The 144,179-nt window shown below is 39.7% G+C and overlaps 3 protein-coding genes across 6 annotated transcripts in view; all 3 read right to left on the bottom strand.

The window, feature by feature from the left end:
* The window catches only part of EIF6 (eukaryotic translation initiation factor 6), a 4,679-nt gene extending 2,579 nt beyond the window's left edge, over nt 1-2,100 (bottom strand). The window contains exons 1-4 of one of the 2 annotated variants that reach the window (XM_027867288.1): nt 1,870-2,100; nt 1,547-1,658; nt 1,090-1,175; nt 259-434 (exon numbers count right to left, since the gene is read on the bottom strand). In XM_027867288.1, coding sequence (XP_027723089.1) covers nt 259-434; nt 1,090-1,175; nt 1,547-1,653 — 369 coding nt within the window. In that variant the 5' untranslated portion in view covers nt 1,654-1,658; nt 1,870-2,100. Of the gene's footprint in view, nt 1-258; nt 435-1,089; nt 1,176-1,546; nt 1,659-1,734; nt 1,753-1,869 lie in introns of those variants that run through there. The other variant, XM_027867289.1, reaches the window with a different exon arrangement.
* Nucleotides 2,101-2,341: 241 nt separating this feature from the next.
* Nucleotides 2,342-7,754, bottom strand: FAM83C (family with sequence similarity 83 member C). Of its 2 annotated transcripts, none has more exons than XM_027867122.1 (4): nt 7,078-7,754; nt 5,610-5,777; nt 4,868-4,992; nt 2,342-4,527 (listed from the first exon to the last, which is right to left on the bottom strand). In XM_027867122.1, exons 1-4 carry the CDS (start codon nt 7,600-7,602, stop codon nt 3,234-3,236), a joined length of 2,112 nt encoding a protein of 703 aa, XP_027722923.1. In that variant the 5' UTR covers nt 7,603-7,754; the 3' UTR covers nt 2,342-3,233. The 2 variants fall into 2 exon arrangements, with proteins under 2 accessions (XP_027722923.1, XP_027722925.1); XM_027867124.1 differs by having other exon boundaries at nt 7,093-7,754.
* A 17,859-nt stretch (nt 7,755-25,613) lies between these two features.
* On the bottom strand, nt 25,614-143,727 carry LOC114046698 (ubiquinol-cytochrome-c reductase complex assembly factor 1). Of its 2 annotated transcripts, none has more exons than XM_027867125.1 (10): nt 143,628-143,727; nt 119,666-119,770; nt 111,463-111,558; nt 110,376-110,483; nt 103,072-103,144; nt 98,841-98,898; nt 85,744-85,852; nt 38,681-38,758; nt 31,283-31,396; nt 25,614-26,229 (listed from the first exon to the last, which is right to left on the bottom strand). In XM_027867125.1, exons 1-10 carry the CDS (start codon nt 143,649-143,651, stop codon nt 26,095-26,097), a joined length of 900 nt encoding a protein of 299 aa, XP_027722926.1. In that variant the 5' UTR covers nt 143,652-143,727; the 3' UTR covers nt 25,614-26,094. The 2 variants fall into 2 exon arrangements, with proteins under 2 accessions (XP_027722926.1, XP_027722927.1); XM_027867126.1 differs by having other exon boundaries at nt 119,666-119,767; nt 143,628-143,707.
* Between the last annotated feature and the right edge of the window lie 452 nt (nt 143,728-144,179).

The raw sequence follows: 144,179 nt of genomic DNA, 5'->3' as shown, positions 1-144,179 counted from the left end.
ACCATATCCATCTAATCTTCACCATAACCCTGCACAGGAATCAGACTCAGAGAATTAAAGTTAGATGAGACCTTACAAACTACATAAGGTTCAATCTCCTTATTTTAAAAAGACTACATACATTACTTTATCCATACTGATGATATGACACGTTGATGTTTTCAGCACCCAAATGAGACACTCCTACCAGACTATCTAGGGATTAGGATGATATTGTGTCCGTGTGTCGACCTGACCCAACTGCCAAAACCTCCTCACCCTGTCCAGGTCGGGGTGAACAAGAGCTACATAGTCATTACAGGTGGTAACATTGCCCAGTGCTGAGAGTCGCTCCTCTACCCGTCGGATCTGCACTGAGTCAGGGAGACTGTTTCGAATGTGCTGTAGCTCTTGGTCTGTAGTATTGTTGGGCACAAGAAGGCCATGCCGGTTGCCTGGTGAGATCCAGAAGGAAAACAGCCACTAAGCTGGGGAGGGAGGAGACACAGAAGCAGCACCTCCCAAATTCTCTCTGTCGTTCATAAAGGGACACATTATCTCCTGACCTGGCTTCATAGGCCCGCACACCCTCCTTTTCCCTCTTTAATATTGAGGATGAGTGCACCATCTTAGCACCTAGCACAGAGATCTGAACATTGTAAGTAATTAGTTTTTAATTAATTCAACCAACGAATATGGGTTCTCATACCCATCTGGGTGCCAAATGTCCTGGCAAAAAATCAAAATGGGCACTGTCCACACAGCTGTGTTAATGATAAAATTATTTCATTCTAAGGTCCAAATCTGCTCTCTCAGATTCCTACCCATTTTAGGCTCAAGGGAAGAAAGTGTGTAAGGCTAGCAGATAATACACTCAAACATTATCCCTGACTGCAGCACCAACTGCAAATACAACTTTGAATGGAAATCCTCTGACTCTGAAAGCCTCGAAGGGTTGGGAGCAAAACTAACACCACCACTCAATGCAATGAAAATCAAAAGGGCCTGAGATGACGTCACTAGGGCGTGGGGACCTCTGAGTAACAACGCCTTCATACCACCACCCTGGTATTCCCTCCACTCTTCCCAGCCCTTTTGGACCAGACATACCCACACACATGCGACCAATGATCCTGCAGCCGGCGATGGAAGCGTGTACCACTGGAATGGTCTCGGAAAGCTCGCCCTCAAACACACTGCGAACACACAGTCAGCCCACAGGTCACTGAGTGACACCCCAGAAGGGCCCATGGTGACTCTTCTCTGGGGCTGCTGGGCTTCCTCCTCCCCCCTCCCTCCCAGGTCAGTCACACCCCTCCTGAACCTCTGGACCTTAGTTTCGGAGCTCAAAGAGATCTTATTTACAGAAACTCAAGCCTCCTTCTAAAGCTCCCTCTCCAATGCCTTTTGAAATTCTTGACACCAGCTGTGAGGGAGGCTGAACGAAGACAGCCACCCCCATGGTAAATATGGGGAAACTGAGGCCCAGGGCGGGTACGGGATTCGCTTGGAGTCACAGAATCCCGAGAGAGGCAAGCCTCCCCCTCCCGGCCCCCTGGGGCCCCACCTGTAGAAGTTCTCCGAGCCGCCGATGGCCACCAGGCAGTAGGTGTTGGTGAGCTTGGCGAAGCAGCCGACCTCGCAGTTGTTCTCGAAGGAGGCTCGGACCGCCATGACGCCTAGGGACGGCGGGTCAAGGGGGTCAGGAAGTTGCGGCTCCCTCGGGATCCCCCCTCCCCGACCCCGAGGCCGTACCCAACACCCGCCTTCCTCCGAGGCTGGCTGAGCTCGGCCCCTCCGGCCTCGGCCCGACAGCACAATCGATCCCCGGCTCCCCTCTCCTCCTCCCCCGACTCTGGCCCCTCGGGGCCCGCCGCCGAGCCAGCTCACCGGGCAAAGGCTATCGCACGAGGCGCTCTCGTATGTCGCTTCCGTTTCCGCTCCTGAACTAAAAGACTTCCGGGACGAAGGCCCCTATGGGGCTGCTCTGGCCCGGGACCCTGGGACCCCTTTGGTGGGTGGTTCCCAATCTTCTGCGGGCCGGGACTGGGGGGAGGGCGACCTCCTGGGCTCAGTGACCGTTCCTTACTCCAATCCACTCCGGTCACTTCTGCTGGAGCCCCGCCCCTTCCGGAACTTCACGTCACTCTGCTCCGCCTCTTCCTCAGCCATCACGCCCCACGCCTTCCATCCCTCCCAGCCCCGCTCACTGCCTCCTTGGATTCTCGCCCTCGCCCCCTTTCTCCACTAACCCTCCCCCAGCTCATCTTTGAAATGAAAACCTTGCAGTCTTCTCCCCAGGTTGGCCTGGAAGGAGCTGAGTCCCCAGCCCCAGATTCCCACAGGTCACGCCAGTCGAGTGTTGGTCAGGGACGCTTAAGTTTATTTGTGTTAATTTTCCACTGTGACTGGACATTGATGTGGCCCAGGGAAAGGGTTGTCCCATGTGACCCCGGGGGAGGGGGTTTGCACGTATTGTGTGCTTGTCCGGTCGACCGACTTGTTGGTGCATCCCTGTTCTGGACGTCTCCTTGGCTTTGGGTACCTTCCCCTATCTTGGGGGACTGTTCTAGTCCTCCTCTTCTCTCCCTTTCCTGGTTCCTCCCTTCCTTCTAGTAGCAGCCCCAGGAGCCAGGCAGGACAAATCTGGCAATTTGCTTTCCAGACTCCATCCTGCAGAACAGGTGTCCTCACCTGTTTCTGGGTCAGGGACCTCAGAGGTTAAGGAAGCCTCATTCAGATAGGACCATATTAATGATAGAGAGCTCATTACCTTAGTTGTGATAATCCTATCCACAACCTTTGCTTCCCCCCCCCACCCCCACACCTGGAACATAGTTAATATGCACAAAGTCAGGGAGCAATCAGTAAATACTGGTTGATCTGTGAGTGTGTTGAGGTCACAAATCAGGTTCGTTATGGTGGGAAGTCAGATGGGTGGGGTTCAGTGAGGTTGAATATCAGTGGATAAATACAGTCCATAGTGGGGTGGAGATGGGGAGCAGGGTCAGTAGGTCAGAAATGAGGTTGTAGTTAGTGGCGTTGGGATCAGTAGGTTGGAATTTTAGGTGAAGAGGTTAAGTGTCAGGGACATTAGGCATCAGTAGGGTTGAGGGAGCAGTAGCCTTGGCCCCTGGTGACACTTGCCTCTGGTTCTAACCCTTGTGTCTGTGACAGGTCAGACCAGCAATGAACTAGGACCAGTCACAGGTGTTTCCTATAGATCCTGGGTCTAAGAGGCAGGCAAAGGGGTCTTAGGTCTCAAAGCGGCTTCGAATCAGTCTGAACTTGGATTTGTTATATTTAGTGATGAGATCCAGCTTGCTGTGACCCAAAGTCAGACATTTCTCATCCCCAGGAGTATGATTCTGGGAACCAGCAGGGATGCAGGATGCTTGAGGACCAGGAACACTGGAGACACTGGGCTCCTGTGGGTTAGGGACAGTAGGTACACCAGAAACAACAGATTCCCGTGGGCTAGAAACACTACGGATGCCAGGGACACCTGGGTCTGGGCTCCTTTTTATCCCCTGTAGCCTGTGATATTTAGTGATGAGGTCTAACTTGCTGTGGCCCAGGGTCAGCCGCTTCTCATCTTCAGAGGCCACCTTGGCTCTGCCCATGGAATCTGGGGTAGAGGTCCTAACTGGCCCTGTCCCCTCCATCCGGAATGGACCATATTTAGCCACAAGGTCCAGCTGGCCCAGAGTTGGTCGCCTCTGATCCACAGACTGCTCCCTGACCTTGGCATGGTCCCCAGAGCCTGGATTCCCAGAACCAGGTGTCTGAGAACCCTTGGGGAGGAGGTCCAGTCGTCCATAGTTATGGCTGGGAGGGGATGGCTTCCTCTCCTGTAGTGGCTTCTGACTCACTTCTGGGGCTAATGTAGGCATTCCACAGAGGCCCCTGGGTAGGCTGGGCTCCTGGCTATGGGCAAGCCCATTCTCTGGAAGTCGAGGAAGGGGCACAAGGTGGAGCTGGCGAGAAATCAGAGGGTTCCCTAGCCCTGGTCCCGTTACTGGTCCTACCCCCAGCCCAAACCCCAACCCTAGTCCTTCCTGATTGAGGGCTGGCGATGACTGAGCCCAAGGAGCTGTCCCCAGTGTGCCTAAGCTGGGTCGATAAGCTATAGTTGGGTTGTGGTTGGGGTCTGATAATCGCCGGTGCAAGGGAAAGGGGCCACTGGCTTGGTGACAGCCAGAACCAGGGGAACCGGAAGCCACAAGACCATTGAAGCCAATGCCGCCACCACCTCCAGGCAGCCCACAGTAGGAAGAGCTTGTAAGGGGGGAACATTTGACACTGCCAAGGCTAGGGCCAATTGGTGAGGTAGATGGTGAACTAGGGAGGCCTGACTCAAAAGCCAGAGGAGGTGGGGGTGGGCGGGGAGCCCGAGGAGTCAAGACATCTTCCTCCCCGCCAGAAAAGCCCTCCACAGCCTGAGACTCAGCAAACATGCAGCGGAACTCTCGGTCGAAGTCCTCAACAATTCGGCCCCGAAGCTGCAGCACGAGGCTGGTGTGAACCTGGCTGCAGAGCCATGTGAAGCTAGGAGGGGCAGAGAGAGCAGGGGGTTAGCAATCCAAAGGTGGGCTGGTGAGAGGGACCCACTAGGGGCAGGAGGACAGCACAGGGCAGGGGGCAGAGCTCTGTGCACGGGGTCTGGAGCCTTTTACTCCAGCCCTAGATCTGCTGTGGACTCCGTGTGATCTTAGCCACATCCTTTCCCTGCCTAGGTTTTCCCCTCTGTAAAATGGGGATTAGACCATCAGTGTTCTCGAAACCTTTTGCAGCTCCATCTGATGAGTATGCAGAAGAGATCATATAGGCAAAAGGTGGGACTTCCCCTCCCCAGGTCACTCCTTATTCCCTGTTCCTTCCATCATACCTGTAGCTCCCAGCCACCACCTGCTCACAGTCAATGATGACAAATTTTTCTAGTGCCTGCCCTGTGAAGCGTCGTCCTGCCTTGCTGCAGTAGGTGTCCCCAGAAATGCTCCGCACACGCATGTTCTAGAATTCAGGAGGAGAGGCAGCGTCAGGAGGCACTTTTCTGGCCTCGAAGACTTTTTCTGCCAACCCTAGATCCTGACCCACCCAGGGTCAACTCAATTAAATTAATTTCATTTCAACAAAAATTTGTCAAACACTTACAATGTATGAGGAAGGCACTACGCATACTCTTAAGGGGCTTATATTTTACAGGGAGATTAACACATGAATGCAATAGGTGTAATATACAGTAGAGAATGAAGAGGGTCAAGGAGAGATCAGAGAACTCTAGGTATAACAGAGGTGGGCTAGAGCACTAGGAGGATCAGGAAAGGCTTCAAAGAGAAGGTGGCTTGTGATGTGAGCCTCGAAGGAGGACAAGGATTCTGAAAGGTAGAGGTGAAGGAGCCTATTTGAAGTACAGGAGATAGCTTGAGCAAATGGCACCAACTTGAATAACCTTGGAATTGTTGTCCTTGATCTTCATCTCTAGGTCAACTAAGCCTGCTACTACTTACTGAAAAGTGGGGTCCCTGCTGCTACTTATCCTTGACCTGACCCTGACCCTGCTGATCCAACACCTCGCTGATCCCAGTCTGGTATCTCTGGCCCTACTGACTCTACCCGTGTCCACTGACCGGCAGGTGGCCCCCAGTGAGATCCATCTTGTAGCACATCTCCAGGAAGTGGTGCAAGCTGTCCTGAGCCAGCAGCAGGTAAACAGGCACAGCCCGACGTCCTGAAGCCTCCATCAAATCACAGAGCAGCTCCATGTCTGTGAACACATCCATTACCACAGCCACAACCTGGAGGGGGAAGGGAATAGGGTCCAAGCAATGGAAGCCAAGATACTTGGGGTCTGGACTCAGCTCTGCCCCTCATTCAATGTGTAACCTGAGGCAAGTCTTTCTCCCCCTCTGAGTCTCAGTTTTCACATCTGTACAATTTTTAGAGGGTTGGACTTGATAGGCTATATGATCACAAAAGGCAGGAGGGAGATCTTTGGATCTCTAAGGACTCTTCCAGTTCTAAAACCCTGTCTAGCTCGCCCTGACCCCAGCCCCACAGTCTCCGCCTCTCGGGATTCAGGACTTTCTGAGCACCTGTGGATGGCCCCTTGGATAGTAGCTCCTTAATTCTTCCTTCCCCTTCCACCAGGACTAGAGAAATGAACTTAGGGTCTAATCTTACAGATAGGAAGACTGGAACCCAGAGCTGGAGAGGTTGCACAATGAGTTAAGGATCAAACTAATACTTGAACCAATGTCTTCCGACTTTGTCTCTGACAGGATATGTAGCAGGGGAGAACCACAGATTCTAGGTTAGAGATTGGCTTCTAAGTAGTGAAAGCTAGGGGAGGAACCAAAGATCAAAGCAGTTGGGACAGAGTTAATGATCCTATTAGATGCTATACTGGGGCCACCCATGCCCCAGGGCGGCACAAGAAACCTGTCCAGGAAAGTTGAGGGTGAAAGAAGGAATCCAAGACCCAAAGTGCCCTATTAGGGAAAGGAGAGCCTTAGAGGGACAGGACAGGTTTTGCCTCTCCTTCCCTGGGTCCTGGTCTGACTTCTGATCTCTGAGCCTGCCCTTCCCTCTCATGAAATTGCAGTTCATTAGTTAGTGAGCCTAACTAATGGTAAGGTAAGACCTGACCTGACCACTCTCTAACATCAATGAATCCAGTTATCCAAATGATCTCTGTCTTCTAGGCCTGTCCTCCAGGGGGCCCACAGGGTTGTACCACTGAATTCTAATAATAGTGAAGGACAGGGTCTTCCCAAGTGTTCTCCCTTCCCCCAGGAGAAACAGGACCAGAGAAAGGTAGTGGGAGGTCTAAGTATCTTAGTATGGATATGTTGGGAGTGGGGGGTGGGGTGGGAAGAGAAACAGATGGAATCTCTCCTCAATCCTTAACAGCCCTAATGTTCTCTCTAGGAAGCCCTCCTCACTTCTTTTACTTCCTGGGCTGGTGCCTACTATAAGTCCCACAGAATTTGTAACCTAGATCCAAAACTTACCTCGCCTCACTCCCTGGCTCAGTCCTACCCACTCAGCCCCCACCCCTTGGTCTCCTGCCCTATCAACCAGTCAAGTACCCCCTACCATCCAGTCTTGTACCGTGCGAGCTTGGCTGAAGAGGAAGCGCAGTAAGTCTTTGATGTTCTTGGCTTTGTCTCTTTGGAAGTGGACAACAGCTTGTGTGGGGCTGAAGCCTGTGGCCTGGGGTACCTCAGGCCAACCCAGGTCCAGGGCAGGTGGTTCAGCATCTGTTGCTGCTGGGAAATAGGTGCCAGACGTGGCCTGAGAGATGAAGCTGAGCCGGTCAGTGGTGCCAGAGGTCTGGGGGCCTGCCTTGCCATCTTTATCTCCACTCTCACCACTATCCCCAATCTCAGGGCCTCCACGAACATGTTGGGTCATGTAGTTAAGGTCTAGGGCAGAAAGGAAGGGCAGCTCACGCTCCTCAGCAATGACTCGAAGATAGGCGGCCTCACCATGTTCCAGGAGGGCATCGGCAGCCAGCCGGGCAGCTTCACTGTGCTTCAGGACCAGGGGTAGGGCCTCTCTCCACCAGGGCCGTTTGAGTTCCTCTACTCGGCCCCGAAGGGCTCCCGGGCCCCCAAACATGATCGTGAGAACCACTCCCTGAACCCCTACCTATCCAAATTGCACGCTTAGCCCCAAGGCCCCAGCCTTGGGTTTTGGCCTCCCCATGGCCAATGCTTCCTTGCTCTTGCTGGATGACCACAGGGAAAGATGTGAAGAGGTAAGAGTCTTGGCCTCACCCTCACTCTGGGGGAGCCAGGCCCATGCCGCCACCCTAAGTCTGTGCCAGGCTCCTCCCTCATTGCCCCCAGGCCACTTTGAGGGAACCTGTCAGATCAGCCCCACCCGCTGCTGTCAGGACTCGCCCAAACCCCACTGAGCGGATTGTGGAGGGCTAGTGGCTCCTCCTTGGGCCTTACCAAGCATAGGCACCAGTCTCTGAGCACCTATTATGTCCCCTATTTCATGGCCCAGATGACCCCACCTAATGCCTAGGGCTTGCACGTGGACACATACATACTGACATGTGTAAACACTGACACATCTAGACACATAGGGACACCGCCTATTGAGTGATGCTCTTTTCCCTCTTCTCCCTCTCTCCTTGCTCAGCTCTGAACTTGGTTGTTTCTAGCATAGCCAGAGCCCTAGGGCAAGAAACCTCGATAGGATCAGACCTCTAATCCCCAGGCAACTCCTTATTCCTTTTTTTTTTTTTAATTTTTAAAAATTTTTTTGCTTTTTGGTGAGGCGATCAGGATATAGAACACCAGCCCTGGAGTCAGGAGGACTTGAGTTTATTTATTTATTTATTTAGGCAATTGGGGTTAAGTGACTTGCCTAGGGCTACACGGCTAGTAAGTGTTAAGTGTCTGAGGCTGTATTTGAACTCGTCTTCCTGACTACAAGGCCAGAGCTCTATTCACTGCGCCACCTAGCTGCCCCTGTTAACTCCTTATTCTTCTAGTGTTAGACCAGCCTCCTTCTAGGCCCAGCTTGGGACAGGGCCTCCCTGGGGCTGGGAAGGGGGCTATAGTATGGAATTTTTGGTTCCTTACCAGGTTCAGACTGTGCCTGTCTTTGGGGGCTCTCCTGCCCAGACTTTGCTCCAGTTTAAAAGATATTTACCTCTGGGGCCCAAGGAAGGTGGAAAGCAGTGAACAGAGGCATAGATCTGGCCTTGGCAGGGATAGAATGGGGCTCTAGGGACACAAGGATATTTGCATGGAGCCAAAATCCTGGGAAAACTTGATAGGGTTACTCTCCTTGTTGTACACAGCCATGGGATCTGAAGCCCAGGAGGAAAAGAGACCTGTTCACAGTCATACAGTGAGAGAATCCAAGTCTCCTGAATTTATGCCCAGAATTTTTCCTTTGCACCTGTTGCCTCTCAAGCCTGACTGGGCAGAGTGGAGGGGGGTTGGGGGGTTGTTGTGGGCAGGGAGCTGAGTAAACAGAGTCAGACTTTGTGGGAGGTAATGAGGTACCTGTTGGGGCAGCTGAGATAGCAGGGGCTTCATTAGGCCCTTATCTCACAATCTCAGCATTTGGAGGGGGTAGAGGGAGGAGTTGACTGAGGGTGACTCGTGGATATGTACTAGTGCCTGCATTATGCCCTTCTCTGAGTATATGTGTAGTACTATCTATATCCTTGTTTCTACCTGTATTGGCATAAAATATATGTATACGTATATCTGTGTTTCAGCCTATAGGAGTGTGTAAGCATGTTCCACTAATAACATGACTGGGTATATATGTACCTGTAGGTAAACATGTGGGTAATGCATGTGTGTATCAGTGTGATTATGTGTGCATTTCTGGCAACCACTCCAGTATCTTTGCCAAGAAGACCCTGAATGGGGTCACAAAGAGTTGGATACAACTGAAACAACTGAACAACCACAAATCTGGGTCTCATTGCTTCATGTATCCCCAGCATGTCTCTGGAGAGATCTCTGACAAGGGTCCTGGTCTAGTGATATCAGACATAGGGCCATATTGAGAATCAGAACACTTGGTTTCGAATCCTGGTTCTGCCCTCATTACCTGTGTGACCTTTGTCAAATCACTTAAACTCTCTGGGCCTGTTTCCTCACTTGTAAGAGATGGAGGTCAGACTGGATGACCTCTAAGGTCCCTTCTAGCTTTAAATTCTTGATCTCATATAACTTATTTGTACTGATCACTTCCTCTTCCCCTCTTTTCCCAGTTTATAAAAGGCCCTAGTTAGGTTAGAGACAAGGAGTACTTCTCAGCCTGTGATAGTGGTGGTGGTGCTAGTGGGTAGGTGGTGCTCAGAAGCAAAGGGGCTAGTGCCTCACAGGGTGCAGAGAGAGAAATACTGTATCCTCAATAACCCCCAATTGAGTGCAAGAACTTACCCTTCCCTTTTTTCTCCCTGAATATTTTGAGCTGATGCTCCTCTTCCAGTAAGGTCTCTTGCCTCTCACCCTCCCAACTACCTGTTAGGGCAGAGTTAGACTGGAACACTCATTCACTGCATAAGAACAAAGAAGACGACTTTTTTTCTGATAGAACATGTCATCCCTCTAGGGCCTAACACAAGTGTCTGCACATATCAAAAGCTGCCTAAGCAGTTCATAAAATTCTAGAATTTCAAACCAGAAAGAAGCTTGGAGGGCACCTAGCCCCCTCTGCCATACCCCCAACAAGTGGTCATTCAGCTTCTGTTTGTTGAATGAATGGACATTTCCTGGGAGCCTATGTGCCAGGCCTGGTGTTGTGGACTACAGGGGAAAAAAAGATAAATGAAACTCATCCCTGGCTTCAAAGATGTCTCCACAGTAAGTAAAGAATGTATAGATTAGATGCAAAATAGTCACCCAGGAGCAAAGAGTGAGTAAAGTTAGCAGTTATTGACTGAAGTCCTAGAATTAAGTTGGGGCTGCTTTTCCCTGAGGTAATGGGAGAGAAAGGTAAGAGGGCACTAACTGGGAAGGCCAGGTCCAACTCAGAGCCATGAGGGTAGAGAATGAAGTGTCTGTGCGTGTAGAGTTTTTGGCCTGAGCTATAGGCCTCCCTGGGGAAACATGTTGGGTACAGGACTCTTAATGACTATTATTAACAAAAAAGAAAACATGTTTCCTGGTACAGTGGTGCGTCAGGCGCCAAGTTGGCATCAATCTCTGGACACAGAGGCCACTTATCACTGTCTACTGTCTCCACTGGCCTTTAAGTGGTACCTTGGCAGGTGATTTACCATCATTTGAGGATGGTCCCTGGGCCAAGAGGACACTTGGGGCCAAAGGTTTCAAGTCCCATCAGGACTAATAATAACAACTATAGCTGAATTTCTATAGGGCACTCTGAGGATCACAAACTGCTTTGTGAACAAACACTCTCTCATTCTAATGGAGGAGACAACATGAAAACAACTACATATAAACTAGCTATAGACAAGATGGAGATAATCCACAGAGGGAAGGCACTAGAATTAAGGGGGATTGGGAAGGGTTTCCTGTAGAAGGTGGGATATTAGCTGGGCCTTGAAGGAAGCCAGGAGGCAGAGATGAGGAGAAAGAGCATCTCAGGTAAAGGGGGCAGCCAATGAGCATACACACTGATTTGGGAAACAGAGTGTTTGAGTGAGGAACAGCAAGGAAGCCAGTGTCACTGAATTGAAGGGTATGTGGAGGGTACGAAGTATGAGAAGACTGGAAATCTATGAAGGGGCCAGGCTATGAAAGGTTTTAAAAGCCACACAAAGGATTTTATATTCAATGCTGGAGGTAACAGACAGCCATTAGAGTGGATTGAATAAAGGTGGGGGAGGTGACACTGTCAGTCCTACATTTTAAGATCACTTTGACAGCAAAGTAGAGGATAAACTGGAGTAGGGAGAGACGTGGTAGGGAGACCCACCAGCAGAATACAGGCCTGCATCAGGCTGGTGGCAGTGTCAGAAGAGAGAAGGGGGCACGGGTGAGAGATGTTATAAAGGTAAAATCAACAGTTGTTCGCAATAGATTGGATATAAGGGGTGAGAGAGTAAGGAGTCAAGATGACAGCTTGGTTGTGACCCTGGGTGACTAAGAAGTTAGTGGTGTCTTCCACAGTAATAGCGAAATCAGGAAGAAGAGGTTTTCTGGGGGGTTGGGATGGGGAAGATAATGAAGCTGCGATTCAAACCCAGGCCCCAGGATCTTGGAATTGCAATTGGAAAGGATCCTTTGGGATCATCAGTCTTGGCTCAAATCCCACCTTTTGGCACTGACCAGCTCTTAATCTTGTTTCCTCATCTCTAAAACGGAGATAGCGTCACTCTGGTGACCACTTTCAGAGGGCTATTGTGAGGCTGAAATGGAAAATGTCTATTTGCAAGTTTTAAAGTGCTGTACAAATATCAGTTATTTCTATTATCCTGAAGATCATAAATAGGCATAGCAAGGGGATCTTTCCTAAAATCTGTCTCCCCCAAAACTAGTCATTGTGCTCTACACATGGTATATGCTTAAATGTTTGCTGAATGTGAGTCAGTGAATGAATGGAATGAAAAATGACACACAGATTTCTGGAGGTATCCGGCTGGCCGCTACCAGACCCTGCTAATGAAATTAGGCATGGTACCAGCACCTCATATTTCCCATCTCTTCCCATACTTCCCTGCCTGCCCAGACAGATGAGGACTGGAAGGCTGATATACCCCTTCTGAAAGCATGGTGATTAATTTAGGCATTTTCAAGGCAGGGATGCTATCTCTTCTCTTCCTTGTTCTCTTCCCATCTTGTCTGCTAATTCAAGGCTGCCAACTCTGGAGATCCTGTGATGGGAAGGCTACACTCCTTTGGCCCCCAGCCTTCTTTGAAGATGCTTCTACCTAGGGAAGGGATCCACCAAGGAGAGTGAGGGAAGGACACATGTTCCTAAGAGGGGTGCAGGAGTGGGTTCCTCAGGGTCCTGCCGCACGTGAGGGGGCCCAGCTTGGGCAAGTCATTTCTCTTTTCTGGACCTCAATTTCCTTGTCTATAAAATGAGAATATCTACAAACAATACCTTACAGGTACAGGGAAAGAAAATGTAAACTACTGCTATGATAACTTTGCTATAGGGCTTTTTGGTCATGCCATCATCTCACTGGATCCTCACCATAGCTCTGCAGGGGTAGGTACTTCTAAGTCACCACAAAGCTGAGACAGCATAGTCTATCAGAGGCAAGTTCCTTCCCTCTTCTGTGCCTTAGTTTCCACATCTATAAAACGGAGATTATGATCAGTGGGCTGTGACTTACCTGTCTTCCCAATTTAACATCAGCAACCCTGGGGTGGGCAGGGACAGGTACAAAGAAAACTGTCTTTGCCTCCAAGGAGAGAACCTCCTACCAACTAAGAAAAGGCAGTTATGCTCCCACAATCTTTACTACAGAAGTAAGGGATTGGAAGGAAAGCACATTGTAAGCCTTAAAACATCAGAGAAATGGGAACTATGATTATAGTTGTTTTATCTTCTTTAGCTGCCACTCAGCCCTGGCTATTGACTGGACCACTTTGAGGATTCATTTGCTCCTCTCTTGTCCACTGGCCCCTCCACCTCACAGGCTACTAGAGACCTTCCCACACACCCTAACCTGCAATGGCAGAGGCTGATGTGAGACAACTGATTGTGCTGACTTCCACCTATACTTGACCTTCACCTTAATATATCCCTAGTTTTCGTGCTTCAGAGAAACAGGGCTGCTTATCTGTGCTCTAAATGACAATCCCTTCATTTCTTTAAAAATATTTTTATTATCATCTTTTAACAGTTTCTGGCTCTCTCCCTACTACTCCCCCTTCCCAGAGAATCATTCCATATAACAAAGCATCCTATCCCTTCAATTCTAAAGGGATATTGCCTCTATGTTAATGTCCTTCTCTCCAGCATCTTTAATGTCTCTTTGGCTCCTTCTTTTCAAAATACTCAAACCTCTCCTATCCTAAACAAAACAAAACTTCCTTTCTCTCAGCTCCCCCTTCCTACTTCAGTTTTCTTCTTCCTACCCTCAGCGTTCTCTTAGTGTTCCCACTCCCTCTTTAATTTCTTAAAATTATTCTGTGTCAGGATTCTCTTTAACTTCCTGCTAATAGTTAAATCTAATGACATTTTCTCAGTGCTTAACTTCAGAACGCTCATCTCCCTCTTTCTCTATAGCACTGACATTGTCAACATTTTTAGACGCTCTTCCCTTGGCCTCCTGAGCACTTTGACCTCCAGCTTCTCTTCCTACTTTTTGTATCAATTCTTGTGTGTTCTTCCTCACACACCTAGGGTGGGTGAGTATAGGCCAAGACCTTGATCCTCTGTTTCTCCACTCACTACTTGAGGTTACTTTAGGTTCTCTAACCACTCTGTGACATGCATCTTCTACTTTGGCATCTCACCTGAAATCCAATCCTGTGTTACACTTGAATTTCTCCATTACCTCACTCAATATGTCAAAATTGGGATCATCATCCTTCCTGCAAACTAGCTTCCCTTTCCAGCTTTCCCAGTTCACAGAATCTGAATTTAAAGGCATCTCATTCAACATATTCTTGAACAAGAATAAGCTCTGGAGCAGAACTGTCAGACTTCATCCTCCCAAGTGGGACCAGAACCAGATTAAAATGTCATTGGGAAATATTTAACAAAATAACTAAAAATACAATACAACATAATGTTAATCTGTGGTTTTCTAAGTCAGTCTACAGCCCTACAGGGATTCCTTTCTATTTGAATCTGACACTATTGCTCTAGGGCATATACTCCATAAGAAGTCATCCAGCTTTTGCTCAAAGACCTCTACTGAGGGAGAATCCCACCTGTACTGAAGCAGCATCTTCCCTTTTTGTTGGGGCATCACATTACTCCCCTTTTTGTTGGGAAGTTTTTCCTTCTTAGGTAAGTTTCTGCAACTTTTACCCACAATTCTAATTTTGTCTTTTGCGGTCAAGCAGAACTAGTCTCCCCTGTGACAGTCCTTTTTAAAATATATTATTTTCTCCCCAATTACATGTAAAAACAATTTTTAACATTCATTTTTCTGAAGTTTTAAGTTCCAAATTCTATCCCTTCCTCCTTCCCTTCCCCTCCCCTCTCCCTGACATAGTAAGCAATCTGATATAGGTTATACGTGTACAATCACATAAAATATTTCGATATTAGTCATTTTATGGAAGAAAACTTCAACTAAAAAAAGGGAATAGTATGCTTCAGTCTGTATTCAGACACCTATCAGTTCTCTCTTTTTTTTTTTTGTTTGCTATTTTTGAGGCAATCAGGGTTAAGTGACTTGCCCAGGGTCACACAGCTAGTAAGTGTCAAGTGTCTGAGCCTGGATTTGAATTCAGGTCTTTCTGACTCCAAGGGTGGAGCTCTATCCACTGCACTACCTAGCTGCCCCTCCAATCAGTTCTTTCTCTGGAGGCAGATAGCATTTTCCATCATGAGTCCTTTGGGACTGTCATGGATAACTGTATTGCTGAGAATAGCTAAGTTATTCAAAGTTGTTCATACAGTATTGTTGTTATTATGTACTGTGTTCTGGTTCTGCTCACTTCACTCTGCATTAGTTCATGTAAGTCTTTCCAGATTTTCCGGTATCCTGCTTATCATTTCTTATAGCACGATATTATTCCATTACAATCATATGCCACAATTTGATCAGCCATTTCCCAATTGATAGACATCCCCTCAATTTCTAATTCTTGGCTACCACAAAAAGAGCTGTTATATTTTTGCACAAATAGGTTCTTTTCCTTTTTTATTTTAATCTTTGCGATACAGACCTAATAGTGTCATTGCTGGATCAAAGGGTATGCAGTTTGATAGTCCTTTGTGCATAGTTCCAAATTGCTCTCCAGAATGGATGGATCAGTTCACAACTCCACCAACAATGCATCAGTATTCCAGTTTTCCCACATCCCCTCCAGCATTTATCATGTTCCTTTTCTGTCATATTAGCCACTCTGATAGGTATGAGGTGGTTCCTCACAGTTCTTTTAATTTGAATTTCTCGAATTAACAGTGATTTAGAGCATTTTTAAATATGACTATAGCTTTGATTTTTGTCCAAAAACTGTCTGTTCATATCCTTTGACCACTTATTAATTAGGGAATATTGTATTCTTATAAATTTGACTCAATTCTCTACATATTTGAGAAATTAGGTCTTTACCAGAGAAACTTGCCATCAAAATTTTTCCCTAGTTTTCTACTTTCCTAATTTCATTGCATTGGTTTTGTTTATGCAAAAATTTTAATATAAACAAAATTATCCATTTCACATTTCATAATTCTATCTCTTATTGGTCCTAAATTCTCCTCTTATCCATAGATCTGACAGGTAAACTATTCCATGGTCCCCGAATTTGCTTATGCTATGACTCTTTATGTCTAATTCATGTACTATTCTGACCTTATCTTGGTATATAGTTTGAAATGTTATTCTAAACTTAGTTTCTGCCAGTTTTCCCAGCAGTTTTTGTCAAATAATGAGTTTTCGTCCCAAAAGCTTGGATCTTTGGATTTATCAAAAACTACATTACTATGGTCATTTACTACAATGTATTGTGTAGTCCACTGATTCATCACTATTTCTTAGCCAAGTACCAGATTATACAGGTTTTTCATTGATTCCCTTGATATTCTTGACCTTTTGTTCCTCCAGATGAATTGTTATTTTTCTAGCTATATAAAATATTTTGGTAGTTTTATTGGTATGGCACTGAATAATTAGGTAGAATTGTTATTTTTATTATATTTGGCTTGGCCTATCCATGAATAATATTTTTCCAATTGTTTAGATCTGACTTTATTTCATGAAGTGCTTTGTAACTGTGTCTCGGCAAGTAGACTCCCAAGTATATTATATTGTCTGTGGTCATTTTAAATGGAATTTCTCTATCTCATGCTGCTGGGCTTTATTGGTAGTATACAGAAATGCTGATGATTTATATGGGTTTATTTTATATCCTGCAACCTTGCTAAAATTGTTAAGTTATTTAAGCTAGTTTGTTAGTTGATTCTTTAAGCATACCATCATATCATCTACAAAGAATGATAGTTCTATTTCCTCACTGCCTATTCCAATTCCTTCAATCTCTTTATCTTCTTATTGCTATAGCTAGCACTTCTAGTATAATATTGAATAATAGTGATGATAATAGGCATCCTTGCTTCACTCCAATCTCATTGGGAAGGCTTCTAGTTTATTCCCATTACAGAAAATGCTTGCTGATGGTTTTGGATAGATATTACTTATCATTTTAAGGAAAGGTCAATTTATCCCTATGCTTGCTAGCATTTTTAACGGAATAGGTGTTATGTTTTGTCAAAAGCTTTTTCTGCATCCATTGAGATAATTATGAGGGGGCAGCTAGGTGGCACAGTGGATAGAGCTCTGGCCTTGCAGTCAGGAGGACCTGAGTTCAAATCTGGCCTCAGACACTTGACACTTACTAGCTGTGTGACCCTGGGCAAGTCATTTAACCCCAATTGCCTCACCAAAAAGCAAAAAAAAAAAAATATGATTTCTATTGGTTTTGTTATTGATATAGTCAATTGTGCTGAGCTTTCCTAATACTGAACAAGTCTTGCTTTCCTGGTATAAATTCCACCTGGTCATAGTGTATAGTCCTTGTGGTATATTCCTAATATTTTATTTTAAAAATTTACATCAGTATTCATTAGGGAAACTGGTTGGTAGTTTTCTGTTTTAGCTTCTCCTGATTTAAGTATCAGCACAATAATTGTGTCATAAAAGGAATTTAGTAGGGTTCCTTCTTCACCTGTTTTTCTAAATAGTTTATATCTAGTATTGAGATTGTTCTTTAAATGTTTAGTAGAATTTGCTTGTGAATCTATCTGGCCCTGGGGATTTTTTCTTAGGGAATTCATTGATGTTTGTTCAATTTCTTTTTCTAAGATGGGGTTATTTTCTTTCCTCTTCTGTTAACCTGGGTAATTTATATTTTTGTAAACATTCACTGACTTCACTTAGATTGCTAGATTTATTGGCACATAATTGGGCAAAATGATAATTTCCTAATTTCCCCTTCATTAGTGGCAAATTCACTCCTTTCATTTTTGACACTGATAATTTGGTTCTTTTTTTTTAAATCAAATTAACCAATGGTTTGTCTATTTTATAGGTTTTTCATAAAACCAGCTCCTAGTTTTATTAGTTCAATGGTTCCTTTCCTTTCAATTTTATGATTCTCTCCTTTTATTTTCAGGATTTCCAATTTGATGTTTCATTGGGGATCTTAAGCTTCTTTTCCTAATTTATTTTTTTTAGTTGCATGCCCAATTTATTTATCTGGATTTTCTCTATTTTATTGATGTAAGCATTTGGAGATATAAATTTTCCCTTAAGTACTGCTTTGGCTACATCCCATAAATTTTGGTATGTTGTCTTGTTATTGTCATTCTGTTTAATGATATTATTGATTGCTTCTGATTTATTCTTTGACCTACTTATTCTTTAGTTTTGGATTGTTTCCAATTAATTTTTAATTATCTTTCCACTGCTCTTTATTGAATGTAATTTTTATTGCATTATGATCTGAAAAGGATGTGTATTTCTGCATTTAGTTGTGAGGCTTCTATGCCTTAATACATGGTCAGTTTCTGTGTAGACACCACATGCTGCTGAGTACCACCCCCAGAGGTCTATCAAATCTAACTTTTCTAAAATTCTTTTCACCTCAACTTATTTTGTGGTTAGATTTATCTAGCTCTGAGTGGGGAAAGTTAAGGTCCCCTACTAGTATAGTTTTACTATCCATTTCCTCCTGTAACTAACTCAACTTTTCCTTTAAAAATGTAGATGCTATACCAATTGGCGTATACATGTCTAATACTGATATTACTTCATTGTTTATGGTACATTTTAGCGAGCTATACTTTCCTGCCTTATCTCTTTTAAATAGATCTATTTTTGATTTGCTTTGTTTGAGATCATGGTTGCTACCCCTGCTTTTTTCACTTTGGCTGAAGCATAATAGAGTTTGTGCCAGTCCCTCACCTTTGTTATGTATCTCTGTGCTTCAAATGTGTCTCCTGCAAACAGCATATTGCAGGATTAATCCATTCTGCTTTGTGCTTCCACTTTATGAACAAGTTTATTCCATTCACAGTTAGTTATGATAACTGTGTATTTCCCTCCATCCTATTTTCCCTTATCCTTCTCTCTCTCACCTTTCATCCTGTCCGTCCTCACAAGTGTTTTACTTTTGACTGCCACCTTCCCCAATTTACCCTCCCTTCTGTCAGTTTCTCCCCCTCTCTTATCCCCAATCCTTTTTACTTCCTTATAGAATACGATAGATTTCTATGCCCAACTGAGTATGACATTCCCTCTTTGAGTCAATTCTGATGAGAGTAAAGTTCAAGCATTGCCTGGCACCCCATCTTCCCCATCACTGTTATAGCTCTTTTTTACGTGAGATAATTTAGCCCATTCAATCTCTTCCTTCTCTCTTCTCCCAGTGCAGTCTTCTTTCTCACCCCTTAATTTTGTTGGGTGGTTTGGTTTTTTTTTTGGCTATCATCCCATCATAGTCAACTCACTCCTGCACCCTTTGTCTATATATACTCCTTCTAATTGCTCTAATAGTGGTAAAGTTCTTAAGAGTTACAAGTATCATCTTCCCATGTAGGGATATAAACAGTTTAATTTCATTGAATCTCTTATGTTTTCTCTTTCCTGTTTACCTTTTTATGTTTCTCTTGAGTCTTGTGTTTGAAGATCACATTTTTTGTTCAGCTCTGGTCTTTTAATTAGGAATGTTCGAAAGTCCTCCTTTTTATTAAATATCCATTTTCCCCTCTCAAGGATTATACTCAGTTTTGCTAGGTAGGTGACTGCAATTCTAGTTCCTTTGTCTTCCAGAATATCATATTCCAAGTCATCTGGTGCTATAATATAGAAGCTGCTAAATCCTATGTGATCCTGACTGTGGTTCCACAGTATCTGAAGTCTTTGTAGCTACTTGCAGTATTTTCTCCTTTGCTTGGAAGCTCTGGAATTTGGTTATATTCCTGGGAGTATTCATTTTGTGATCAATGTATTCTTTCAATTTCTATTTTGTCCTCTCATTCTAGGATATCAGGGCAGTTTTCCATGATGATTTCTTGAAATATATTGGCCAGGTTTTTTTTTTTTTTATCATGGCTTTCTGGTAGTCCAGTAATTCTTAAATTATCTCTCCTGGATCTATTTTTCAAAATCAGTTGTTTTTCCAATGAGAAATTTCCTGTTTTCTTTTTTTTAATTTAAAAAAATTTTTGTCTTACAGTATCTTTGATGTGTTATGGAGTCATTAGTTTCCACTTGCCCAATTCAAATTTTAAAGGAGTTTTGTGCCTTCTTTTCCATGTGGCCAATTCCACTTTTTAAGGTGGTGTTTTCTTCCGTGAATTTTTGTGTATCTTTTCTCATTTTTTGTTCTTTCTTTACCAAGCTGTTAACTCTTTTTTTCATGATCCTCTTGCATTACTCCTCTATTTTTTGCTTTTAAAAATCCTTTCAGAGCTCTCCCAAGAGTTTTTTGGGCCTAAGGCCAATTCATGGTTTTTTTTTGAGACTTCACATGCAGCAGCTGTTCTGCCATTGTTGTTCTCTTCCAGGGTTGTGCCTTGATCTTCTCTGTCACCATAATAGCTTCCTATGGTCTGGTTCTTCTTTTGTTTTTGTTTTAGGTGGGTTGTTTTGGGTTTTTTTTTTGTTCGTTTTTCTATTTTGTGACTTTTTACTTTAATGCAAAAATTGGGCTCTGTTCCTGGACTGCAGAAGGCACTGTCTCAAGCTTCTTGTGCTGGGGCTCAAGGCCTCACTGCTGGCCTACCCTGGTTGAGCTGTGCTGCTGGCTAGTACTGGGGGGAAGGGCCTCACTGGTGGCCTGCTCTGGGCATGGAATCTTGCTGCTGCTAGCTTGCCTTGGGGCTTAAGGCCTCAATGTTGGTTTGCACCAGGGGCAGGGCCTCACTGATGGCTTGCCCCAGGGCTCAGGGCCTCAGCTGCAGGGCCCCTTGGGTGCAGCTTGCCGCAGGCTGCCTCACCAAACCTCCCTCCTCTCCCACCCTAGTGAGACAGACCTTTCGTGCTGCACTTCGGCCCCCCCCCCAAGCTGTTTTGGATTGGTAAGCTGCTTCACTACTATAAAATTGGTTCTGAGATGTTACTGTAAGGTTGTCTGGAGGGGAATTTAGGAGAGCTTGGGGGAGTTCCCACCTCACTCTTCCATCTTGGCATTGGAAATTTGTGACAATCCATTAAATACTTAAAGATAGCACCACATTCGTTTGTTCCCTCTCATTTATTTCTCAAGTCTCTTCTGCTCCAGGCTTAATACTCCTGGTTCTTTCAGTGAATACTACTGTGGCAGATGAGGCTCTTTGGTGTCCTAGTCATCATCTTCTGGATGCTCTATATTTTATTAATGTTTTTCCTAAAATTTAGCACCTAGTACTTCAGATAGTTTGACTAGATCAAAGTAGGCTGGGACTATCACTTTCCTTGGTCTGATCACTAGGCTCCTCAATACAGCTTTGGATTAAATTCAACTTTTTTGGCTGCCATATCACATTACTGAATCATGGAGCTTGTTGTATATCCCCATTTTCAAATGAACAGCTACTGCTTACATCTTGAACGTGTGACATTTATTTCTTGAACCTAGATGTCAAGACAATATTGCTCTTATTAAATGTCAATTTATTACATTTGACTGAACATTTCATCCTATTAAGATATTTTTGGTTACTGATTCTCATCCAATACAATATTTATCTCTAGCTTTGAATCACCTGAGTCTGATAAACTTGTTATCCATGATTTTATCCAAATCACTGATAAAAATGAGAAACAAAAGCAAAAGACTAAATAGATTCCTGGGGCATCAACAAAAGACCTCCTTTCACCATGCCATCAAAATATGAAGAACTGGTCTTTGGGTCTGGCCATTTAAACAGTTCCAAATCCACCTAAATGTATAATGGTTCAGTCCACATAACTCTACCCCAACTAAAATAGCAAAAGAAACTCTGTCAAATGCTTTGCTGAAATCTGGGCAAACTATCTACAGCATTCTCCTAGTCTACAAGTCTGGTTACCCTATTAAAAAAAGGATATGAGGTTAGTCTGGCATGACCTGTTTTTTTTGTTTTGTTTTTGCTTTTTTTGGTGAGGCAATCAGGGTTAAGTGACTTGCACAGGGTCACACAGCTATTAAGTGTCATGTGTCTGGGGCCAGATTTGAACTCAGGTTCTCTTGACTCCAAGGCCAAAGCTCTATCCACTGCACTGCCTAGTTGCCCCATATGAACTGTTCTTGATAAGTGAAGCTGGTTCTTTGTGATCAGATTCCATTTGTAGATACTGACTAATAATCCCTATAATACTGTTATAGAATTCTGCCAGGAATTAAAGTCAAGCTCATTGGCATAAAGTCTGCAAACCCCAGTCCAGAAGCACTTTTTCCATTCTGTAGCCTTTTAAAGATCAACAATCATAAGCCCTGGTTCTTTCACAACTACAGAAATGTAGTTCTTCTGGGATTGGCAATTTGAAGTCATCAGGGACCACTAGGTGTTCTCTTACTATCTCTCCTTCCTATCTTGGGTTTTAATTCTCTATTATCCAAATTTGGTCTGTCTTTTTCCAGTCCTTTCTGTTAAGGATACCACCATTCTTCTGGGCCTCAGGACTTTTCATCTAGAATGAAGTTATTCCTTTCCCTCCCTCCTCAAATTACTTTGTATTTAGTTATCTGTGTACCCTGTAGGATCTCCCAGAAGATTGTAAGCAACTTTATGGCAAAATGGACTTTTTTGTCTTCCTGTCCTGAGCACCCTGCAGTACAATATAAGAAGTTAAGAAACATTATTTACTTGAATCTAAGTTAATTTTGACTCTTCTCACTCCTTGGGCTTCCATGTTTAATTGCTTGCAAATTTCTGACAATCTTCCTTCAAAATATTTCTTGAATATGTACCTTTCTCACTTCTTCCATTCCTATAACTTCATTATTGCACTTCATAAGTGACCTCTCTACTCCTAATGTTTTTACCCACCCCTGCTGGAGTAATCTTCATAAAATTCCATTTTCATCATGCCAATATTATTATCAATAATAAATCATATTTATTTGGCAGCACAAGTATTATTATTATTATCACCATTTTACAGATGAAGAAACAGAGATTCAGACACAGTTCAGAATAGAGCTGAGCTCTGAAGCTTGGTCTCCTGACTTTTATGATCTTTCCACCACCTCGTGCTTCTTTTTAGTAGGTAGTCCCTTATTCTGAAGTTTACAATGGCTATTTATTGTTACCAGTTCAAGTCCATGTTCCTCAGTCTGACAAAAAAAAAATCATAGGATTTATAGATGTTAAGTGCCTTAGAGATTACCCAGTTCAGCCTCATTTTTCCAATGAAGAAACTAAGGCCCACAAAAGTAAGTGACTTGCTCAAGGCCACACAAGTTTATTAGGAGAGGTTGGGTTCAAACCAGGTCTCTTGGCTCCAAATCCAGTGTTTTTCTCTCATTACATACTGCATTAAATGTCTGCTATTACTGGACCCACCTTGTCTATTTCATCTCACATCCCACTATTTTTGACTATGCTTCCTCCAGATATTACACTGTGCCAATCCATACCTTGCTTATTTTGTTTATTCATTCTATTCCCTATAATAGAATGCTTTTCTATGCATATCCTTTGCTTACTCATTGTATTCATCCTTTAAAATCCAACTCATGTTTATTTAACCCCTCTCAATTCCTCCAAGATTTATGTATATCCCACTCTATGTCTCCATCAAGGTCATCTGTTGGACCTTCCTAGGACCTCAGTTCCCATAATATATAAAATGGTTCTACTGCCTCCAGCATTCCATCTCACAGGATTATTGTAAGAATCAAATGAGATTGGACACTGGGTACTTTGTAAACCATAAAGCTACTCCATCTTCAGTCACCATTCTCAGTGTTTTTGGATTCCCGTTCAATCTCCAGAAGGCAAGGACCTGGACTTCCAATGGCTTTCCAATTGCTCAGTTTTTTACAAGCAGCTATTCTTTCCTTCCTACCTACAGTGCTAAGAATAAAGAGGGCGATCACTAAATGCTCAAGGAAATAAGTTGGACATCTGGTCTGGTGAAAGCACTGGACTGAAAAGGGGGTCAACACCTAGGAAGGAAGCAAACATGTCAAGATTTCATAGACATGGCATTTGGAATACAGTTGATGAACTTTTTGTGAAATACTTCCACAGGTGAAACATTGACAAACTTGGCAAAAACCACATGACCACAAAGACTCAATGGGACATTGCTTTCTGAGGCCCCTCACTGGTGGAAGGACCAGAGGCTTTTCTTGGTGTAGGGTGGGAAACTAGCCCAGCTAAGTGATGTAGATACACAGAAGGAAGCTCACTTGGTGTCCTGGTGCTGGGACCTAAAAAGCAAATAACATCTCGGGCTATTTCTATATTTAAAGTACAGTGGCTAGAAAGACTGGGGTGATAAGTCTCACTCTATCTCACTCTACCCTGACCTGGTCAGGCCATTGTTAGAGTATTATGTACATTTCTGGGGGCATTTCAGGAAGAAACTGGAAACTGGAAAACAATTACAGCAAGGGAACTAGGATGGTGAGAAAACTTGAGGCCACCACCACATAAGGGCTCAAAGGAACCAGATATGCTTAGCCTGAGGAAGAGAAGGGTTAGGGAAGGCATGACAGTTGTCTTTAAATATTTGAAGGCCTGTCAAGAGTAATTTGACTTGCTCTGATTGGCCCCATTAAGAAGAACTAGGACTAATGGATGAAAGTTACAAGGAGACAGATTTTGGTTCAATATAAGGAACTTCTTCAAATTCCATGGTTCCTACAATGGAATGGAATATTTTGTAAAGTTGTGAGCTCTGTTCTTGAAGATGTCCAAGTGGAGATTAGATGACCACTTGTAGGGGGTGTTGTAGTAAAGGGGATTTATGCTTTAGGTAAGGGTCTGGGTGGATGACTTAAATTCCATCCAGATCTGAAATGCTATAATTCTGTGCCTAGGGTGTATATGGCTCCATGAGACTAGAGAGTTGCCAAGGGCAGCAAAGGGGTTAAGGTTTAAATAACTGTTTTATATATGAATTAATGTGTGGAGCTGGGAGCCAAAATCTGTTCCATTAATTTTTCCATCTATTCCAGGAGCAGTTAGGTACACACAGTAAAGTTTATTTTGGTATACTTCACTCCATTAAAAATAAATTAATCAGCAAATTCCTGCCTTGCTTAGCCCTGGTTTATGTGAATATTGCCCAGCTGTAATGAGTTACAAGGTGTTATTATCTCACACACACAGGAGGCTTCTCTCTAGAGCTCAACTTGCAACAAAAGCATCTTAAATAAACTGAGAGAAGGCTGTTTGGTTTGTAATGTTTTCACAGAAGTGGGATATATACCTCACACATATAGAGTTTCTTTATATGACTCATTTTATAACAAGTTAAACGGAAGAAGTTTGCTTTGGGAAAAAAAAATGAACAATACGACTTTTTTTTTCCCCAATCCAAAGAAAATACCCTGGTGAGGTGGCTGCATCCAGAAAGGGACGGGTCAGGTCCCCAAAGCCTGGTGATTGGGGTCACTCTGAATTTTGGCAGAAGGACAAGCCAGTTCAGGAATATAAAGAAGAGACTGGTGCATAACTGAGCCCTGGACCTCAGGCCCCATCACACTACTGAAGGGAGGAGGAATCCCTCCTCCCCTAGCCAAATCCTCCTAAAGAAGGGGAACAGAAAGAAAAGATGAGATCATGTTTTCCATCTGGTACATCAAGGTGGACTCAGAGAGAGGAGGGCATGCTCTCCTTGGTGCAAGCTGAGGTCCTTGAGGGAACTGGGAGATGAGTAGCCTCTGGGGCTTGGCTGTCCTCAGAATGACTAGAGCATCTCCAGAAAGAGGATCTGCTTTGAGGGTCAATGAATGAGGATTCCTGGGAGATGGTCCTTGCCAACCACTTTCTCTGAGGGGGGGCCCACAGCTTATGCTAACTCCACCTCAAATGACTTTCAGCAACATCTCCAAAATAAAGAAAAACCGTGGCAGAGATAATTCTCTATTTCTTTTAATTCTCAACTCAAACGCTCTGCTTCATGTGGAGGAATAGATGCATCCCAATCCATCTGCTCTCAGTAGCATTGCAAAGAGTTCCAGGGGTAGAGAAGGCCTAGGACTGGGGGTGCCTTCTATCACCTCCTCCCCAAGGGCCCTGGGGAAAGCATACACACATAGCTGGGGGGGGGGGGTGTCCCTGCAGAATTTCTTGGAGGGGAAAGCTCTTCCCCAGTGAGTTCTTTGGGACAGCCTGCATGTCTCCCACTACCCTGCTGCATAGTGGCCCCACCCAGTACCCCCCAGGCCAACTTCAGGGCACATTAAAAGGGGAATCAATACAAACAGGGGCCAGGTGTTTTACAGATGTTGTTCAATGGTTAATCCGGCCTCTTCCTGCTGGGCCCAGGGGCAGCAGGTACCTTGTTCCTAGCTTCTCCTCAAAGGCAGCTGCTCCATAGCTTGGAGGGACCACCCCTCAAAGGCCTTCATCATTGTATGTTGGCAAGTTGGGTTTAAGAATGCTTTGGGGATTTTTCTCCACGAGAGGGCGCCAAGTCACCTCCCCAGTTAAGAGAAGTTCTTCCCCATTCATGGAATCCAGGTACTGCATCTGCAAGCAAGGGATAGAGAAATGAATGCCAAAGACATTAGTTGGGATAAGAGACAGGATGGTTCAGCTATCTTTTTTTTATTAAATAAGAGTTCAGGGAGATATTTAACCAACCTATCTTTCCAGATCCCCTCCAAACCCCCCCCCCCCCCAAACTGAGATACCTAAAGAATCCAATGTTCATTTTACCACAGAAGCTCCTAGGGGCAGAAGTCCCTGAGGCTATTCTAGGAAATATGGAAACCTTAGGGGACATACTCCTGTGCACCTTCCAGAAATCAGAGGACCCCACCCCTTTGCAGGTCCATATACCCTAGCAATTTCTCGATATGGCAGCATTGTGGACTCATTCTGCTTCAAGCTTCCACAGAATCCCAGGAGGAGAGCTGGAAGAGACCAGGACCTCAAAGGCTATCAAGACCACCCCCCTAGCCCATACAGGAATTCTCTATGGTACACCTTACTGCTGGTTATCCACGCTTTAAGACCTCTGATGATGGCTATCCTGATGGAGAACACATTTCCTGAGGCTTCCCACTATATTTGTTAGGAAGCTTTTCCTTATATTGGACTGAAGTTTACAGCCCTGTAAGACTCCCCCCCCTCCCCAATCTCCTCGACGTCTGCTTTCTGGAGCAAAGAGAAGATAATAGGCTATTATGGGGAAAAGGCATCAGACTTGTTCTGTTTGGTCCCAAAGGGCAAATGTAGGACCAAGGGGTGGAAGCTGCAAAGGGGCCAACTTAAGCTTGAAGGACATAATTCCTAACAGTTGCCAAGAAGAGAGGAAGAGAGAGAGAGAGAGAGAGAGAGAGAGAGAGAGAGAGAGTGTGTGTTTTCCAATCACATATAAAAACATTTTTTACCCCTCCTTTTTTTTTTTTTAAACAATTTTGAGTTCCAAATTCTCTCCTCCCATCCCCCCATGGAGAAGGCATGCAATTCGATACAGTTTATACATGTGCAGTCAGGCAAAACATATTTCCATATTAATCATGTTGTGAAAGGAAACAAACTCCAAGAAAAATAAGGAAAGGAAAAAACAAACAAACAGTATGCTTCGATCTGCATTCAGATTCCATCAGTTATTTCTCTGGAGGTGGATAGCATTTTTCGTCACAGGTCCTTCACAATTGTCTTGGATCTTTGTATTACTGAGAACAGCTGAGTCATTAACAGTTGACCACTATAGGTACCAGTGTTCTCCTGGGTCTTCTCACTTCACTTTGCATCAGTTATGTAAATCTCTCCAGGTTTTTCTTTTTTAAAATTTTAAATTAATTAAACTGATTTTTTAAAATAAAACAAACTTCTTATTTCTTTAAAGAAATACTTTTACCATGATGCTCTAGTAAAATATTAATAGTGGAATCACAACACAGTCTAATTTCAATTCAATTCAAAACAGCAACTCTGCCATTTCCTATTTGTGTGGCCCTAGGCAAGCCTTTTCCCCTCTCTGGGCTGCAGTCACTCATCTGTAAAATGGAGGGGTTAGAATCAATGATTTCTAAAGTCTCTTCCTTCTACAAAACCCATTAGGAGCTCAATTTCCAGGTTTTTCTGAAAGCATCCTGTTCATTATTTCTTATAGCACAATAGTATTCCATCACAATCATATACCACAACTTGTTCAGCCATTCCCCAACTGATAAACATTCCAGAATAATGTTTCTAAAGGCGTAAAATAAAATATATAGGCTTACAAAGGAAATCAATTTTATTTAAGTTCACATAACTGTTATTGTTCAGTCGTTCAGTCTGTGACCCCTTTTCCTTCTGCCTTCAATCTTTCCCAACATCAGGGTCTTTTCCAATAAGTCCTATCTTCTCATGATGTGGCCAAAATGCTTCAGCTTCAGTATTTGACCTTTCAGTGAATAACCTGAATTAATTTATTTAAGTATTGACTGATTTGATATCCTTGCTGTCCAAGGGACTCTCAAAAGTCTTATGCAGTACCACAATTTGAAAGCATCAATTCTGCAACTCTCACAGTCATGCAATGCTACTGGAAAAAAATTAATTTTGACTATATGGCCCTTTGTCCGCATAGTTAGAGTACACTTATCAAAATATAAAAATACAAGTTCATGGACACCAGGTTAAGAATTCCTGATCTAGCCTAGCTCCTTCATTTTATAGCTGAGGAGAGAGCGGCCTGGCAAGGGAAAGATCATGCCTGGATCTCAGAATGAGTACACAGCAAAACTAAGTCCAGAACCTAGGTCTCTTGGTCAGGCCCTTTGTTCAGGGCTCTTTCCATTAACTGCCTCTGTGCTGGCCAAGAGGGCAAAGGATGCTTTACTAGCTAACGTTTCTCTCAGAAGATGAGTCCAGGAGATGATAAAACCCTTGAGTAGGATCAAGAAGTGGCCTGGCCTCCAAAGCTGCTTTGGCCTGGGTCCAACAGCACCTCAGTTTATAGCTTTTCTTACTCTGAAACTAAGCCTATTCTTTGGCCCCATTGTCCTCTTAGGGAATGATAATGGAACTTTTTCCTTTTGGCTACTGAGGTAGATTCAGTGTGAGTGCAGTCAGCCTGGTCAGGCCTGAGAAAAGCAAATGAGTATTTTCAACATTAAGCCACCAGAGAGCCAGAGACCTGACTTACTGGCCATCTTGAATCCAGGAACTATCTGAGAGACCAGAGGCAGCTGGCAAGTTCATGAATCAACCCACCCAGTTGGTTCTTAGGTTTGGGCTCTTGCAGCTGAAAAACTAAGAAACCATGGGAAGGTCACCTCCTTCTGTATTTCAATTTCTTCATCACTAAATAAGGATGATACTTTCTGTACTATGCTATGTACATTTGCTATGTATATTTGATGGGGGAGATTCAGTCTTGTCACCACAAGATTTCTGGAAACTTTGGGATCACAAGACCATAACTATCAGGACACCCTATCAGATTCAAATAATCAATCCTGACTCTACCTAAGCCAGCTCTCTTCCTGAGGTTGGTTCCCAAACCTGTCCTGGGCCAGAGCTGTGAGCTCAGGAATTATGGTTTCCTAAGGGCGTGGATGTGCTGGTATAAGGAGTGACAGGGAGGAGGGAGAGAAAATAAATGCTTGTTAACTGAAAACAATTTTAAATGGAAGAGAAATTTTCAGTTTTAAAGAAATTTAAACTTTCCAGTGGGCTCTAAGGTATGAAATTAAAGACCAATAAAGGAGATTCAACTGTTGCCTGATGGGATTACTGCCACAAACAGGTATAGGCCAGGGTTTCCCCAAAAGCAACTGCCTTGTTAGCAGTTAACTAGGGGTCAGTGGTCTTTGTGGCCACACGTTGCCCATGGAGAAATACATAAGAAAAACTAAAAAGATCACTGGGCGGTATGTGTTCCTAAACTATGCCAGTGGAAACCATGTCACCTTTCTCAACAAGAGCAAATATAAAGGCTATGTGACTGCCTCATACTTCCCTTGCCTTGGCATTTAAAGACTTCCACTGGACTGAATCTGCTCCCTATGCCTGCAATGTCCTTCTGCCCTCTATACCACTGTGTCTCAATCCCACCCATTCATCAGGACTCAGTTCAAGTCTCAAAGCCCTTTCTGTCTACTCCGGTGATCTCTCCCTGTTCTGAACTCCTACAGCCCTGAGAGGAGAGTTCATAACCTTTTTTTGTGTCCTGGACTCCTTTGGCAGTGTGGTGAAGACTATGGATCCCTTCTCAGAATGTTTTTAAATGAATAAAATAAAAAACATATGATTGCAAAGGAAACTACTTATTAAAAAATTTTTTTTAAGTTCAGGTTAAGAACCCCTGCCTTAAAACCTAAATCCATGATTTATCACTCAGATGCTGCTTTTCCTTCCTTTGCTTGGCACTTAAGGCTCTTCACAATCTGACTCCATCCTTTCTTTCCACTCCTACCTTGATTCTACTGTATGTTCCAACAAACAGGACTGCCCTTTGTCTAATAAACATGCCCTTTGGTTTCCCATGGCTTCGTTCATCCTGTTCCTCATTCCTGTAATGTCCATCCTCCCCATTGAAGTCTGTTGACTCCTTGTCCAGTTCTTTAAAGTTCAATTCAAACGTCATCTCAGTGAAGCTTTACTTGACCCCATGGTCCAAAAAGATCTTTCCCTTCAGAACTTATACAGCATTTTATCCTGTATTTCTAACTTATTTATCATATAATATTGTCTACCATAGTTATCTTGTATTTATGTCATCTTCCTCACTAGACTGTGTGCTTCCTGAGAGCCAGTACTGAGTCTTACCTAAAGTCTTTATCTCTTGGAACACTGAGCACAGCATAGGGCTCAGAATCCAGTACATGCTTAAGAAACATCTGTTGAATGAATAAATGAATGAATGATGGTTTCATGTTAATCACATCTCCTAAACACGATGATAAGTTCTTTAAGGGTAGAAGCTGCTGTCTTCTCCTCTTGAAGCACTGATGTGGGCAAACAACACGCCCTCAATCAATTCTTACTGATGACTGATCTGGCCTCCTCAAATCCCTTCATGCCTGACCAGCCAGTCAGCCAGGGAGCTATGGTATTTTGTCACTGCAAAAGATGCTGCCCTGTTCTCAGGTAACATAGCATCCATGGACTCAGGGAAATAATCAGTGCCAGGAGAATTGATCCATGATTACAAGTGCCTACTATGTGCAAGGTCCTATGCTAGGCATCGAGGATACAAGATAGTTATAACTCAAGTCCTGTTGTCCAGGAAATCTATAAATTAATTAGGATGAAAAATAGCACAAATAATGATACAAAGGAAAGTAAATAACTGTAAAGGAGAGATCTAGGAAAAAGTGGAAGTAGAAATCTGAGAGATACAAGGAACACAGAAAGGAAGCCAAAGATTCAGATAGACACTTTGCAACTCAGAGGATAGCAGTGGCAGCTACAGGACTGTGAGAGGGTAGCAATTTCCAGAGGGACTTCTAAATTCTGAACACAGCATAACATCTGCTGAATTTTCACCTAATATTAGTGGGTAGATAGAATTTACAAGAAAAAATTTAGTTTCCTGAAACAAGAAACAAAATAATGCTTAGTACTGGGATGGAACACCTACCTGCTTCCTAACATACTCTACCAGTAGCTCCAATTGTCGGGGGTCTTCACATTTCTGATTAAAAAAAGTCCTCCAAAGAGCAGCAGCCAGCCCATGATCATCTGACAGGATGCCCTGTAACACAATGGGGTTGAGAGTTGGGTTCACATAGAGGGAGGTGCTCTGAGCCATAGATCTACAGGCCTAGGGCACAATGCCCAAAAGAACTCAAAGAAGCTGAACCAATGAGCTCTCTGAGTGGGTACCCTCTGAACACTGTGTGGCCTGGCTCCTTCCTCAGACATTGGGTAGTTATGTCTCTGTCAGGCTATCCCCTCCTGTCATAGGAGGAAGGGCACACAGGCCACATCATTGGAAGGTATAAGATGAAACTACATCATGGAGTGCTAGTGGCTGGGGACTCTAGGGTAACATGCTCTAAAGTAAGAATTCTTAATTTTTGTTTTGTGTTGTAGATGACTGTGAACTCTATGGAACCTTCTCAGAATCATTTTTAAAGACACAAAATAGAGGCAGTGAGGTGGCGCAGTGGATACAGCAGCGGCCCTGGCGTCAGGAGGACCTGAGTTCAAATCTGGCCTCAGACACTTGACACTTACTAGCCATGTGACCATGGGCAAGTCACTTAACACCGATTGTCTCACCAAAAAAAAAAAAAAGACACAAAATAAAATATGTAGGATTACAAAGGAAATCAATTATATTGAAATACAGTTGTCAACATATTATCCTCATCCAAGTTGGGAAATTCCCTGAAATCTATCTACCAACCCTTTGGCTATCTGTGCTCCCCAGGGGTTAAGAACTACTACTATAGAGACACAGTCACAAAGCCTCAGAGACCATCTAGTCTAGTTTCCCCAAAGTTACAGAGGAGGAAGTTAAGGCCCACAGAAGGAAAAGATAATGTAATCTAAGACTGCCAGATAATACAGTGCCGAGGACTAAGAAAGGGACAGAAGGATGCACACTGCCCTGGTCAGACCACATGTGGAGCACTGCGATCAATTCTTGGGGTCACGTTTTTTCAAGGTCATTGATGAGCTGAGAGCATCTAGAGGAGGCAATAACTATAATGACAGCCCTAGAGCTCATGCCATGATGGTTGGCTGTAGGCCCTAGGCATGTTTAGCCTACAAAGAAAAGAGGGAGAATGTGATAGCTACCTTCAAGTATTTGAAAAGTTCTCATATGGAAGAGAGAATAAACTTGCTCTTCTTAGTTGGGGGGTGGGGGAGAGGGGTGTGTGTGCCAGAACTGGGAACAAGACATGGAATTTATAGTTGACTTGAAGTAAGGAAAAACCTCCTAACTATTAGACCTGTTTAAAAGTAGAATGGGCTGTCTTCGGCGGTAGTCTGTTTCCCTTCATGGGAGGTCTTCCAAGTAAAGGCTAGCAGAGCACTTTGTTGGGTTTCTTGTTCAGGTGTGGAGCCTGGATGGCCTCTGAGGTCCTTTTTATCTCCCAGATTGCATGAATGGGATGTAGGTAAGTCAGTGGCCAAGACAGGGCGGGAGCCCAGAAGTCCTTCTCCAGGACCCTGGCATGACAGCAAAGCGTCGTATGGGACATTAAGTGGAAAAGGAGTAGCAGTGGTTCTGCATCTGTGTTTCCTACAGTGTCTCCCACTCATCAAAGTAATATAGGCTCTTCCATCATGGAGAGGACATATGGTCAGAGTTGTGTGTTTGGTAACAGAGATAGCCTTGGTCTATGCTTTCTGGCTTAGCCACCTGTAACCATGGTACAAACTCCTATTTGTATGCAGCTTTATGGTTAGAAAAGTACTCACATAAAACATTTCATCTGATCTTCCCAACAAGCCTTGTGAGGAAAGTAATGAGGTAACCCCATTTTAAAGATGAGGAAACTGAGGCTCAAAGAAATGCAATGACCTGTTCAAGATCATACTACTAATAAATGGCAGGTGAGAACAGAACCCATGTTCTTTGACAAGTGCAGGCAACAGTTTTCTGCAGGTTACCTGCTGCCTTCCCTTTGAACAGTAGCCCATTATCTTCAAGACAAGGGATAGGAACCATTCTATGGAGGCTCACTTTTTCTTTGGTCCCTATGGAGCTAGAAATTGCTTTGGTGGTTTCATTACCCCTAATTTTTTTAACCCACTGTATGAGCTAGCCAGTATAGCCTAGTCTAGTCCTTCCATATGTAGAGGAAAGGAGAGCCCAGAAACATCATCATGAGCTGCAATGGGTGATGATACACAACCTGATTCATGGGTATACCTCACAGCTCCCCTCCTTGAGCTCCTCCAGGGGCTAATCAGGGTATATGGTTTGATACCCAGGAACTCTTTCTTCCCAGCTCAGTGCTTTCTATCTGTGACTCCAGAGTCATATTAGCAGGCATCATGGTATAGTGGAATGAACCCTTGGATTTGCAATCAAAAGACCTAGATTCAAATGCTAATGTTGCCACTCACTACCTATAAGATCCTCAACAAGTTGCCTAACCCCTCTGAGACTCAGTTTCCTCACCTCCAAAATGAAGGAGCTGGACTAGATGTCCTCTAGGGTACCTTTCACTTCTAAATATATGATCCTATGAAATGGACCCAAGGATCTGTGGCTGTGAAAAGATGCTGAATCCTGTTGGCTTCAGAAACACTTATATTCACAAAGGTTGGCGACAGTCATCAATCTGTCAATCCATAAGGAGTCTAGTCCTGCTGCCACAAGCTACATACCCTTCATGGGTGCTGATGGATTGGCTGAAAATGTTTCACCTCAAACATCCCTTGATAAACACCCCCACAATTCAACAGCTTGGCCTGGGAGCTAAGGAAGAAGCCAGCTTCCTCCAAAAGGCAGGGCTGAGGCCCAGGGACAAGCTCAGGCATGTTGTGGTTTTTTTGAGCACTTGGCTAATGAAACCGCCTGTGTGTATAAGCCTGAGATGCCCTGGGCATAGGCTGCAGTGGGGCTGGCACGAATATTCATATAGTGTGAGGCAGAGGGTACAAGAACTGGCAGAACAGGGAAGAAGATCAGGAAGTAAAAGCCTGGGAGCAGTGTCACATAACAAATTGGGGCAGTCTTAGAAAAGAAGGAAGGGGGATGGTGGGCACAGGTTGGAAATCATTGAAGTCTAGTAGTGAAGGGAAAGGGAGACTAAGGTCCTTTTAATAGTCATAATGGTAAGTCAAAATAATTACCTTCCACCTCTGCCCAGTATCTGTTACTTTACAGAGTATTTCCATGCACATTGTATCATCTGTTTCTCACAGCAAAGCTAGATGTAATGTGGCCAAGGAAAAAGCACACTGCACAGGGAGATGGGAGACCTGGGTTCTAATCCCGGCTCTGCACTGACCAGCTGGGGGAAGGACACATCTCTTCCCCTCTCTGGATCTCATTCTCTTCTTCTGAAACACGAAGGTTTAGACTAAATGATCTCTAAGGGTCCCTCCAACTCCAATCTTCTATGATCTTCCAATTTACCTCTCCAGCCCAAGTTCTTCCCTTGAAAAATTCTGACCTGATTTACCTCAGCTGATTGTTCCTATAGCAATACTGAAAGTTGAAAAGGGGGGACTACGTCTTCCTCATCTTCTGCCACTCCCTTCTCCCTCAAGGCAGTAGGGCACAGGCATCTGGATTTAACCGTCTCATATCTGTTCATCTAAGTTTTACCTGTATTTCCAGGGCCAGCTCAAGTCCTATCTATTTCAAAAAGCCTTCCTTGATAGCCCAAACTCTTGGGCAACTGTCCTCCTTCTGACCCCAGAACAACTTCCACTGTGTCACCCACCAGGCACAATCAATCAACAAGCACTTATTAGGCACTTACTATGTGCCAGGCACTAGGATAAGAATACAAAGACAAAAGTAAAACACTCACTGCCCTTGAAAAGCTTGTAGTCTAGTGAGAGGAAACACTACATAAATATATACATGATGATCTTGGGAGAAGGAAAAGCTTCATTTAGAAGGTGAAGCTGAGTTATGAAGGAAACAAGGGATTCCAAGAAATTAAAGAGCAGAGGAAGTGAGGTCCAGGCATAACCAGGGCAGAGGCACTAAGACAGGAAATAGTGTGGCGTAAGTGAGAAACAGTGAGAAGGCCAGTTTAGCTGGACTGTAGTATAAATGAAATAAATTAATATAAAACAAGATTGGAAAGATAGTAAGAGGTCAGGTTAGGAAAGGTTTTAAATGTCAAACAGAGGAGTTTGTTTTTTAATCTAGAGGTAACAGTAAGCCAGTGGAGTTTATTGAGTTGAGGAGTGATATGATTGATTCACTTTAAGAAACTGACTTTGCAGCTATCTGGAGGATGTATTAGAAAGTGAAGAAGCTTGAAGGAGGAAGACCAATTGGGAGGGTGCAGCAATAGTATAGGTAAGAGATAAGGCCTAAACCAGGGTTGTGGGGAGAACAGATACGAGAGATGGTATGGAGGTAGAAATAAGATTTGGCAACTGACTGGATATGCAGAGTGAATGAGAATGTGGAGCTGAGGATGACTATGAAGTTTCAAACCTAGGAAAATGAAAAAGTGGTGGTATCCTCAATATAAATGGGGCAATATTGTAAGAGAGGTAGTTTTTTTGGAGATATATAATAAGTTTAGTCTTGGGGCCTGCAGAGTTTGTAATGTCTATGGGATAATGAGTTTGAGATGTTTAGTAGGTAATTTGGATTGTGTGACTAGAGCTCAGGACTAGGGTTAGATGTTAAGTGTTGGAGTGTCATAAGTTCGACGATAACTAGCAGCTGAGGAGGACAGCAAGCGACAGATTGTGGTAAGAGGCAGAGAATTAGGGTACAGTTAAAGTTGGGGGAGATATAATATGGATGATAAATCAGTAAACTGAAAAGGAGCGATCAGACAGTTAGGAAGGGGATCAATAGATATAACAATTATAAAAATCCAGTCTTAAATACTAGAGAAAGGTTGAGAAAGATCAGAATTTTTAAAAGGGCATCAGATCTGACAACTAGAGAACAAAGTTAACTATTGAGAGAGCAGTTTCAGATTAGCAGAAGGAAGACTTCAAAGAACTAAGAAGTAAGAGGAGAGTAAGTACAGACAAGGGATGTAGACAGCATTTTGTAAAAGTCTGTTGGAAAAAGGAAGTTATAGGATGAAAGCATGAGGATATGGTTGGTTCTGAAATGGTTTCATAAGGATGAGGGACACAGGAGTGATTGTAGTCAGCAGGGAAGGAACCAATAGATAGGGAGAGGGTGACCATAAAAGACAGAGGGGGAGGACAGTGTGAGGGCAAACTGCTTGAGAAAACAGGAGGGCATGGAATCAAGGGTAGATATAGAGGGGTTGCCTTAGCAAGGAGAAGGATCATCCTACAGAGACTGGAATGATGTCAAGGTGTTGTAAGATACAGAGGAGAGAAGAGGGAGTTCAGCACAAATGCTCCTCTATTTGCTCAGAAAAGAACTTGGCAAGGTCCTCAGCTATGAGGATGAGGTAGGGGTGATGTGTGTGTGACTTAAAAAGAAAAAAGAAAGTTTGAAATAGCCACTAAGGAGAGCTGAGTGAGAATCAATTAGGGAGGATCAATTCAAGTCAACAAGTATTATTAAGTGCTTACAAAGTATCAAGCACTGCACTAAGCAACAGGAATACAAAGAAAAGCAAAAACAGTCCCTACCCTCAAATAGCTCACATTGTAATGAGGGAGACAACACGCAAACAACTATATACATGTAAGATATATATAGGATAAAGTGGAGGTAATCTTAGAGGGAAGGCACAAGGATAGAGTGTGGGGGTAGAAGACGACTGGGAAAGGCTTTTTGCAAAAGGTAGAATTTGAGCTGAGTCATAAAGGAAAGCAGACAAATCAGAAGGCAGAGATGAGGAGGAGGAAAATTCCAGACACGTAGGACAACCAGTGAAAAGGCCTGGTAGCAGGAGACATGGAACATTGTGTGCAAGGAACAGAAGGGAGCCAGTGTTAGTGGAGCACAGAGAATGTGGAAGAGTATAAAGTGTCAGAAGACTGGAAAGGTAGGCAAGAACTAGTTTGTGAAGAGTGTTAAAAGTCAAAGGATCTTATATTTGATCCTGGAGATAAGAAAGGCACTGGAGTTTATTGAGGAGGGATATACATGGTCAGCTAAGTGGAGGATGAACTTTCTAGTTCAGGGAGAGACTTAAGGCTGGGAGATAAACAAGAAGGCTATTGCAATAGTCCAGGGTACGCATGAGGTGATGAGGGGTTGCACCAAGGTTGCAGCTCTGTCAGAAGAGAAGGGACACATGCAAGAACTGTTGTGAAGGTAGAATCGACAGGGCTTGGCAAAAGACTTGACAGGGGGATTAAGTGTGTGAAGTCAAGAATGGCACTAAGGTTGTGAGCCTGGGTGACTGGGAAGGATGCTGCTGCCCTTGACAGAAATAAGGGAGGGTTTTGGGGGAAAGATAATGAGTTCAGTTTTAGATATATTGGGCTCAATATGTTTATGAGACATTCAATTCAGTATGTCTAATAGGCAGCTAGAGCTTCACAATGGGAGATCAGCAGAGAGATTAAGAGCTGGATAAACAGATCTAAGAATCATCTGCATAGAAATGATAATTGAATCTATGGAATCTGATGAGATCACCAAGTAAATATAGAGGGAGAAGAGAAGGCAGTCCAGGACAAAGCCTTGTGGGCATGACCTAGGAATCAGTAAAGCAGACTAAGGAGTGGCCAGACAGTTGGAAGAGAAGCAGGAGAGAACAGTGTTATGAAAACCTAGAGAGAAGAGAGTATCCAGGAGGAGAGGGTGATTGACAGTATCAAAGGCTACAGAGAAGTCAAGGAGGAGGAGGATTAAGAAAAGACCACTAGAATTGGCAATTAAAAGATCACTGGTAACTTTGGAGATAGCAGTTTCAGTTGAATGATGAGTAGAACTGCCTTATTCCAGTGAGGGTCCCTCAGCTGAGATTAGGTAACATAAATAGACTCATTTTGTTAAGGATATCATTTTACTCTACAAATCCTATCTTCTCAAACCAGAATGGGAGCTCCTTGAAGCAAAGGGCTCTATATTCCTAGCACCAAGCATAGGGCAGGGTCTAAAGGAACCTCTCAAAAATCCTACTTCAGGGGCAGCTAGGTGGCGCAGTGGAGCACCGGCCCTGAAGTCAGGAGGACCTGAGTTCAAACGCGGCCTCAGACCAAACACTTGACACATACTAGCTGTGTGACCTTGGGCAAGTCACTTAACCCCTATTGCCTCACCAAAACAAAACAAAACAAAACAAAAATAAAAATCCTACTTGAGAAGTTATGATGAAATTAGCACAAACAATTAGTGCTGGAGTACTAATCAGCAGCATCCACCCATGGCCACTGGCAGGAAAGGTAACTATGGAGGTAGGCCAGTATCAGATGTTCATGATCTGGCTAATGTTCTTACCTCATCATATCCCAAGATTCCTGCATAGAAATTATTTGTCATGATCATCATGTTCTTCTTCAGGATGTAGGAATTAACCTGTCAAGACAAAATGGCAAAAACAGAAGTATAAATGAAAGGAAAAAGGCCCAAAGTATATGGTCTTCTTTTAGCCATAATGGCTCTAAGTGGTACAATGGAAGTTCTCTGAATCAAAATCAAACTTTCTACCAATCAGCTTTTAGCTTCTTCACTTTGTTAGATTAAGCCTAATCTAACTGCCTCCTTAGGTTCTGCCTCTCCTAAAGATCTTCCCCTAGAATGGAGGTCTGGATTCTCAAAGGTGATGCCAGTAGCATAATTCTCTCAGGTTCTCATCATTCAATACCACAGGTTAAGTGATGGAACAGGTGCTGATCCTCCAAGGTCCAGCCCAGCAAGGTTTCAAGAGCTATGTGGCAGCAGAAGAGCAACACATAAAGACTGGTAACATATGAAGACTACTGAGCAGTTTCAGAAGGGGCCTTAGGGATTATCTAGCCCAATATCCCAGAGGATAAAAGTTAAGTGTCAACACTTACATGCATCATCTCACCTATTAGACTGTTAGCTCCCTGAAATCCAAGTGACTTGTTCTGTACTAAGTGGCAGAGCTGGGATCTAAATTTAGAGCCTGCAGTTTCAAGGTTAGTACTCTTTCCACTGCATGATGCTCTCTCAAGAAACATCCATACTGGACAGCTAGGTGGTGCAAGTGGAGAGAGCATCAGCTGTGGATTCAGGAGGACCTGAATTCAAATCTGGCCTCAGACACTTACTAGCTGTGTGACTCTGGGCAAGTCACTTAACTATGACTGTTCCCCTCCCCCTCCAAAAAAAAAAAGGGAATAGCCATACCAAAGAATTTTAAAGTACTTGAGAAGTTGGGAATTTGAGGGAACTGAATCAGAACGTAGGGCTCCTTAAAGCACCAAGAACACCATCAACTTATAAAGACAGAGAAAGAAAGACTATACACAGGGAATACAAGAAAAAAGTTTTCTCACTCTCCTCCAAATAAATCGCATTTACCCCAAGATTTTACTTGTGTTGTTCCCTTTAATGAGAATGACCTTCCCTTCATCTCTGCCTAGCCAAACCTATCCAGCTTTCAAGATCCAAATCCAAGCCCACATTCTGCAGGAAGACTCCCTTCAAGTCCCAAGCCCATACATAGAAAGGTATTCTTTCTCTAAGCACCAAAGAGTAGTTGGCCACATATGCAACAAATCAGACATTGCTTTGCCCTGTTACTCCATATAATGTGTTTTTAAATTGTCCGTAAGCTTCTAAAGAAGAAGTCTTGAATCATATTTCTTTACAGAGCCTCACACAGTGCCACTTAAAACCAACAAAACATTTCTTACAGGTTTACTAGTTACTATTACTAGTGCATGGTACTGCACTACTGATACCAAGTTTTACTATTACTTTTAAATAAAACTTGTTTGAACACAGTAGGCAAATATAATCAAAGTACATTCTCTGAAAACAGCAAACAAAAACAACTTACTGAGACTAATAGGGTATAATACTTCTCCATTCTTTCTTATCTCACAACCTCTATTTATCTTACAATCCCCTGACATCCCTTCCCCAATGTATTTCATTCTTTGTCTCTGATGAAAACATATTCCTTCTCACCCCTCTACATGGATCCTTGATTTCATTCCCTCTTGTCCTTGCTAGAATATTATCCTATCATCCCCACCTCTAAATTCAACCTCTTCCCATCTACTGATTCTTTCTGTTACCTACAAACATGCCCACATTTCTCCCATCTTTAAAAAATCCTTATTAGAGAGCTTATTATCCCTGATTAGCTATCATCCGATATTGTTCTTCCCTTTCTCAGCAAAACTTGAAAAAGCCGTGGTGCCTTCACTTCCTTTCCTCTTACTTTCTTCATAATCTCTTCAATCTGAAGCAGATCACAGTTTTGATCACAAAACTAAAATTGTTCTCTCCCTCCAAAATCACCCATGATCCCTAATTACTAAATCGAAATCTCTTCTCAATCCTTATCCTTCTTGACTTCTTTGCAGCATTTTACAATGCTGACCTCCTCTCTTCTCTGGGTTTTCACTGCTCTCTCCTGTTTCTCTCCGTAACTCATTGCTCTAGCAATAATTTCTAATCAATGCCATGCTAATAACTATGGGTGTATCCCAAAGCTCTGACCTGCATTCTCTATCAGCTCCCATAGGTTCAATTACCCTCTCTATGCAGATCACTATTATATCCACAGATTCAGCCCTAGTCTTTTCTATGGCTCCTCATAAAAATCAGAGGTGACCCTGAGTTTTCAAAGGTGGAGCACAATTTTTGGCAGGTTTTGACCATTCAATTCAATCACTGGATTTAACAGGTTCAATGATAGATTATGTGTCGATCCTCCAAGCCTAGCAAGGAGTCACCTGGCAAGTAGAAAAGAAACTGATAAAGACTGTCTACTAAAAAGTTCCCAGTGATTTGGTAGAAGGAGCATAGCACCAAACTGGATGTTCTACAGGCACCTAAAACCCAACAGGTCTAAAAGACAATATAATCTTTTCCCACAAAACCCACCCCTGTTCTGAACTTTCTGTTACTCTGGAGGGTAACGGACTTCCGGTCACCCAGGTTCATAACTTTGGTGTCATACCTGACTACTCGTTCTCATTCACTCCACACATCTAATCAGTCACCAAATCTTGCCATTTCTGTCTTTACAACAATTCTATCTATTTCCTCCTCTCCAGCCCCTATCAACACAGAAGCAGCCTCTATGTTGCTCCAAGGGCACTCTGTAAGCTTTCAGAGTCCTTCTATCTAGTGTTACAGTTGTCTCTCTACATGTATCATCTCATCTATCGGACTGTTAGCTCCCTGAGAGCAGGAACCACATCTCTCATTCCTCTCTACCCTCTTCTTTCCTGACTCCACTGTTGAGGACAGAATCCTATATGTGATAGGTGCCCAGGACACATATGGTAATGTTGATATTCACTTAGGAAACAAAAAACATACCAACCAGAGAGAAACTCCCAGAGCTCTCTGGGTGACAGGATAGGACAAGTAACAATAAGAGTTGTTTATCAGTTAAAATTGGGCATTAATAAGAAAATCCTAAGAGCTCAGATTGATCTCATGTCACCTATTCATGTTTCTTCTTCATGCCTAACTCTACTTTTGTTATGGTGTTTCCTTCCCTCATGACTAATTGGCTAACTGGCCATTCTGTACCCACAGAGCCTCCTCCTTCACTTCTAGCTGCACCTGGGAACTGATTTTCCTAAAGTGTCAGCCAGGTTGGATTAGATCATGAAATGGGACCTTGTGGGAAGGGAATGGCAGACAGTTTGATCACTACAGACATATGATCTGCAGCCAAATGTGAGGCAGATAGAGGCTTTCTAAGGGCTGGTCACTGAAATAACCCAGGCCCTTCCAACCAGCCCTAAGAATCTACCATGCCAGCCTGGTATGTCTGTGTCTCTCTGTTGGTGGGCAAGTTCCCCATTTCTCTGCTGCTGCAAGATTCTCATTCTCTCTTCTTCTGAACAACTACATGCTTCCTTCTCTATGTCATACACAGAGTATAGTCCTGTACACATACAAATGCACACAGCAGACAAGCACTCCCCACCAGACAGCGTCGGGCTGTTTTCCCCCTCAGCTGCTATCCCTTTTCACAATGCTTTGCTTTTTTATAAAAGTCCACAGAGCAAAACCACAAGGAAAGGTTCCTTTTCTGTCAGTTACTCATATTTTCCCATTTATTCAGCTATTAAAATCCATGCAGATATTTTATAGGCCATCAAGATTTGGTGACTGGTATTACTGAATGTTTAATAATAAACTCAACAGAAGAAATCAGAGGGTTAAATGATGACTGCAATTCCTGTAATGACTTAATTAAATTTTTATTGAGTACATAAACTATGATGTAATTTCTAGCCAACCTCGTGCCTCCATCCCCCATGTGTCACGGGCTGGGGGCGCTCTCAGTAGACACTCCTGAGTGAGCCCTGAGTCTCTGCTGCACTGGGAAAGGGGGTAAGGCTCATGTAACACACTCAATAAATTATCCGTTCATTTCTAAACAAAGTCCATGAGTTATAATATATTTGCCATGCACTTTTTATGACATAATAAAAGTGGTACCTTAAGGATTACTTAACACAGACGGCGAATGTTATAGCAGAGGCAGGCTCAAGGGGCAAAGAAAACAAACATTAGCAGCTCAGGGACAGGTCCTGGAGTTTACATCCCAGGGGGGGCCACTTACTATATTAAAAAGAAAAAACAGCCAGACTGGGTTTGCTAATCAGGAGATTAATGAAGAAGATAGCCAACAGGTTAAAAGAATAAGGCAGTAAAGTACCTCAAGCTGAGAAATTTTTAATGGAATATGTCCAGGACGTCTGAAGGATGAACACCGGCCTGTAAGGCAGCAAGATGCTCTTTCATTGGACTTAGTGCCATGAACACATGGGTTTGAGCCCTAGCTTTGGCAAATACTAGCTCTTGTGAGATTAAGCAAGAAATTTTCCTGTTCTGGGCCTTGGTTGCCTCCTCTCTAAAAACAGGGATAATGCTTACTATAACTAAAAGAACTATGTACGTTCAAAATACATATATACAGACATACATAAAGTAGTTTACACATCATAAAGTACAATATATCAGGTATTACTTGTAAAATGGGTTATCTGTGATGCAATATGACTATAAATCCAATCTCAGAAGAATCAAAAATGCAGGTGACACAAAAGGCAGTGGAAAGATTCATGGGAGCTACAAGCAGGATACAATGATGTGCACATGAAACATAGCTTAAGCCACATATCAAGAATGGGTATTACCAGAAAAGATATGTGGATCAGTCAGGTAACAAGAATGAAGGATAACAGAATAAAGCAACAGCATGAGTACTTATCCCATATAATCCCACAAGATCCCATGTAATATTAACAGAAATCTTCAATGGAGGATTTAAAGGAAGTCATAAGAATCCCACAGGATGAGAAGGCCAGGACAGGGTATAATCACTACTGGTGGAAGAAGCATATACTCACAATAAGACCTCAGCTGGAGTAGGATGTCCCAAAACTGTGATTTCATCTCTCTTGGGAACTTGCACTGTGGAAACTTTTCACTAATACAAATCAGGTTAAGTGACTTGTCTAGGATCACACAGTCAGTATGTGTTCAACACAGGATTTGAACCTTGGTCATCCTGACTCTAAGGCATCTATCCATTATACCACCTATGGATGTAAGTAAAATGGGGATACTATTGCCTGTATCATCTACTCAGGGATGTTACGAAGATTAGATAAGCTAATGAATGCCAAAGTGAGACATAAACAGTAAGCACCCTGGGAATCTCTAAGTGCTGTGTATTTAATGACAAAACACCACACAGGGCTGCAGTCTCACTTTCAAATAGGACTGTTCCTGCTCTGCTGCTGTCATTTGAAAGACGATAAAATAGTGGACAAAAGAGGGAAGGAAATTTACACAGGATCACAGATTTAGGGCTAGAAAGGGTCTTAGAAGTCATTTAGTCCAATTCCATTTTTATAGATGAAGAAACTCAGGCCCAAAGAGGTCAAGTGATTTGACCAAGGTCACAATGCAAGTCAGTAGCAGGGCCATGACCAATAACTACGCAAGTCTCTTAATTTGCAGCCCAGGGCTATCCTTTTCCATTAGACTCAGGCTCTTTCTTTCCCTGTGTGAAAGGTTTATTTTTTTTGGGGGGGGGGGAAGAGGAGAGAAATCAGTTTGCAAAGATATGTTCAACTTTTCAAAAAAAAAAAAAATAAATAAAGCAACTGAGGTTGAATGGTCCAGAACCTATATTGGAATAAAATGTGGAAATGATGTGGACATATGATAAAGCTAATATGGATGAAGACTATCTCTGAATCACCTGATGATCTAACAACAAGAAACATGAATGTTAGAGAATTCTAGGATTGTAGAACTAAGGAAGGAGCTTCTGAGGTTGCCTAGTTCAACCCCTTTCCTAAAGGTGAATATCTTCCACAATATCTCACACCAATAACTTCATGGAGTAGCCTTATTCTGGAGTTGGACAGCACTGATTGGGCATTCTTTTTAACATCAGCTGAAATCTTTCTTCCTGGTTTCCTGACATTGTTGGTCTTTATTCTATCTCTAGAGGCAACAAAACAAGGCTGTTCCCTCTCCTACAGGGCCCTTAAGATGGGAAGCAGTCTGTTGTGTTCAGAGGGATACAGAACATATCAAATGATGTCATATCATGATTCTCTTTCAACCATCTTTACATGTGAATAGGAATGTGATTTCTGTTGTGATTTACATTCAATACTAAGCTCATTAAAAATAAATTAATATGCCAATCAACCACTGAATACAGTAGCCCATTGCTAAATATTAACCAAAAAGTAAATACAAAGTATTCCCCAAAAAGGAAATACAAAGTAATTTTTCTGTTATCTTGGCAGGACAAGAAAGTTTTGCTTCCCTCATCAAAGAGGAGAAAACCAAAAATGCAAGTTTATTTCGTCTTCACTTTTTTTTTCTGAAAATCAAAGATGCCATCATTTGACTGTACTAACTTTCAGCTGTGACAAAGGAAAAAAAATGAAGAAAAATGCAATATTTTTTAGATTTCTATCTTTAGCAACATGAATAGATATATCAACAAACCTACCTTTACTCAATATATATGATCCTCAAAAGTTATATATTAATAAAATTTGTGTAATTTATTATTTTAACATGTTCCCACAGTTGATATTTGGAAGAAGCCTTTTGTAAAGCAAAAGCTTGTGGGGAACAGGGAGAGGTCAACCTGGGTTTAAAATTTGAAAGGTCTGAGCACATGTATATTCAAAGTATCAAGAAAATGTCAGATTTCACTGCTGAGCACTCAACCATCATTCCTAATCATCCTGAAGCAGAGAAGTCTATGACACTGAGAGGAGAAATGTACCCAGCTTTGAGAAAGGAAGTGGGTATCACCCTGGAAATATGGGTTACTTGGTTTGACAATAATATATTTGAAAAATCATCTAAAAAATCTGAAGGTATAACACAAAAATCCATGAGACTGTGAAGATTAAATTGTACTAGATCAACTCTGAATTCCTTCTGTAAGAGACATAGGTTACACAAGTAAGGTAAGAGAGAAACATATCATCCTCTACTACCTAGATTTCCAGAAGGTTTTAGATGCCATCCCACATGATACTCTCACTGTTAAACTAGGAAGTATGATGTGAGCCATACTGTGGCTAGCTAGGCCAATATCTAGCTTGAAGGCTAAAGTAAGAGTGTCACAATTAATGTTTTTATACCACCCTGGCAATGATTCAATAAACAATCACTGAATGCCTAGGAAGGCACAGTACCAGGTGCTATTAAAGACAGAAAGATGAATAAAAAAAGGTCCTTGACTTCTCAGACCTGAATCCTGAGTACTGTTCTCAAAGTACAATAAAATCCTATTCAGTGTCTCTAATACTAATCTGAAAGAAGAAAGAACTCATAAAAGTTGTTTTCAAATGGGAAAAAAATACATGCTATCAACAACTATATGAAAAAATGTTCCCAATCATTAATAAGAGAAATAGAAATTAAAAACAACTTGGAGGTTCCACTTCACACCCATGAAATTAGAAAAGATGACAAAGGATGAAAATGACAATTATTGGAGACAGGAATACCAAACACTGTTGATGAAGCTGTGAGTTGGTCTAACAATTCTGGGAAGCAATTTAAAATTAGACCTCAAAAGTCCTAAAATGTAAAAGACCTGTAAGGTAGAAAATTCCTTTGTGTCCAGCAAATGAGGTACATATTTAAAGAGATAAAAGAGGAAAGAGGTCTATGTGTATAAAAATATAGCAGTACTTTTGGCTGTAGCAAAGAACTAGAAATAAAGTAGCCACCCACCAATTGAAGACTGGCTAAACAAATAGTGGTATATGAAAGTGATGAAATATTATTGAACTCTAAGAAATTATAAATCTGCTGAATTCAAAGACATATGAGAAGATATGAATTAGGTGATACAGAATAAAATATGAAGAACCAGGAGAACAATTTACAAAATGACCACAATAATGTAAAGGAGAATAATTCTGAAAGACTACAGAACCCTAATCATCACAGTGATCAATCATGACTTTACAAGACTGATGATGAAGTATGTCGCTCACCTCTTAGGAAAGAGTAATGACCAAGTACAGAATGAGACAAACATTTTCAACTTGGCCAATATATGGATTTATTTGATTTGACCGTAACTGTTATAAGAGGAGGCTTCTTAGTGGGAGGGAAGTGGGGCATTTGTGGGCTATGACAAAGATGCAAGAAGAATATCAATAAAACACCTAAAAAACAGTGTAACAAGTTCATAGTTTCAAATAAATTCTCTTCTTTGCTCTTCGTATATTTTATATGTTCATGTTTGAACTAAGGAGGAGGGTGAAGCCAAGATAGCAGAGTAACAGAGAGGAATGCAGTGAGCTCTTCTCCACCCTAACTTCTTGAAACAGATCTAGAAAATGCACCACACCAAATCATGACGTGGAAATTAAAGAAAAAAATCTTAGTGAGTCACATTTCTAGCCCAGGTGAGCATAAAGAGAAAAACAGAGATCTATAAACAATGGAGATGACTGGGTCTAGCCAGAAGGATGCCAAGAGTGAAGAACTCCAAGAGTCAGGGAAAGGCTGTGTACCTTGGCAAGAGGAGGACCCAGATCCATACAAGGGTACCACAACAGGAACTGGTGCCATTGGGAAGCTTTGCTGAACCCAAGTATAGGTCACAGATCCAGGGTGGATGAAGGAGGGGATATGTGCTCAAGGGAGGCATTCTGAGGTAAGGAGCAGTGGCAGCCCCCAAGCAGCACATGGAGAGAGGAACAAGTTCAGAAGTAGGCCCTAAGGGTGTGGTTTAAACCCCAGAATCAAAGCAGGGTCTCAGTTCCAGGTTCTTTGTTGTTGTTCAGTAGTTTATTTCAGTTGTGTCCGACTCTGTGAATCCATTTGATGCTTTCCTAGCAAAGATGCTTCAGTGGTTCTGCCATTTTCTTCTCCAGCTCATTTTACAGATGAGGAAACTGAGGCAGACAGGGTTAAGTGACCTGCCCAGGATCACTTGTTCCAGCTTCTAGCCTCATCTAAAGCCTATAAAGGAACAACCAGGTAGGAATTACAGACCAAAAAGAGGCCTGTAGTTCTGTTGCTCTGAACCAGCAGAGCTTCCCAGCCAGCTGATAATGGCTAAGTCCAGCAGCAGTCTATTCTTACTCAGAGCAAAATCCAGGTCAGAACAGGAGGGGAGTGAGCAGACTTTGCCCTGGATCAAACCACTCTGAGATCACTGAAAGCTCACAGGACCCTAACCTGAGCTGTCCGTAAGATCAGACTAACACAACACTTAGTACCCCAAGAAAATAGTAACAGGACCAGACCTTCCCTCCAGAAGTTCAGATAGTCTAGGCCCTAACTTCAAGTCCAAGGTCAGGAAGGTGGCCGGAGGAACGAGCAAACAAATGAAAAAATCCCACCATATAAAGCTGTTATGGTGGTAGGGATACTCAAGACAAAAAGCCAGAAAAGAATAATTCAAAAATATCTACAAGCAAAGCCTCAGAGAAAAACACAACTTGGGCATAAACTCAACCAGAATTCCTGGAAGAGATAATGATTTTTTTTAAAAAAAGAGTTTTTTATAAGTGACATGAGAGTACTTGAGGAAAAAATTAGAAAAGAAATGGGGGCTATGGAAGAATGATTTGGAAAGAGAATTAACAGCTTGGCACAAGAGGTAACAAATCCTCACTCCAGCAACAAACTCTCTGAAAACTTGAATTGAACAACAGAAAATATGACCTCTACAAAACAAAAAGGAAATATTAAAACAAAGTCAAATGACCAAAATATTTTTTAAAGCAGAAGAAAATATATGATATATAGCAAAAATGACTGATCTGGGAAACAGTGGAGGAAAAATTTAAGAATCATTGGAGTACAACAAAAATAGCGTAAGTATCATATTTCAAGAACCTTACAAGGAAACTGTTCAGATCTCTTGGATCCACTGGTCACCTCCTGAAAGAAACTCTCAAATGAAAATTCCTAGAAACATTATAGCCAGAGTCAAAATCCAGAGCTTCTGGGTCAAAGAAAAAATGCAACAAACAGCCGAAAGAAAGAATTCAAATACTAAGGAGTCACAGTCAAGACCACATATAATTTAGCAGTGAACACTATGAGGTACGGAAAGTTTGGAATATGATATTCCAGAATGCAAAGGATGTGGGTTTATAGCCAAAAACAACTTACTCAGCAAAACAGAGCATAATCCTTAAGAAGAAAACATGGATTTTTAATGAAATAGAAGACTTCCAAACAATCCTGATAAAATCCTGAATCTTTGAAGCTCAAACACAGGAGTTAAGAGAAACATAAAAAGGTAAACATGAATGAAAAATGATAAAAGACTAAAGAGGGTGTAAACTGCTTACATTTTAATAAAGGGAGATGATATATGTGTCCATCTTGAATTCCTATCATCATCAGGGTCCACAGAAGTAGTCCAATTAGATATGGCCTGAGAGTAGTTGTATTACGTCTTGATGATGATGATCTTAAGAAATGACTAGGAAAAAGAATACCTTTTTTTTTCCTGGGAGGGTGGAGCATTTAAGGAAAAGTATCTCACATAATAAGCATGTATAAGCAGCTATCTATATAAAGAGGAGGGATTCCAAGAAGCCATTAACACTTTCCTCTCATTTGAACTGGTCAAAAGAAGGAAGAATACACACACACACACAATTAGGTACAGAAATAAAGTTCACTAAACAAGGAAACAAGAGCAAAAGGGTGGTGGGAAGGAAGAATTATAGGATGGTCAGTTAAGGGTAGGATTCGTCCTAAACAAAACAAACTCAAAGGATGTACAAAAATATTTATACTCCTTTTTGAGGTGGCAAAGAAGAGGAATCTGAGGGGGTGCTCATAAATTTATGAAGGGATGAACAAGTTAAGGCATATAAATGTGATAGAACTATTGTGCTAAACTCTTATCAGTATAATAATGACCAACCAGGATTGCAGAGGACTAATGAAGAAACACGTTATCCACCTCCTGATAAGAGAGGTGAAGAACTCAGAAGGCAAAATAAGACAAATGTTTTTTGGAGATGACTAATGAGAAAATTTCTTTCAATTGACTATACATGTTTGTAATAGTTTTTGTTTTTCATGCATTCTTTAAAAAAATTCTTTTTGTTATATTTTGTCATGAACTATCTCCCTTCCTCTCTCCCCACCATGCCATTAGAAAAGGTCACCATTTCTCATACACACACATATGTACGTGTGTATTTGTGTGTATGTATGTATGTAAAACCATACCACACATACTTCTGTTTATCAGTTCTTTCTCTGGAAGTGGATACATCTTCCTTCATAGGTCCTTTGCAGTTGATCTGAAGAATAACTTACCTGTTCACAGTATTAACTTAGTTGTTCACAACAATATTGCTTTTATGATATACAATATTCTCTTCATTCTACCCATTTCACTCTTCATTACTTCATGCAAGTCTTTCCATGTTTTACTAAAATCAACCAGCTCATTATTTCTCTTACTGTTATAGCTAACATTTAGTACAGCAGTGAATAACAGTGGTGATAATGCTTCACCTTGCTCCACCCCACCCCTGATCTTACTGGGAAGGCTTCTAGCTTATCCCCATTACAGATAATGCTTGCTGATGGTTTTAGATAGATACTGCTTATCATTTTAAGGAACACTCGCTTTATTCCTATGCTGTCAAGTGTTTTTAATAGAAATGGGTGCTGTATTTTGTCAAAAGCTTTTTCAGTATCTACTGAGACAATCATATGATTTCTGTTGGTTTTGCTATTGACATGGTCAATTATATTGATAGTTTTACTAATATTAAACCAACTCAGCATTCCCAGTATAAATCCAGTTGGTCATAGTGTATAATCCTTGTGGTACATTGCTATAATCGCCTTGATAGTATTTTGTTCAAATTTTTTGCATCAATATTCCTTAAGTAAATTGATCTATAATTTTCTTTCTCTGTTTCAGCTCTTGCTGGTTTAGATATCAACACCGTATTTGTGTCATAAAAGGAGTTTGTAGGACTCCCTGTCATCATTTCTTACAGCACATCAGTACTGCATCACAATCATATGCCACAATTTGTTTAGACATTCTCCAATTAATGAGCATCCCCTCAATTTCCAGTTCTTTATCCCCACAAAGAGAGCTGCAAAAAATATTTTAGAACATACAGGTTCTTTTCCTTTTTCCCTGATCACCTTGGGAAAGAGAGATCTAATAGTGGTATTGCTGGGTGAAGGGGTGCAACAGCTTTCTAACTCTTCGGTCAAAATTCTCAAAGTTGTTTAATATGCATTTCTGTAATCAATAATGATTTAGAGCATTTTTTTCATATGACTATATGTAGCTTTGATTTCTTGATCAAACAACTCATATTGTCATGTAATTGGGCAAAATAACTCCTAATAGTTGATTTTATTTCATCTTCATTAGTGGTGTATTCACCATTTTCATTTTTAATACTACAAATTTCATTATCTTCTCTCTTTTTAAAAAAATCCTACAAACCAATGGTTTATTTATTTATTGTTTTTTTTTCATAAAACCAACTCCTAGTTTTATTAATTCAATGGTTTTCTTACATTTAATTTTATTAATCTCACCTTTAATTTTTAGGATTTACAATTTGGTATTTAATTGGGAATTTTTTAATTTGTTCTTTTTCTAGTTTTTTTAAATTGCATATCCAATTCATTGGTCTGCTCTTTCTCTATTTAACTGATACAAGCATTAAGACATACACATTTTCCCAATTACTATTTTTGCTGCATCTCATTGGTCTTGGTATGTTGTTTCATTATTATCATTCTCTTTAATAAAATTATTTATTGTTTCTATGACTTGTTCTTTAACCCACTCATTCTTTAAGATTAGGTTATTTAGTTTCTAATTAGTTTTTAATATATTTCCATGGTCCCTTATTAAATATACTTTTTAATGAAATATGATCTGAACAGGATGCACTTAATACATATGCTTTTCTGCATTGAACTATAGAGATTTTATGTACTAATATATGGTCAACATTTTTTTTCCAATTTATTTATTTTTAGTTTTCGACATTTACTTCCACAAGATTTTGAGTTCCAAATTTTCTCCCCATCCCTCCCCTCCCCCTACCCCATGATGGCCGGCATTCTGATTCCCCCTTCAACCATTTTGTTCTCCCATCTATTACCTCCCTTCTTATCCCTTTCCCCTTCTATTTTACTGTAGGGTAAGAGAGATTTCAATACTCCTTTGCCTTGTATCTTATTTCCCAGTTGCATGCAGAAACAATTTCTAACATTTGTTTCTAAAACTTTGAGTTTCAAATTCTCTCTCTTTCTCCCACCCCATCCATCCTTATTGAGAAGGCAAGCAATTCAACATAGGCTATATATGTGCAGTCATGCAAAACATTTCAATAAAAGTCAAATTGTGAAAGACTAACTAACTATGTATATACACACACACACATATGTATTTTTTGCTTTTTGGTGAGGCAATTGGGGGTTAAGTGACTTGCCCAGGGTCGCACAGCTAGTAAATGTTAAGTGTTTGAGGCTGGATTTGAACTTAGGTCCTCCTGACTCCAAGGCTGGAGCTCTATCCACTGCACCACCTAGAAGTTCCCACTATATTTTCCTCCATCCTATCCCAGCCCCTATTTATTCTATTCTTTCATTTGTCTCTGTCCCTCCTCAAAAGTGTTTGCTTCTGATTGTATGGTCAACTTTTGAAAAGGTACCATATATTGCTGAGCAAAAGGTATATTACTTTCTATTCCCACTTAATTATCTCCAGATAGCTATCACATTTAGCTTATCTAAGATTCTATTCATTTCCTTGTTTTCTTTCTTATTTCAGTTAGATTTATCTAGTTCTGAGAGAAGAAGATTGAAGTCCCCCACTGTTATAGTTCTGTTATCTATTTCCACCTATAATTTATTTAGCTTTTCTTTTATGCTTCAGCTAATGCAAAAAAAAAAAAAAGCAGTGGTAGCAGTCATTATTTCAAAGTTAAAGCTAAAGCTAAAACAGATTTACTTAAAAGAGAGAAACAAGGAAACTACATTATGATAAAAGATACCATTGTTAATGAAGTAATATTAGTACTAAACCTATATGTACCAAATGCTATAGCATCCAGATTTTTAAAAGAAAAAGAAGGTGGATCTTGACTGATCACAACAAAATTTAAAAAAATTTTTTTAATTAAAAAAAATCATTGGAGTATCTGAAAGTCAGAATTACAAGAATAGCCTAGACATAGTATTTTGAGAAATATTAAAAGAAGACTGCCCAGATCTCCTAGAACCAAAGAACAAAGAACAAAGTAGAAACAGAAAAGATGAAAATCCCCAGGAATATCAAAGCCAAAACCCAAAACTTCCATGTCAAACAATTCAAGCAGCTTGAAAGAAAAATTCATACTAAGGAGTTCACAGTCAGAATCACGATTTAGTAGCCACCATTTTGAAAGAGTGGAGATCTTGAAATATAAATTACTAAAGGTAAAGAATATGGGCTTACAGCCCAGCAAAAATGAGTATAAGCCTATAGATGAAAAAAATGGACCTTTAATGAAATAGAGAATTTCCAAACATTCCTGATAAGAAGACCAGAATTCCAAAGAGACTTTGAAGTTCAGATACAGGAGTGAAGAGAAACATAAAAAAGTAAATATGAATAAACAATCAAGAAAACCTAAATGAGGATGAATTGTATTATAATATGGTGAGATGACATAAGTGTCTCTTGCGTCACCATCTGGGATCATAGAGGGAGATAAATTAGACAGGATCTGGGAGTAGTTTTGTTATATCTTAAGGTTCTTAAGAGAAGAATGGAAAGGGAGAAGAAAAGAAATCTGCTAACTGGGAAAAGAGAAAGGAAAGTTAGGGAAAATTATCTCATGGACTTGCTGTGGGCAAGTAGAACTCTATATATACAAACAAGGAAAAAGGGAAGACGTAGCTGTACATCTCATGTAACTGGTCAATGAAGGGGAGAATACACACGTGCACACACACACATAGATGCATACACACATACATACAGAACTGTGTTCAGAAAACAAATTTCATTCAACAAGGAAACAGGAGAGAAAAAAAAGAAGAGGAAATTAGAGAAACAGTAGATTAATGGAGAGATTAATCCGAAGTGAAACAAAATCTAAAAATATTCAAAGCTCTTTTTGAGGTGACAAAGAATGGGAATCTGAGGGAGTGTCCATCAACTGGGGAATGGCTGAACAAGTTTTGGTACATAAATATAACGGAATACTACAGTACAGTAAGAAATGATGTAAGGGATGGTTTCAGAGAAACCAGGGAAGACTTGTATGAACTGATAAAGAGTGAAGTGAAAAGAACCAGGAGAACATTTATATAATAACAACATGGTAAAGGCAACAACTTTGAAAGAATCACAGATTCTGATCAACACAATAACTAACCACAATTCCAGAAAACTAATGATGAAATCTACAGATAAAGAAATGCAAGACTCAGAGTGTAGAAGAAGATATACACATATACGTAAGTATATATGTATATACAACATACATAGCTTGGCTGCGAGGTAGAGAAGGTAGATTTTTGGTGTTAAAAAAAGAAAATATAATTTTTAAAATTTATTTTTAGTTTTCAACAATCACTTTCAAATGTTTTTGAGTTCTAAATTTTCTCCCTCTTCCTCCCTGCCTCACTCCCCAAGATGGTGTGAAATCTGATATAAGCTCTACATGTACATTCCTATTAAACACATTTTCATATTAGTCATGTTGTAAAGAAGAATTAGAACCAATAGGATGAACCACAAGAAAGAAGAAACAAAACAGAAGGAAAAAGAAGTGTAAATAGTATGCTTTAATCTGCATTCAAACTCCATAGTTCATTTTCTGGATGTGGATAGCATTTTCTATCATGAGACTTTTGGAGATCTCTTAGATCCTTGCATTGCTGAGAAAAGCCAAGTCTATCAAAAGTTAGTCATCGCACAACATGGCTGTTACTGTGTACAGTGTGTTCTCCTGGTTCTGTTCACTTCAGTCAGCATCAGTCCATACAAGTCTTTCCAGATTTTTCTGAAGTTCATTATTTCTTATAGCATGATAGTATTCCATTACATTTATACACCACAACTTGTTCAGCCATTCCCCAAATGATGGGCATATCTTCAATTTCCAATTCTCTGCCACCACAAAAAGAGCTGCTATAAATATTTTTGTGCATGTGGGTCCTTTTCCCATTTGTATGATCTCTTTGGGATATAGCCCTAGGAATGCTATTGCTGGGTCAAAGAGTATGCACATTTTTAAAGCCCTTTGGGAATAACTGCTCTCCAAAATGGTTGGATCAGTTCATTAACTCCCAAATGGTTGGATCAGTTCATAACTCCACCAACAACACATGAATGTTCCCATAGTTGTACATCTTCTCCCACATTTATCATTTTCCTGTTTTGTCATGTTAGCCAATCTGATAGGTGTGATGTGGTACCTCAAAGTTTTGATTTGCATTTCTCTAATCAGTAATGCTTTATAACATTTTTATATGACTATATATAGTTTTAATTTCTTAATCTGAAAACTGCCTGTTTATATTCTTTGACCATTTATCAATTGAGGAATGACTTGCATTCTTACAAATTTGACTTAGTTCTCTATATATTTTAGAAATGAGGCCCTTATCAGAGACACTGTTTGTAAAAATTCTTTCCCAGTTTTATGCTTCCCTCCTAATCTTGGTTGCATTGGCTTTGTGCAAAAACTTTTCAATTTAATGTAATCAAAATTATCCATTTTGCATTTCATAATGTTTTCTAACTCTTGTTTGGTCATAAATTCTTCTGTTCTCCCTCCATAAATCTGACAAGTAAACTATTCCGTGCTCTCCCAGTTTACTTACAGTACCAGACTTTATATCTAAATCATGAACCCATTTTGACTTTATTTTGGTATATGGTGTGAGATTTTGGTCTATGCCTAATTTCTGCCATACTCTTTTCCAATTTTCCCAGCAGTTTTTGTCAAAAAATGAGTTCTCATCTCAGAAGCTGGGGTCCTTGGGTTTATCAAACAGTAGATTACTATAGTCATTGACCACAGTGTCTTGCATACCTAACCTATTCCACTGATCCACCACTCTATTTCTTAGCCAGTACAAAGTAGTTCTGATGATTGATGTTTTATAATACAATTTAAGATCTGGAATGGCTAGGCCCCCTTCCCCTGCATTTCTTTTCATTAGTTCCCTTGATATTCTGGACCTTTTATTATTCCAAATGAATCTTCTTGTTGTTTTTTCTAGCTCCATAAAATAATTTTTTGGTAGTTTGATTGGTATGGCACTGTATAAGTAAATTAGCTTAGGTAGAATTGTCTTTTTTATTATATTAGGTCATCTTACCCATGAGCAACTGATGTTTTTCTAATTATTTAGATCTGACTTTATTTGTGTGAAAAGTGTTTTGTAACTGTGTTCATATATTTCCTGGGTTTGTTTTGGCAGGTAGACTCCTAAACATTTTATAATGTCTACAGTAACTTTAAATGGAATTTCTCTTTCTATCTCTTGCTGTTGGGCTTTGTTGGTAATATATAGAAATGCTGATGATTTATGTTGGTTTATTTTATAACCTGAAACTTTGCTAAAGTTATTTATTATTTTAAGTAGTTTTTTACTTGACTCTCTAGGATTCTCTAAATATATCATCATATCATCTGCAAAGAGTGATAGTTTTGTTTCTTCTCTGCCTATTCTGATACCTTCAATTTCTTTTTCTTCTCTTATTGCTAAAACTAATGTTTCCAGTACCATACTGAACAACAGTGGTGATAATGGACATCCTTGTTTCACCCCTGATCTTACTGGAAATGCTTCTAGCTTATCCTCATTACATATGATGTTTGCTGAAGGTTTTAGGTAGATGTTACTTATCATTTTAAGGAAGACCCCATTTATTCCTACGGTCTCTAGTGTTTTTAATAGTAATAGGTGTTATATTTTGTAAAAAAAAAAAATATAGTTTTCTAAAAAAGAAATGTTCATAATTTGTTGATGATTAAGTTCATACTAAAAAATAAATTTTAATCTCACTGGATTCAAAAACTAGATGGATTTCCTAATATCTGCAACCTCAAAGACAAGAATAATATTCAAAACTACTCTGATGAATTAACAAAGTGATCCTAAAAAACTGTAAACTATTTAACCAGCCCAACTACATAGCAGCACATTTAGATAAAAAGAAATGATAAGAACAAGGAATGCCCAGAAAGGTAGAAGTTCCAAAGAAAAAGATTTGAGATTCACACTTGATCACAAGCTGAACAATTCTTAATGTAATGTTGCTGGGAAAAAGTCAATAATTTAATGAAAGTTATTAAAAGGAATATAATGTGCAAGATCCAATAATGGGGGTAGTGTGTATTCTTAGTCTCACTTTATGGATAAGAACACTGAGACTCAAAGAGGAAATGATTTGCCTCAAGTCACACAGCCACAGTATGTGATGAAACCAGACTTGGAATTCAGGTCTCCTAACTGGATACCTAGTCTTTTTCTCCCCCACTTGACCACATTGCTTCTTCTCTCAATGGTGTTCTTTTTCCTTTATATTCAGCATTAGTCACAATAATTATTTAAAGGCCACCAATTTTAACCACCACACTTTTGAAAAGTTGTGGAGAAAGAAAAAAGTAAAAGATAACTAAAAGACAGGGAGATGTTAACTGAAATGGTTTAGCCTAGAAAAAAGAATGATTTAATTAGTTTCCAAATAATATACAGATAGTAACAACTTCCCTGAGTCAAAGATATGGTCCCTCTAGCTCTGGATTCTCTTACCAGTAGAGGCCCTAAGGAACCTGGGAAATGGCAGGGCTATCTTCTACAATGTCATACATAAAGGTTAGCTAAATCTCAACTTCTATGTCTCTCATTCATTTTTCTGTCCTTATCCTTTCTATTTTTTTCTCCTATACTATCTTTTGAGGTTATAATCATCGTAAATTGGTGTCACGTGAAACTACCTTTTATCTAACCTAAACTTCGGCCTGAACAAATTTATAAGGCAGTTCCATTATTTGTCTTAGTGCTAGAGATGTGATTAAAAAAAAAAAATCTGTATTTACCTTCCCACACAGTTCATGATTTCAAATTTTGATCCTGTCTGCTTCAACCTCTTCCAGACTAAAGGAGTTCCAATCTCTTTAGTTCATATTCATATGGTAGTTTCTCTATCCCTCTTTTATCATTTTGGCTGCCCTTCTCTGGACTTTCTCTAATTCTTTAATAACAACCACCACCATCCTTTTTCAGGTAACTGTGGATGATTATAAAACGTACTTTTACAAACATCATCTCTTCTGATGCATCAGTTAGGAGGTAACAAATTTTATTACTATCTCCATTTTACAGATGAGAAAATAAAGGCTCGCTGAAGATAACTGACTCATCAAAAGTCACATAGCAACTAAGAACCTGAATGTAAGTCTTCAGACTGCAATTGACTTCTGAATGACTCCAAAACATGTCTGGTCACAAATCAATGTCCTTTGGGTCTTTAAACACATTGAAAATATATAAATGTTGTTTGGGAATACTTGGGAGTGTGGAAATAAAGGAAGGGTGGATTTTCAATCAAAAGAAGGAATCAAGCCTATTGCTTCATATAAGTATTTTTGAACAAAAAGGTTAATGTTTTGTAGGGACAAATATTTCCTGCATTGATATTTTCTCATAGAACTGTTATTCCCATCTCACAAATCACAATTTGGAAAATTTTGGTTGCCATTCTCCAAACTCAAGTCTTTTGTAATTCTAGGATTCAATGATGTGGAACAACAATTAACAGTGGTTTCATGAGTTTGTTCTTCATGTTAAAAGTAAAAGATTATACTTTGCTGATAAATGTTAGCATCATGTGAAAGTTGGGCTAAAAATGGACAGTTATTGGCAGTTTTCTGGTATAGAGACTTTTAAAAATGGCTCTACTAGATAAAGTACATTGAAGGCTGTGCTTTATTGTGTACATGGGGAAAATCTACCAACATCCATCACTGAGCTTTGGGAACTTAAATTCCTTCTTCTGTTGAGGCCTCCATTTCCTCCTTTGTAAAAAGAAGGGTTGGACTAAATGGTGCCTAAACTTTCTGAAAAAGTTAACATTCTATGGCTCCATATACATATTAGAGAGCTGAAGGTTCACAGTCTACTCATATAAAGAGACTTCTTACATGAGCAAGAATCTAACTTCCTACTAGGTTTCACTGTCTTTGATTGCACTGTCAAGCAGGGTTACAGAAAATTAAGGGGGAAGATTAGAGTCTCATGTGAGTCCTGCCCTTCCCTTCTCTGTTGGAATGGGTACACCTTAATGCCCTAAATCACTCTAAATGTCTCCTTCTGGGAAGGACATGTCAAGTTAAAGATTGTAAACAAACAAAAAAAATCTCATACCAGTAGTATTTTTTTTTCATTTAAAAATCAAAAGTTCTATCTTTTTACCATTCCTAACTTTCTAAGGCCCAGCTTATGGGCTCATGTCCAACCCAGACCGTGCACCCTTCTTTTGTGATAAGGAATATCATTTGTCCAGGAAAGGCTGTGTGAATTAGTGGGCCATGCCCAAAAGAATGTGTGTATATGTGTATACGTGTATAGATATAAATAGATATATATATATTTATATATCTTTATATCTAGCTATCTAATTCTGTACTCTGAATCATTCATCTGTCTATCAAGAAATGGGTAACATGATTTATCATCAGTTCTCTGGAATCATGATTGATCATTAGACTGAAGAGAGTTAGTAGGTCTTTCAATATTGTCTTTACAATAATGTTGTCATTGCATGGTTCTGTTCATGTCACTGTGGATAAATTTGGAAGTCTTTCCAGGTTTCTATGAAATCATCCCCTTCATTGTTTCATATGGCACAATCATATTCAGTCACATTTATATACCCTAACTCGTTCAACTATTCCCCGTTTGATGGGCACTCTCCCTCAGATTCCCATCCTTCGCCACCTCAAAAAGAGATAGAAATAAGTTTTGAATACTCTTAGTTGGATTTTGTATTGCTTAGAACTAATTCGTCTCTTAATTTACCTTCCCTCTAATTCTGCCTTTTCCCCTTTCCCTCCCATTTCCTTGCTAAGTGAAATGTATTTTTTGCACCCAGCTCTAGGGGTCTATCAGTTTAATCAGCTCAGATGAGAGTAAGGTTCAGATCTCAGCAGTTCCCCCTAATCCCCCTCATTTGCATAGGTGTCTATTTACACATCCTGATAATGTGAGATAATTTTCCCTAATCTTCCTTTCCCTTCACTCACACCCCCAGAGTATTCCTCTTCCTCTGCCTTTCCATCCTTCTTTTTACTTCATCAAAACTTAAGAAATCCACTCCTAACTATGCATAAAGAGCTATAAAATTGTGCATACCCTTTGACCCAGCAATAGCACTTCTAGGTTTAGATCAAAGAGATCATAACAACAGAAAAAGGATCCACATGTACGAAAATATTTATAGCAGCTCTTTTTGTGGTAGCAAAGAATTGGAAATTGAGGGGATGCCCATCAACTGGAGAATGACTGAACAAGTTGTGGTATAAAAATGTAATGGAATACTATTGTGCTATAAGCAATGAGGAGCAGAAGAACTTCAGAAAAACCTGGAAAGACTTACATGGACTGATGCTGAGTGAAATGAGCAGAACCAGGAGAACACTGTACACAGTAATAGCCATGCTGTGTGACGACTGACTTTGATAGACTTAGCTTTTCTCAGCAATGCAAGGATCTAAGACAACTCCAAAAGACTCCTGATGGAAAATGCTATCCACATGCAGAGAAAGAACTCAGGAGTCTGAATGCATATGTAAGCACACTATTTGCTCTTTTTTTCCCTTGTTTTGTTTTGTTTCTTCTTTCTTGGGGTTCCTTCCATTAGTTCTAATTCTTCTTTATATCATGACTAATGTGAAAATATGCTTAATATGAATGTATAAGTAGAGCAGATTGCAAGCCGTCCTGGGGAGGGGGGAGTTGAGGGAGGGGAAGAAAATTTAAAACTCAAAATCTTATGGAGGTGAATATTAAAAACTAAAAGTGAATTAAATATTTATTTTAAAAATCCACTCCTAGGCCTTTTACTTTAGACTCCCCTCTATAATCCCTCATGTTACAGTTAACATACAGCATGTCTCCATATTATAGCATAAGCAGTTTATCCTTGTTTAGACACTTATGTTCATTAATATTTATCTTTTTTGTTTCTCTTAATGCCTGTGTTTGAACATCAAAGATTCAACACAGCACTGTTTTTCTCATTAGGAATACTTGGAAATTCTCTATTTCACTAAAGGTCCATTTCTTCTTGTGTGAGCATTATATTCAATTTTGCTGGCCAAGTTATTCTTATTTGCCTTCTACAATATCATATTCCAAGCTCTTTGCTCCATTATAGTTGTGACTGCTAAATTATTTATGCTCTTGATTGACTCTTCAATACCAAAGTCATTCTTTCTGGCTTCTTGTAGTATTTTTTTCTTTGACCTAGAAGCTCTGAACTTTGGCTCTGGCTATATTTTTCCTGGGAATTTTCATTTGGTGATTTCTCTCAGGAAGTGATCAGTGGGTTCCTTCTATTTGTATTTTGCCCTCTGGTTATAAGAGATCTGAAAAATTTCTTTATAAGAGTTCTTCAAATATGATACTTACACTATTTTTGTGGTCACGGCTTTCAGATAGTCCAATGATTCTTAAAATTTCTTTCTCCTCAATCTATTTTCCAGGTCAGTTGTTTTCACTATATCTTATATTTTCTTCTGGGTTTGTTTTTTTTTTTGGTCTTCTGACTTTTGTTTTAATATTTCTTCTTGGGGCAGCAAGGTGGCGCAGTGAATAGAGCACTGGCTCTGGAGTCAGGAGGACCTGAGTTCAAATCTGGCCTCAGACACTTGACACGTACTAGCTGTGTGACCCTGAGCAAGTCACTTAACCCCATTGCCTACCCCCCCCAAAAAAGAAAAAAAGATTAATATTTCTTCTGTCTTATAGAGTTCATATCTTCTATTGGTTCATTCTAGTTTTCAGGGAGTTTGGGTCAGGATTCATACCTCTTGTGCCAAACTATTAATTCTCTTTCCAAATCTTTCTTTCATAGTTCTCATTTCATTTCTTTTGCATTTTTTCCCTTCAAGTGCTCTCATTTCACTTATAAAAACATTTTAAACACTTTAAAAAATCCTCTTTCTTCATCTCTTCCAGGAATTCTGGTTGAGTTTATGCCCAAGTTGTGTTTTCCTATGAGGCTTTGCTTCTAGATGTTTTTGAATTGTCCTCTTCTGGCTTTGTGTCTTGAGTTCCCTACCACCACAACAGCTTTACATGGTGGGATTTTTTCATGTGTTTGTTTGCTCATTCTTCTTGCCAGCTTCCTGACCTTGGACCTGAAGTTAGGGCTTGGGTTTTCTGAACTTCTGGAAGGAAGGTCTGGGCTGGTCCTGCTGCTGTTTTCTTGGAGTACTGAGTGTTGTGTTAGTCGAGAATCTCAGGGACAACTCATATTGAGGACCTGTAAGCTTTCAGTGATCTCAAAGTGGTTTGATCCAGGGCAAAGTCTGCTCACTCCCCTCCTGTTCTGACCTAGATTTTGCCCTGAGTAAGAATAGACTGCTGCCAGACTCAGCCACTATCAGCTGGCTGGGAAGCTCTGCTGGTTCAGAGCAACAGAACAGGATTCCTTTTGGTCTGTAATTCCTGCCCGGTTATTCCTTTGCAGACTTTAGATCAGGCTAGAGGCTGGAACGGAGATTGCTGCTGGGATCTGAGCTACACCACTAATGCTTGTGTAAAGGGCCTGTGCTCCTTACCCCAGAATGCCAGCCGTAGGTGTGAGTCCCAGTCCACCCTGAATCTATGACCCAGAATTGGGTAGTGGGAGACAGAGCTGCCAGTGATACCTTTTCTTACCCAGGTCTAGTCTGTTTTCTTCTGTGTAGCAATTATACTCAGTTTTGCTGGGCAAGTTATTTTCAGCTATAAGCCCATATCCTTTCCCTTTTGGAATATCATATTCCAAGCTCTCTGTACCCTCATAGTTGTGGCTGCTAAATTATGTGTGATCCTGACTGTACTTTCTTGGGGAATGAATTCTTCCTTTCTGGGTGCTTGCAATATTGCTCAGTATGAGTCTAGGACCTCTTCATGTCCTGCCTGGTGTACTTCTCTCTGGGCTGGAGTGCTCCTGGTCTGACCCTGTGCTGCCCCAGTGTCCAAAGGCCTTTCTCTCTGTCTCCTTATACCAACCTAGGTTGAACAAATAACTTGTGACTTTTTCTTGATTTTTGCTATCAGGATTCATTCCGGTGCATTTTTAAATCTATTTGGAAGAGTCTGGAGGAAGAGCTTACTGTGCTTCTTACTGCTACTCCACCTTCTTGGCTTTCCCCTTTACTTCTGGTACACTTTTAAAGCATCCAAGAAATTATTTGAAAACCTTTACACTCCTAGGCTGTCTTCACATAAAAAAAAGAATACCCATAAAGCAACTGTAGGATAGAATTATAAAAGTTTGAGATGACTTTTTTGGTAAATTCCAGCTCTAATTGGATATTTACCTGTACCTCCAGATGGGTTTGTCATTTATGTGTTTCAACAAGAACTCAGGCTTAACTGGAAACTAAGAGAATATAAATCCTAAGGCCAAACAGTCCCAAAGAATCCTAGAATGCACTAACTGGTAAGAACTTTAGGAATCATCTCGTAAAAGCCTCTTTATTCTACACATGAGACAAGAAGAATCACAAAAGGGAAGTGACTTGTCCAAGAAAACACAATTAGTGGCAGAGCCAGGATTAGAAGCCAAGACTTCTGATTTCCTGGCTAGAGCTCTTCCTACTAAGCTACAGTACATTCTCTAATGAGTGAGTGCTCAAAATCGGCCTCTCTCTGCCTCAGCAACTCCATCTAAAGAATAACAGACTTGTCCTCACAGCTGCATATTATCCTAGGAATATAGACCTGGAACTGAGGACAGCTTACAAGGCAACAAGTCCAATCTCCCACTTTGCAGAAGAACAAACTGAGGCCAAAAGTGAGAAATGGATTTGTCCCAGGTCTCATAAGCAACATTAGAGCTGGGATTCAAACCCAGGTCCACAGACTTCAAATCGATGGCTCTTTATACTTCAACACTGCCATTTGTTCATTATCAATATCAAATTTGGCTCTATACATAGAAAGTGAAGTGAAAATATTTAATGATAATTTTTTAAAAGTAATGCTCTTTCTAAGACCAGAAAGTAATTAAGAACCATTGCTCCCAAACTCTAAGTCAATCTACCCATCTCACTCAGTTGGGGGGCCTCATTATTCATTTTGCCCCTCAGTATAGAGTTCCTTGGTTTCTAGGGACGCCCCCTCTGCCTCCATTCCCCAAAACTGGGGACAAGTTTTGAATTAAAAAGGAAACAAAAGGATGATCTAGAGTATGAGAGTTTTAAGGAGGGTTTTCCCCATTTTCCTACCCGTGACTAACAGCCCTGTGTGAGTTCAAATTTCCAAGAAAGTCACTGAATCTATACATTTTTTTTCGTTCACACATTTAGCTTGGGCTGATTTAACCCAATTTCATTTTTTTTTCATACTGTTCCAATCTAACAACAATCCTCCTGTAAGGTCACTTTTACAGAATCCAACAGAATTTCAGAGTTGGAAAGGACTTAGGAGTCATTCAGTCCAGTCTTTGATTGAATATATTCAAAGATCCTCCACCTTACCACCAACTAACTGTCACCCAGCATCTACATAGACACCTCCAATGATAAAGAAAAATCACTACCAACATTAGCCCACAACATTTGTGGGCTCTAATTAACAAATGTTTTTTAATAAAGAGCTAAAACTTGCCCTCCTTGTGACTTTTATCCATTGGTCTTAGTTCTGTCTTCTGTAGTCACACATAAAGCTAACCCTTCTTACATGAAAAACATCTAAGGACAATAATCATGCCCACCCTAAGTCTTCTCATCTTAAAGTTAAACATGCCCAGAATCTTCAAATGGTCCTCATATGACACTTTTTCAAATCCCCTTACCATCCTGGTTATCTCCTCATTACATACTCTAGTATTGTCAATGTTCCCTCTAAAATGTGGCTAGCAGCTGAAGACTGATCAGAGTAAAGGTTAACCATATCACAGTGTTTTACTCATACTTAGTTTATAGTCACTAAAGCCCCTTCAGTTGGTGGTTTTTTTTCCCACATTAACTGCTCTTTAGTTACTTCTCTCCCTCTTTTTGTAATGATTTTTTGAACCCAAGTACATGACTCCACATTTGCTCAATTATTCTGTACTTTTACCTAAGAGTATTTAATTGAGCTCAATGGTGCTGGAGGTAATAAAAGAACATTAAATGAATGAATGAAATGACTATCCTTAGTGTAATTAGGCAAATAAGCAAAGGCCCACATATAAATTGTTTAAGGAAAAACAGCCAAGTCTACAAGGTTCAGGAGCAAGTTAGAACTGAAACCAAGGTGAGAATGTGACTCCTGATGCTGACACTGTCATGCAAGACCTTAATGTCACCCTACACATTACCACTGGATAGGGAAGAAAGGATAGGGGATTATAATGGTGGCTGATAAGATTATTCTGAACCTACAGTACCGGCAAAATTGCCTAATTTTATTTTCATAAAATTTTCCATTCTATTCTGTAGTCCCTGAGGACTTCTGCTGTATTCCAAAACTTCTAGTCAATTTAATGCATTAAGAATTTATAGATACCTTACTATATCCCCAGCCAGTGCCAGCATTGTGATTATAAAACAAACATATGCCACAGTCCTTACCCCTAAAGGACTTAACAGATCTACTAGAGAATTAAGACTTTCACAAATAAAAGTCTGGAGGAATGAGGAAAGGATAAATGAACAAGATGGGAATTGTGTTGGACAGTCCAATGTAATAGAAGCAACACTGGACTGAGTCAGAAAGACCTGGATTTGAATTTTAATACAACAACATATAGGCTGCATCATCCTGGGCAAATCATGTCACTTCTCTGAGATCCTTATCCATAAAATTGGTACAATAATCTTTGTCCTACCCTACCTCATAGTTATTTTGAAGATAAAATGAGATAATGTACATGCAAGTGCTTTCTAAGTTCTAAAGCTGACTAAAATCAATTTAACAAACAATCACTAAAAGTCTACTAACTACATGTAAGGCCATGTGTGTGGCCCTGTGAAGGACAGAAAGAGGAATAAGAGATAGTTCTTTGCTCAAAAGAACCTCACAATCTAATAGCAATATGCTGAAGGGAGTGCAAATGTTTATTCTAGAAAAGAGAGGGTGTTCAAGGGGAGGGGGAACATTATAGTTGTCTTCAAGTACATGAAGGATAGTCATGTGGAAGAGGCATTAGGTTTATTCTGTTTGGCCTCAGGGACAGGGGAATTTTGAACAAGGAGCAATGAGTCAAGGTACAAATTTAGGCTAGACTTCCTAACCATTAGAACCATCCAAAAGGGGAACAGAACGTGGTAGGTTCCCTCTCCCTGGAGGGCTAGTTGGAGATTACTTGTCAGGTATGGGTATGTTATCATAGCAATTCATTTGGGATATGGGTTGAACTACTGAGGTCTCTTCTAACTCTAATACTCTGCAATTCTGTCTTACACAATTTCTAAGTCCAAGGATTGGGCTGCCCATTTCAATTCCTGCTTATTCATGAAGCTTTCCTGGCTCATTCCCTCTTCCATTTGTATAATATCGCAGACTTTGATTCGGAGGACTCAGCTTCAAATGCTGACTCTAGAACTAACCACCTGTGTGATTTTAAGTATTTGCCCTCTCTGGGCCTCAGTTTCCCTATCTGTAAATGAGGAGCTTGAACTATAGATGATATAATGTCCTTTTTAACTCTGAATTCTGATTTATAAGGCTACTGCTACTGCCCTCTAGTGGTGCCCCAATGCCATGATTTACCCTGGGGGGGGGATGACTATGCGGCTATTTAATATGCACTCAGACATGCTGTTATATGTTGTTGTTGTTGTTCATCCTTTGTTTTTGAACAGGCCCAATGACATCATGAGCATGATGTCTTGACTTTCACGAGAATGAGCGAAGCAGACCAGCACAAAGTCATTAGCTGCACTCTCTCCTTCAGCGTCACTGGAGTCTAGTGGCAAGACAAAGGTCAAGAAGACTGGTCATGACCCAAGATGCAGTGGGTGACCTTGGCCTTTTTAAATTAAGATCTGTCCCAGATCTGTTTGTCTGAGGCTGTGCCCATTCAATGTCTTAGGACCAGGTAAGAATTGAGCAAAAGATGGCCCAAAGATAACAATCTGTGCAGGGAAGACCTTCAGAGTTTCTGGACAAAATAGAAAACAATTGCTATCTACACTCATTCTAAGTCATCAATATCTAAACAATGTGCCGAAAGGCTTGGGCTGAGCCTATTACTAGCCATTCAATGAAAGCCAGAATGATTTGGGTTTAAAGGGTAGTCAAGTACACAATGGCCTTTTTTTTAAGCCACTCAGACATGAAAAGTTAATCAAATCTTCAGAAACCCTGGGGGGGAGGGTGTTTGTGGAGGCCAGCGCTAGGTGGTGCAGTGAACAGAGCTCTAGCCTTCAAGTAACAAATCCAGCCTCAGATATTTGACACTTACCAGCTGTATGACCCTGGGCAAGTCACTTAACCTGATTGCCTCGCCAAAAAAAAAACAAAACCTCTCTGTAAGAATGTAAGTCTTTTTTGGGGGGGGGAGGGGGCTTGAGATGGATGAATGGATGAACCATAGGGCAGGAGAAGAGAAACACATTAACTCAGAATGCAAATTTATCAGAGAACCATGCAGTTATCAGTCACATTTTTTTTTTTAAGGCAACAGGGGTTAAGTGGCTTGCCCAGGGTCACACAGCTACTAAGTATCAAGTGTTTGGTCTGAGTTGGTATTTGAACTCAGGTCCTCCTGACTTCAGGGCCGGTGCTCTATCCACTGCATCACCTAACTGCCCCTGAAACATTCAGTTATCAAGTAGAGATCAGGCCCTACATCACAGCACCCAGCACAGGTATATTATCACTGGAGTAAGGGGATCTGAAGAAACCTATGATGAGATACTACCTAAGGGAAGTCTGGAAAGCTGAGGAACAGCTTAACAATAACTCACATTTACATACCACTTTACAAAGTACTTGGAGCTGAGACTTGCAGACAAATGAGTCCTGACTCCAAATCCATTAGGTCATTCTACTTCTCCAGGACAATATTCTCACCCTCATTTTATAGGTGTAATATAGTGGGAAAAAATATAGAGGAAAAAAGCCCTTGAAGGAAAATCAAGAGACCTAGACTCCAGTTCTGTTTCTGTCAGTGACTATATGACCTGAGGTAAATTCCTCACCTTCACTAGACCTCAGTATTTTTTTTTCCTATAAAATAGGGGAAGGGCTCAATAATCTCTAAGGTTCCTGCCAGCTCTGACATTTCATGATCTCATAAGAGCACTAGGGGGCCTTGGGGGCAGGTAGCAAAGACAAATCTTATGTACCTCACAATTCTGACAAGGGCTGACCCTGATCATGGCCATGTGAAACCATTCCAACAATTAACTATCAGAGTATGAACTTCATTCACATAATCTTCTATAGGTTAGCATTAAGTAGTCAGTCAATAAACACTTATTAAGCACCTACTATGTGCTAAGCAATGTGCTACGTGTTGGGATTTATAGCTGTTCTACAGACTATTCTCTCCATGCCCCACCCCCCAACTCCATTCCCAGAGGATACTTCAGAAACAAGGTCAAGCTAGAGTGGAACTGAAGTTTGCCTCCAAACCATTCCAGTCTTAGGACTAAGCTGGGAGTGGGACAAATCTTCCTAGGCTAGGGCAAGAAGAGTACAGGAGACAGTAAATCTTATTTACATAGCTTTTTACAGTTTACAAAATTCTTCATATACATCTCTTATCTGATTCTCACAGCCTTGTGAAATCAGTAACACAGATTATCACCCCACTTTTACAGATAAGAAAACTGAGGCAAAGAGGTAAAATGATTTGGCAAGAACACATAGCAGGAAGTGACTGATGGAGCTCAAACCCAAGTTTTCTTCTGACTCTGAGTCCAGTACTACTCACTAAATTCCACTGTTGGGAGGACTCCCATCTCTCATCCTCTACTGAAGAAGGGTGACTGTCTCTCGAGGTTCTAGGATGTCCCTCACTCACCTGTTATTGTTTTTCAGTCAAGTCTGATTCTTCATGACCCCTTTTGGGGTTTTCTTGACAAAGATAATGGAGTGGTTTGACATTTCCTTCTCCAACTCATTTTACAGATAAGGAAACTGAGGTAAACAAGGTCAAGTGACTTGCCCAGGGTCAAAAAGCTAGTAAGTGTCTGAGGCTAGATGTGCTCTCATGAAGATGAGTGTTCCTGACTCCAGGCCTGGTGCCACCTAGCTGCCCCCCTCACTCACCTAACACTGCCTAACGCTGAGCTGAAGAGACAGCTGTCTCTGAAGCAGGGGAGACAGAATCATAAACGTTGACACGTGGAGTCACAAAGATAAAAGAACCAACCCTAAGTAGGGTCAGCTGAGCCTAGCCATACTCTGAAGTCCAAGGATTTTGGGGGGAAGGAAAAGATAGAGAATACATAAAGATCTTAGTAGGTACCACCTTCTGTTCTTCTCTCCCTACATCTTACACAACATAGGCACGTTGTCACCAAGACTCTGCAGCTCCAGGGCCCAGAACAAGAGGCCATGGCTAGGGGAAGGAGCAATACACACAATTTACACCTTTTCATTATTACTTTAATGGAAATTTCCCTCTCAGGAGGAGGTGGCAAAAGTTCAAAAAGAGTAAGAAAGTGCATTTCCAAGTAATGTGTTTGAAGAGGCAATGGAGTGGAGAGTTAGGATCTGAGAAGCATCACAGCAAAGAGCTAGGCCAGACAGTTTTGGACACTTCACCCTGAGTCATTTACTCCCAAGGGAGCTCCAAAGCCTTCACCAGAACCAACAGCTGCTCCTTTTATTTCCCTATCTTTCATAAAATATTCAACAATTCAGATTGTCCTCATATCCTTCTAGGTAACAAGGTGATATCATTTTCTGAAATTTACAGATGGGGAAATGGTAGCACAGAGAGGTTTTAAAGGACTTGCTCAAAACGCCCCATGGCATTAAGTATGGGGAGAAAAAAAGCACAAAACAGGAGAATCCTAGAATATCAGCACTGGAACAAATCTAGGAAGTCAACTAGTCAAATCCCCTACATGAAACAGGAGTTTTCCTCACAACATCCTTGACAAGTAATGGTCTGACTTCTTCTAGAACACCTTCAGTGATGCAGAACTCGTTAAAGAAGGAAGCCCATCCCAGTATTGGACAGCTCTAGTTATATAGGAAGTGCTTTCTTACATCTCAAATGCTGTATTTGCTTTAAAAAAAAAAGTTTGGCACATAGCAGATGCTATCTATGTGCTTATTCCCTGCCTTCCCTTTACTTTATGGTGAACTGAAATTTGCCTCCCAGTGATTTCCACCATTTCTAGTACTGCTTTCTTTAAAAAAAAAAAAGTCAAACAGAAAAAAATCTAAATCCCTTTTTCCTATCATGACACCCTTAGATATTTGAAGATAGCAGTAACATCCCCCTTAAGTCTTTTTTATTCCAGGCTAAGTATCTATCACCAGTTCCTTGAAATGATCCTCACATGGAATGATCTCCAGTTCTCTCACCCTCCCGGCCACTCTCTTTTGGACTCATTCCAGCTTTTCAGTATCTCTCTCTCCCCTAAGGTTTGCCTAGAAACCTTGGTTTTCTAATCCTGTTTCAATTTCTATTGGAATGCATAGCCTCCTTCTATAACTGGTCTCAACTTTAAATATCAGCTTCTTAAAAAAAATACTACCAGTAGTGCACATGTACACAATGCACACATATCCCTGTCCCTGTATAGATCTGTATGTTCACACTCATGCACACACAAGTGCACACAACAGAGGCACACTGAGGCTTATATCACTTTCTAACAAGAATAAGGAAAAACGGCTCTCTGGGGCCCAGCTGCCCCAGGGACACCGTAACTCTTGCTGCATGCAATGAAGTACTTCAACAGTTAAAGCATTCCCGTGCCAATATTTTAAGAGTGCAGAAGGTTCCAAATTACATGTAAAATAAACAACACCAGACTGTGAAAACTCTTGGCTGCAACGTTCTCTGATGTTAACAAGAGTTTCTTTATTACTGTAACCTTTCAGAAGTGAATAAAAATGATTTCTCTGCCCTGGTTTTGCCCTCCAGTAAAAGGGAAGAGAAAAGTGGCTATGGAAGAAAGTTGTACAATAACCCTTCCAGAAGACTGGGGGCTGGGAAGGGGCAGCATAAAACAGAACGTCAACAGTGTATGTGTATGTTTGTGCATGTGCATATGTATGCGTGTATATGTGCATGTGAATGTGTATATGTATGTATGTATGGATAGACATATCCCTCCTGTTCCCACCCCTCTCCAGCAAAAGGTTTTATTGGCTGACTGCGTGTTGTTCTGTGCTGACCATTTAGTAAATTTTTAAACCATCAATATTCTAACTGATTAAAATACCCCAAAAGGATTGAGGAGGCCATCACAAGGGCTCAAACTGAGCCACCCTGTGTAACAGAGAGAGCCCTTGACTTGAGAGTCAAGAGAACTGAATTCAAGTCTAGGCTGGTCACTAACTAGCCATGAGATCTTGGGCAAGTCATTAGCCCATCCTGAGTCCTCCTCTGTATAATGGTGGTAATTTCTAGATAATAAAAGTACTTTATGCTCTAATGATAATATTTATAATCATTTAACCACTGTCCCCTCAGCTTCCTTCTCTTTAACCTGAAAGTCTCTTAAGCTGAAGTAGTCTTAATAATAACTAACATTTACATATCACTTTAAGATTTACAAAGTGCTCTATGCACATTATCTCATTTGATCCTCACAATAACCCTATTTTATGATGATGAGGCTCAACAAGTTAAACAGCTTACCTGGGGTCACAAAGCTAGCATCAGTGGTAGGATCAGAATCCAGGGCTTTCTGCCTCCACCTTTCAGCACTTCAGGCCACAATAAAGGGGCAGCATGATCATGATAAAAGTATGCAACTTTAAAACTCCTGGATTAAATAATCATGTGAAAATCCAAGGTTCTGAGGATAGGGACGGTTATTCAATGTATGTCATAATTGTCAAAGGAAAAGAAAAAAGAGAGAAAGAAAGGTGTAAAAAAAAAAGTCATATCTACTTTGATATGCAAAGATCATGTTAGTGATAAGAAACAGAAGAGAAGTTGGATTTTTAATAACCCATTGCTGTTTACCAAACAAATCAAAGACAAGTTTCAATTTTCACTAACACTGAAATTTCACAGCCACTGGACAGCACTTGAGTTCAGGAAGTATTCGCAAGGGGCCACAATGAACCAGCTCTGAGAAAGTCAGAATCACCACTAACCAAACATTTATTTTAAGGGCACCTACCATATGCTAGATACAGAGTCCTAACACATAAGCACACAGTCCTTGCCCTCAAACGGCCTAAAAAGATGAACAGTAGCACAGGCTGAGTACTCGGCACAGCCACCCAATGCTATCAGAGCAGAACCAGGGAGAGGGATAAAATGACACTCTGGGGAGAGATAATTCAATTGGAATTCTCAACATTCATGCCACAATCATCTCCTAAACTTTAATTTCAATATGCCAGCAGCAGACATCTCTAAGCCTATGATGTGACAAGAACGCTGGATTGAAATCAGGAGATTTCAACCTGGGTTCTAGGTTTCCTGACTAACTAGACTTACTACCCTAGAAGTTAGGTGGTCTAACCTGCAGTATGATTTTCAACTTGTCATTCTGGAGTTTCAGGCTCTTCATCACTAAAGTGAGGGGGCTGGGGCCCCAACTATTCTAAAATTTTGTAATTCCTAAGAAACAACCAGTGGAGGGAGCTTCAGGAATGAACACTGCTATACCCATCTGAAGTATCCTTACAACCAAGTTCTTTTCATGACTGGAAGAGCGGGAGGAGAGAAGGCTTCGAGGTACATGGTAAAGACTAGTTTTGTTTTAACTCAAAACCTGAAGCCAGGAAGAGTTAAAAACCTCGAGCAATGTAAGGAACAGGAAGTGGCTGTCCCCTCACCAACAAGCTGGCCCCATTTTAATTTATCTTAATCCCACCTTTCTGCCTTTTCACCAGACCCCTCCCCCTCCCCCCTTCTAGAAACACATCTAGGTGTCTCCTGAATTCATTTATTAGCTTTGCAGGTCATGGTACAATGCAGTCTTTGTTAGTCTCCCAGCCCAGCCCTGCTGGGCCCGGCATTCAGCCGCGGTGTTCCTCCACTCTTAAAAAAACATAACCCAATAGTGTGTAAAATAATTGTAAAGTCAATGGAGGCAAAATCAGACAATTTTGAAGCATTCAGGATGTGAATATGCAGAAAACAAATCCAGAAGGCTAACGTTCCCATTTCTATATTTTTCTAAAAGCTGCATTAATCCTTTGTTCCCTGGAGTTAGAAGTCATTAACTGAGAGAAAAGTTCTGAATCAAAGGAAGGGAAGAAAGGGGGTCTCAGGTTTGGGACTTCTCTCTAAGAAAGGGAAAACCTGGCTTTGGACAATGCCATCCACTGGGGAAGTCCCAGGGAACAAAGCAAAAGGTATGGGGAACATTTTCCACGTGAGAGATTTTAGAAAGGTGCCACACACTAAAGAAAGCAGTAGACTGGAAGATGCTACTAACTAGCACCATGACTTAAGACAAGTCTCTACCCCTGTCTGTGACTCACTTTTCACCAGTGGATCAGATAGTGCCTCAGGTCCCTTCTACTTTTCCAATAGCAAATTCTTTTCTTTTTAGGTAAGGGAACTCAAAGCTGGTCTGATGGGGAAGTCATGAGACTCTGGAGCAGTATAAAAGGGAAGATGGGAAACCTGGTGCAAGACGATAAACATGTCGAGTAGGGGTCAAAGGAGAAAGTTTACTGAAAAATTCCCTAATGGAAGGCAGAGTAGAAAGGGCAAGTTTTTAGAAAGGAAGCTAGGATATCTCCTGAACAGAGTCAGGAAAAGCACTGGTGATTCCTCAAAGATAAGTTCTGGCAAAGATGCTCAAAAACCAAAACTCTTTCAAGTGAAAGATGCTGGATAAACCTGTGAAGGTTACTGTCACTGCATAAACTGTTCCACCTCTTGTTAGCTCGAAGCGGCTGTCTCCAATTGTCCATGTCTAGCTTGGAGCTGTCATGCATTTCTGTTTACTTGACCTCTCCATCTGAATGCTCCCCTCTCCTGGAGTCATTAGGCCTAAGTCAAATTCATCATCTCAGCCCCAAATCAGCCCTTCACAGATCCTCTATCTCTAGCATTACCACCACTTCCCAGTCACTCAGGCTCCAAAATCTCAAATCCTTATCCTCTTCCTTTGTTCTCACGTTTCATATGCAATGAACCACCAAGTTCTGTCCATTCTATTAGTGTAATATCTTCCACATCAGTCTCTTCCTTTCCAGCCTCATGGCCACTACCGTAATTCAGGCCCTTAATTCTTGCCTATTATGATATCCTCCTTTTCCTCAACAAAATACCTTTTTCTTTTTCCAATTAAAAAAAATCGGTACTTTACCAACAACAAATAAAATAAGCAATTCGATACAGAAAAGGGGGACTATACATGAAACTGAGAATCTCTATTATGCACAAGTTGCTTTTCCTTTGAAGTGTATAATAAATTAAATAAACCCATCAAAGCTGACCTGCCAGTCTATGTTTCTTTCTGGCCTGTTATATCTTTGTAAAGAATTAGGCCTTCTTTGGTTCCAATATAAGTTGTACACATTGCCACTTGACTTTCACAAAATAACAGCTCTAATCGTATGACCTATATCACATCTCTACTGCCTACAGAATGAAGTTCCTACTCTTTTGTAGGGCATTCAAAGTTCACCCTACCTTTTGAGTCTTTTGGCTTAAGATTCTCCTATACATACTCCATATGTTAGTCAAATTGGGCTCCTCACTGGTTCTCAATATGCCTTATATTTTCTAGCCTTCCCATTTCTTCTATTCATGCTGTTCTTTCCATGTGTATGAGGGATGTTTCTACTCCCACCTCCCAAATCCTACCCATCAAAATCCTACAATTACTTCAAAGTGCTCATCACCACGAAGTGGGCTCTTCAGCCTTGTGGAAGGCCCCTTTTCTCTCTGAACTAACAGGAAACATAATGGTAAAAAAGGGGGCAAATAGTGTAAAGAATCACACACATAGTTCCTGAACCATCTACTTTCAAGCTGAGCCCAAATGTTTCACAGGTCCTTCCTAATCTCCCCCAAAGATGTTATTTTTCCTTTCTCCAGAGAACTTTATATCTCTCTTATGGCAATTACTGTAGTCTGCCTTATATTAGAGCTATAGGTTGTCTAGCCTTTATCCCCATTACTAGACTACAAACTCTCCAAGAGCAGGTCTTGTGTCTTATTCACTTTCCCTGCCTCCCCCAACACTTTGAACAGTTCCAAATAGCCTGAGTCCAGGGTCAGGCAAATAGTAGCTGCTTGATAAATATTGTGATCTGAACTCACTGCTGTAGGATAAAGTAGGTAGCTCACAGGATTTATCACTGGGCAACAAGGAATGGAAAAAAGACTGGGTTTGTAGTCAAATCTTCATTCTCCCATTGACTTCCTGTGAGACCCTGGACGAACCACCTTCCCTCTCTGCGCTCTCCTCTGTAAAATGAAAGAGGTCACGTGGACTCTTATTTCCAGAGAACAGATAATGAAATACACTTATGTCTTCTCTGCAGAGACATGGAGGACTCTGGGTACAGAATGCATCGTATGCTGACAGATGTGATTTACTGTGTTAAAAGGTTTTTCTTGACTGTTTTTCTTCAGTTCAAAGGGGATGGGATGAGGTACACTGAGAAATAATGGGTGGATTTCATCATTTTGGGAAATTTCCAGGGTGGTATCTCCCTTCACCAAAAAAGTAGATAAATTCTGGGGAAATGCTTAAAACACATAGAGTTTAAGGAACTTTCATACATACAGTCACATAGCTAGTAAGTTTCTGAGGCAGAATTTGAACCTACATCCTTCTCCAAATCCAGTACTTCATCCACTAAATCATGTTGCCCCTTAACAATAAAACTTAAAAGTTAAATAAAAATGATCTCTAAGGTCCTTCCAGCTCTAAAATCCATGATTATTAAAGTATAATAATAATGAGGATGATTATAACTACTATTTACATAGCATTTTACAAATATCTCATTTTATCTTCACAACAACCCTATGAGACAGGTGGTATTATTATTCCCATTGTACAGATGAAGAAATTGAGATAAACAGAAAGTAAGTGACTTGCTCAGAATCACAGGGCTAATGTTTGAGACCAGATCTGAACTCAGGTCTTCCTAACTTTAAGTCTAGTAATCTCTCCACTGTGCTGCCTAGCTGTCTAACTGGGTATAGAAGGAACCTAGCGAATAATGAGGTAAGCAGACCTCAATAAAAAGGAACCATTCAGGAGGCTAGTAGGGTTTAAGGAGACAAAAACAGAAAGACAGGCCGAGATAGACAAGCGTTAGGAACAAAATTCATTCAGGTATCTACAGAGTCTTAAAATGTGTGTACATGAATTGTCTATCTTTTATAGAATAAAAGGACCATTTAAAGAGACAAGGAGGTTGTAGGCTAAGGGATATAATTGGAAAACTTTAAAAATCAGATAAAAGGAATCAACTCTAAGGTGAGATAATGACATGATTGGGAATTTCATGCCTCACCTAGTTTTAAGTAAGAAAAAACCTGTAGTTCCCCTTTAATTGAATACTCTGCCCAGGGAAGAGTGGCGAGAGGGTTGGGCTTTTCACCATGGCAGAAATGGTTTGCTGTTTACCCAAGCCTCTGAAAATCTGATTTTCCATGCCCAAATGATATAATAAGCACTTACTCTATGCTATATTTTCACTCTGCTGTACTACCTTCCAAGGCAACAACAAAACATGAATGGAAAAACAGAAGCTCTTTCTAGAAATGAAACTTTCCAAAGGACTGAGTCCCAGTGGTCCTGAGCCTCTAGTGAAAAGAATCCCCCCCCAAAAAAAATCTTCAAAGAAAAGGAAAATGACAAATGCTAGAGGGAATGTGGGAAAACAGGTACACTAATACACTGTTGATGGAACTGTGAACTAGTCCAACCATCATGGAGAACAATTCACAACTATACCAAAAAAGCTATTAACCTGTGCATAATAACCCTCTGACCCAGTAATACCATTACTAGTCTATATCCCAAAGAGATTAAAGGAAAAGGACCTATACATACAAAAATATTTATAACAGCTCTTTCTGTGGGACAAACAATTGGAAATTGAGGGGATGCCCATGAAATAGGGAATGGCTGAACAACTTATTGTAGATGAATAAGATGGAATACTATTATATTGTATGAAATGATGAATGAGATGGTTTCAGAAAAACCTGGGAACACTTATATGAACTGATGAAGAGTGAAGTGAGTAGAGTCAGGAGAATAACTTACACAGTAACTGCAATATTATAAAGATAAGCAACTGTGAAAGACTTAGTAACTCTGATCATCAAAATAACCCACAATTCCAAGGGACTCATGATGAAAAAAACGCTATCAACCTTCAGATAGAAAACTGATGGTCTCAGAATGCAGACTAAAGTTTACTTTTTTCACTTTGTTTCTTTTTCTCGATTTCTACCCCCACAAAACATAGTTAAAGCAGAAATTTGTTTTGCATGACTTCATATCTGTAAAGGGTTTTGTATTTCTTGCCTTGTCAATAGGTGGGGGAGGGGTGAAGGAAGGAAGAAAATTTGGAACTGAAAATAAAATAAAATTGAATTTTAAAATATATGAATAAATAGATAAGTCTTCTACCCCAGGGGCTGAAGCTATATAAAAAATGCTTTTCTACTGAATTATTGTCATTTATAGGATAGCTAAGTAGTACAGTGGCCAGAAGGCTGGACTTGGAGTCAGGAAGACCTGAGTTTAAATTTGCCTAAGAGATTTACAAATTCTATGACTACCAACTCTATGACTTGCAAGGGCAAGTCACTCAATCTCTCTGTGCCTCAGAAAAATAAAAATAATAGTACCTACTTCATATAGTTGTTATAAAGATCAAAAGAGATAAAATATGTAAAGTGCTTTAAAAACTTTAAAGCATTATATAAATATTATTCTTCTTAATGGTATTCTTATTTGTGGTTTGAAACATTCCCAACTCAGGGCATCAGTCCTTCCCAAGCCTAATGTAATCCTTGTGATGAGGTCACTAGCCATACTGAAGAGGACTTCATCTTCAGAGACAGGCCCTTTAGCTGTGGCAGTGTCGTTTATGGGTAAAGAAATAGAAAATTTCAAGAAAATTTGCAGTCCTAGAAAATACAAAACTTGGGGTTGGGGGTACAGGGGGTAGGGGTTGGGGAGTAGTGAAAAGAAGAAAACTCAGAATATGATACCTTTTTAAAGCACTCTTTATTAGTTTAGGACATAAAAATGTTATTCTAATTTAATTTTCTCATAAAATTATGCTTGATGTATTTAAAGATGTGAAGGCCTGGAAAAAACAAATATGGGGGGGGACAAAAAAATTTTTAGAAGGGAGAATTAGATTTTCTCCTCAAAGTTTTCCAGTTGTCCTACACCAAGTTTTACTTCTGCCTGCTAAAAGACACTTAACAGTTCTGTGTTAGCACTACCCTGGAAGGCAGGAGAATGTGCTTTAAAGGCAGGCTCATTCTTATTCATGAGGCTCTCCTAGAAAAAAATCCTTTGGAAGTCCTAGGGAGACCTCAGGGATGCTCAAGATCATTGACAAGGAAGAAAATGGCTGCAATTTCTCTTAGTCTTAGGATCTGCTTTACATTTGGAACGTTTAAACATGCTCATTGTAAGTTACAAGGTGGGAATGTCTGGCAGGACAGAGCGGAGCATGGGGGAAGTCATTTAGCCAGTCTAATGTTACTATTAACACTTTGAGCCACTGCCCTGAGCTAATTTTTATGTTTGTTTTTAAAGTTAGGTTGAAATGTCACAAACGGAAAATTGGAGTAAAGAGTACCAGTTTACCACAGAACTGGACACACCTGGTCATAAGCACCCACCAAAAGAAACTGACTTCATTAGTACAAGAGGCAGCAAGTGAAAGGTACATCTGAAATCAGCCTGCACATGGAGAAAGTGCTGAGGCCAAAGGCGCTGTCTGTTTTTACAGCTGTGTCAAGTCTTAGTTCTCAACTCTTACCAACCAACACTCAGGAGTGGGGCAAAGAGCCCGAGGAAAAAGGTCTCCAACCTCTTCAGCTGCAATGTGGCTCACAAAGGATTTTAAGAACCAGTTAATGAAATAAAACAAGACCAGATGAGGTGATATGATGAACTTCATTTCTGCAGCTAATTTATATGTTTGAATCTCAAATGAGGCTAAAGAAAAAAAAAAAACTCAGAACATTCCAGATAAAATGTCAAAGCTAATTCTGTCAGCCACAAGACAGCATTTGATTTCTGGCCCAGCTGCATGAGCATGCCTCCCTTTACATGAAAGCTGGTATAGTATAAATTTTTGTAAACTGGAGAATATTTTCCCATTGGCTTATACTATAATCCTGTTAAGTAGTGATTTTAAACCAACACTTAAATGCATATGCTCTCTATTTAAAAGACTCTTTTGGCAATTCAATTCAACAAACATTTATAAGTGCAAAGATCTGTGAGAGGTGCTGAGGGATATAAGAATGGAAAACAAGAGACCCTGGCCTGGAAGAAGCTTATAATCTAGTGAAGGAAACAACAGGCACACAGATAAGTACAGTACAAAGTAGAAGGTGATGGGGAGGCAAAGAAGGAGAACAGAGAAGGTAGTCAAGGAAAATTTCAGGAAGGAAACAAGCAAGATTTTCAGAGCAGGTAACAATCCAGACCCAACTGCTGAAATTTGTAAATTCCAATTTTCCTATGTAATTGAAAAGCCCTGTTCTGAGATTAGGGAGAAGTGGGTTCAAAAGCTGACCCTACCACTAACTGCTTTGTCATCCTCAGCAAGTCTTTTTCCCCTCTTAACTTCATATTCTACTTCTGTAAAATAAGGGATTTGGACTAGATCAGGGGTTCATAACTTGGGATCTTCAGGATATAGGCAGGCAGTTGGTGGCACAATGGATAGAAGTCTGGGCCTGGAGTCAGGAAGAAGAGTTCAAATCCAGATTCAGACATTCACTAGATGTATGACCCTGGGTAAGTCACTTAACCTTTGTGTTTCAGTTTCCTTATCTGTAAAATGAGGAATGTAAACCTTAAAGCACTACATATAAATACTAGTTGTCATCATCAACATCACCACCATGAAATTAAGCATTTGCTTCTATTGTTTTAAAAGAGTCCGGGAAAGGATACATATGCTTCATGAGGACACTATAGGAATCCTTGACACAAAAAAGATTAGCACCACCCCTGGACTGGATGGTCTTTAAGTTCGGGCAACATGACATAATGGATAGAAGAGGCCTCTGAGTAAGGAAGACCTGGGTGCAAGGCCTGCCTGTGACAGGCATCAGCACATCCTGGCTGTCCCAGGCAGAACATGTTTCAGACTTTCATGTTAAGTTCCAGATATGCAGAAGCTGAAGAGTCCCAGATGGCCCCACACATGCAGCTGCCCACATGTGGCTAGTGAACATCTTTCTCTCCTAAATGTTTATCACATGGAGAAAGCAAGTAATTAATGATAAAAGCAGAAATAATAATTTGAGATTACTTCAAATCCGTATGGCTTCTTCATTACTTTTCATAGTCATGGCAATGAAGCCTGGCCATGTATTACTAGTATTTCTGGGCCATTGAGAGGTCACCTAATATACACCCCTGCCTTCAGGCAAGATGAGACCTAAACCAATCTGATAGATGAACTAGGGCTAGGTTGTACATTTAGAGAAAAGAGTAATTCCTGAGAAATCATACTGATATTACTATGGTCCAAACTATACAGACGTCAATAATGAACTACAGATGACAGTGAGTTTGCCATCTCCATCCTCCGCTGGTATATGAATTTTTTGCTCTAGGGCAGGCATTAGCAACCTGGAAGCTGGGAAGTATGTTTGGAGGAATATGCTCCATGCACAGGTACTCTAGACACTGACCACTACAGCATGCCTTCCTTTGAGTAACCTGACAGGCAGGAGTTAGTAAATGTGCCTTAATCAATCAATAAACATTTATTAAGTGCCTACTATGTACCAGGAACTGTGTTAAGTGCTGGGGATACAAAAAGAGACAAAAGACAATGGCTGCCCTCAAGGAGCTCACAATCTAATGGGGGAGACAACATGCAAACAAATTTATACAAAGTAGGCTACATGCAGGATGAACAGGAAATAATCAATAGAGGAAAGGCGCTAGAATTAAGAGAGGCTGGGGAAGGCTTCCTGTAGAAGGTGGGTTTAGTTGGGACTAAAATGAAGTCAGGGAGGTTATTAGTCAGAGAGGAGGAAGGAGCATGTTCCAGGCATGGGGGATAGCCAGAGAAAAATGTAGTGTTTTGTTCACAAAACAGTCAGGAGGCCAGCATCACTGGAACGAAGAAAACTTGTCAGGGAGCAGCAAGGTGCAAGAAGATTGGAAAGGAAGGAGGGGGCTAGATTATGAAGGGCTCTGAACGCCAAATACAGCATTTTGTATTTGATTCAGGAGGAAACAGGAAGTGGGGGTGGGGGTGGGGATAGGGAGTGTGACATGATAGGACCTGCACTTTAGGAAAAATTTCTTTAGTAGTTGAATGGAGGATAGACTGGATTGGGAAGAGACTTGAGGCAGGCAGATCCACCAACAGGCTACAGCAATAATCCAGCCAAGGTGATGAGAGGCTGCAGTAGAGCGGTGGCAGTATCGTAAGAGAGAACAGGACATATTGAGAGATGTTATAAAGATGGAATCGACAGGCCCTGACAATAGCTTGGATGGGGGGCGGGGGGGGAGATAGTGAGGAATCCAGGATGACTCCAAGATTGCAAGCCTGAGGGACTGGGAGGATGGAGTTGCCCTCAACAGTAACACAGAGGGTAGGAAGAGGGGAGGGTTTTAGGAGTAAAGATGAGTTCTGGTTTAGACATGTTCAGCATAAAATGCCTACTGGACATCCAGTTTAAGATGTCTGAAAGGCAGCTGGAGAGAGACTGGAGATCAGCAGAGAGGCTGGGGCAGGAAAGGTAGATTTGAGAATCATCAGCACAAAGTGATAATTACAACCACGGGAGCTGAGATCCCCAAGTGAAGAAATACAGAGGGAGTAGAGAAAAGGGGACAGGGCAGAGCCCTGAGGGACATCTACAGTTACAGGGCGTGATCTGGAGAAGGATCCAACAAATGAGACTGAGAAGAAACAGTCAGAGGTAGGAGGAAAACCAGGAGAGGGTGGCATCCTGAAAACCTAGAGAGAAGAGAGTTTCAAGGAGAGTTTCAAGAGAGTGATTAACTTCGTCAAAGGCTGCAGACAGATTAAGGAGAATGAGGACTGAGAAAAGGTCATTGGATTTAGCGACTAAGAGATCATTAATAACTTTGGAGAGACTGGTTTTGGTGGAATGATGAGGTCAGAAGCCAGACTGGAAAAGGTAAAGAAGAGAATAAGAGAATAGAAAGTGGAGGTATGTATGGTAGACAGGCTTTTTGAAGAATTTAGCTACAAAGGGTAGATGAGATATAGGATGATAGCAGGGATGGAAGGATTAAGTGAGGGTTTTTTCAGGATGGGGAGATACAGGCTTGTTTGTTGACAGTAGGAAATAAGCCAGCAGAAGGGAGGAAATTTAAATAAGTGGAAGAGTAGGGATGACAGAGGAGGTAATGTGTTGGAAGAAAAGTGATGGAATTGATTTTGGTAAGGAATACTACATCATGTGAGACAGGGATGAAGGAGGAGAGAGTGGCAGAAGGCACCTGAAATGAGATGAGGCAAATGGCCTCAATTTTATCTGTAAAATATTAGACAAGGTTCTCAACTGAAAGAGTGGGGAAAGGAGGAGCCATGAGAGGTTTAAAGAGGGATGAAAAGGTTTAAAAGAGCTGCTGTGGAGAGTGGGATAGTGAAGTGATTAGGGAGGGATAGTAGGATTGCCCAGCAGCAGTGAGGACCCAGCTGAGGTCACATAACATAAATTTATAGTGGACCCAATCAGAATAGTTGTGTGATTTTCTCCACTTTCTTTCAGCAGCACATGCGTAGGAGTAAAGGCAGTGAATGGTGGGAGTGATCCAAGGCTTGACACTTGGCAGGGAATAACTGACCTAGGAAAGACCTTAATTTAAAAAGACCAAAGTCACCCAGCGCATCCTGGGCCATCACCATTTTTCTTGACCTTTGTCTTGCCACTGGACTCCAATAACTCTGGAGGAGAGAGAGCAAGACTGATTTTGCCCAAGACTTTGCCCAGCTCAGTTTCACTCAAATCCAACTCACATGCAAATCAAGTCATCATGCTCGTGATGTCAATGGTCCTCTTTGAAAAAGAAGGACGAACAACAACTGCTGAAATGATAAGGGGGCTAGGGATTCAAGAGAAGACAGTGTAGAGCCGAATTGTTTCATCAAAAAGTCAAGATGGGGAAAAGAAGAGAGAGGCTAATGCAAGAAGATGGCCTGGGAAAGAACTGGAGGGTCAAGGGATTGGAAGTCATGATGTGGATAAAGAGTAGAGTTTGGTAAAGGAAGGCAGAGGGAGAGGTGAAAAGTCAATTACAGTCGGATAAGGGATTTCAGAATTCTTGAACACAGAAGTATTACATTTGTGGGTCATGGCAAGATCAAGAGTATGACCATTTACGTATGCAGCTGAAGTGGGTTGGAGGAATAGGCCACAAGAAGTGAGTAGGTTGAGGAACTAAGTGATTAAGGTGCTTGAGGGAGAGTTAAAATGTATGTTGAAGTCTCCTAGTATGCAGGCAGGAGTTGGGGAGGACAGAAAAATTGTGAACTACATACCAAATTCTTTGGGGATGGAAGGAGAGTAACAACAGCTACCATGAACCTCAAAGGAAGAGAAGTTACTGAGTGATAGAGGAACAGGGAGAATGTGAAAGAGGCAATAGGGAACAAAGAGTATTCCAACTCCCCTACCTCAAACAATGAATGAAGGATAATGAGTGAAGGTGTAGCCAGTACTGGAAAGGGTGGCCAGGCAGGCTGTGTCATCAAGGGGCCAGTAAGAGATAGACGGTGGAAACAATGGGAAAGGAAAAGATTTAGGATGAAGGGAAGTGTCTTGCCCATGCAACAGGCATTCCAGAGAGGATCAGAAGAGTTAGGTTGAAATATTGAGGCAAGGTGGCTGAAGGAGATGGGAACCAGTAGGGATGGGGGGGGTATGTGGAATAGGGTTTGGATGATGACCTACAAGAGTTTAGAGTCACTGGGATGTGAAAGGGTAGGAACCAGGTGTGAGAATGTTTATCATTGGGTAAAGGACACCACGCCTCTATCTTCAAAGAACAGGCACAGCAGGAGATGGGAGGCACAGGTGTGCAGTCAGAGAACGTCTGGCTCTTTCTCTCATCTGAGGAGACTAGCAACGAGGTGGTGAGAGGAAATGGAAGACTTCCTGTGCAGGGGAAAGTCTTCTGGGGCAGATGGAAGATGGTGGTGGAATGCTCTCCAGTGACAGCTAGACTACTCACTTCAAGTGCTGCCCAGTTCAGTAGCTGGGGAAAAGGGGTCTAAGTTCAAGTCAGACTACATGGGTTTGCTGACAGCTTAATTGAATGAATGGCATCTAAGTGGAAAAAAGAAAAAAACTGCTGAGCTTCATTCTGGATTGCTGGGACAGCTTGGGCAAACAGAACAGTAGTTCACATTTCTGTAATGGCATCCATTTTTATCTCCTTCAATAAGGAGATCATCAGCTAAGACAAGAAAGAAAGAAATGGAAGCAAGCAGTTCCAAAAAGTGAATAGAGCCCGTGCAAAAGGAGCTGTGTTCTCTTTAGAAAGAACCTAAGCTCCAAAGGTACACCAGGGCTGGAGCCCTAGGTAAGCACCTAGAACACAACAAAGTCTTCATTCGTGAAGCACTTGATATCAACAATTCCCAAACACAAGGGAGACCGAGCAGATGTCCCTGTCCAAGGTCTGCCTCGACAGCACAGCACAGAACATAAAGCATGTCTCTCACAGCAGATCTATGAGGTAGAGTAAGGTAGAGCAAGAATTATTGGCTTCGTTTTGCAGCTGAGGAAACTGAAACACAGATGAGGTGTTAATCACCAAACTAGCAATGGGCAGAACCTGGACTGGAACCCAGGAAAGTCCAGAGATCTCTACACTCTACACCACATCTCTGGAACTGTCAGATTAGTTGAGGCAGCTCAGACTCTTGCTATGTGCTGTACAACCACTTCATTGGATATGTCAGGCTCCTGCCTGCATCATCAAATCTGAACATTATTTCCATCATCAGCTACAGTGATGGGTGCTTTGTGGCACCACCTTTTCCCAGGGTGTGCTGGGAGAGCCTCAGTCCCTGTAGTGCTCAATCCTATGTCCCAAAGGCATTCCCCTAACCTCTATTGATATGATTAAGACTATGAATTCTTAGCTACCCAGGACAAAATTTTCGTATTAATCACCACAAAGATAATACCAAACCCTTAGAGCTAACTAGGTCAGTCAACAATTCAAAAACAGAGGGAAAAAAGATCTTTCCTAAGCAACTGGTGCTTCTGACCTGAGAGAGGCAAACCAATGCCCTGGGGGGTTGAGGAAAAAGTATCCAGCAGGCCTACTTACCCCCATGACTCTGCCACGCTGCTCAACATCCTCCCACATAAAATGAACTATGATACGACACATGTAGTTCCCTGAACGGCCTTCCTGCTTCATCCGGACAAGACACATCCTGGGGAAAAGGCAAAAAGTCATAGGCTGCTTTCAGTCTCTTCTCTTTATACTTCCCCGCTAAAGCTACCCCATCTCCATGCCTTTGTTCTCCACCCTCACCTGCTGGGATCCACAGCTTCCTTTGAACCTCAGTTCAGGTGCCATACTCTTCATATATTTTCCTGGTCTTCCTAACAGGGGTGGGGAACCTTCAGCCTCGAGGCCACATGTGGCTCTCTAGGTCCTCAAGTGCAATCCTTTGACTAAATCCAAACTTCACAGTACAAATCCCAAAAAGCCACAGGTTCCCCACCCCTGTCAGGTAGGAATCCCAATCTCAAAAGGATTTGTTGATTCTTGATTAGTCTGTTCATCCATCCATCCATCCATCCATCCATCCATCCATCCATCCATCCATCCATTCTTTCAACAAGTATTCATTAATAAAGAAAAGCATGCTCAGTGCTTCTACATTAGCCTTGCCCAAAAAAAAACCCATCTCATTTTGAATGGTGGCAGGTAACATGTTTCCTGCTTAGTCCTCTGGAATCCTAGTTGGTTATTAAGATGGTAGGAGTTTAGCACAATAGTATTCTAGCACATTTATATGCCATAACTTGTACATTCCCCAAAATCATGTAAGATATGTCAAAGGAAATAATAAAAAAAAATAAAAATAATAAAAAAGTGTAGTAGGAGATAACACTTTCAGTCTTCAAAATATATTAGAAAGCAACTAGCTGTGTGACCCTGGGCAAATCACTTAACCCCACTGCCTAGTGCCACCTCCCCCCCCAAAAAAATATATATATATATATCTATAACATATATATATTAGAAAGCAACAATCAACAAAAACATTCAGAATTGGTTAAAAAGTGCAAGTAGATTAATGAAACAAGCCAGACAAAGGAGAATAAGAAGTAATGAACAAGATCCCAGTGTTCAATAAAACTGAAAACATAAATTACCTAGGAAAAAACAATCTATTTGATTAGAACTCATGGGAAAACTGGAAGGCAGTATGGAAAGAATTTGGCTCAGACCAACCATATTCCATAATAAATTCAAAATGGATATGTGACTTGAATATTAAAGATTATACCATAAAAAAATCAGAAGAAAAGCAGATCATATACCTTTCACAACTATGCATAGGAAATGTGTTGTTTATTTTTTAAAAATAAGTTTTTATCAATGTCTTCTGTTTTTTACATATTTTCTCCCCAGTATCCCTCTTCTTTCTCCTGGAGAGCCATCCCATATAACAAACAGTACTTTTTAAGGAGACATACACACAAAAATCAGCACTACAAATCAAAACATTAAAAAAGTCCAAAAATATGTACTGTGTACAATAGCTGTGGATATCCAAGTTGGATTTATACTAGAGATCCAAATCCTTGCATGAACTGTTGCAAACTGAAGTAAGCAGATCATGAAAACAATATTAACTACAACAATGAATGCGGTGAGAACAATAAACATAAAACATTTTAAAATGAATGCTACAAAATTATAAAAAATAACCTTGGCCCCAAAAAAGAGATATGAGAAGCTACCTCCAACCAACACTTTGGTGAGTAGGGGAAATCCATGGGTATGGAACACTGCATTTAATTTCAGGTGTTTTGTTTTTTTTTAAATATAGTGAGCAGTTTTGCTAATCTCTTTTTTTCTCTTTTTACTTTTTCTTTAAAAATTTTTTTTTTCTTATAAGCAATGGCTCTCCAAAAGGTAGGGAAAGGCATACAGGAGGAAAAGTGGGTGACATAAAAACAAAAGATAGCAACAATAATAAACATTTATTATTAAAAATAAATAATACATATCAATAACAAACATTTTAAAAGTAAGTTTGATGATTTGAGTGGTATAATATTAAAACTACAAACATTTTTATTATATTAGCATAGCAGAGACCTGAACACTGAATATTGCTTTCTTCTATTTAAGTTGTTCTTTATGGAGTACTTTGTAAATGAATCTAGAAAAGCCTTTTGTGTGTTTTGGCAGGTTGAATTCCAAATATTTTATGCATTTTGTAGCTATTTGGAATGGGATTTCCCTTTTCATTAATGCCTCTTGACTGTTATTATTATATGTTAGATATCACTGATTTCTGAGAGTTTATTTTGTGGCCTGTAATTCTGCTAAAACTTAGCCTCATTTAGTACCTTTGCATACTCCCTGAGATTTTCTTTATTTAAAATTTGTTTAAAATTTGTTTTTTAATCAGCTAAGATTTGTCTTGTCACTCTCTCATCCAACTCTAATTGAGAACAGAGTAACAAAACCTGTAACAAAAAAGTACAGTTCATCAGAAATAATTTCCACATTAGTCTTGTCCAAAAAAAACCCCGTCTCATTTTGAATGGTGGCAGGTAACATGTTTCCTGCTTAGTCCTCTGGAATCCTAGTTGGTTATTAAGATGGTAGGAGTTTAACACAATAATATTCCAGCACATTTATATGCCATAACTCGTTCATTCCCCAATTTATGGGCACCCCCTCAGATTCCCATTCTTTCCATCTCAAAAAGAACTACAAATATTTTTGTACACCCTTAGAATTTGTTTTGCTTAGGACTAAAACCTTCAAGTACCGGGCCTGTAGTCAGGAAGACTTGAGTTCAAATCAGGCCACAGACACTATCTGCGTGACCCTGGGCAAATAACTTAAGCTCTATTTGCCTTAATCCACTGGAAAAGGAAATGGCAAATAACTCATCTTTGCCAAGAAAATCTCATGGACATTATGGTCCACATGGTCAACAAGTGTCAGACACAACTGAATGACTAAACAATAATCTCTCCCTTAACCTACCTTTCCTCTAATTTCACCTTCTCCCTTCTCCCCTTTCCCTCCTATTTCCTTGTTGAATGAAATGTACTTCTGTAATGAACACTGTGTGTTTTTGCACGCACACGTGCAAGTGGGTATTCTTCCTTCCAGTGAAGTTCAAATGTCCCCTGCTCCCTCCACCCCATCTCCTCATTTGTCTACTTGTGTACCTGATCATGAGATAATTTCCCCTTCCTTTCCCTTTTCCCCTATGTGGTGTATTCCTTTCTGTTTCTATTCTTTTCTTAAAATCACAGAGACATTAAAAAAACAAGCAAACATTCCCAGGCTTTGCCTAATTAGACTATCTCTATGACCCCTGATGATGATACAGGTTTCTAGGGGACACAAGTATCATCTCCCATATTATAATGTAAGCAGTTTGCCCTTTTTTTGTCCTTTTTCATTGTTTAATCATGTTTCTCAACTCATGTGCTTAAAAATTTCTATGCAAAGCTGATCTTTTCATCAGGAATGGTTGGAAGTCATCTATTTCATTAAAGATCCTTTTATCCCCCCCGTGTAGCACTATACTCAGTTTTGCTGGGCAAAATATTCCTGTCTGTAAGCCTTTATGCTTTCTGGAATATCATATTACAAGTTCTCTGCTCTTTTGTACTGGCAATCTTTTTCTTTGACCTGGAAGCTCTGGATTTTGGCTATAAAGTTCTTTTGAGTTTTTTGTGTCTTTCAAGAGGTAACCATTGGACTATTTTTATTTCCATTTTGACCCCTGGTTCTAAGAGATTTGGGCAGTTTTAAGATTTATTGAAATATGATGTCTATACTCTTTTTTGGGCCTGTAGTCAGGAAGATGAGTTCAAATCAGGCCTCAGACACTATCTGTGTGACCCTGGGCAAATAACTTAAGCTCTATTTGCCTTAATCCACTGGAGATTAGGTAGTACAATGATTCTTAATTTTTTTTCCTCCTCAAAAGAACTGACGGAGTCTGAATACAGATAGAAGGGTACTATTTTCACTTTATTTTTCCATGTTTTTTTTTTCCTTTGTTCTGTTTCTTTCACAACATAACTAATATGGAAATATGTTTTACAGGATTGCATATATATAAGCTACAGCAAATTACTTACTGTTTTAGGGAAGGGGGAGGAGACAAGAAAGGAGAAAATCTGGAACTCAAAATTTTATTTAAAAAAAAAATGAATGTTTAAAAAAATTTTTTTTTCTCCTCAATTTGTCTTCCAGGTCTGTTCTTTTTACTGTAAGATAGTTTATATTTTCTTCTATTTTTTTCAGCCTTCTGATTTTGTTTCAATATTTCTTGTTGCTTCATAAAGTCATTGGCTTCTATTTGGTCCATCCTAATATTCAGGGAGTTTCTTGCTTTGGCAAGGCTTTGTACCTTTTGTGCCAAATTGTTAATTCCCTTTCTAATTTCTTCTTCCACTATTCTCATTTATTTTCCAGTTTTTTGTTTGATTTTTTTTTTTTTAGTGAGGCAATTGGGGTTAAGTGACTTGGCCAGGGTCACACAGCTAGTAAGTGTCAATTGTTTGGTCTGAGGCCACATTTGAACTCAGGTCCTCCTGACTTCAGGGCCAGTGCTCTATCTACTGCACCACCTAGCTGCTCCTTCCAGTTTTCTCTTAAGCACTCTCATTACATTAAAAAAAAAAAAACTCTTGCTTCATCTCTTCTAACAATGCTATTCAATCTGTGTTTTTCTCTAAGGTTTTGCTTATAGATGTTTTTGAGTCATTCTCTTCTAGTCCAGGCTTTGAACCAGATTCTTTGTATGACCATGGTTTTCTGTTAATATTGATATATTACATTTTTTAAAGTATTCTTTTATTTCTTTTGTATTCTCAGTTTGGGCAGTATATTTCTGGTTTTGTTAGTTTATCTTGTTTGTCTGCTATTTTTTTTTCCGCTATCTTATTTTTGATCAGACTGGTTAAAAGTTTTATTAGTCTTTTCAAAGAACCAGCTTTTATTTCTATAGATTTATTTAGTTTCCTACTTATTTATTATCCTTCTAATTTTTAATACCTCCTTTTTTGTTCTTAGTTTAGGTTTATTTATTGATTTTCTAACAACCACAGAAAAAAAAATCAAAAGTGAATGCTATAAAATTACAAAAAACACACATGTCTCCAAAGAAGAGATATGAGATGACACTCTCATCCTTCCCCTTTGCAGAGGTGGGAGAGGTTCCTAAGTTTAGTACACTGTACATGCTGTCATGTCCAGTTTTGCTGATTTTTTTTCCTCTATTTTTGTCTTTAAAAAATACTATTTGTTTTATGACGGCTCATTGGGAGGCAGGGGAAGAATACAGGGGAATATTTTGGTGTGTTTTTTTTAAACAGAGGCGTCAATAAAAGTTTAGTTTTTAAAAAAAGAAAATTAAAATATTTTTTAAAGATATAAACTCTGCTTTTATGAAGCATAATGCACTAGGAGTGAACACAAAGAAATAACTGTAATCCACAATATTATATGGTAAGTTATTTAGCAAGTTGCAAAACAAAGTATTATATGAGGTTTGCAGGGAGAAGTTTACTACTAACTACTAACTACTACTACTCAATGATCTAGGTCTTAAACAAATGGCCAGCAATTTAACATGAGGGGAATTCAAAAGCTTACAGGGAATGAGAATATTTCAGGCTTGAGCAAAGACACAGAAGCAGGATAAGCTGCAGTTTCTTCAGGACGCAGAAAACAAGACCAGTCTGGCTAAAAATGGAATGTATAGAAGGAAGCAACATAAGCTAACACCAGAAAGGCCTCTTTTCCAGTGGCACCTGGAATGACAAGCAAAAAATCTGAATTCTACTTGGTAGGCAACAGAAAGCCACTAAAGATTTTTGAAAAGAAAAGCAAGATTCAAGCACAAGGAAGATCACTCTGGATGTGTGAATAATAAATTGGAAGAAGAGTGGACACATGAGAAACCTGTTAAAAGCCTTCGAGCTTTAAGTGCAGATAATAGCAATGTGAGAGTTTCTGTTCATTTTGCAAATAGTCCTTAAGAAAAACAGATTTCTATGTCAGAGTCTGCCAGCTAGTCCACAAGGTCTCTAGCTGGAAACACCTACATGTCAAAGTGAAAGAAGGAAGTTGGATGGCTACCCTTTCTCTTTTTTCTCATCCCTTCTTCCTTTTCTTACTCGCCCCTCACTGCCTCCTCCCAAACCTTTTTCCTAAACAAGGAAGCTTTTTAAAGTGTTCAGTTTACAGGCTGCTAGAGCTGGAAGGAACCTTTAAAATAATTTACTCCCACCCTTTCATTTCACAAAGGAGGCAAACTGAGGCTTAAGAAGGAGAAGGAACTTGTCCATGGTCATACAAAGAATCAGGGGCAAATCCTGGACTAGAATTCTAGGTTTCTTATGAGAGCTTTGAAGGCAAGGGGAGTGCCTTATACTTCATTATGTGGATGGACTACATGATCTCTACTGTACCTTCTAGTTCTGACAGTCTATAATTCTATGAAATTTGCTTTTGGATGAGGAGGGGGCTAGTCATAGAAAGAATTGGATACTCAACTCCAAGAAAATCAACCTGGGTAAATGGACCAACATTCATTTCTCATATGATTTTCTAGAGGTTAATCACACCATTTCTGTTGGCCTTTCACCTGAAAAGACGCTATATTCTCTGATGCATAAGCGCTGTCAGGGACCAATTCATCAACAGCAATAGTGAGGTAATGGAATTCATTTATTTGAAAGTTTGGTAGTTTGTTAATGCACCTGCCCCTGAGGTTTAAAAGGCACAGCTTTTCTCAGACCATAAACTTTCTAATTCCATGAACATGAATGTTTTCTGTTTCACAGGGCAGTGTGTTCCCTTGCTTCCATGGATACCATCCCAGCTGATGATTATCTTAGGGCAATGAAATGGTGGGATGAAGTCAAATTCAAGAAATTTAAGACTATTATTGAAATGGGATCTTGTAGAGAGGATGAGACCCTCATTATAATTCAAATTATAACCAAAAATCAGGATTCAACATGAGAGTCTCCCTATTGCCAATTTGTGTGGGATCCTTCAGCATAGAGCAGAACATTATGTTGCAGTCTGATTCCTTTCTCCCACCTGACCCTCACACATTTGATTTCATAGGCCTTTATGTCCATCCATGATTATGCACTTACAATATTCTACTTAAATTGTGTGGATGATAAATCAGAGTGGCCAGATTAATATGAAAAAGTTACAGAAAGTGAACCACCTCCCTCTATAGAGTTTGGACATTTCCCCAATCTTCTCTCAGAAATGACAATGTACCTGAGAGATGCTTTATTTACTCAGGTTATTATGAATCTAGAGCAACCTCTTCTTGAATTGGACTTATCAAAGGAGGTGAATCTTCCAGGGTCCAGTCTAAAGAAGATATAAAGAAAACTAAACACAGATCAGAGAACTATGAATTTAGAGTTGGAAGGGAACTCAAACATTATCTGATCCAACCCTCTCAAAGACCGGAGACCTGAGGGTTAGTCCCAGGGATGGGAAGACACAAATATGAGCACAATCATTCAGGAACTCCAACTCCAAGCCCAGAGATGTCAGCCGTGGAGGAGAAGCAGCCGAGCCTCTCAGCCCCAGAGATGGCAGTACCTAAAGATGAATGGTAGAGCAGCAAGAGTTCTGGATTGAGCTGAGGAGAAGTGGTGGCATAACACCTCCATTCCACACCAGTGAAGTTTGCTCCCATGGGGGGGAGAAATATTTAACAGAGATGGAAACCTTACAATGGCCATAATCTTACATGGATTTGGTATTTGGGGAAACCACTCCTCCTGCCTAAGGCAAAGAGGAATCAGAGCTCAGAGGGGCAACTGAGCTCCAAGAGAGGGAGGGCATGGACCTTGAGAGGAAATTTCATAGCAAATGGGGAAAAAAGTGATCATAGGGAGGGCAAAGGGTAGCAAAGAATGCACAATCAGGGACAAAGGAAAATTCCTACCATGCAGCAAATACTTCTGTCCTCTATTACCTGCAGACTTGGTATTTCTAAGAATAGAAGCCAGGGGGCAAGATCTACAAAGCAGTAACAGAAAAACTGTTTAGAAGATGGGACTCAAAATATTGTTCTTTAGAAACTTTAATTCTGTGAGGAATGCGGAGACTAAAGAAGGAATAAATAGGTATAAGAGCCATAAAAGCAAAGAGGAATAATGAAGAGAATGAGGGGGGAAAAGTTCTTTTTTAGAAAACGGAGCAGAAAATAAAACTAACAATAAAACAAGGTGTAGGAGAGAAGGAAGGGAGATTTTACTTGACTACTAACTGAAAGAAAAAAGGAGAATATTTAGATAACTAGATTAAAAGAAAAAGAAACTAATAATCGAACTCCAAATCTAGAAAAAGGAGTAACAAACATGAGCGGGGAGGGATCTGAAGGTGTGAGAAAGAGAATCAGCCAGAATAGCGTTGTTTTAAAGTAGATTAAGCTAAAATAATTGAAAAGACAATGTACTGTTACTGTCTTTACAGAAGAAGGGGGAAAAATCCTAATTTGAAAAAACCAGTATTAGAGACAAGTGGAGAGAAACATAAACCTAGCTCTGATAACTTTAAACATGAATGGATTAAACAATTCAATAATACAAAAAAGAGTGATAAATTAGATAAGAAAACAAAACTCCATAATCTGATGATTACAAGAAACACACTTGAAAAACAAAGACATCAACAGAATAAAAATAAGGGATTAGAACAAAATTTACTATGCATCATGTGAATCCATCAATTTGAAGAGGGAAGAGACTATGGATATGGAACATTATGAACAGTATTAGAACTGATCAAAAGGTTGGTTAGTTTTGTTGAACTGTTCTTTCTCCTTTTTTGATTCTTCATTATAAGGCATAGCTCTCTGAATAGGGGAGGAGAAAAGATTCAGAAATAAAAGTAATATAAAAATAAAATATTGCTGTTGTTTTATCAATCATATCTGATTCTTTGTGACCATATTTGGAATTTTCTTGGCAAAGATACTGTAGTGGTTTACTATTTCCTTCAACTCATTTTACAGATGAGGAACCTGAGGCAAACAGAGTGAAGTGACTTGCCCAGGGTCATAGCTAGATTCAAACTCAGGAAGATGAGTCTTCCTGACTCCAGGCCCTACTCTATGCACTATGCCACCTAGCTGCACATCCCCTGCCCTTCCCCCCCCCCCCAAAAAAGCTACCAAACAAAAATAACATTTCTTTGAAAAGAAAATATATGCTACCAATCATAAAGGTGACCAACCAAGTCAGCAAAAACCTATTACATACAAGAAAAACTGGCCTCATCAATTCTCATGTATTATTAAGTATGTTTCATAAAGCTCACGCCCAAGTGATGGAGGATTAAAAATCAATATCATCTCCTGCTATGTTGGCTTTTTAATCAACACTAGGAATGCTCAGCTCAGTCCTATTCTAACATGGTGAAATAAGTTAGGCTGTATCACAATCTAAAAAGCATATACTTTCCTTTATCATAACTCCTAAAAAACTGCACATAAACTCCACACTGGTATGCCAAAATATCTTTTTCTATTCATTTATATTAATATTTCAGAGATTGGTTCCCACAGGAAAAAATATTCCTGACAAATTACAATAAAAATCATACCTAAGAATTCAATAATCCCTTTCCCAATCATATATTAAAAGGAAGTTCTCAATAACAGCAATAATCAAGTTCATTCATCAAGTATTTATTGAGCACTTATCTTAATACCAAAAGGCACAATTTCTACTGCTTCTGAAAGTTATGGTGTTGAATCCAGCCAGAGAGAAAGTAATGAAAATGGAACAGAAAACTCTAAAAGCACTGTACTTTAGTGTAAGAAAAAAAAATATTAGAGGTTTATCTAATCTAAGCCATCCATGTTACAAGGATGGAAATTGAAGCACATGCTATTAGTGACCTACTAACAATTAAATTAGAAAACAAAAAAGTAACAATTCAAAATATACCTACACTACAAAATATAAACATGAAGGTCTTTAAAATGTAAGAGTTGACTAAGGAGTCTGAAATGCCTTGAACTCTTAGTTTAAAAAAAAGTCACTGATTTTAGATAAAGCTTTCCTTACTTACAAGTAAAACTGAAAAGGAAATATTTCAACTTGTTACTGTATATTGTATGTCCCCAAGTAGACTATAAACTCCTTCAGGTCAGACACTTTTATGCTTAGTCTCTGTATCCCTTGCCCCTAGCACGCACAGTGTCTTGCACGCAGTGGTACTTAATAAGTGTTTGATGCTTTGAATATAACAGTGTTTCCAAAGCTGATTTGACCAAAGAACACTTCTGGACTTGAAAATAAATTGATGGGAACCTGCAAATAATATTACTAATAATATTAGTAATATGAATACTCCTAGGGTAATGATGAAAAGCAAGAGTCATGAAAATTTTGAAGCAAAAATAAAGGAAATAAGGCCTATTTTCAGACATAAAAATTGCTGCAATTAGCATTTTCACTGATATATAATTCCATAATATCTTAGGGTACAAAGTAATGCAAACATAAAAAAAAAAATCTACTGAAATCCCTCCTTATTTACATCTCATGACAGAGCAGGTTATATGGACAGTTTGAGAAATGCTGCTCTGAGAATCATGTTCAAGTTCTGGTTGTAACAGCCCCAAAGCTCTGTGAAACAGAGAGGAAGGGGAAGAAAAAGGAGAAAGCACACATGGAAGAGGAGTTGAAAATAGTGACTAAGAGAGAAGAAAGGCAATAACCCTTTAAACTAGCTGTTGGAATAACAATGTCCACTCCATCTCCACGATGTACATGTCCATGTGACAACAAAGAAGCCTCCCAGAAGTACCTGATTACTGGTGGATAGAAGTGGGTAGGGGGCAGACTAAAACCACTTTTCCCTCTGTAGAGTTAGAAAAAGCAAAAGGTTTTTCTAGCCATGAATTCCCTCCTTTTTGCCTGAGTTCTTCTGCCTAAATCTGGAAGGAAAGTATTTTTGTTATTCCTAAAGCTGACCTCCTGCCATGTCTTGGCAGCTAGCAGCATCCTGCCCTTCTCTACTTGGCCCCTCTGACAATGCCAGTTGTGTTTTGGCCTTCGTTTTCCCCTGCAGTAGTTTCTAAGCTGCTTAGCCCAGATTGGATTTGGAATTCAGTGTAAAGATCGTGGGCACTTGGGTAGATTTGTCACTCTGGTTGCTGGGAAGGAATCCTTACCCTGCCATCGGCTGGACTGACTGCTCTCCTTGGAGGCCAAACAAATCAAGCCTGCATGGCTGCGCTCAAGTGCCGGCAGTGTGAGAAATGAATGAGGTTATTTATTTGTTGGCTGGCAAGCTGTCATTTTCCCGGGGCTGTGTACATGGCTATCTCCGCCTGGTTTCCTCTACCCACTTACTCTCCAAGGCTGTTTCTCATTTGGAGAGTACAGGGTCACAGGACCTACAAATACAGACCTACTGGGCGAGGCCCTTCCTGAAGCCATTTCATCTGACCACGAGCCTCCTCCAAACACTAATAATTCCTGGCCTGCCTTCTACTTGTCTACTACAGGACAAGCTCCTGGAACAGAGGTACTGGTACCCTGGGCTATGTGGTTAGTTATGCAATTTCTGTAAAGTGTCATATAGGCCACTGGGCATTACAGACAAGAGGCTCATTAACACATCATGTTAAAAAAAAAATGGGGTTGAGGGGAGGGGAGAAGTAGCAAGGGAAGATATAACCAAGGCCAACCACATATATCAAAAGCCAGGACAACTGAGATTTCATAAGGAGTGTAAACTCCTTAGTGTTTCATCAACCAAGATGAGGCAGCTTTAAAGAGCCCTAACAAAAACACAGGAATGGTCACTTTGACTCCAGCTCTGCCACAGAAGCCACCCTGGATGGGCTGGAGACTGTGATCAGGCAGAACCCAGAGCACCCCAAGAGGCAGATGGTAGTCAGAGCTTAGAGTACCACATCCTTGGCTTCAGATCAAACACTGTATAGAGATATAGTTGTTCTTTCAAGGAAATGGCCAAACTCCCCTCTCTACAAAGTGGGGAAGTAAGGTTCTAAAAGGGGAAAATCAGCTATCTTATGGAACCTCCAGAACTAGAACCTGGGTCTCTCTCCTGAGACCAAAATTGTTTCCACTCCATCATGTTGAGTACCATGACCTGTATCAGTAAAATGGTCTCTCTTTTCACTGACTTTGCTTGGCAACCACCACCCCCACCAGACATTTCTCCCTAAGGCTTGGCTCTTCAGTAGTACTGCCACCTGACTAAACACCAAAGTCACATTTCTAAGCACTGATGCCTAGAGCCTTACCCCATAGCCTTTAACCTAAAGCTATCAGTTGCATAATCTTCACCAGTCTTAGGGGCTCCAGCAGTGAAGAAGGTAAGATTCATTTCAGGAACTATCAAAACCAAGAAAGCTTTCAACAGAGCAAGAGTCAGTCCTGTGAGCCTGTCTCAGACAAGGAGCCTTTGACAAGGCAGTAGCCCCACAAGCTCCTCAGATGCTCCCTTTGGTCAGAGCAGTAAACTCAGTTTTGCAGAATTTGGCTTCCCCAGATCTGGCAGTGTGATAAATATACTCCCCACCCCCACCTTCAGTGTCTCTCCTATATCCTTCTGACCTTTAACAGAAAGTAACATTAGTTGAAAAATTGATTTTTTTTGGCTACTGATTTCACAAATGAAGAAAAATATACTGTTTAAGGTGTTAAATATTTTTACATGCAACAAACCTGGCAAAAACCTGGCCTCTGTGCACACTGTACAGATCCAGGCATAAATGTCAGCACTGTAATTTGTTATAGGTTTCTGATGACCAGCAATGAAAATTACCACAAATTCTCACAATTTAAACCACTTTTACGTAAATGAGGACTTTCCTAAAACAGCTGCTGGAGGGAACTTTCCGTCGAGGCTCAGCAGGGCTCTCAAAGACCCTGATAATGTGGCTCACTGGGGCATTCGTTCTTTGAGAACATCCTACAAATTTGAGTTTCTCTCCAAGTCTATGATTTGACCTTTAATAAAAAAAATTGCTAATAGAAGCCAGTTAAGAAAATGAACGGAACAGTTTTTTCAGCCTGAACAAACGTCATTTTATATGCTCAGTCCTGCTACAGTCTATACCTTGCAAGTCAGCAGGACTGAAAAAACCCCATGTGGTCAACTTATTTCAAAGGCTCACTTACCAGACATGAAGCAGAGTAATAAGAAACCAAGAGTTGAATGTATCAGGCATCTGGCACCCTATAAGACAACAGCAAAATAGTTTTTAAATGAAGGCACTTTGAAAGCAAAGTGTGAAATAGCATATTTACTGTATTTTAATTGCCAGTAGGAAGTTGATCAATTCATTAATTCATTGGTTCAACCACCATTTATTTATTACGTGCTTATTATGTTGAAAACTCCATGCTAGGCATAGGGTAATATACAAAGATGACAGCTTTTAGTAGACAATGTTTTCTGGTGATTCCATATAGCAAAGAACCCCTTGAGACCTTAACATCAATTTAAAAAGCATGCAAGATACAGCCTTCTTTTTGTCTCTCTCTCCCAACAAAACAAAGGCAGAGGTTCTTAACCGTTTTTGGATCAGGGATCATTTTGGCAATCTGGTGAAGCCTATGGACTCTTCCTCAAGATGTTTTTAACTAACTGAAGGAAATGTTAAATATTGGTCAGAGGTGAGTGGGGAAAAAAAGATGTAATTTTTCTCCCATTCAACTTCATGGAACCTGGCTTTATGATGACAAGAAGTGCTACAGAGATATGATAACAACGGATCTACCCAAATGGCTAGGGGAGCATTCTTTCCAGAAGAAAAGGCCCAGGAGAAAGAAATAGAGCTGAAGGATGTCAGAGCCTGACCAACAAAGGAACATGGAATTCAACAGCTAGCACTGCCACCCTTGGCCCTGTGGCAGCCCAGCCAAAAGATTGCTTTTCACCACTCACTGACAAAGCTGGACAGTGGTTCCAGCTGGTTCCAAAACCCACAAACTAGGTCTGTGCCAGACTCTCAAATCTTTCAATTTTTTAAGAGGCCAAATCTCAGATCTGCTCAGAACAACCTTTGGCTGAAAGACAATTTTAGGGCTGTCAAACTGCTCCTGGCAGATAACCTCCTCTTCCTAAATGAAGGCAGACAGAGTTTTATCCTTAAACAAGAGGAAGCAGAATAAAGAGGCTGAATGTGGTCAAGGCTATGCCTAGCCACAATGTCCTCTGGATCACTAATTTACTAAAGGCAGGGATGGTATCTCCTGTGTCAGAGTAATTACTTAAACATAATAATGCACACTAAGTGATAACAAAGGAGCAATAATTAGGGGGAATAGAAAAAAGTAGGTGTTCTGATGGTGGAGAGAAAGTCGAGGGAACTCAAGGCTCACCAAAATGAGCCTCATCAAAAGGAACCACCTTGGCTATCGTGAGTTACTTCAGGGATGTCTACCTTTACAAACAGAAAATTGGGAAAAGGGAAAAAGATCAATGACAATGGGTATATGCACAGAATCATAGGGACCTATGGACCTCAAGAAATTACCCAGGGCAACTCCCTTTCTTCAATAGGAATAATATATATTATTATTCCCATTTTACAGATGAATCATGTGAGGCCCAGAGGGAATAAATGACTTGTCCAGGTAGCAGACCTCGGACTATCTGCCTCCTAGTGCAGTCTTCCTTCCCACTATATCATGTTCATCATACCAGCAACAAAGTGAAACTCTTCTCTCTATTGCTCATACACTCCAGAACCTGCTCCAAGAAACAGGCAAAAAAATTAAAACAAGTATTATATTGCCTTGGGCAGCCTGACCAAGTCTATATGGAATTAGGTTGATACTGGGTAGCTCCCTACCCTAGGTAGAAACTGAGGTTTCTTGGAAAGATTTCCTTCAAACCAGAAAATGAAATTTGGCTAATTCTAAAGGACAATCTGTTCTGCTACTACATCTACCTCAAATCTTCCCAACAGCAGCCCCCAGGAGCCTTTCCAAACTTCTCAGAGACAGAATTAGCCCTCAGGCTGTGAGGGATCCTGGCCAGGAGCTGGACTTGGGTCACAGTTTTCTCCTCTGGAGGCTGCCAGTTCACTGATGAAGATAGGAAGAGAGTAGAAAAGCAAGAGTGTACTAGAACAATGCTGTGTCAGGGCACAAATGCTCCAGTTTATGGCCATCCTAGCAAGAGTACCAAGTATTGATGGGGAGGAAAAAAAAAAACATGTACTTTCTGGGGCAGGTCAATGCATCATGATTTAGTGAATATTTGAGAATTAAAACTCACATGCAAATCTTTAGGTGTCCTACTCTGAGTAAGCACTCACCCTAAATCCCTGGAAAGGAAAGAAAAAGAGAAAGGAAATAGGAAAAATAAAAAAGGAAAGGGGAAAAAGGATAGGGAAGGAAGCCATATAAGAGATGAAGCTATAAAGCAAATAAGATGATCTTAAAAATTCATATCAGAACATACATCTAAATAATTGTTAGAATAACTCAAAGCATTACTTTTGACACTGTTTGTTGTGGGTGGTAGCATAATTAATTTTAGGAGGCAGCAAGAATATTTAACTGGGAGTCAGGAAATCTGAGTTCTAATGCAACTCTGCTATTTACTTCCTATGTGACCTTGGGAAATCACTTCCCTCCCTCGGAGTTTTGGTTTTTCTCCTTGGTAAGTAAGTAACCCTGACCTATCCTGTCCTTTCTGGTTTTAAGATTCTCTAACTGTACATTTCAAAGTAATCACTTCAAAAGGCCATCTGATTGTCATGCCAACAGGGCTACCACTTCTCCAAACATTCTTGGCACTCTTCCATTAGAATTGCCTTCAGAACCAGTTCATAAGTCATGTATGAAAATCAGCCTCATTACTTTGCAACCCTTCATCTTTAACCCCAAATTTTATTACCCAGCTTACTCAACCATATCTCATCCAAAATTCAACTCATAATGATGTTAGGCTATTTCAAAAAATTAAATTCACCCTCAAGAAACAAATACTTGCTGCCACTGAGGTTGTTCATAAGAATGAGGCCCAAGTTCTAATGACAATGTCAAAAGAGAGAACTCAAATATATTTTAAGTGAAGAGCAATATTTCTACTATAAAGTAGCATTACTAACTTACGGTAAAGCTCAAAAACAATTATATGATGAGGACTACAAATGTATGCACACATGTAACTCTGTTATAAAAATTTTGCAAACGAGTCAAAATAGGCCATGAGCTCAAATAGTTCCCCAAATATTCAATACTAGATTCAATCCAGGGCCCCTTATCGAAGAATAGGAACAATTAGCAACCATCGAAACATCATAACAAACGCAATAAATTTTATGGCTAAGTGTGTACCAATATATAATATATGTTTGTTGATGACAATTTAAGGAATGTCACATCAGTAAATTGGTAGAAGTCATTAAAAACACATGGATTCAAAAACTGTACTATTGCAAAAAACAGTACAGTTCTTAAAAGCAATGGCTACTTCTTCAAGTACAGAAACAATGCTTTCTCCCTTTGAACTGATTCTATATTGAGAAAATATTTGAGAATCAAAGAGGATAAAAAAAAAGCTTTTTTTCAACATAAAAGAGGAGAGGGGAAGGAAGAGAGAAAGCTCCAAATAGGAACACATAGATTACATTAGCTGCATAAATCAACATTTTAATTTTGTAATGTTAAATTGGGTGAAGCAGCCTAAAAACATCAATTTGTATTTCAACAAGAGTTAAAACATTAAAAATATACAGTTTTACAATTATATTTATCTACTGAAGAAAAGTATCCAGAATGCATTCATTTGTTGCTTTAATTAAAGATAACAATAGGGGCAAGCTAGATGGCACAGTGGATAGAGCACCGGCCCTGAAGTCAAGAGGACCTGAGTTCAAATCCGGCCTCAGGCCAAACACTTGACACTTACTAGCTGTGTGACCTTGGGCAAGTCACTTAACCCCAATTGCCTAAAAGTTAAAAAAAAAAAAATTAAAGATAACAATGAAATTATCTGTCACATTTGGATCATGACTGCTATCATCCTAGTATGATGTACTAATGGCTCCCAAACCTGTGGAATTGGTTATTTACGCTCTCTTTGAGACTTTCACAGGTATTTGCTTCAATTACTTTGAAAAAATAAAGACATCACTGTATAGTCTTCAGATACAGTTATACAATTAATTTTTTTAAAAATCAAAATAAATTACAGCTTTAAAACAGAGAATGTGTACCATCTAAAAGTGAGACACTCAGTTTTCTCAGTTGTGAAAAATAGATACTATGGTTAGGAACAGTTTGTACAAAAAATGGATAGTGTCTTCCTGACCAGTGATTTAAATCAAAAGTCACCCTCGTAGACACAACGATTCCATTTCTTTTTCAGATCTACTACAGAGCAGTTACTTACTGAGAAAGAATTCCTCGAAGTCAGTTTTTTCCACACAGCTAGTGTACATGCGCAGAGCAGCAATCTTTATCTTCTAGACAAAGAAAATAAGAACAAACTCAAGACATGACAAGATGGACATTCTGGTACATTAGTTAGGGGGTCACAGAATCTCACAATTCTTGAGGTGAAAAGGATCTTGAGTGATTATCCTGTCAAGTCCCCTGCTAGATGTTTATCTATGTCTTCTTGAGGATCTTGAGGGACACAGACTATATCCCTCTTGGAAGCCCACTTTAATAACACTCTGATTAAAGTCAAAAAGTTCTTCCTCATGACCAACGGAAATTTCTCCTGCTGCTTTAATTAAAGCCCATTTCACCATGTTTGAGCCTCCAAAAACAGAATTACTACTTAGCATCCTCATTAAAAGCCAGTAATAGACAGACGGACAGACACACACACACACACACACACACACACACACACACACACACACACACACACACAGACACACACAGACACACACACACACACACACACACACACACACACACACACACACACACACACACACACACACACACACACACAACATGCCCCATTTCCTTACCCCTCACAGACTAAACAGCCCCAATTCTTTTAACCTTTCTTCCCAGGGACCATAAGCCATTCCTTGAGTTCTTTGCCACTTTTTCTGGATCTTCTTCAGTTTCTCCACATCCTTTTTAAAGTCTACTGAATAAAAGCAACCTTTGTACTAAGGGTCTGAATAGAGGAAGTCACTGAAGTCATCAGACTTTTGCAGAGATAGTCCAGTTTTTAACAATAATAGTTTTATTATGTAACTAATAAAGAATGTTCTCTCTCTGAACTGAACTGAACTTCTAAGTTAAGAAACTAAGGATCAAATAGGTAGGAAAATATTCTTTTCTGTCACTGAATAAACAGGACTAGAAAGTGAAAGACTTTCATTAGAATACTTCTAATGTACTCAAAAACACTGGATCATATCTTCAGAGCTGTTATCAAAGCCTGTCAGTCCAACATAGTGCTAGGTGAAGAAATATTTCATCATCTCCAAAAGCATTATCAAAATGTCAACTGAACAACAATTGGCTGGTTAATAAAAGCTTCTTGAGGAAACGGAGATTTTTCAGTTTATATCAACAAAAATTAAAAAAGAACTAGTAAAGCAAACCTAAATATTCACCTAAAGAGAAGTCTAAAAAGAGATTTAACAGCTAGACTTTTTCTATTAAGGGAAAAAATATACAACTCTACAAACATGTTACTGTTCCACAGCATTTGAACTAGTCTGTTCTGTTCTGCAGATTCATATTAGATCTTTCCATTCTTTAACAGTTCTGTGTTGACCACAGACTCTCAGCTAGAATGAAACTTACAGGTCATCTAGGCCAACCTCCACTTCACATGATTCCCTTCTACAGCCGTCTCCAACACAACGTCCAACCTTTAGGCCTGAGCACTTGGGATACCCATATAACAGTGTTAGTTCATCTAATAGCCTGGAGTATGACTTGAAATATATCTCATTTACATTACCATTTCACTTCTGGACCAATTTAAATACTGGAAAATCTTCCTTATATTAAGACGTCTGCTACTCTGGGACTGCAATGGTCCTTTCTTCCAGTATCCAAGCAAAAAAAGCCTAACCCCTTTTCCACAAGAAGCTGAGATGAAGTTAAGAGTCATTAAGGACACGATCCTTACATTGTCTACTCCTTCCATTGTGCCCTCTGGAATTCTCTTCCTCTCTTACTCTTCCTACTTGCTCTCAGTGAAATGAAGCTCATGGGGCAGCTAGGTGGTACAGTGGATAGAGCACTGGCCCTGGAGTCAGGAGGACCTGAGTTCAAATCCGGCCTCAGACACATAATACTTACTAGCTGTGTGACCGTGGGCAAGTCACTTAACCCACTGCCTAGCCAAAAAATAAAAAATAAATAAAATAAAATAAAGAAATGAGGCTCATGACACTGCATCCTTGGCCATTCTCTCAGCACTGGCTGCAGCTAAATTCACCCTCCCTAACACACTGATCCTAAAGTTGGAATACTCTTTGCTCCCCAATGCCAGTTCCAAAAACTGCTTCTGCCTTTTATTTACTTGTTTGTTTATGCCTCCCTTTATTACTCAGCAACCTCTCCTCTTCTGAAGTTCACTGTACTAAAATTTTTCACCATGTAGCTCAATGAAACTATTGTGTACTGGCTCCTAGATCATTCTCCCTTCTTTCTTAAGAAGTTCAGCACCTGGCTGACTTGTCTTCCTCTCTTCCCCAGTTCCTACTCTTAGACCAGGGGATTCATTCATTCACTCAAACTTCCCAATTCCATAAATCTCTTCAAATCCAATGATCTACTCCTAAGACTCCACCTCAACTACACCTAAGGATGGTTATACCCTGGATTTCACCATTATCCACAAATGTTCCAGTTCCTTCAAAAAAAAATCTGCTATTCCTGTCTGACCATAATCTCCAATTGTGCCATCTCTCACTACAGCTCTCCCTTCCTAAACCTACTCGAGGTTCTCATGATGACCTCCAATTCCTCTATCCAACTCAATACTTTCTCAAGTCATTATCCCTACATTACTCTTTCCTTTCCCCACCTCCTATACAGTTTCAACCCTTCAAGTTAACCAATTCAACTCAAAACTGTCCTTTTCTCTTGAATCCCTTGCCGCTTTATTCTGTCACTACTCATTTATTACCAACCCCAGTCCTGGATTATTTCTACTATCCACCCCTTTCTCTCTATGCAAGGACTGCTTGAACAGAACGAGAGTAAGCCACATAACTGTACTGACTGGGTCATTACAAATGTATGCTAACATAAACTGGGTCTCACAGCAGCAAGGTCATTCTTTTACTTCCCCCTAAAAGATTCCTAGCTCACTCCTTAGAGAAGCTATCCCAAACCTTCTCTTCCAAAAGTTATCTTCTCAAGCCTCCTACATGCATGTGCAATCATGCACATGTACACAAACACACACAACCTGAGGTATTCATCTCTTATTTTACAGATAAAACAGAGACCCTGAGCTCACTCTTCTCCCCTTATCTTCATCTCAAGACCCCTTACCATCATCTCCCAACTCTCTCTCTTTCCCTCAGTCTTTGATAATAAGGTGGCCATTCTCCTTTCTAAGACCAATGCCTCTGCATATACATTTGATCACATCCTCCCCAGTCTGCTCCAACTGACTTTTACCTCAACCAATCCCTTCCCTTCTCTAATTTTCAACTTCTCCTTTATCCACGGACTCCTCCCTACTGCCTTCAAACATCCAAGTCTCTGCCACCCTTAAAAAGTCTTCAATAGACCCTATCAACCCTTAAACTATTGTTCTATATCACTCTCCCTTTCTCAACCAAACTTCTAGAAAAAGCTATCTACATTCAGTGTCTCCACTTCCTCTTATCTCAGTCTCTCCTCAACCCTTTACAATCTGGCTGGCAACCTCATCACTCAACTGAAATTACTCTTTCCAAAATTACCTCTTACCTGCTCTCTTACCTGCTAAATCTGATGGTCTTTCTATATTTTCAATAACTTTAGTTTCACTTGCCCAGGTCTTAGTAATATGTGTCAGTGACCATCTATTACTTAAAGAAAGTATTTTATCCTGTTGTCAGTAACAGTTTTAGCCTGTGGACCAAATTTTCCATTAAAATCCTTATTTATCTACTAACTAATTTACTACCACTCAGTTTCCTTCAGGCCTCCCTAAAGAAAGAATTCACTGCCCTGCCTCTATGAGGAAGACTTCCTCTAGAGCCATGGATGTGCCCCCTACTCTAGTAGTGCCCTGTCAGCTAACAAAGAGCAGCTTTCCCTGTCCTTTTGTTATTTGGTTCTTGAAACCCTCAGAAATAACTGGAACTTCTTATATTTGGTCACAGTGGCTGACATATATATGTTTGCTCTTTTATTTCCTCCCTTTCCCTTCAGTTCAACAAACATTTATTAAATGGCAACTATGTGCAAGGCACCATGCTAAGTAAGGCACTGGGGATGAAGTGAAAAATTATGTAGCCCCTGTCCACAAGGACAGTCTAATGGGGGTAAAGATAAGACAACTAAATATGTAATTATGATATAAGGTATAACGCGAGAGGAGTAAAAGACAGATCTGTATCAAGTTCTAGGCTGTTTACACACTTGCCCCTCATGCACACTATACCTCTGACTCCATTCCCACAATGTTCTTTCTCCTAATCTAGGATTCATGAAATCCAAAACTAACATAATTTCTTTAAAACAGCAGTAGAATCTCAGCTCCTTCTCCTCTGGGCTCTTGGAAAAAAAGAATTCCTACCAATCAGGACATCAGAAGAGACACAGATAGGCACTGCTATGTCACAAAAGCATTCCCAGGGCTCAAGGAACAGAAAGAAACTTCATGACATAAGGCCAGAGAGACACTACAGGATAAATCAGAAAACTAAGAGGCCAATGTAGGCTAAACCATATGGAAAGTTTCCTTTTATTTTGTGGTGGTTGTTGTTCATCCTTTGTTCTAGAAGAGGACCAATAACATCGTGAGCATGATGTCTTGACTTGCATATGAGTTGGATTTGAGTGAGGCAGAGCAGCACAAAGTCATGAGTCTCACTGTCTCCTCCAGAGTCATTGTAGTCCAGTGGCAAGACAAAGGTCAAGAAGACTGGCCATGGCTCAGGATCCAGTGGGTGACTTTGGCCTTTTTAAATTAAGATCTTTCCCAGGCCTCAGTTTGTAAGAGGCCATGCCCATTCAATAACTGAGAGCTAGGTAAGAGTTGAGACAAAAGATGGCCCAAAGATATCAATCTGGGCAGGGAAGACCTTCAGACTTTCTGGCTAGAACAGAAAACAATTGCTAGTTACACTCATTCTAAGCCATCAATACCTAAACAATGGGCCACAGAGGCTTATCTTTTCCTTAAGAAATATAAATAAAGAAGGACCAAGAAAAACAGACTGCACACTAAAGTGACCAAAGGTTCCCCAACCCTCAAGAAATCTGATAAGCTATTTTTCCCTCTCAGTCATGCCTCTCCTCTACTTTTCCTTTGTTTTCCCATTTTCCCCTTACATTAATTCCTTCTCATTCCTTTAGCTTAAAAGTATCCCACTCATCTATTTTTGCCCTCTCTCTGACTGTTACACAATAAATTAAACTATCTTAGTTATAGTCATTTGGAGGGAAATGAGGAAAAGAAGAAAAAGAATTGTGTTTTTTTTTTTGCAAAGAGGAGAGGGGGACTGGTTATTGAATTTTATTAGTTACCATATAAATCACACACAGATTTTCAATTTTTGAAGAGCTGACATGAAGTAAAAAGCACTCAACATAATTCCATCTTCCTTTAATTCCCCAAAAGCACTTGAACACGAGTGCTTCTGAGCACTCATTACATTTATAATATTTATATTTTCATAAATATTACAAACATCAATGAAGTACACTAAAGACATGAAAAGTATAGAAAAATGGGCTGAATCTTTCCACAAACAATGACACCTTGGAGGTTCTTTTTTCTTTTTAATCAACACTTTATTTTAGCTTATTTTATTCATTTCCCACTCTCAAATAAAAGCAGAATAGAATGGGCATGTACATTAATTCCTGGGCAAAATGATATGGTTGCTCTTTTCCAAATTAAATTCTTGAATCCAAGGCTGAAGGAGTCTTTTCCCAAGTTACTCTGTCCTTTTTGCCAAAATCTTCAGTTTTTGTCAATATTCTTAACTTTCTCCAGATTTCAAACTACTTTCAATTATATTTCTGTATTAGTAACAGTGTATTACTCATCAGCTACAATCCACTCTCCTAGCTAGCTTATTGCCCATTTGTGGACCAAGAACAATCAGTAATGTCATCATTTCAATGAGTGTTTTATATGTAACCTTCCTCTGCTCCAGCTCTTTTCCCTCCACCTTCAGTTTCCCTGTTGCACCACAAAGTCAGGACTGATCTGACTGATGGTTACAGAGCAACAGGGTAGGGCACTCAAGGTAAAAACACAACAATTGCAGGATCTAAGCTCCTCCTGCCTTGTCTCAGTTTTCTGAACAAGAAACTCCAACCAACCATGGCACCCCAGCTCTTCAATTCTTAGCCCCAATTTATACTCCCTTCACATTACTGCCCTCCCCCAACTGCTATGAGAGTAGACGTGCCAATTAATAGATACTACCAGATGACAGTGTGCAGGAAACGAAAGCCTATTTAAATCAGCTTTAGCAAACTTAAATAAACTATCCAGTAGATTTTCCTGTAATGCCACAGCATTAACCAAGATATCCAAATACTATTCTCACAATATGATTTTTACAAGCAGGAGTCAAAGGAGAATTTAAAATCTGAGTATCAATTTCTTTTTTTTTTTAAATTTGTTTTCATTCTTAACTTAAATCCCCCCAAAAAGGAATTTCCATATACCTAGTAGAACAGGAACAGAGGATTTCACATAAAACTACTGGTCTCTATTATGTAAGCTTGCTTTTCTTTCTAAGTACATAATAAATTCAATTCGTAGCTTTTCAAAGCTCACCTGCTTATCTGTACTTCTTTCTGCTCTCTTCTAAGCTTTTCTGAGAAATATGATTCAATAACTCTGTTTTCTTTTTCTTGTTACCCTATCCCTACCTCTCCTGACTTCCCACCCCTCACAGTGGAAAAAGAAAAATGAAGCCCTTGCCACAAATATACATTGATTAGATTTAAGTCGTTTTCTCTCCCAACATCTCTAATTCACATTCAATTCAACAAGCATACAGCCAACAGGTTTCCTTATCCCTGCTATGAAAGTTAGCTGGGTTCTATTTTATCCCCTTCTAAGTAACTTTGAAAAGTGAAAGGTATTCTACCAAAAACTTGTGCAAAATTATCTGGAAAGTATCAAGCACACCACAAATGCGTGGTGATGGTGCTATCCTCAATCTGGCTGTGTTTCTACAAAAGTACACGTAAAATGTATTAAGATCAAAACAATTGTTCCATCCAGTGCCCTAGGATTTACTCAAACAGCCAGGTCCCACAGCAGGAATTTGAGAAGTACAAGTCTTCCTACACATGTAGCAGGAAAACATTTCCATGGGAGACTCTTGATGAAATGTCTTCATCCTATGTCCTTGATAACCTACATGTTTAAGACCTAACTTACTTGAATGGTAGAGAATGACAGGGAAACAGAAAAATGATGAAAAGCTGGCTAGAGAAGCAATACCTAGAAAGCAAAAAAGACAAAACTACGATGGAGCAGAAAGCCAAAGAATAAGATAAAAAGCAAATCTTGAAAGACTTTACCCATCTACTGTATTTCAAAGGTCCTGTGAATCCCATGGCTTCTATTATCTTTGTGAGGGCACCAACCTTCTCTTCAATGGGTTTTGAGGAGTCCTTAGAATTTAGAAGCTGTTTGAGCAAAGAAAAGGGAAAACATTAAGGTGTAGGCAGAAAAAAAAAAGCTTCTGTTCCTCCAACCAAATTCTGCTGGGAGTTTTTTTTTACTTTCCAAGCCTAAGTTTTAAAATCTCATTTCTGTGGCATCCAGCACCCAGTGCACCTGTCTTAAACATGTAGATATCTGAAGAATGTCCTCCAAACACTGCACATCCCTCTGCTATATCCCCTCTTGGGAACAATAACAAAAAAGGCTCTTTGGAACAGGATTGGAAAGCTCTATAGAAGAGTTCTCCAAAGAGAGAATCCTAAACCCAGCTCCCAATAAACAATTCTCAGAGCAAGAGTGTTATGTTTACTGGCATAAAGAAAAACAGACAGAGAAATAAATTTTTAAGACAGCCAAAAAGTTTATTAAAAACTATTCAATCTAAGTGAGGAGAGGAAGGGAACAAGTCATATGCCAGGTGTTGTGCTAAGCATTTTATAAATATTTCATTTGATCTTCACAACAACCTTAGGAAGTAAGTGCTATTATTATTCCCATTTGAAGTTCAGGAAACTGAGTCAGACAGAGGTTAAGTGACTTGCCCAGATTCATACAGTTAGTAAGTGTCTGAGGCTAGATTTGGACTCAAGTATTCCTCACTCAAGGCCCAGTGCTCTATCCACTGTGCAACCTACCTGCCTCTGTCACCATCATGTAATTTATTAAAAGAACCTATACACTTAACAGTAATAAAATTTCAAAAAAGTGATAAAATTGTATTTGGCAAAATGATAAAGATTTCTGATAAAAATCTACAGTCTCTACAAATGAATATGGATTTTCTAAAAGACAAGTAGTATGCCCAGTCAAAAATACAGAGCAGATTCCTTTCTTTATTTATCATAATTCTCCATTAAAGAACTTTTCCAATAGTACACGACTATGTCAGAATTTTGGATTTTAAAGCAGAACACTACAACATACATATATGTGACTACTCACCTGGATTGTAGTATGATATGTTCTGTTTGTCTGTGGGCCTATTCCAATGATCTGTTCTGATCCACCATCCGCTTGGGAAAGGCTCTTCTGGGACCACTAGAAGAAAATGATCAAAGAAATGAACAACTCTAAGTCTTCACTCCTAATGTTAAATGGCTTCTCCAAACACAGAGCCATTCCTACACTAGTCAGTGATGGCAGCTCCTGAGTATTTATCTACTCACCACCAATAAATCAACAAAAGAGGATTGATCAGTACCTATCATGTGCCAGAGGACTGTTCTAGGAGACAGAAAGCCAAAAATTGATCTCAAGATAGTTTCATTCTATTCAAGAAAAGAACACACATACTTAGAAGCAAATAATATAAGGTAATTTGGAAGGCAGGAATAGGCATTAGCAGCCTGGGGTATTACAAAAGGTCAAATGTAGGAAGTGACTCCTGAGCTGAGCTCAGAAGGAATCTAGGGACTCTAAGGTACGTTTGGGGAGGAAGTGCCTTCCAGGCATGGGAGGCAGCTTGTACAAAGACACAGAGATGGAAATAAAATGACACGTGTGAGAAGCTGCTAAGAATACAATATGGGCATGCTGAGTTTATGATCTCTATGAAATAACCATTTGGAAATATCTGATGCTCAACTGATAATACAGGATTATAGGTGAGGGTTGGGTTGGATTTATAATTCTGAGTCATACACATAGAGATAATTGCCAGCTGCAGCAGGAAAACCAAAAGGATCAAGCCCAGGGTTCCAAAATTGAATGCAGGTAATGATCAGGAATAGACATTTTGAAAAGTACTAATCTCAACACTGGGAAAAAAAACTCAGGTCAGAATTTCCTCCCTTGGGATCTGAACAGCTTACAGTCCAAGAGGAACAGAATATTTAGAATGAAAATACTGCTTCTCTCTTTAATCCTAATCGGGGGTGGAGGTAGGGGAAGAATTTTCATTTGTGGAGATCATCTATTACTATTATTCTAAACACAGTTATTAAAAGATTAGTCAGGATTCTTCTGGTCTGTCCCAAGGACATCTATGCTTTAATTCATGAGTATCAAACAGGCTTTGTAAAGGACAGACTAAACACAGAACACCTCACATTACATCACATACATCAATTTAATGGTACAGCTAGGGCACAAAGCACTCAAACAGGTTCAAAGACCACAACTAATAGTGGTTCTACCTAGCTTGGGTTTTAGCTATGTTCTCTTCCACTAGGTTAAATGTCTCTCTTCCCCAAGCATCTTCAGTAGTAGCCAACAGATTCCTGCTGTGGCTGTACCACCCTACCCCATCCTATCATTATTCATGAACTGACATTTCTCTAACACCATGTTAAGTACAGCAGATGGTAAGTATAAAATGGACACTTAGTTTTTACGTACATATATGTACATTTATTTATTTTTCCTGCTAACCTTCCACTACCACCCAATGTTTCTATCTCAACCCTTAAAGGAAAGCATTCATCTTTAAATGTCTTTGATACACCCAAATTTGGAACCACTGAGCATATTCACAGAAATGTCATACAGCTAATACAGAACTGAAAGAGAAGAGACACAGAGGTAAAATAAAACAGGACAGGTACAGTGCTTGAAGGTGTCTTGACAGTTTAGGAGGAAAAGAGGATAGTCAGGAATTTTATTAACTGGAGTCAAACTTAAAAATGAGAGTGCTTCTCTTCACATATTCACCCAAAATCCAAATATGAAAATAAATCTATTGCTAAATCATATCACAAAAGAGATTATTAATCAATAAGTATTTGCTGGGCATGAACTATGTGCATAGCACTTTGCTAGGCCCTCTGAGCAACACTAAGAATGTATGAGAGACAGTGTGTCCTCAAAGAGCTATTCAGATGGAGATGAAACTCAAAAAAGTGGAAATACAATATAGTAGACAATAAGCTCTTTGAGTTCAGGACCTATGTCATTTTTCATATCTGTATCCCAGGTACTTGATATATAGTTAGTTATTTAATAAATTTTTGCTGAATTTATAACATTTCATGAACCCTGACTGGCTACAATGTTGCTTTGAATCAAATAAGAAATTTAATAGGGATATAAACAAGCAGTTTTCAAAAGAAGAAATCAAAGCTATCATATAGTTACATGAAAAAATACTTTAAATTACTATTGATTAGAGAAAGGAAAATTAAAACAGCTCTACTACTTCAGACCTATTAGAAATGATAGATGTTGGAACAGCTGAGGAAAAATAGGAACACCAATGAACTGATGGTGGAGTTGCCAACTAGTTCACCCATTCTAGAGAATAATTTGGAACTATGCTCTAAAACTGTATATTTCCTTTGACCCAGCAATACCACTACTAGGTCTGTAACCCAAAAAGATCAAAGAAAAAGGAAAAGGACCTATATGTACAAAAATATTTACAGCAACTCTTTTTGTGGTAACAAAGAATTGGAAATTTTGAGGGGATGTGTATCATCTGGGGAATGTTTGAACAACTTGGGGCATATGATAGTGATGGAATACTATTGTGCTGTGGGAAATGACAAGAGAGGTGGTTTCAGGGGAAAAAAAAAACAACAACATGGAAAGACCTAAATGAACTGTTACAAAGTAAAGTGAGAAAAACTAGGAGATCATTGTTCACAGTAACAGCAATGTTATAATGATGATCAACTATCAAAAATTTGGCTACTCTGATCAATACAATGATACCAGAGGAATCCCCCTCCAGAGAGAGAACTGACAAACTGAGTACAAATCGAAGTATAATTTTCTCGCTTTTTTAAAATTTTTGCAATATGGCTAATTTGCAAATATGTTTTGCATGATTTCATATGTATAACTGATATCATTTTGCTTACTTTCTCAGTGGGTGAGGAAGGGTGGGGGAAGAAAAGAGGAGAGAATTTGAAACTCAAAATTTAAAAATAAAAGAATGTTAAAAATAAATTTAAAAAATAAAAACCAGGAATTAAAGTAAAGTCATACATTTGAGTTCAGAAATCAACCTTAAAAGTACAACATGGGGGGAAAAAAAGTACAACATGAGGGAGATGTGAGGAGACACCAGCTTAGGTTACAATAAGACAGGTATACTCTGCCTTTGTTAGAGTACAATCTACAGCAGGGCTTCTTAAACTTTTTCCACTCACAACCTCTTTTTGCCCAAGAAATTTTTATACGACCCTGGGCATATAGGTATATGAAATAAGTATACAAATCACACATTTACTGATAATAAATGGTAAAAAAAATTTATTTTAAAACAATTCTTTGGTATATGTATAATTTTACTATTTATTAAGGATGAAAGCAAATTTGCATACTAATGAGATGGATGTGCTTGTTTATTTTTACATAAAGAATTAAATATCGGTGGAATATTTGATCCTGTAGGACACAGAACATCTTCAAAGATTTTCAGAGTTGATTGATATTTTGATTTTATAATCATCAATGCTAGGAATGCCACTCCACACAAATATGTAGTACAAAACGACAGAGGTATGTTTAGGGCCATTTCAGAAACTGTTGGAAATTCTGTCCTAATCTCAAGCCAAAGTTCATTTAACGATTTTGTATGTACAGTAAAAACATCACAATTCATAACATACAATAGTCTTGAATCTGACCTAAAGTGTTTTTGGCAGCATTTATTTGCACTGTGCAGCGTGACGGCACACACAGTGCAAAGCGTGCATGTTATGTGTTCAGAACCAAGGCTGCAGTGAAGTTGCGCAGTACAACATAGGCAAGCGCTGCCAGAAACATCTCAGATTCATTATGTGTTTGATTTTGAATTAATTTCTGGTCACTGAACATTCAAAAATCTTTTACTGTTGCGAAATTTTTCACAACCCCCACATTGAGTTACTTGACCTCATATGGGGCCACGACCCACAGTTTAAGAAGCACTGATCCAGAGCACCAGGTCAGTTGTAGGTGACACATATTAGATAGGACATCTGTAAACTGGACAATATCCAGAGGAAGGCAAACAAAATTGCCTAAGAACATGTCATATGAGTATCACCTGAAGAAACAGTAATGTTCTGTCTGGAGAAGACTTGGAGGAACATGATAGCTGTCTTCAAATATCTGAAAAGCTGCCATGTGGAAGAGGGATGAGTCTTGTTTCTGTCCCCAGGAGGCTGCCTTCAAATATTCCCAAGTCTCTCCCATCCTTAAAAAACCTTCACTAGACCCCATTAGCCCCTTAAATTACTGTCCCATCTCCTCTTTTTCTCAAGCAAACTCCTAGAAAACTCTGTTAACACTAGTTGCCGTCAAATTCCTCTCTCACTCACATGTCACTCCTTTGCAATTTGGCTCCTGACCTCATCACTCAAACTCTCTCCAAAGTTATGAAAAATCTCTTAATTATCCAATCTAATGATTTTTTTTTCAGTCTAATTCTTAACCTCTCTGCTACACAAGACACTACTATGACTGTTCTCTGGGTTTTTGTCACACTGCTGTCTCCTGGTTGTTCTACTTTTCTGATCACTTATTCCAGTCTCCTTTATTAGCTCATCCTCCATATTACATTCCTTGACTGTGGGTTTAAACAAAGGCTCTGTCCTAATACCTCTTCTCTTCTCTCTACGTACACTCTAACTTGGTGACCTCATCAGCTCCAGTGGTTTAACTGTCAGCTCTACGCAGATGACTTATAGATCTCCACATCTAGTCTCTGCTCTAAGAATCAGTCCTATATCACTGGTGGACTATTGGACATTTCAAACTGGATGTTCCCCCAAAAACAAACTACATGTCCCAGAAAATCTCAGTGATTAACATGTTTCAAAGAGAACTTTCCCCGCAAAAGTCATTCTTATCTTCCAACTTCCCCTATTTCTGTCAAGGGCACCACCACCTTCTCAGTTACCATGGTACACAACCCCAGTGTTACCCTCAATTCCTCACTTTCACTCACACTCATAACACCAATCAGTTGCCAAATCTTGTCATTTCTCTCAATAGCATCTTATATCAGAATCCTCACTACTCAGGTCACCCGTCTCATTTAGGGTCTCAATCACCTCTTACCTAGACTATTGCAATAACCTCCTAATTGGTCTCCCCACCTCATGTCTCTTCCCTTCTCCAAATCATCCTCCATACAGCTGTCAAAGTGATTTTCTTTTTTTTTTTTTAACATTAATTTATTTATTTTTAATTTTCAACATTCACTTACACAAGATTGAGTTCAAAATTTTCTCCCCACCTCCTCCCTACCCCTACCCCAAGACAGCGTGCATTCTGAATACCCCTTTCCCTAATCTGCCCTCCCTTCTATCACACACCTTCTTCTCTTATCCCCTTCCCCTTCTATTTTCCTGGAGGACAGGTTGGCAAAGTGATTTTCTTTAAGTACAAATCTCCTCATGTAACTCTGCTATTCAAACTCCAGTGGCTCCCTATTGCTTCTAGGACAAAATATAAATTCCTCCGCATGACTGATAAAGTCCATCACAATCTGGTCACTATCTACCTTTTCAGTCTCATTACATTATTTCCATCACAGCACTTAGCAAACTGGTACATGGAACATAGTAGGCACTTACTAATACTTGTTGACTTAACTACATTCTCTGGTTAAGCCAAACTGTCCTCCTTGCTGTTCTTCACACATGGGACTCAATGCTTTTTACCTGACCATCTCTCATGCCTACAATGTACTCTCTCCTTAACTCTCCCTCATGGAATTTCTTACTTCCTTCAAAATCTGGCTAAAGTGTCAGCTTCTCCACAAAGTTTTTTTCTGATCTCCCTAACTGCTGGTGTCCTCCCTCCCAAAACTACCTTGTAGTTTCTTTTTATGTGTACACAAGATGTCCTCCCTAATAGAATTTAAGCTTCTTGAGATCAAGGAATGTTTTACTTTTGTCTTTGAATCCCCAGCACCTGACACAGTGCCTGCCTGCCTAGCACCGAATAAGAGCCCTTAATAAATACGTGTTGATTAACCGAACTAGGACCAGTTGGGGGAAGTTGCAAGGCAAATTTAGGCTTAATGTAGGGGAAAAATCCTTACATTTAATAGTCTTCCTAAAATGGAGTGGGCTATCTCACAGAGGGAGTGGGTTTCCCCCCTCACTAGAGTGAGCTGCTGCTGCATCATCACCATCATCTAATCATAGATATTTATATATTGCTTTAAAGTTTGAAAAGCACTTTATATAGATTATATTTTATTTATACAGGGTATCTCATTTTTCTTCATGACCACTTGTCAGGTGTGTAATATAAGTGATTCTTGCTAGGAAGCAGCTTGGTATAGACGACTTCTGAGACCTCTTCTAAACATGAGACTGTGACAGTGGGTTCAATAGAAATTCAGTGAAATGAAAGAACAGTGCACATGAGTCACTAGGAAACTGATGAAGCAGGCCTTGAAGGAAAGGTAAGATTTGGATGGATAGAGGAGAAAGGGAAAAGAACAGTATCTGTTCTCAAACAACTGGCAGGAGTAGCAAGGGGCAGGGCAAGCAGCAGAACCTGAGTTCATTCAAGTTACTATCTTCCTATTCTGCTTCCAATAAGGTCTCACCATTGTTTACATACACACACATTATACGTCTTTTGTTTGTTTGCTTATAGAGGCAGTAAGATGTGATGGTGAGAGATATGGACCTGGAGGTCAGAAAAACTGAGTTTCAGCTCCAAAACTTACTTCATTCTTATGATCATGGGCAAGTCACTTATACCCAACAGGCCTCAATTTCTTCATCAGTTTGAGATGTCACCTTTAGTGAATACCTTGTGTAAATGTTATAATTTTCAATGAATATGCATAATCCTGATTTTTTTTTTAATTGGATTTGACTGGTTTATGTAACTCCCACTGAGCTAACCTCTCTACCAATGTAGATCAAGATGTACTCTGGAACTTAAAAATCTTAAAGACAGTTGTTGGTGGCTGTAAAAGAAAAAGTGACTTACCCAGGGTCACTGAGTCAAGGTGTCAGAGGCAGGACCTGAACCCAGGCCTTCCTAGCTCTAAAACTAGATGTCTACTACTCAACATTGCCACCACCTTGATTGCCAATTTCAATTAACAAAGAGGGAGAAGGTCCCAATTTATAGCTCGACTACAATAAGGGCAAAAAGGGCTTTGGAAGCTAGAGGCCAGGAAACTAACCACCACTTAAAACACATGCTTCTATTTGCCAGTTTCAAACTGACTTACAATCACAACTTTGGAAAGATAACCCCTTTCATCATAACTCACTTTCAGGTTTGCAAAGCACTTTCCTCACCCAAACCCTGTGAGATAAGTAATGCAAGGATTACTAGCATTTTACAGATGAATAAATTGAGGCACATAGGCTAAGTGACTTGCCTAAGCTGCAACAACCACTAAGTGTTGCTGGCAAGCGCACTCTCTGCAAGTGAAGAGCTGGGGCAGCATGGAACAAGGGAAAGCATACTGGCTCTAGAGCCCAAGGGCCTGGGTTCAAATCCCACTTCACATTTACTACCTGTGCAAAGTTGGGCAAATCATCTAACCTCCGTGGGCTTCAGTTTCCTTATCTGTAAGAAAGGAGAGGAGAGGAGAGGAAAGGGGAGGGAAAGTAAAAAAAATAGTCCAAAAAAGAGGAGACTGGACTAAATGGCCTCTGTGGCCTCTTCCACTTCTGGTTCTATGATTGCAGGATCCTATAAATGCCTGTCAATGTAGTGGGACAGCTAATTACAAATATGCCAGGACTTCACTGTAAATAAATACCCAGGGCTCATGGAAGAAAAGACTGTTTTACCCTCCACGGAAGGGAGTCTGCCAGCTTTAAATGCTGCACTACACTAAGTTTTGTTTTAGCTGGTTCTCATGTAGAATGAAGCACTTTTAGATTTCCTTGCCCTTTTAAAATTTTAGCTCCTAAGCAGCTGCAGCAGTGAGATAAGGCAGAAAAGTGAATTCTCAACTGAATATCTGGAAGGAATTCCTAATAATAAAAGTCATCAGAGTGTAGCCTGGTCTCCTGAGCTGGGTGATGGAAGATCCAGGGCTGGGGTATTTATTAGTAGCACCACCCAAGACACCACACTATAGGAAAGAGTCCTCGGCTGGCTGGCATCAGAGAAGTCTAAAAGGGGCCCCATGAGGTATTCCCATCACAGAATTTGGTTGACTAATCTATAAACACATGACATTTGGACACAAACAGTAAGGTTTTCATACCAACAGAAGAACAACAAATCTTACCTGGAAAATGCCAGAGGACGTCTGGAGCCACTGTCTTTGGGAAAGAAAGAAGGGTGTCAATTGGCCGCATGCTGTTACCCACTGAGTTACACCAGGTTGGCCCTTCTAGAAGAAAAGAAAAAGAGTCTTCCAAGATTCTATATAATGTAGGAGCAAAACAAACACACCAAGTTTGAAAATTCCATCAGCCTAAGATAAATATCTGCTAGCAAAACGATCATTTCAAAGTGGGACCAAGAAGCTCATTTCCCAACATTCATCTCTCTGGTGATAAGGTACCTATCTTTGGAACAACTGGAAGAACCCAAAGGAAGTTCATCAATAAAGGAAGCAGTGAGAAGGGAAATAAAACAGTCAAACAACAATAACAACTCAAATTTGTACAGAACTTCAATTACAAAGCACTTGAGAGACAAACATTATTTCACATGATCCTCACAACAACTCTGTGATGCAGGTAGCATAAATACTATAATTAACAAGACATGGAAAATAGACATTTCAATACTGTCTATCTCAAAATTAATCATCAAAAAGTATTTCAAAGGTAATTTATTTAATGTAAACTGCTACCAGCCATAAATGGAACAGAACTACAGATAATTTATTGAGAGCCCATTAAGAATAAGAAAAAATTTACACTAGAACAAAAAGTAGATGTTGGGGGTGGGAGTTAAAGAGCACCAAATTCCTTATCTTACAAATGAGGATACCCAGGAAGTGATATGACTTCCTCAAGATTATACCAGGAGATTAGTGGCAGAGCCAGGAACAGAATCTGAAGTCCTGATTCATATGGTAAAACACGGGCAAAAGGGAAAGAATGTGAAAGGTCACAGACAATACCATTAACAAAAAACAAATAGGAAGATATCAATTACCAAACCATTTCTGTTTTTTCACTACTTAAATTTATGACAAATTCGTGATTCTGAACTATGACAACAGAGAAAGAAATGAGGCAATAGGCTACTGTTTAGAATCTCTGCATTTTACATATGCAGATTTTGGAATGGCAAATAATAATTCAATGATGACTGCATTAATGTAAAGAATGTAAGCCACACACAGTCTGACTCAATGAAAATGTGGTTTGCCTTCTGGGGCAATGTCACCATTTACAATGAAAAAAATAATAACTTTTACTTTCAACATTTTTATTAGCTTCCATATGTGAGAGACAGGGTTGTATAGTGGAATCAGAACATTCAAGAAGGTACAAGTCTCATAAGTGTCACTTAACAGCTGTGTGACCATGAGCATTTTTGCTTAACCTCTCTGAATCAAATCTTGGTTTTCTCATCTGTAAAATTCAGATTAAAACTTCTACTAAAAATGTCAATAGGATTGTTGTGAGGAAAACTCTTTATAAATTATAAAGTGCTATGTAAATTTTAAAAAAGGAATGTAAGCCACAGACCATTTCAGTTGGTGTATAATCACTTTAAATCCCTATACCACATCCTCTGTATGATACTGACTGAAGTTTAATGATTCCCATGCCTATGACAAAATAGAATTTGGTCCACTGCACGCATGGACGGGCCATATAAACAAAATTTCAACCCACAAATGCAAAAAAGTCCACCAAACTTGAGGTGAGTAATACAATAATCGTCATGTTTTAGAAAAAAGAAACTTGGAATTAAAAGTTGAGGGGAAGCCCATCAATTGGGGAATGGTTGAACAAGTTGTGCTATGTGATTATGATGGAATACTATTGTACTATAAGAAATGATAAGCAGGATGCTCTCAGAAAAACCTGGAAAGACTTGCATGGGCTGATGCAAAGTGAAATGTGCTGTGTAGACAGTAACAGCAATACTGTAAGATGATCAGCAGTAAATGATTTAGCTATTCTCAGCAATACAATGATCCAAGACAACTCTGAAGGACTTATGATGAAAAATGCTATCCATCCCCCAGAGAAAGAATTGATGGTGTCCGAATACAGATTGAAGCATACATTTTTTTACTTTTTTTCTTGAAGTTTTTTTTTGTCTATGTTTTCTTTCATAACATGACTATTAGGGATATATATTTTACATGACTACACTTGTATAACTTACATTGAATTGCTTGCCTTCTCAATGCGGGGGGGAAGCAAAAGAATTTGGAACTCAAAGTTTTTTTTAAAATATTTTCTCATTAGTCGTGTTGTAAATAAGAATTAGAACCAATAGGAGGAACCACAAGAAAGAAGAAACAAAACAAAACAGAAGGAAAAAAAAGAGCAAATAGCATGCTTCGATCTGCATTCACACTCTATAGTTCTTTCTCTGAATGTGGATAGCATTTTCTATCATGAGACTTTTGGGATGTCTTAGGTCCTTGTATTGCTGAGAAAAGCTAAGTCTATCAAAGTTAGTCATCACACAACGTGGCTGTTACTGTGTACAGTGTTCTGGTTCTGCTCACTCAGCGTCAGTTCGTGTAAGTCTTTCCAGTTTTTTCTGAGGTTCTCCTGCTTATCATTTCTTATAGCGCAACAGTATTTCATTACATTCATATACCACAACTTATTCAGTCATTCCCCAGCTGACGGGCATCTCCTCAATTTCCACTTCTTTGCAACCACAGAAAAGACCTGCTATAAATATTTTCGTACATGTGGGTCCTTTTCCCATTTTTAGGATCTCTTTGGGATACAGCCCTAGAAGTGGTATTGCTGGATCAAAGGTATGCATATTTTTATAGCTCTTTGGGCACAGTTCCAAATTGCTCTTGAAAATGGATCAGTTCACAACTCCAGCAACAATGCATCAGTGTGAAATTCAAAGTTTTAAAAATGAATGTTAAAAATTATTTTTATATGTGACTGGGGAAAAATAAAATACTAAAGCAAAAAAAAAAAAGAAGAAAATTGGGAAGCAGGATACTTTAGCAATTTTTAATGTTCTCCTGGAGTTTTAAAAATTTTTTCCCCTTTTCTCAAAAAACAAAACAAACAAACAAAAAAAAAAGGACAAAAATCAAAGGTTTTTTTTTTTTTAACTTCATGGAGGAAAAATTTTTTTTTAATCAAAGAAGAAACAAAAAATTATAATGCAAGTAAGTGCTTCAACATAATTACAAAAGGTACCAAATGAAATATCATAATTGTTGGGGTTTTTTTCCTATTTCCATGCTAATAAAAAAAATTTTATTTTTTTCTTTAAAATTTTTCTTTAAAATTTTTTTTTATTTAAAATTATTTAAAATTTATTTAAAATATTAAGAGAAATGACTTTAACTTGACTAATAAATAGATCCTGGTCTCTTAATTTATGCAATAGTGTTTTAATAGGAACAGTGTTTTAATTTCCAGGTCAATCCTATAACTGGTACCAGTGTTAGGTCATGTGTAGTTTGTCCTTGGAAGAATGTTTCTTTGATTTCTTTCATTGAGAATGGAGTTTTTCATCCTATAATTCTATAATTTTAATATGAAGTATCTGTCATTATTTTTGATGTGACCTGTGCTTTTATAACTTTCTTTTCCATTTATGGGTTAGTAAATCATTTTTCCATGTTGATCTCTACATTTTATTCATTGAGTCATTGCTTACATTAATTTTATCGTAATGTGTATCCCCAGCATTTAATAAAGTGACTGGCATGTAATATATACTTAGTAATTGTTTGTTGTTGTTAAAATCCCCCCCCTCCTTTTTAAAGGCAATTGGGGTTAAGTGACTTGCCCAGGGTCACACAGCTAGTAAGTGTCAAGTGTTTGGTCTGAGGCCGGATTTTAACTCAAGTCCTCCTGACTTCAGGGCTGGTACTCTATCCACTGAGCCATCTAGCTGCCCCTGAGAGAACTTTAATTTTCTGCATGATCCTGACCAATAAAGGAAGAATTTGTTGCTACAGTTGCTACAGTAGAAAAAATTTAGCTAGGCTCCCAAAAAATGAATATTTTGCTTTTTCCACTGAGTTCTTTCCATTTATCAGATTTAGGTTGCTTAATGCCTTATTGATCTGTTATTTCTTATTTCTCTTTCTCTGCTATTTACCATATTCTGGTGAAGTATAGCAAAATTTCCCATTATTAATTTTTGTACCTACTTTTCCCTTACAGAAAAGATTTTGCTACACAAATTATTAAGGGTATATATTTTTTAAATTGGGACAGGTAGGTGGTAGAGTGGAAAGAGCGGTTGGCCTAGAATCGGAAGACCTGAGTTAAAATCCAGCCTCAGACACTAGCTGTGTGTCCCTGGGCAAGTCACTTAATTAACCCTGTTTGCCTCAGTCTTCTCATCTGTAAAATGAGCCAGAGAAGGAAATGGCAAACCACTCCAATATCTTTACCAAGAAAACCCCAAATGGAGTCAAGAACAGTCAGACACAACTGAAACAACTGAACAACAACATATTTTAAATTGATATGCTCCATCTTGAATAAAAAGTTTTAGTGTAATGTGTTGTTTGTTACTCTTTTCTATAATGCTTTTGGGCTTGAATTTAACTTTGCCCAATATCATCAGCACTAGGTGGCCCTAAGAGGCAACTAGGTGACTCAACAGATAAAAGCTAGGCCTAGAGTCAGGAAGACCTGAGTTCAAGTACCATCATAGATACTTACTGGCTATGTGATCCTGGGTAAGTCACTTAAGCTGTTTGTCTCAGTTTCATCAACTGTAAAATGGAGATAATAACAGGACCTCTCTTGCAGGGTTGTTGTGAGAATCAAATAAGATAATATCTGTAAAGTGCTTGGCACACTGTGGCTGGCATGTAGTTGGCATTACAGAAATGCTTATCCCCTGAAGCATACTAAGTGCTCCCCTTTTCCTTTGTTGTTTTGTTTTGTTGTTTTATTCTTGTAGATCCTCCCATTGCTTCTAATTATTCTTAACACATCATGACTAATAGGAAAATATGCTTAACATGAATGTATGTGTAGAGCCTATATCAGATTGTATGCCGTCTGGGGGGAAAGAAATGGGAGGGGGAGAAAATTTGAAACTCAAAATCTTATGGAAATGAATGTTGAAAATTAAAAATGAATAAATTTTTTTTAAAAATGCTTATTCCCTTCTTCCCTTTCCTATTCCAGTTTCTCATGATTTGGCAGTACAGGCTATACTTTAAATTTTAATCTATTTAAATCTTTTCTAGATCAAATGTGCTTCTGTAAATAACAATTCTGCTTTTTAATCCAGTATGTAATCCTTTTTCCTTTCATTAGAGAATTCAAACCATTAACACTTATCATTGCAACTTGTTAGGTATCATTTCTTCTATCATTGTTTTTTTGAATATTTAAAAGAAAAGAACAAAATTTTTCTTATTTTTACTGTAACTGTTTTAGAACAGACTTTTATAAAAAATTAGAAAATTCACACTTGAACTTCACTCTCATATGAACTGGTTCAAAGAGAGAAGAATTATATACACATTCAGTTCTGTAGAGAAATGTAATATACCCAATAGGGAAATAAGAATGGAAGGGCTAAAAAGAAGGGAGGGGGAGAGAATAGAAGCATTGGTTAGGAGGAAAACAGACTTTTGAGGAAGGACAGGATACAAAGAGAGAGAAGAAGAAACAGAAGAAAATCAGATGAAGGAAAAGACACAGCAATCATAACTACAACTGTGAATGGGATGAACTCACCCATAAAACAGAAGTGGACAGCAGAAGGGATTAGAAACCAGAATCCTACAACATGTTCTTTACAAGAGACATATTTGAAACACAAAGACACACACAGAGTTAAAACAAAGGGCTGAAGCAGAATCTAATATGATTCAGCTGAGCTTAAAAAAAAAAGGGGGAGGAAAAGCAATCATGAAATCAGACAAAGCAAAAGTAGACCTAATTATGAGAGAGAATCATGGAAATTATGTTTTACTAAAAGGTATCAATAAACAATGAACTAATATCACAAAATTTTAAAGCAAGTTTCTCTGAAAAAGGCCTCATTTCTTTAATATGTACCGAGTATAGAACTGAGTTAAATTTGTAAAAATGAGAACCATTCCCCAATTGATAAATGGTCAAAGGATATAAACAAGCAGTTTTCAGAAGAAGAAATGAAAGTTATCTATAGCCATATAAAAATATCCTAAATTACTATTGATTAGAGAAAAGCAAATTAAAACAACTCTGAGGTACCAGCTCACACCAATCAGAAATAATAAATGCTGGAGGGGACAAGGAAAAAATAGGTACACTAATGAAGTGTTGCTAAGAACAGTGAACTAGTCCAACCGTTCTGGGAAACAATTCGGAAGTAGGTCCAAAGAGCTTTAAAACTGTGTATACTCTTTGACCCAGCAAGACCACTACTAAGTCTGTACCCCAAAGAGATCTAAGAAAAAGGAAAAAGTCCTATATATAAAAAAATATTTATAGAAGCTCTTTCTATGATGGCAAAAAACTAGAAATTTTGAGGGGATGCTCATTGCTTGGAGAATGGCTGAACAAGTTGTGGCATATGATTATGACAGAATACTACTGTGCTATGGGAAATGACAAGGGGGTTGGTTTCTGAAAAAATATAACAAGGCCTATATGAAATGATGCAAAGTGAAGTAAGAAGAACCAAGAGATCATTGTGCACAGTAAGAGCAATGTTGTAATGATGAGCAACTATGAAAGCCTTGGCTACTCTAATCAAAACAACGATCCAAGACAGTTCCAAAGAACTCATGATGAAAAAATGCTATCCACCTCCAGAGAGAGAACTGAGTGCAAACTGAAGTATAATTTCCTCACTTTCTTTATCTTTGTTGCTTTTTAAAAATATATGGTTAATATGAAAATATGTTTTGCATTATTTCACTTGTATAATGCTATCATTTTACTTGCTTTTTCAGTGGGTGGGAGTGGGAGGGAAGAAGAGAATTTGGAACTCAAAATTTAGAAGGAAAAGATTGCTTAAAAATGAATAAATAGTACATTTTTAAAGAACGTTAGAAAATTTACTTCATGATTACCATGCTCTCATACTTCCTTCTCCCTGCTATTTTTCCATTTTGCTCATGTTTTACCTACAATGTTCAAAAGAAACATTTTGTGGTTTAGTCAATACAAAACTCTAATGATGCTCACATTTGGTTAATAACCGGTTTTATTATGATTTGATGAGCATGAATTATTTTTAGTACTAATTACTTTTGACTTGGAAGTTGAGTTCTTGTTGAAATACTTCCTTGAAAAGCATGGTTTTCCATTCCCCAAATAATAAATGGTTAAGAATATGAAATAAGTTTTCAGAGGAAGAAATCAAAGTTGTCAATAGTCACATGAAAAAATGCTCTAATTCACTAGTGATTATGCAAATTACTGCATGCAAATTTAAACAATTCTGAGGTACCACCTCACACTCAGATTGGCTAAAATGAAGGAAAATGACAACTGCTGGAGGGGCTATGGGAAAATAGGTACAACAATGTACTCACTGTTGGAGCTGTGAACTAATTCAACTATTCAGGAACACAATGTGGAACTATGCCCAAAAAGCTATTAAACTTTTACCCAGCAAAATCCACAACTAGGTCTCTATACTAAAGAGATTAAAGAAAGAGGAAAAAGACCCAATATACAAAAATACTTATAACAGGTCTTTCTGTGATAGCAAAGAATTGGAAACTGAGGGTATGTCCAGGAATTAGGGAAAGGCTAAACAAGTTATGGTATGTGGATGTGATGGAATACAACCATGCTGTAAGAAACCATGAAGAGGATAGTTTCAGAAAAACTTGGATGAACTAATGCAAACTGAAGTAAGCAAAACCAGAAGAATTTACACAATAATATAAAGATAATGAACTTTGAAAGACTTGGTAACTCTGATTGGTACAATAACTAACCACAACTCCAAAGAACTCATGATAAAACATGCTATAGAGAACTGATGAAATCAAGAGTACAAATTGAAGCATCTTTTTTTCTTTCTTTTGATATGGCTAATGTGGGAATTTTTTTTTGCATAATTATACTTATTTGTAATGGATTTTGTTTTTCTTGCCTTCTCAACAAGTGGGGGATGGGGGAAGGGAAAAGAGAATTCCAAAACAGAAAATAAAACAAAACTGAATTTAAAAAGAAAAAGAAAAGCATGACTATCTCCACAGACTATTTCAGGCTTATTAAACAAGCAGTGGCCATCTCTTGCCAAAATAAATAGGCCTAATTCTGAATTCATGGTCCTTGCTTAATTTTGTACCTATAAAATTCTAATTTGCCTAACTATCCTTTGTTTTCCTCAAAAAGTACACTGTGAGCACAACTGAAGTACCATAGTATGTTATTTCTATCTTCTTTTCACTTGTTAGATTTTTTCCCCCTAGTTAAAGTTTAATTGTAACACATAAAAGGAAAGTTGAATCTTGGGAATTTGTAAAGATCCTCTAGATTCTTTATATTTGTATGCAGTTTTCCTCTTAATTTTAGAAAGCTTTCTGGAAAACTCCTTGGAAGAGGCAACTAGATGGTGCAGTAGATAGAGCACCTGCCCTGGAATCAGAAGGACCTGAATTCAAATCCAGCCTCAGGCATTCACTTACTAGCTATTTAACCCTGGGCAATTCACTTAACCTCAACTGCCTCTTAAAAAAAAAAAAAAAAAAAGACAGCCAGACTTCCTAGAATATGCTTCAGATTTTTTTCCTCTTCTAAATTTTTGAGATGTTAAGTTATCCTCCTAGTTTCTAAGATATGATGCTACATTTAAATCTGCATTTTCATTCAAAAATTAAAACATTTTCTGAACTTTCCCCATTTATTCTATTTTTTTCTTTAATTTGGTTTTTGCTATAGAAAATCTGATGTTGGTTACTTCCAATGATTTGGAGTGCTTTCCTTAATTACAGTCTCCATTTTGGCATTCTGTTTTTCATTATTTCCTTCCAATCTTTTAAATCATCTTTTAGTTTTATCTTTAATTCCTCCTATAATCATTTAACTTCCTACAAATTCTTTTATTTGCTCTTATATCATACTAGTGCTATTTTTGCTTAACTTCTTCAACCCATATGAGAATACCTCTCAGAATCTTATGTTGAGTCTTTTTTTCATCAGTGTCACTTCAGGTGTTTTAGCTTTTTTAGCTGCTCCATGATTTTTCATGGTACTGGCATAGATCTTTATTTTATACTTTACTTTGGTCTATTTTTAGCCACATATCTTTCTTTTTGGTGTTTCTGCTATTGTTTTTTGAAGCATTTGTAAGATCTACCATCATAACCGGGAAAAGGTCATATGCTTATGCTTTTTTCTATGAAATCCTTATGAGCATGATCTATGTATGTATAAAGGATATCCTTGACAAAACATGAGAAGAAAACAGGGAGGTTTTCAGAGACTGTTTTCTATAAAACACTACACATTCAGAGTCACACAACTTACTGACAGGCATAAAGACTAGAAGAACATTCTGTGCTTATCATTTACAAATGATAAAAACTACTGGATTTAGTAGAGCAAACACAGTCTTACAAATTTTCACCTCCAACAAGTTATTTTCCGTGTATGTTCTTTGGTAAATGCACCCACAGAGTTCAAAGAGTTTGTTCAATTAATTTCTGGAATATTAACATCAAGCAAGAATAACTTCAGCAGAGTTGAAGGATAAAATAAATCCACATAAATCATCAGTGTTTCTGTATATAACCAGCAAAATCCAGCAGGAAGAGGTAGAAAATCAAGTCAACAAACATTTATTAAGTGCTCCCTTGTGCCAGGTACTATAAAGGACTAGGGACACAAAAAAGTGTCCCTGCAATGCCTATCAATTGGGGAATGGCTGAACAAATTATGACATATGAATAAGATAGAATACTGTTGTGCTAAAAGAAATGAAGGAAATGGTTTCAGAAAAACCTAGAAAACTTGTATGACCTGATGCAGAGTGCAGTGAGTAGAACTAGGAGGATAATTTATGCAGTAAGAACAATATTGTAAAGATAAGGAACTCTGATCAACACAAAGACCAACCACAACACCAAGAACTCACTATGAAACAAGCTATCTACCTCCTGATAGACTCAGAGTAAAAACTGAAGCACATTTTCTTTTATTTCTTTCCTTCTTTCTTTTCTTAGACATGGCTAATGTGGAAATTTGTTTCGCATGATGTAATTATTTGTAATGGTTTTTGTTTTTCTTGCCTTCTCAATGGATGGAGGGGAAAACAGAATTGAATAGCTAACAGTTACATAGTACTTTAAAGTTTGCAAATCACTTTACATATTCTCACTTAATACTCACAATCCTGCAAGTAGGTGATTATCATCCCCATTTTACAGATCAGAAAGCTGAGGCCTAGAGAGGTTGAGTGACTTGCCAGGATTCAGAGTTATTAAATGTCTGTGGTGGGTTTTGAACCTAAGTCCTTCTAACTCCAAGTCTAGCACTCTATATACTATTCCATAGTAATTCTTCATATCAACAGTATCAAAAATTCATAGTGGTTAATAAAAACTAAAAAAAAAAGATCAATGGATTTGGTAGGAGGTCACTGATGACCTTTGAAAGAACAGTTTCAATATGGCAATAAGGGAACAGAAGCCAGCATGCAAAGGGCTGAAGGATAACAGGAAGTGAGGAAGTAGGGGTATCAGTCATGACAAAATTGTCTTGACATGTTTAAGAGAATGAAGGGGACAGGAGTTAAAAGGGAAAGAAGAGAAAATGAGAATGTTCAGATACAAATGGGAAGTAACTTACAGTAAAGAAAATATGACTACTGGAGATCCTAGAAGAGGCAAAAAACAAAAATGGAGGGATCAGCCTCAGTGAAGAGTAGGTTTACTTCTTACGCTGTGACTAGAAGAGCAGATGATTATTCTACGAAATTCTGAAGAATGAAGGAGAAGAGCTATGGGAGCCCACATGAGATGTCCTCTATCTTTTCGGTGTAGTAAGAGACTAGGTTTATTGCTATCAGGGTGAAAGGAAAAAAAGTTTGCAATCTCTGCATCATGAAATACAGTAGAGAGGGCTCAAGGAGGATTGTCAAGGAGCAGTAAATTCCTAGATTATATACCATATACTGTAATGGGTAAAATCAGAGGGATGAATATTGTTCAACTCTCAAGAAACAACATGGTATACTGCAGGTGTGGGGAACCTATGGTCCTCAAGTGAGGCCCTTTGACTGAATCCAAACTTCACAGCACAAATCCCCTTGATAAAAGGATTTTTCCAATATACTATAGTGGATAAAAGGCCAGCCTTGGAGTCAGGAAGACTGAGAGAGTCAAGCACTACCTCTAGCACACATTTGTTTTATAAACATGGGCAAGTCACAACTTTTCAATGCCCCAGGAAATTCTCAAAAATAATAAGTTACAGGCAGTTTGGTCTACATCTGAGAGTGATCTTCACACTGAAGATTCCCCAAACCAATAAAATCAGAGGTCAGGTCAAAACAACCACTACCAATATAGTTTAAGAAATGATGTAGCAGAAAGAGCAATGGGTTTGAAGTAGGAAGTATATGAATCCAAACTCGTTACTTGCTAGTAGTGTGATATGGCACATGTTACCTAGAGACAGCTAAGTAGCACAGTGGATAGAGTGTTGTTGGCCTAGGAGTCAGGAAAACATGAGTTCAAACCTTGACTGAAACATTATCTGGGCATGTCACTTAACCTGTCTCAGTTACCTCATCTGCAAAATGAAGAGACTTCACAGTTTTGAAGGTCTCTTCCAAATTTATCTAGTTCAATTACTTGATGAACTCACAGTTCCTTCATCTGTAAAATAGGTGTAATACTTGGCACTATCAAATTTAAATACAAATTTATTTTGAATAACAAATAAGATGGCATATATAAAAGATTCTGAAGAGTGATTTTAAAATGTTAAGTTATTATAACTATTATTATTGAAATGACATATCTTTTTGCGGGAAAGAGAACAGAATCAAACTTCTAGAAACCTAAAAGTTTCCATTCAGACAAGACAAATTCAAATTTAAAAATGTTCTACTTCTGCTGAGGTTTGTAATTTTTTTTTAAAGGACTGTGATTTAGAGGTTTCTTTGGTTTTCTATTTTAACTGAAAAAGACCTACCAGCATTATTCAGCGTCAGCTGCTACTTTCCTAAAAATTCAAATATGGAATAAGACAAAACATGTTAAGTTTCATCCCAAAAAAAGAAATGGGAGGAAAACGCAAGAAGGAACAAGGTGAACTTTTGGAAAATTTTCTGAAGAATTTCATCACTTATTTTTTCAATATCAACAGAAATGTGTCAACATAATTTGGGCTCTACTTGGCCTTATATCAATATTTTAAATCAATTCTTATTAGTAAACAGTCACTTCAATCTCAGCCTTCCTTCTCCATTCACACAGGAATGAAGGAAGGAAGGGAGGAATGAAGGAGGGACAGAAGGAGGAAAGGAAGGAAGGGAGGGACAAGGGAAGGATTTATTAAGTGCCTACTATGTGCCAGGCCCTGTGCTAAAGGCTTTACAAATATTTCATTTTATTCTTATAAGAGATTGCTATTATCACCCCCATTTTATAGTTGAGGAAACTGAAGCAGACAGAAGTTAAGTAAGTTGCCCAAGGTTACAAGAGCTAGTATGAGTCTGAGGCCAGATTTTAAATCAGGTCTTTCTGATTGCAGGTCCAGCTATCTATCCCCTCTTACAGCTACAACTCTGGTCCTGACACTCAACTGTGCCTAAATTAAAACAAGAAGGTCCTCTTCCCCTTAATCTGTAATATATAGTTGCAAAAATCATGTTCCTTGGTTAAGAACAGCTTACATTTATGTGGCACACCTTAAAACTTAAAAATGCTTTGCATACATCAGTCCATTTGACCATCAAAACATAAAGCAGGCCTGTAGCCGCCAAAGGATTTCAGGTAGCCTGCAAAAAAAAGGAAAAGATGTAAAAGAAAGTAAAGATGTAAGGAGAGATTTGTCTGTGCCCTGCTTAATCCACCTTCCACTAGTCACTATTGTGCCCATCATGTAATCTGGTGGTGGGTTACCACTGCATACTCTCTCCTGTTTGTCACATGACTGTAGAGGAGCAAGAGTTGTATCTTTTTGCTGTGTTTTCAGTCGTTACTAAATGTAAACAGTAAGAAAACCTGAAAAAAGTATTAAAACTTGTACCACTTAACAAAGTACTTTTAAACATTAATGTGATTTCATGACAAATAAAAATCTTAAGTATTAAGTGTAATTAATTGATATTAATTGAAATTTTCCCTTTTAAAATATGATTTGCAAAATAGTTTAATCATCATTTATACCTTCTGCAGCCCAAAAAAGTTCAGCCCATTTTAATTTTGGTCTCCACCTATTACCAAGGTGTGCAGGTCTGACATAAAGTATCTTTATTGCCATTTTGCAGATGAAAAAAAAAAAAACGAGGCTGAAAGATGTTAAGAAATTGTGTCACAAAGCTAATCAGTGGCAGAGCCAGGACACAAAATTTTCTCTTATGACTCCAGATGGGGGGGCAGCTAGAGGGCACAGTGGATAGAGTACCTGCCTTTGAGTCAAGAGGACCTGAATTCAAATCTGGCCTCAGACACTTAACACTTACTAGCTGTGCACCTTAGGAAAGTCATTTAACATTTAACCCTGATTACCTCACCAAAAAGAAAAAGAAAAAGACTCCAGATGCACTGTTCTTTCCACTATACTCTGTGAGCCTCTCTTTGTATTGCTTTTGAACACGTGTTCTTTCTCAGAAACCTGAAGTCAATCCCAAATGCTTCTTTAATCAAATTAAGAAGCTTGATTATAAATCATATTTTCAAAACTTTAAAGAGCCCTAAAGATGTACAACCTCCTCAGTTTACAAATGAAGAAACTAAGGTCCTGAAGGGAATAGACTGCATATAGTCAGGCTGTGATAGTGGCAGAACCTAGACTACCAACTCAATATTCTTTCTACTAAACCAAACTGCCTCTCTTTAAGATTTCCACTGAGTCCCTACTGCCTAACTTCTCTATCTAACCACACACTTCCTGGTGTTCAGTAATCCAGACAAAGCCAATCTCCTAGCTGTCTTTCTCCACTCCTGAGCCACTCGTCCTCCTTATTAAACAACATTCTCTACCTTCCTTCACAGGTGTGCTAAAACTTCATTTCCTTCATAAAAGCTTTGCAGACCCATCCCACTTGGCTCCAGTTACTCCATTCACTGTTCTTTTCCTCTCCACCCTCACCCAATAACTCAGATTTACACATGTGTTTAGACTTCTTTGACTAACTTACATGTCTGTGTTCCAGCCCAAGTACAGAAACTGGCTATTTTTTCAGAGTTACGTTCTATACCCTTGGGTAGACATGCCAGGTGAGTAGTTATGGATGATGAAGGAGTAATGGCTTTGCTGTTAGTTGTGATCTGTCTCTCTGAGTTGAAATTTACAGCATTTCTAAGCCCTGTTCCAGTGATCTGTATTCAGATATTGAGGAATATATTTTCTGCAGCTACCAAGAGGCTGATAGACCCAGTAGCAGTCACCAAGGACAGGATAGATAAAGATAAAGGAGGACAGGAAACTGTCCACACAGAAACTATGAGAATAGAACCTTCCCTATTTTCTGGAATGGCCTAACTTGTTTATGTAGTTTGGTACTTTTTGCCTCTCAAAGTTAAATTCATCATTCTGTTATTTCATTCTCTTTAAATTAAGTTTGTGTCACTGAACTGCGCATACCCTTTGATCCACTGGTTCTACTACTAGGTCTATGCCCCAAAGAGATCAAAGAAAGAGAAGGATACATATGCACAAAAATATTTATAGCAGCTTTTTTAATAGTGGGATTGGAAACTAAGGTGGTGTCCATCAACTGACGAATGGCTGAACAAATTGTGGTATGTAAATATAAAAGAATACTATTATGCAGTAAGAAATGACCAAAGAGACAGTTTCAGGGAAACCTGGGAAGAGTTGTATGAACTGATGCATAATAATGTGAGCTATCATTTTATATAATCAATTTATATACTAATAGCACTGTGAAGACGAATAACTTTGACTGAAAAACTCTGATTAAAGACCAACCACAATTCTGGAGGACCAGTGATGAAGCAGTAATCAAGCATGCTACCCACCTCCAGACAAAAAAGATAAACTTAAGATACAGAATAAGACATAATATTTTGGGACATGGCCAATGTTTAATTTGTTTTGACAATGAATATGTTACAAGGGTTTTATTTTTCTTTCTTTTTCAATGCGGGGTAGGAGAGAGAAAGTAAATACTTGTGGATTAAAAATAAATTTCTTTAAAAAAGAATGAAAATTTCTTTAAGTAAAGGAAAAAAATTAGCTTGTGATTCAGTTTTGGAAGTAGAAGTACTGTAATGGAACGAACTAAATTGCTCTTCAGCGTGTCATCTAATCACACTAGTATAATTTAGGTCAAAGTTCAACAAATTTTAGATGGCAGATTACCAGGGTACCCCAAAAGTTCGTTTATCTACCCAGCATCTCAAACAAATAGCAATTTAAATATTAAACTTCATCCATTAAGATTCATACTAAAAAAAAATTAACTGTATAATTATAATGGCCAAACTTCACCACAGAGAAGAGTTTAGAAAGTATAACTAACTCCCTTCACTGCAGAGGTGGGAGACTATGAGCATGAAATATTGAAAATACTATCAAACATAGTCAATGTATTGCTTAAGTTGGCTTTACTTAACTTTTTTCTCTTAAAATATTTGTTACAAGAAATGTATTGCTATAGTAGGGCAAGGGATATGTTCAAAAATGAATGTGACGCTAATGCATTGTTGGTGAAGTTGTAAAATGATCCAACCATTTTGGAGGGCAATTTGGAACGATGCCCAATGGGCTATAAAAATGTGCATACTCTTTGATCCAGCAATAACACTTGTAGGCCTGTATCCCAAAGAGATCATACAAATGGGAAAAGAACCCACATGTACAAGAATATTCATAGCAGCTTTTTTTGTGGTGGCAAAGAACTGGAAATTGAGGGAATGCCCATCAATCGAGGAATGGCTGAACAAGTTGTGGTATATGAATGTAATGGAATACTATTTCTTACAGAAATGATGAGCAGGCTGACTTCAGAAAAACCTGGAAAGACTTGTATGGTCCGATGCTGAGTGAAATGAGCATAACCAGGAGAAAGTTGTACACAGTAATAGCCACGTGTGATGACTAGTATTGATAGACTTAATCCTTCTCAACAATACAAGGATCTGAGACATCTCCAAAGGCCTCACAATGGAAAATGCTATCCACATCCAAAGAAAGAAATATGGAGTTTGAATGCAGATCAAAGGATACTATTTGCTCTTTTTTTTCTTCTGTTGTGTTTTGTTTCCTCTTTCTGGTGGTTCCTCCTATTAGTTCTAATTCTTACTTAAAATATCACTAATGTGAAAATATGTTTAATAGGAATGTATATATATAGCCTATATCAGATTGTGCGCCGTCTTGGGGAGGGAGGTGGGAAGGAAGGGCGAGAAAAATTTAAAATTCAAAAGCTTTTGGAAGTGATTGTTGATAATTCAAAATAAATTAATTTTTTAAAAAATGAATGCAATGTAACAACAAAAGGCATCAATTATTTATGTGTGTATGTGTGTATCTACATATATTTAAAGACTCTTACTGGAAACTCTGACTAAGTTATTGGCTCCACCTTCTCCAAGAAGGAAGAGAATGAAGTTCTCTGTCAGGGGGCCCAATTGGAACTGCTTTGCTCTGCCTTTTTCTTCACTGCCTAATCCCCTCTTGACCACTGAGACCACCAGGACCCTACAGGAGAACAAGGAGCTCATTTCTCATAAGCCAAAGTCCATTACAAGCACACCTGTATCTGGATCATTCTTCCTCCAAACAACCAATGAACAAATATTTATTAAACTATTATATTTATATTATTTATTAAAGTATTATATTTATACAAGTATGGATTAATAATATATCATTAAGTATTTGTTAAGCAATAATTTATTATTGCCTACTATGTGCCAGACGTTGTGTTAGTGTTGGGATTACAAATACAAAAGTGAGACAGTCCAGCTTCTCCTCCTCTCTGACCCCCACAAACTACAGCTACAACAGTAGGACCATAGGATTTAGTACTAGCAGGAATCTTGGAGATGATATGGTCAAATGACCTCATTTTATAGATAAGGAAACTGAAACCTAGTGGAGTGACTTTTCAAGGTCACACAGAGAGAAAGCAGAAGAGTCAGCATTTGAATTCAGGTCTTCCTACACTCCACTGCATTGCTTCTCCATTTTCCTCTGAATACACCCACTCTCAATAGCATAAAAAACTATGGATAAAATATGTTGGACCATTTGGTAGTATACTGAATAAAGCAGAATGTTGCTGTGGAAAGAGGCCCGGACTGGGAGGCATAAGCCCTGGGTTCTAATGTCAGCTCATGTGTGACCTGCTCTGTTTTATGGGTCATTCCAGCTCTGACATTCTAGGCTTTAAGGTCACTTCTGGTGTTCTGATTCTATGAAATTTGTTTGGTTCTTAGGTTTTAAGGGCTAGGCTAGTTCCTAGATATAAAGTAAATTTATTCAGTCCTGCTTTAAATCATTTGAATATGGTTACTGTTTCCTAAGAATACAGAATAGTTTTCTGCAATGTGTTGCATTTCTCGCTAGGTAAAAGCATCTACTATAGAACTAGTGAAACCTCACCCTGACAATGAGCATGCACAGTTGCAAGGCTGGAGTTAAGTGGCATTTTCAGTGTGTCTATTATCTATTCTTCCTAAATACATCTAAGGAAAGGGAACTGAGGCCAAGGAGACGGGTAAGAAAAGGAAAGGTAGCAGCTATCTATGACAACCCTAAAATACTACTTGAAGAAAAATACAAAAGAACTTATTCAACTTAAAAGTGGGAATGAATGAAACTTTTTTGCCAAGCATCTGGGCTTTGAGAAATCAGGCAGGGACAATCTTATACTTCTTTACAATCCCTAAAGCACCCAGCAGATGTTCAGCAAGTATCTATAAATTTGCTGTATAGCAGTATTATTGTCTAGCAAGGTGCTTAATGTTTTATTGATTATCATCAACTAATCCTCACTGAATTCCTTTTGTATTTCATACTCTGATACACACTAAAATCATAACATTAGAATGAGATCTTAGATGTCACCTACAATTGCCAAACATAATGGTCTTTTTTCTCCTCAATCTTTTCACAGCCTCCTTGACTTATCCACAGTATCTGACACTGTTGAATACCTTCTCCTCCTGAACACTCTTCTCTCTTCTCTAGACTTCCATGACATTCTCTCCTGGTTCTCCTCCTATCTATCCTAACATTTCTTCTCAGTCTCTTGCTGTCTTGGTTTTTCACCCATGTCACATTCACTGACTAGAGGCATCCCTATCCTAGACCCTTTTCTCTTGTCTCATTGATTCAGCTCTCATGAGTTCAATTAGCATCTCAATGTAGATGATTCCCAGATATATACAATCTTCAATACAATACAATTAAGTCTCTTGGGCTCCAGGTCTACATAACCCACTGCTTTTTAGATATCTTAAACTGGATGTCTAGTAGGCATCTCAAACACATGTCCAAAACAGAAATGATAAATCCCCAAACTCTCCCCTCTTATCAATATCCATCCTATTAGTTGAAGATGTTACCACCCTCCCAGGCTCTAAGCCTAAGTGTCATTTCTTACTCCTTACTCTCGCTAACCCCAATTATCCAATCTGATGCTGAGTGTTCTTGTTTCTGCCTCACAGCTCCAGGAATTTTCTTTGACTATCCTCCATACCTGGAATCCTCTCCTCCCTCCTCATCTCTGCTTCCTCATATCCCTGGCTTCCTTCAAGTCTCAACTAAAATCCCACCTTCTACAGGAAGCCCTTTCCCAATCCATCTTAATTCTAGTGCCTTCCCTACATTAAGTATTTCCTATTTATCCTACACATAATTTGTGTGTATTTGTTAGTTTGTCTTCCAGTTAGACTGTGAACTCCTTGAGTTTAGGGATTGTCTTTTGCCTCTTTTTTGTATCCTCAGTGATTAGCATAGTGATTGGCACATAGTACATGCTTACTAAGTGCTTACTGACTCACTCATGACTTATCTTTTCTCCACTCACAAAACTACGACCCTAGTTCAGGTTCCTCATCACCTTTTACCTGATTACTGCAATAGCCTTCTAAATGGTCTCCCTGGCTCATGTTCTAATCCAACTTCTACTCAGCTGCCCAGATGACTTTTCTAAAACAGGTCTAACCATGTCTCACACAGACACACAGACACACACACACACCCACTCCATGACCTCCAATGGCATCCTATTATTTCCATGATAAAATATAAATTCTCATGTTTGACACTGAAAGACCTTTCAGTCTTCTTACACTTTCCTCCCCTACACACATACAGCTATACTGGCCTATTTGCTGCTATTCCTTAAACACAACATTCCAACTTTGTGCCTTTACACTATTTCCCATGGCTGGACTGCTTTCCCCCCTCCCTTGCCCTCTTAGTTACCCTGGTTTCTTTCAAGATTTGCTGTGATCTCACCTTCTGCAGAAACTTTTCCTGGTCTCCCCAGCTGCCACTGCCTTCCCCCCCAGATAATTTTCCATCTATTTTGTATATATTTTGAATGCACCTAGTGATTGAAATAAAGTTTCCCTATCATAAATGTAAAATCTCTGATATTTTTGTATGTCTTTGTACCCTCAGCACTTAGCATATCGCTAAGAGTTTAATAAATGCTTGCTGACTGATGACTGATCTTCCATTCATATCAGGAATCCCTTCTACTAACATAGGATCTTAGATGTAGAGCTAGAAGGGACCTCAGGGTCATTCTATTCCAAATTCTTTATTTTTCAGATGAGGAAACTGAGGTCCAGAGGTTAAGGGATTTGCACAAAGCCACACAAGTTCCAAGGCAGAATTTGAACCCAGGTCCTCTGACTCCAACTCCAGCTCTCTTTACAGTATTTAGTGCTTCCCTCAAAACCTTTTAATCCTCCTCTTCAACAAATGACAACAATAACAGCAGGTGACATTTATACACTTCATAATATTTGATCATCACAACAAACCCATGAAACATGTAGTACTGATATTATTCTCATTTCAGATGGGAACCAGAGGCAGAGTGATTAAGTGACTTGCCCAAGGTAATGGGTAGCTACCAGGTAAACAGAGATGAGGTAGAAGAAAGAGAGATAAATACTTAAAGAATCTCCTTTAAAATAACCTTAGCAGGGTATTAGGGGAGAGGGAGAAGGAAACAAGCTCCATCAAAATAACAACATGGATACTTTCAGGCCCTTGATAAACAATCAGGCAGCCCAGAGGCACCAGAGCCAGTCCCACAAAATACAATTTTCACAATGATTTACAAATCCAAATAGAACAGAACTGTATTCATCCTTTCCTCTTCTCTCTTTTCTCTCATTTTCTTTTTCTCCTCTTCTCCCACTCTTACCTTTCCTTTTCGCCATTATTTCTCTTAATTAATCCCCCTTATAGTGTATCTTAGCCTATTCAGTAAGCATGTTACAGAGACAAACTTTGAAAGACTTAAGAATTCTGATCAATGCAATGACTAACCACAATTCCAGAGAACACGATGAAATATGCTACCCATTTCCTGATAGAGAGGTGATTAACTGAGGGTACAGACTGATATATATATAGATATAGATATATAGGTATATTTTTTTTTGGACATAGTCAATGCTGGAGTTTGTTTTGCTTGATTATACATATTTGTTGCAATGGTTTTGTCTTGTAAAAGGGTTGGCAACAAAAGTGGGAGAAGAAAGAAAATATATTTTTGTTCATTAAAAAAAATAAAATAAAAAACCTCTTGGTACTTCAGGCAACTCTAAGACTGTAAATTGCAGAGAAGTTTTGCACCTACTACATTGGTGGAGTAAGTTTCTCAACAGAAGCTCCAAATGCTAGTGAAATCAGAAATCTAGTCCCTATCTCTGGCTACATTTATGGTCTCCCTGGATTAGAAAGTAAACTGCTTCAGGGCAAGGACTCTCTTGTCTTCCTATCTCCCACAGTGCTTAGAAGAACATTTAATGCTTTTTCATGAGAAAATGTGTTTTTCTTGACTATGTATATTTGCTACAGGGGTTGTTTTGTTATGTTTTGTTTTCATTTCAAGGGAGGGTCCAGAAGGGGTTGATATAATAAAAGAAATCACTAAAACTTTTTTTTTAAGTAACAACCTTAGTTTCCCAGCAGATAAAAGAAAATCCCTGAGAATCTTACCAAACAACATTCTCAATTCATAAGTTAGTAAGACTCTTGCAGTAGTCACTATACAATGGGCAGAGGAAGAGGGTCTAGATTCCAAAGCAAGACCCTTTCGATATACAAGGAGCAAAGATCACAGTGGCTTCTGGTACATTCCACTTCACTGTTACATTAACATTTATAACTTCTTGACTATGTAGTGCCAATAAGAGTTTCCTGGGGTACTTTAGGGACAAAGGAATAGAGATGCAATAGCCTATATGCTTAAGAATGTTAATAGCTGTATGGAAGCTGGTAAAAAGATAATATGTGGTTCCAGAGGATAGTACTAGGGATAATAAGGTTAGCAAGTTTTATTAATCTATTTTGTAGGGTTTTCATGTCATGTAAAGGTTGGACTAAATGACTTCTTAAGCCCCTATTAGCTCTAAAATTTTATGATTCAATAAGTTCAAAGATCACTATTAACTGAAGTAACCATGGAAGTCTTCATGAAGGAAACAAAACTTTAACTAGACCTTGAAGAATGGGTACAAATTGAATAAACAGAGAGGAAGAACATTCCAGGAATAAACAAAGGCACAAGGTGGTAGGAAAGGCATATTTGGGGAACATTAAGGAAACCAATTTGGTTGAAGTGGAAGGTTTTGGTGAGAATAACATGGTGAAAACACTACTTTAAAAAATTACTTTGGGGGGCAGCTAGGTGGCGCAGTGGATAGAGCACCGGCCCTGAAATCAGAAGGACCTGAGTTCACATCCGGCCTCAGACCAAACACTTGACACTTACTAGTTGTGCGATCCTGGGCAAGTCACTTAACCCCAACTGCCTAAACATTAAAAAAACAAAACGAAAAAAATTACTCTGGTAGCCAGTGGAGGCTAAAATGGAGTCAGAGGAAGTAGAAGTGGGAATAATTACAATGCTGTAGCAGTCACAGAACACAAATGACTGTCACATTGATATGATGCTTTAAGTTTTATAAAATTAGGGGCAGTAGGATATGATGGAAAGACCACTGGATTTCATGGCCTGACCTTATAACTTTAGATTTCCTGGATCTCAGTAAATTTATAATCTTTATTCACTCACTTAATAGACATTAAGCGCCTACTGTGTGCAGAGAGCATTCTATGCTCAAATCTAAGGGAAATGCAAGGTTTAGGTAAGACACTGCTCCTGCCCCCAGGTGGTCTAATCTTACAATTTTTCAGGAAAAGAAGCACTGTGGCACTTATTTTAGATGAGGCAGTTTTTCAGGAAAGTAGCACTGCATCATCCTCAGATTAGTTATCCTCCAAGCATTTCCTCAAAGATATTTATCCACAAGAGTAGGTCTTGGAGCCAGGAAAACATAGGTTTGAGTTCTGCCTCTGACACACACTCTTTGTGACCCTGAGCGAGTCAGTTATCAGAGCTCTAGTTGTAGCTTGGTGGCACGGTGGATTTAACACTGGAGTCAGATTGCAGTTCAAATCCTGGTTCAAACACCAGCTGTGAGATCCTGGGCAAGTCACTTAAGCTATGCCTCAGCTTACTCATTTGTAAAATAGGGATAATAACATCTACCTCCCAGGATTGTTGTATGGGTAAAATGAAATATTTGTAAAGTTATTACATACCTTAAATAGCTATAAAAATATTAGCTAATAATGTTACCATTACTATTATCATGAGACAACTATCTAAGACTATGAATTATAGAGAAAATGCAGACCCACATGGGTAGAGGAAGTTTCCTCCTCCAAGAGGTAGGTCAATGAAATCATAGGTCCCATCCCTATCTCTTTTTCCACAATTTTGACTTTGTATTAATAGTCTTTAAAATCTTTTAAGAATCTAAAGCTGCTAACATAAATATTGTTTTATATAAACACAATACAGCAAGACTTCCACCTGGGAGGAAGGTTAGAGATGGACAAATTTAATCCCACTATTTTACAGGGAAGGAAACTGAAGCCCAGAGAAAAGTGGCTTGGCTAAAAATCACACAAGTAGCAAGTAGTAAGACCAGTATTCCAATCCAAATTTTCTGCCTCCAAATCCATTGGACATTCCACTGTTCTACAGGATCTAACGAAATAAAGGGCTCTAGCTCCTCTGAGATCTGTCCACTACTCCAGGCTGGCTAAGATCATTAAAAACATTTTCATCAACAGAAGTACTGATATACAGTGGAAGGGGAAAATGACTAGCCTTGGTTTTCTATCACTTACCAACTATATGATTTAGGATTTTGACCTGGAAGGGACTTTAGAGAGGGACCATCGAATCCAATCTCCCCTTTTATTTCTCAACAGATGAATGAACTGAGGCCCAAGAGTGGTGAAGCAACTTGCTTCAAGGTCACACAAGGAGCAAGTTAGTAAGTAGCAGAGCTGTACCTCAGTTTCCTCCTCTGTAAAAAGAACTGGGCCGTGATAAGTTTCCAAGGTCTCTCTCAGTTTTATGCCTTGTCCACACCTCAACCAGAGATAACACAGCCGCAGCTAGTGACGAGGATGGACGTCCAGGGTGGCTGAAGTCCATCCGAGGAGACGCCAGTCTTTCTGCTCCTGAGGAGCCCACATCTAGGGTCAAAGCCCTGTCGGGGAATGGTGATCTGTAGAACCTGCCTCAGTTTCCCCCACCCAGAACCTGTCACTTGCTCCGGCCCCGTACTCCCACAGTCCCCTCGGGAGGTCCCAGCTTCCCTCCTCTACCCCCGCAGAAAAGACGCCCCTGCCCCTAACCCCAGGGCCAGCCAAGGGAAAACGGAAAGTCATTCCATCACTCACAAGGACTCGCCACAACAGCGCCATGTTCCTCAACAAACATTTCCGGGTGGAAGGGTGAATTTCCGGAGTTCGCAGCTGGAGGAGACTTTTCTCGGGCGGAAAACGGGCAACGATTGCGCAAGCGCAGAGCCGAGCGTAGGCGCGCGCCCGCACGCGCGCCCCCAAAGCGCTACTCTTGCCCTCCTCCCTGCAGTTGCGTCACAACGGCGCACCCCGCGATTGTCTTAGATTGGTCCTGCCCCCCCTGCTTCCACAACATTCTCTCATTGACCAGTCCCTGGTTCTTGATGTTAATAGGCGTGCTCTCTCAGACCCCAACCCTCCCCCCGACCTCTCCCAAACCTTCCCTGCGTTGAGACCCGCCCCAACCAACGGTCACGGGGACCTCGTTCTCTTCACAGGCTCTTCCCCCGCCCCCCCCCCCCCCCCCCGCTTCACTCACACACCTCCCCCACTGAATATTCCCATTTTATCCCTATATCCACCGTTTTCTTCCAGACCCCCATCCTCCAACAGACCCTCTCACAGCCTTCGCTAATAGACCAATGTACC

Source organism: Vombatus ursinus, unplaced genomic scaffold (genome assembly GCF_900497805.2).
Source record: "Vombatus ursinus unplaced genomic scaffold, bare-nosed wombat genome assembly UNPS02014785.1, whole genome shotgun sequence".
Taxonomy (NCBI): Eukaryota; Metazoa; Chordata; class Mammalia; order Diprotodontia; family Vombatidae; genus Vombatus; species Vombatus ursinus.
The sequence above is the reverse complement of the archived record's forward strand: the minus strand, read 5'-3'. Positions and strand labels throughout refer to the sequence as shown.

What these genes read in the sequence shown, in the direction of transcription:
- FAM83C (XM_027867122.1), bottom strand. Translation starts at nt 7,602, where the DNA reads ATGTTTGGGGGCCCGGGAGCCCTTCGGGGCCGAGTAGAGGAACTCAAA. An exon ending in TCACTGGGGGCCACCTGCCG is followed by an intron (nt 4,993 to 5,609) that starts GTCAGTGGACAC and finishes CCTGAATTCTAG; the next exon opens with AACATGCGTGTGCGGAGCAT. An exon ending in GTGGTGGCTGGGAGCTACAG is followed by an intron (nt 4,528 to 4,867) that starts GTATGATGGAAG and finishes TGCCCCTCCTAG; the next exon opens with CTTCACATGGCTCTGCAGCC.
- LOC114046698 (XM_027867125.1), bottom strand. Translation starts at nt 143,651, where the DNA reads ATGGCGCTGTTGTGGCGAGTCCTT. An exon ending in CTTTGAAATACAGTAGATGG is followed by an intron (nt 103,145 to 110,375) that starts GTAAAGTCTTTC and finishes TTCTTTGTCTAG; the next exon opens with AAGATAAAGATTGCTGCTCT. An exon ending in TAGAGTATGTTAGGAAGCAG is followed by an intron (nt 26,230 to 31,282) that starts GTAGGTGTTCCA and finishes CCTTGCTTGCAG; the next exon opens with ATGCAGTACCTGGATTCCAT.